General features: G+C 38.7%; 3 protein-coding genes and 1 long non-coding RNA gene across 7 annotated transcripts; 2 read left to right on the forward strand and 2 right to left on the reverse strand.

Annotated features, from left to right (window-relative positions):
- The first annotated feature begins 45342 nt into the window (after nt 1-45342).
- Nucleotides 45343-48720, forward strand: PAP26 (purple acid phosphatase 26). Its single transcript, XM_078957947.1, has 10 exons — nt 45343-45497; nt 46324-46555; nt 46634-46834; nt 46932-47043; nt 47113-47339; nt 47415-47553; nt 47632-47852; nt 47930-48051; nt 48145-48306; nt 48401-48720. Exons 2-10 carry the CDS (start codon nt 46358-46360, stop codon nt 48480-48482), a joined length of 1464 nt encoding a protein of 487 aa, XP_078814073.1. The 5' UTR covers nt 45343-45497; nt 46324-46357; the 3' UTR covers nt 48483-48720.
- LOC144998129 (calmodulin-binding receptor-like cytoplasmic kinase 3) lies at nt 48688-52572 on the reverse strand. Of its 3 annotated transcripts, none has more exons than XM_078957945.1 (8): nt 52410-52572; nt 51248-51623; nt 50951-51154; nt 50408-50670; nt 50157-50322; nt 49965-50054; nt 49543-49841; nt 48688-49127 (listed from the first exon to the last, which is right to left on the reverse strand). In XM_078957945.1, the coding sequence occupies exons 2-8, from the start codon at nt 51498-51500 to the stop codon at nt 48918-48920; spliced, it is 1485 nt and encodes a 494-aa protein (XP_078814071.1). In that variant the 5' UTR covers nt 51501-51623; nt 52410-52572; the 3' UTR covers nt 48688-48917. The 3 variants fall into 3 exon arrangements, with proteins under 3 accessions (XP_078814071.1, XP_078814070.1, XP_078814072.1); XM_078957944.1 differs by having other exon boundaries at nt 51248-51929; XM_078957946.1 differs by lacking the exon at nt 51248-51623 and having other exon boundaries at nt 52410-52569.
- An 8339-nt stretch (nt 52573-60911) lies between these two features.
- LOC145046074 (uncharacterized) lies at nt 60912-61739 on the forward strand. Its single transcript, XM_078994364.1, has one exon. The coding sequence runs from the start codon at nt 60912-60914 to the stop codon at nt 61737-61739; it is 828 nt and encodes a 275-aa protein (XP_078850490.1).
- Nucleotides 61740-67033: 5294 nt separating this feature from the next.
- Nucleotides 67034-107767, reverse strand: LOC144998136 (uncharacterized). Of its 2 annotated transcripts, XR_013660145.1 has the most exons (5): nt 107529-107767; nt 102261-102398; nt 67702-67797; nt 67502-67597; nt 67034-67253 (listed from the first exon to the last, which is right to left on the reverse strand). It is a non-coding gene; the product is annotated as an uncharacterized LOC144998136 (long non-coding RNA). The 2 variants fall into 2 exon arrangements; XR_013660144.1 differs by lacking the exons at nt 67034-67253; nt 67502-67597; nt 67702-67797 and having other exon boundaries at nt 101288-102398.
- Nucleotides 107768-144179: the final 36412 nt, after the last annotated feature.

A 144179-nucleotide genomic window follows, 5' to 3' on the forward strand; every position in this document is an offset into this window, starting at 1 on the left:
AATAACGGGAATGGATAACTGGGTTATTGTTGGTTGATAATAAGTAATTTAATTATTTATTGTGGGTTGAAAATCGTATATGCTCACCAGGCTCCCAAGCCTGACCCACTCAGTTTTATTTGTATTATAGGAAGTGGCGCAAGGGCGTAAGATGGATGAACCATCAAGTTGTTTTGTTTACAAGTTTGTATATGTAAATATTTGTTGAATGACTTGTAATGTTATCGTTTATGCTTGTTGGTCTATATCGGAACATGACACCCCGAGTTTTGATTATATAATAAAAAATACATTTCTTTTATGAAATGCTTTGGTAAACATTGTTTTATCATGTTTTGTTTTTGGGAACAAATTCCGCAACTCTTTCAAATCAAAAGGATTTACTCTGAATTTATTTTAAAAGCATAAATGAAAATCGGTCTTTTCTGACCGAGATTTTGGGAATGTCACAATTTACTTGTCTTTTCGACCAACAAACCATTTACTAGTTTAGTTGCATTTACTATGTCAACCAATGGGACATGCACCAAGCATTGACTGCAATGTTCATCATGCAATTATTACTTTATCCGGATTAACATGTTAACAAATATCAAAACTGTTAATAAAAATACATGGTTAGTTTACAATAAAATTATTAATTCACATGTGAATATTATCAAAAGAGTATTAAGCATATTTTGTTATATTGTAATAATAACGATTTATTTGTATGTGAATATTAGTTGGTATATTTAATTTTTCCAACTTCATGTGTACTACTTTGCATTATATATACAAAACATATAATATTTATATGTGAATTGGTTATACTTATTAAGATATATGCACGAATCAATATTAATGCATATTCTTACTTCATAGGGAGGTTAATCATGGAGAACTCGCCTCAAGGCCCATTACGTAGGAGGTCAATTACATACTAGCAATATCTTAAGAAGTACAGTGAATGTAAATTGGATCTATATAGAATTCCACACCTCAACCACTAGGCTTCGGTTATAGAGGCTAAGTATAAAAAATATCCTACACAGGCTAGATAAGGTTAAACCATATCAATATTTGATTCACCTAAAACTTAGCTTGAAATCATATCAATCTTCTATAGATGTAGATAATATCATATGTTGTTTGATCGAAGCTTCACGTTGTCAAGTCAACCAAAGTTATCTTGGTCATCCCTTGTTGACTATGTTCTTAATACAAAACTTAGTCAAGCTCACTACCGTTGTCATCTATAGTTTAGTAGTTCTCAGGACCCGTCCAAACATATTTCGGGTTTGGAGCGAGAGAAAATAAAAATGCACGTAAAAATAGCCAAAAATTATACTAATTTGAAGGAAAATACTTCATATAGATTTTTAGATATAAAATCATTACTAAAAGTATCAAGATAAAAAAAACTTAAAAAAAAACATTGGTTCAATGGTCGTGTTGTGTGTCTTCTATCCGGTTTGGTTAGGAGTTCGAATCCAAGGAAGTTGATTTTTTTGTCGTTTCAAAAAAATAACATAAAGATCGATCTTGTCTAGCATATCTTTATCCATACAAAAATAGTCAAACTATTAATCACTTCTTGTGATATTGATAGGCTTAAGTAGTTCTTTTATAACTTCAACTTTAAAAAAATGATTTATATGGATGCTATAGTGATAGAAATGGTTAATAAAATTATGTGTATTAAAATTGTAACAGTTAAGAATTAGGATTGAGACGATATAATCAACTAATCCATTTTATTGTTGCTTGAGTTCTTCATATGCCATCAGTTTACAATTCTTCGATTCAATTCCCCTGTTTTCGTAAAGCCTACTATCTTCTTGATGAACAACGATAATTGTACATATCGCTTATTTCTCAAATTGGAGCATTTGAATGTGGCTCCTTCTTGCATTCGTAATTTATTTTGTTTTTTTTTTTTTTTAAAAAAAACGACTAATGAATATACTAATATTACATGGCCATAAAATATATTGGGCCCTTGAAACAATAGACTCTAGACGATTAACTCTATCATCTACTATTTGAACCAAACCTGATAGTTTTAAATATCAATTAGACAAAATTGCAAAAATGATCTCTGATTTTATCAAAATTATATAGTTTTAGTAAAAAAAAAAGTTTGTTAGTACCTTAGTGGTCCAATTTTGAAAATGTGGTGTGGTTTTGGTCCCTATAGTTGTCAATTTTTTATGGTTTGGATCCATATCCTACATGAAATGAAAAATATGTCCTTCTGATTCTTTTTTTTAATTTTATTTTAATTATAATCTTTTTATTTTAATTTTAAAAATAACAAAAAAAGAAAACTCCTCCACCTTACCCATTCCAAATTACATCCTACCCCACATCCTACTTCCACATCATCTATCTCTTTCTCTTCCAAAAAGAAAACACAAGACAACCAAACATACACTCAAAACACACAAACAAACTCAAATCATTCACACCCCTGATTATGTTTCTTCTTCTCTTTCACTCGATGCAAATGTCAATTAAAATAGGGAGAATTTCATATATACCCCTCTTAAACCTCAAAATATCATATTTGCCCAGCTTAATTTCTTAATATCATATTTGCTCAAATCCTTTTTTATAATGTTTTTAATATTTTATAATCATTTTTTATAACTTAAAATTACTATAATAATTAAAAATTTTAATGATATTATCCTTAGTTTTATGATAATGGAATGTGAACTTCTAAATTGTTGGAATGTCCTCCTCTTGACAAACAAAAATATTCATCTTCAACCCTCTCTATGGAATGTTTATTTTGATTGTTTAGTTTTTTTTTGTTGATTATGTTGTAGATGAATGATATTTTAGATATTATCATTGATATTTTGATGTTTAAAAAGTGCATATACAATATTTTGATATTTAAGAATGACATATATGATATTATGATGTTTAAAAAGGACATATATGATATTTTGAAATTTTATGAATGGTAAATATGATATTTAGAAATTTTATGAAGGGTAAATATGATATTTAGAAATTAAGTTGGGTAAATATGATATTTTGATGTTTAAGAAGGGCATATATGAAATTCTCCCATTAAAATAAGTAAACACGAGGAACAATTGCATGTCATGATCAAAAATCGGTCTCCTCTTCTTCCATTTTTTCTAGAGTTGTAGGTATCCAAGAAAAAGAGGAACAAGTTGGTGATGGTGATCTATCGTGCTTCTTCTACTTTTGTTTTGAATCTAGCCCTTCTTCCACAGATCCCCACCCCCATATTTCCCCCCAATCATCGCCATGAGACCCTCCTGCCATCGCCACCCTTATTTGTTCATCAGCACCCCAACCATGCTTGTTCATCAATGTCGTTATTGTTTGTTTATCATTATCATCTCCTTCATATAAGAAAACAAATCTTAGATTCACTAAAAAGAACATACACCCAAATTCAAGAAACCAAATCCTAATTAATTTACATGCTAATCCATCCAAAGCTTTAACTGTCAAAATTTAAATGGAGACAATTAGTTCTTTGAAAACAGAGGAGATGAGTTCTCTAAAACCGATTTCGAAACCCCACTTGCCACGACGATTGGTATCGCCACCTTCGATGTAAACCCAACTTCACATTCGACATGAAGGCTCCTAGCTTAAGGTTCCAACAGAAGACAAAAATTAACTTGAGATTATGGAGGAGACGAAGCTACCCATGGCAAAATAGAAGTTCGATTATAAACAAGCCTTAGTATTCAAAATCGGAGCTCAAGCGGACTTAAAAGAAGCTACGACGGTGGATGATGCTGATGGTGGCTTTAAGCAGGGAGATTTTGGAGAAGTTTCACCATTATCGGCCGCTCGAAACCATGTTTCGAGTAGTGGTGATAAGATGTTGATGGACGGGATCAAGAAGTTGAGGACAACGGTGGAGGTTAGGGGTGTTCATGGTCTGGTTTTTTCGGTTTTTAGGTCAAACCGAAGCCAAACCATTACTACCGGTTTGTCAAGCAAAAACCAAAGTCGAACCATTGAAAATTTAAAACTGAACCAAACCAAACCGTTACTAACGGTTTGGCTCCGGTTTGATTTCACGGTTTGGGTTTTTTAGGCCCATTTTAGTCGAGAAACTTGACGACATGGCATGGTGTAGCTACTGGAAACGATAATAAAGAACACGTGAGAAACAAAGCCTTTGCGTCTTTGCAAATTGCGTACTCAATTAGGGCAAGCCGAAACGAATTAGTGAATCACGAATTCACAATTGCTTAGAGGTGGACTATCAATTTGGGCTTCAATTACCAATTACCAGATCACAAAAGAAAATACAATTAGGCTGTAATAATTAGATATCATGGGTTTTAAAGTTTATTATTTGTATATAAAAATTAATATATAATACAAAAATACAATTAGATATAAACAAAATAATTAATATATATACAAATCCTACGGTCCGGTCCGGTTTTTATACGGTTTGAAATCATAAAAACTATAAGCCAAACCATTCAATACGGTTTGAAAAGTTCGAAACCGGAAGCTAAACCATAAAGAAAAATACAAACTATAAAACCAAATCGATGACCGGTTTGGCCGATTTCACAGTTTCAAGCCGAACCACGAACACCCTAATGGAGGGGATGATGAAAGAAGGGCACGAACAATTGGGAGGGGGTGCATTGACGATTCTTTATTTTTTTATTTTAAGTTAAAAAAAATATAAAATAAATTAATTTAAGTATTTCAGCTATTAAAGAAAATAAAAATATAAATTATAAGGGCATAATTATCTTTTTAAATATATAAGAACCAAAATCAATAAAAAATATTGTGCACCATCAAAACTTTTTAGATCAAAATTATAAAATTTTACCAACAACATGGAGTATTTTTGCAATCAGTTAAATCTAAAGTTTGTTCTTAACAATATTTTTACAATTTTGTCTATCAATTAAATCTAAAGTTTGTTCTTAACAATATACACATGCAGCAACTATCACTACATTGTATAGAATAAAGCATTGACTTTATAGGTACGTGTGATGCGATAAATATAACCATAATAATTAAATCCAATAATTATCCATTTTAAAACTCATGAAATGTCACGTAAAGTATAATATATTTGGCTTGAACAACTACACTCTACATATATGAAAACAACCACGTGCGAAGGAATATAACGTCCACGTAACTCTTATATTAGCATCAACTGCATATTCGGATTTTATTATGAGTATCTTTATAAAATAATAATTTTGTCATGTACATAAACTAATCATATTCACTCTAATAAATAAAAGTTTTTTTTTTTTATTTTTATCAGATGTCACACTCTCATTCAATTTATCAAATATCATTTTATAGTTATTTTTAATTAATTTGGTTTCTATACATTATTTATGGTTTTTTTTTTAATTTTAATAAATTTCACATAAAAACAATTCCAAAAAAAACGATAGATATCATCAAATCCTATGTATATTTACGGTTTAAATATAGGCAAAAGAAAAAAGTTTGTAATTTGTGAGATTGCCTTTTCTCCTGTATGTAATAGGGCTATCTGTATTCTTATTTAGTATTTTTCTGTAGGTGCCATCTAGCCCCTTGCTATGCTCGTCCTCTTTTATTTAATATACTTGATGAATTCCCGCACATTGCGCGAGAATATAATTATATAGTTAAAATATTAACTTTTATCAAATTATTATTTAATATTTCTATTTTGAAACAAAATATTAGTAGTAAAGCAAACATATAGTTAAAATATTAGTTTTATTAAACATTATAGTTTAATTTTTTAAGTCATTATGATATATACAATTATTTGATAATTTTATAAACCGTTTAAAATTGTGTAAATTATATATCAAATGAACGATAATATAACAGGTAACAAAATGTATGAACAAAAATATGAACTACAACTTTTAGTAACATAAAAATAGAAAAACATATATTATAACATTTATATTAAAAAATATATATATATACAACGAATAATAAAAATTATGAAAAATAAACAGTACAACTTTTAATTACATAAAAACACTAAAACATATATTATAACATTTATATTAACTCTTCATATTTAAATCACAAATCTCTTCAAATACATTAATATTTTTAATGAGCAAAACTTTACAACCTTATAAAATAAAGGAAAATAAAAAGTTGTTAGTGATTACTAATTAATAATCATAAGTTAAAAACTCTTGAGTTCTAACTAATAAATATACATAAATTATAAAACTCTTGAGTTGTATTGTGAGTTTCAAATGAATGTGGTACTTGGAAATGTATTATTATTATTATTATTATTATTATTATTATATTCTTCTAAATAATTGGTTTTGATGCATCATTTTAATCCCTTCAATTATTAAACATAAATATATTTAATTATAAATTTATAACATACATAGGTGCATATACATGTTAAACAAATCACATATAATATATATATATATATATATATATATATATATATATATATATATATATATATATATATATATATATATATATTCGTAAATGTCATGTAATTATTGTCATAGTAATATAGATAAATTACTTTCATATGAAGAACATATCATAATAAGTCTATCATAATTACATATCAAATGTTCAAAATTATGTTATCTTTTAAATATATTGTGTAGGATAACCCAATAAAAAATAATAGAAAATAAACATAATCAAAATAGAAAAAACTACAATCAAATAAATAAGAGCATTGGGTGGTTGAATATATAAATAAAGATGTTACATAAACATACATTTAAAAATCTAAAGAAAAAACTAACATTCGTCAACTTTGCTCAAACAAAAACCCTATATCCATTTTATGGATCTTCTTTCTTCATTTAACACCATTTAACCATAGAAACTTGATGACAATTCTTGTAACGCCCGTAGATCCGGGCTAGTCAATTTAGAGACGATAAGCATCAAAAAATGACTTTTTGATGGAAGATTATTTAGAAGGATTAATTTTAACCAAGTTGTAGTATATGTCACAAGGTTTCCATGCATATAAAGAACGTCAAAATCCGAGTTATAACGAAGAAGTTATGACCTGTCGAAATTTCGTGACAGAACCGGCACGACCCAGCGCGACCCAACGCGACGTAAATAGTGAACTTAAGGTAGATAGATATCTATCCTTAGTGATCTAAACAAGAGTTGAAGATCTATTCGATAGTAGTCCAACGATAAAAAGACAGACGAAAACGGAGTTCAGATGAAGGAGTTATGAATTTCGAACGGAGTTTTCCTGTCCCGGCCTACTATAGATAATATATAAGTAATCTACTTATAATATATTAGAAATAAAGTCAAAATTAGCCAATGGAGTCTAAACGAGAGCTGTAGAGAATAATCTCACCTTCACATCGATATAAAGAACATCGAAAACGGAGTTCGTATGCGAAAGTTATGAATTTTTGAAGTTCGGGGCGCGAAACCCCAAAACTATCAGAGACCACGACGTGGCAAGCAGTGCCACGACGTGGCAAATCTCCTGAAAGCTCCGGGAGTCCCCCAGATGCAACTTGGGATGACGCATGCAGTGACGATCAAGCCCACGACGTGGCAAAAGGATCCCACGACGTGGCAAGGGCCAAATTTGACCTATAAATAGATTTGAAGGGCCAACCGACTATGGTTGCTCCATCCCTTCTCTCCCACTCCCGCTACACCCTCTAAGCCCTATTTTAACCCCCCGAAGCCCCGGTATCAACCCCGAGACCCGAAGCAAGTCCCGAAGCCCAAAGATCCCGAGAAGAAAAGAGTTTCCGAGCCGAAGCTCTGCCCGCTAGAAACTAGGTGTGTGAAGTGATCCCGGTTTCACCGAAGAATACTACTTCTACAAGTCGTAGTGCTGTCCGATCATCTTCTGATCAAGTGAGTGTATAGTTACTTTCTTCTAACACATAAGTATTAAGTATTTGCTACGATATACGTGCTATGTGTATAATATAAAGTTGTTTATATGTGTGAGTGTATACTACCTTTCATAAACACGATTATAATACAAGTATTGTTTGAATGTATTAAGTATATGTTTGGTGTGAGTGTATAGTCCCTTTCATAAACATGATTATAATACAAGTATTGTTTGAATGTATTAAGTATATGTTTTGAGTGAGTGTGTGGTCACATTCTTCTAACACATAAATATTAATTATTTGTTATGAAATACGTGCATTGTGTTTATATATTGTTTGTTTATGTGAGATTGAGTATGGAATGGATGAACTATATAGGTTTTAATGAGTTAAACTGTATATATATTTTTTGTATCTACGAATATGTTGGGTAGGACATGGGTAGATGAGATCCGTGAGTATGGATCAGATCAAGAGGTTAGTTTTAGATCCGTGAGTATGGATTAGATAAAGAGATTGGATTTAGATCCGAGAATATGGAATAGGAAAAGAGATAAACTTGTTATTAATCCGGGAGTATGGATTAAGACATAGTAAATTGTCCCTAGTCCGGAAGTATGGATTGGGCACAGTTTTAGATCCAGGAGTATGGATCAGACCAATAGGTAAACTTGTCATTAATCTGGGAGTATGGATTAAGACAGTAAATTGTCCCTAGTCTGGGAGTATGGATTGGGCACAGTTTTAGATCCGAGAGTATGGATCAAACCAAGAGATTAGTTTAGATCCGGGAGTATGGATTAGACTAAGAGGTTAGTTTTAGGTCCGAGAGTATGGATCAGGTGGAAAGATTAGTTTAGATCCGTGAGTAGGGATCAGATAAAGAGGAAAAGTTTAGATACGAGAGTTTAGATCGTGGCATTGTAAGGATCGATGAGGTGGGATAAGAATTGCTTTTTATATGGTGAAATTATATAATTTTGGATGTTCTATATATATTTATATGATATAACATTGTGGGATGAAAACCCTATATGCTCACCGGGCTCCCAAGCCTGACCCACTCAGTTTAATTGTATCACAGGTATCAATACGAAGCTACCTTGCACTGAGAGATTAAAGGAGATGTAAATCACTAGAGTAAATGAATGTATGTTCTGTTTATGCTTATGTGTCTGTATCGAAACATGACATCCCGAGGATTTATTATTTAATGAAAATACATTCTCTTTAAGAAATGTTTTGATAAGTTTTTATCATATCTTGTTTTGGGAACAAATTCCGCAACCGTTTTCTTTAAACGATTACTCTGATTTATAAAACAAAGCATAAACAAATCGGTCTTTTCTTACCGAGAAATTGGGGATGTCACAATTCTTCACTAACCTGCAATCAAAATATTTTTCTTGAAAAAGAAGAAGCAGAAAGATATTCCAAAAAAAACATTGATGTTTGGAGAGTCACATTCAAGATTGAGTAATTCACACAAATTACATATAAAGATTAAATGAAAAACTGAATATAAAGAAAGAATAGAAAAGCTTCATTTGTTTTGGTTGAAAGAAAAAATCATATTACAATTAACATCGATATGACATAACCCATTTCTTCAAATCATCATATTTGGATCGTGAATGCTTCAACAATATGAAAACTTTTGAATCACAATATCTTCAAATCATTCTTATATGTAAGATTTTATATAACACAAAAGACACAAAGGATTGACATTTTTATAGTAAACTTTTCACTAAATGCTAATTAAACATAATATAAGTTATAAAACTTTTGAGTGTTAAATCATAATTAAGAAAACTTTTGAGTTGCATTAGTTAAAAAATGGGGGTTTCAAATGAATGTGGTTTGAGAAAGTTAAAAAATGGGGTTTCAAATGCATGAGATTCATGAAAAAAATGCTAGTTTCATAAGTATGTATGATTTGTTGGTTTTAAAAAAAAATTCACATAATACTTTAATATAATACTTTAATGTAATAATTACAATAAATATAATAATAAATGAATATTAATTTCATTAATGAATTTATCTTCTTATTTTTTATAACCAAATTAAAGCTTATTAATTTATTTTGTTTATTTATTTAAATCTAAAAGATAAAAAAAATCAATTTCAGTAATTCATTATTTTTTTTATTTTCTTATAAATCCAAAGTTCTTAAATATTTTGATTTTTATATTTAATTTTTTTAATTAACTCATGTAATACATGAGTCTTACACCTAATTTTAAATAAATATCAAATAAATAAGTTAAATAATAATTCTTTTTATTAGAAAATAATCTATAATTCCGGAATCAACCATTTTATACGTTCTCAAAATGACTTTTCCTAATAAAAAATATACTTCAAACAAATATTGATTTCAAATTGTAATAGCAGATTTCAAAAAAATACTCTGGAATATAAAAAATATGTCCAAATTTAAAATATTCAAAAAATAATTTATATTTTTAAAACATGGGTTAAATGCTAAGGCATGTAACAATCAAAGAAAAATGAAGAATAGTGCCAATATAAAATCATTAAAAAGTTTTGAAGGAAGGGTCATACATGTTAGGCGATTTTCATGTGATGAAGCATGATGTGTCTGCGATTTATTATTGACACGCAGAGCCGGCCCAAGCCCAGGGCGAGCTGGGCCATGGCCCAGGGCATCAATTTATAATGGGGCAACAATTTTTCAAAGTCTCTTATAGGTATATTTGGGCCATGAAGATTATTCCAGCAAAATCCAACCGATTCAAGGCTTAAGAGGGCAGCGAATTCTTGGAGCGGATTCTTGGAGACCTAGTACACGCTATCTGACTCTTCAATCTAAACCTCCAGTAATTGAAGATGAAGAACACGAGGCGTCCTTTCTTGAGAATGGAGATGGACATGGACGATTACAGTTTGAAATCAACATTTAGACTTTTAGTCTATCGGCTATCGCCATCGGCCATCGCATTCGCATACTGCCCTGTCTCTCTCTCTCTCTCGCCAATCGCCATTGTCTACTTCTTTCTTTGATTCTTTCTTTCTAGTTTCCCGAATCGGCCTCTATTCAAAGGTGTATACAGAGCCATTGATGAAGCGACCCTGTGATGAATTCGTCCTCATAAGCCCTAAGGTCCTAACGCCTAATCAATCCAGTAAGTTTTTTCTAATCTTTCAAATTTCTTACATAATCTAATTGAAAATTTCTTGCATAACTCCTAATCCAGTAAGTTTTTGAAATTTCAGTTTTTTTTTTTTATATAGCGAGAAGTGAACTTTCCATTCAACTCATCCGATCCAAGATTGCAGACTTACAGTGTTAAGGAAACTGGATTACACTAAGCCTCATTAATTTTACAGGTAATTTTTTTCGTTCTTTTTCTTCTACTGCTCTTGCTTTATGAAATTATGATCAAGTTAAGTTTTTGATTTTGATTGTTTTTATATAATATGTAAATCTGATAAGTTATGTATATGTCTATTGTTGAATCTGATATAGTATGTCTATTGCTGAATCTGATATAGTGATATGTACATTGCTATATATATATATATATATATATATATATATATATATATATATATATATATATATATATATATATATATATATATATATATATATATATATGAATTCTGTTTTTGATTTTTCTGAGATGTGATATGAATTCTGATTTTGATTTTGCTGAGTTTTAATTCATAATTCTGAATAATTGGATGAATATAATCTGTTGATTTTTTTAAATTCTGATTTTTGAATAACCTGATTGTGTTTTTGATTTCTGAATAATATGTTAATTTAATTTCTGAAAATCTAAAAGATACTATTTTTTTGTTTAGGTTGTGGATACATTGTTAACTTCAGGTTGTGGATCCGGATTGCTAATCTCACGGATTACTAATCTCAGGTTGTATCCTTCTTTGTTATTACTACATCTTTTTGATTTTTAATTTTTGTTGTGAAGTTTAAATATAATGGTGAACTTCCTTGGACAGCTATTCAAATTATGGAGTTTGCAAAGGAGATGAACATGTTTCCCAATGTGTTGGTGGCATATAAGATTTTATTGACGGTATCGGTCACAGTTGCTTCCGCGGAAAGAAGTTTTTCGAAATTGAAGTTTTTGAAGTCATATCTTTGAAGTACCATGACTCAAAAAAGATTAAATGGATTAGCAATTTTGAGTATTGAAAGTCAATTCCTACGAACTGTTGATTATGATAAAATAATAGATGTTTTTGCTTCAAACAATGCAAGGAGGCATCGTTTTAAATGAATTTTATGTATACTTTTGTTTGTATAACCTTGTGTTTGGTTTGATTGTAAAATTTATTTCATTTTTACTATTTTTTAAATAAATAAAGGAATTAGTTTAGAATCTCGCCCCGGGCATTAAAAATCAATGGATCGGCCCTGTTGACACGGCTGGTTTAAACGATGGGGATGGCGCATATAGGATGTAAACGAACCAAATGAATACGAACGGGGCTTATTCATTTTCGTTCATTTAAGTTAGCCGAACAAATAAACGAACGCGAACAGATAAACGAACGAGTTTCCTTGTTCATGTTCGTTCGTTTAACAAATTACATTGTTCATGTTTGTTCGTTTATGTTTGTGAACAGGCTAAACGAACATAAACAAATGTTCACGAACATAACAAACGAACGTAAATGAACAAATATAAATTTAAAAAAAAACATAATTAAAGATATATGAACATAAATGAACATATAAAACACTAATGTAATCCAACACAATTAGACATATGTGAACGTAAAATGAATTTATATGAACGAACATAAACGGATGTTCGTAATTGAATGAACGAGACCATTGTTCATGTTCGTTCGTTTAACTAAACGAACGATAATTTATGTTCATGTTTGTTCGTTTATTAAATAAACGAACTTCCCGCTGAACGGTTCATGAACCATTCGGTGAACGTTCAATTCGTTTACAGTCATAGCCGCATATCATTTAGAAGGTAAACTCGTGAAATGCTATTTTATTAGGAAATTTAGTAATCTAATCAACATAAATGTACATTTATGTTTGATGAAAATAACCATTTTTTCATTTTTGAAAAATGTCCGGAACAATTCATTCCGAAGCTAAGTCTCGAATCTAGAAAGACATTTCGGATTGACATTCTTGAGTATGTTTTTTAAATATAAATTAATGGTTGGCCATTTGTAGTGTGTTCATTTTTTTGTTTAATTATTGTTAAGTGGTCGTTAAAATTTATATGATTTTTGAAAAAACTTTATTTCAAAAACATATAAAATGGAATTGTATAAAAACCCTTAAATCTATTGCAAAAAGTAATAATTTCTTAACTTAAATATGTTCAATAATAATATATCGATCCAAATTAATAAACTCTACCTTTTCTTTGTATCTCATACAATTTTCACAAATCGCATTTGATATGACTTAGCAACCCTGTAATCTTACAGATTTGTCAGCGATTAACTTTTTTAAGAACCAACATAAGAACATTCCACAATTCACTTTTATCGTTAGACTGTTGCGGTACATTTGGGTCCTTTACAAGGGTCAGTTTGAAACTCTTGAGGGGAATTGCATAAGTAGGTTTAGTCCACCCCCCCCCCCCCCCCCCTTCCCAATAGTTGATACCCATTAGGAGTTTGTGGATACATGCAAATAGCTATAAACCAAGATGTAGATTTTAAAAAATAGTCGTCATCCCAGTAACTATCATATATATAGTCAATGTGAATGTATGGAAATCCAAAACTCCTGAAAACCGATGGGCATGAGATATATTGATAGGGATGTAAATGTGCAAAAAATGATGGAATTAACTAATCATTAGATAAAATTTTCTTATAAGTAGCTATGACTCAGGTAACGTAATTGAAACATAAGTATATTGTACCACATTCAGACCAAGTTGGGTAAATGGATCCATCAACAATGTTACGCCACTCCGGCACTCATCTACAAGTTTGTTGAAAGCTATCAATACAAATGTCCACCGAGCATCATCATGTCTTCAGTCTATCATCAAGGAAATCCATAGCATGATGTGATGTCAATCAACACATACATATAATAAAGTAAGTAACATATTGGATGTTTATTGTGCAATGATGACATAGGTATATAACTTACACCACATTCACCAACCCAATTCAATGTACCAGTATATGCACATCCAAAACACCAACGTCGGTATATATATGAGAAACTAGTGAAAAAACAATAATGAAACATCCCTATTTCATGTAGAGTGTGAATGTTACCATCTATACAACTGTTTAATGCTAGTGGGTGTAGGTATACAATATAATTCTTTTTTATCTGTATCCATGGTGACTTCAACGATATGGAAATATGTGTTGATAGATGCGTACACCTAGGAGCTAGTGGTGGCGTTTTGTAATCTATTTGGGGAATCTCTTTTATCTCTGATGGGTCTATATACAGAGGCGTAGGTACATTATATATATATATATATATATATATATATATATATATATATATATATATATATATATATATATATATATATATATAGAGAGAGAGAGAGAGAGAGAGAGAGAGAGTTAGGTTCAAATGTTTCTAGCAACTATTGTATGCATGAATGTACCAATAGGAATTTAGGAAGAATTAAATAATTAAAAATTATAATAAGGGTAATTATGTAACTTTAGCGTGATAATTAAAATAAAATCCCTTAATTCATGGAAATTACCATAAAAAACTGTTTGGCCAATTATTTAACCCTAGCCTCTCGTGTATATATATATATATATATATATATATATATATATATATATATATATATATATATATATATATATGTGTGTGTGTATTCTATTTCTGTATCCTCTCATTTTCTTATTACGTTGTCAACGATGTGAATTGGGGGAAAAGGACTTTGATCCTCGTCTGATCGAGAAGGAGAAGATGAACAAAGGCAACCAGGCTGCTCAGGTAGGTCTACGCTTCTTCTTCTTCCTCCGAAAGGGATATGCGAAATCTGTTCCTCTTCTACTCCAGCCGTGAGGTGCAAATCAGAGGAGATTAGCGACTTTAGGTTAGTGTTTTGTTTATTGAGTTCGACTGGAAGAAAAGAAAACGAAAAAGAACTCGATCAACATAAGGGAAAAACGAACGAGATGCAATAATAGGGGTGGGTCGATGATGGATACCCACTGCGAAAAGGGAGTAGGAAAGGAATTGATGGCAGTAGCAGCTCACAAGGGGCGTTTTCGTTGCTCGATCGAATGGGAGAAAGGAATGTTATCCCGGGTGCTTGATTGATTGATGAGGGAATACATTGGAGCCAAAGTAGAAAGAACGAAGGCAACAGAATAGTCATCAACCATGGCAGTCGTTTGGGTGGCTCCTCTTCATTTTTTTATGATTCTTAACAGAATCGATATACCTAAGTGGTTGTTTGGGCTTTGGTGTTTGACAGAGGTAAATGGAGCAGCCTATCTTTTGTGAACCATCTTGAGTTTCATCTCTTAGGTATTAAACTTTTATCTATTCTTTATTTCTTTACTTGTTGAATTGAATAATTACTTATATTGTTGTTGTTGTTCCTTTTTAGTTGTTGCACATAAACTACAGTACGAATTTCTTGGTTAATATGTTGGGAAAATGAAAGGAATTTGGTGGTCTTGCATATTAAGTTACTGCACCTTCTCAAGGTAATGACTGACTCCATTCCATGTTTCCATTCCATTCCATTTACATTCCTTGATTTGTGATGATTTATTGTTTGCTTTACCAAATGAATGTTAACCAGAAAATTCTTTTAGAATACAGGCAATATTCTTTTAGAATAAAGAGGGATTTAGTTTGAAGAAAGCTACTATTCTTTCAGAATGAAGATGTAACATCCCGAAAATTCAGAAGTATTGTTCAAGGGCTAAAGAGTAAGTTAAATAGGGGACTCAACAAGTAGGTATTTCGACTCGCCGAGTCGGAGCAGGATTTGGTTGCAGGTTAAGTGACCAACTCGCCGAGTCAGTAGCTGGGACTCGACGAGTTGATGCTGAAAGGAGAAAACCCTAATCCCGGGGGTTGTACCCTATATAAAGAACCTATCATCCCTTCTTCATCCTCCTTACCACCCTTGAGAGCATGAAAACCCAAGAAATCGAGTGGAACTCCATTGATAGTGAAATTGGAGCTTTGGGAAGGAAAATCTTGAAAGGGGAACTTAAAAACTAAGGGATTACAGCAAGGGAGTGGTATAGACTCGAGGTCTACTTCAGTGGGAGCTTGCATTGTAGGTAATAGATCTGCTCTTAAGCTTTTATGCATCTAGATCTATCAATTGTGGAGTTTTTGGGGCATAAATGAGGTCCATCTTGAGTTTGGTGTAAGATCTGAGGTTGCTACCTCAGATCTAGGCTTGTAATGACCCTAGGGGCCATAAAGTCTATGTTCAAGAGATGTAGGTGAAGTTCTTTTATCCCAAGCCTTAGCCCAAGAGTGTATTATGCTTAGATCTCTTTGGATTCACGTAAAGTTTGCCACTTTACGTGATGAATGGGTTGTAGGGGAGTGGATCTATGGATTGGATCCCTTGTATGGCTTGGAAAACCACTGTATGGATTAAGAACTAGAGGTACTCGGCGAGTCACATGGGTGAACTAGGCGAGTTGGATGAAGATAGGTAGGAACTCGATGAGTTGGAAGAACAACTCGGCGAGTCTGTTGAAGATTGCCTTGGACTCGGCGAGTCTGTTCTTGGACTCGACGATTCATGTCGTGAAGTCCTAACCTTTTTGGTTGATCTGTGAATCGGTGAGTCGAGGGACGACTCGGTGAGTTGAGCAGGAAGTGACTCAGAGTTTGTTGGACTCGACGAGTCTTGGGGCAACTCGACGAGTTGAGTAGTGGATTGGGAGGTTCTGAGTATAGGGACTCGACGAGTCAGAGGGTTGACTCGGCGATTAGAGTTAGTCGGGTAGGTTGACTTTGACTGAGGACTTTGACTTTGACCAAGAGTTGACCAGTTAACTTCCAAGGGTATTTTGGTAATTATTGGTATTTATTGAGTTCAGTCTTTTAGTGTCGATTAGTGGTGGAGTTCGTGTTGGAGGTTGGAGCAGCGTGATCCCATCTTTCCAGTCAGCAGTTGCGAGGTGAGTTATCCTTACTATATCGACAAGGTCTAAGGCACCAAGGTCGGCGCTTTATCGGATGGAAATCCAGGTGGTTGTTATTTGCTATGTTATTGCTTTGCTATATGCTTGCATCCTGGTAGTTAGGATGGTATATGTTAGAGACCTGGTTAAGGTCGGAATCCTGGTATATAGGGAATGATGCTATATTAGTGACCGGTTAGGTCGGTATCCTGATCAGAGTATGCTATGTATGTGATCTGCTAGATCGGTTGATTGATGATTAGTTGTTATATGGTTATATGTTTATGTGCACATGGTTGGTTGACTTGGGTTGGGTTGAGGTGGGTCCTACTTTGTGCTGTAGGCCAACATACCCAGGGCAGACCGGATATTCCGAAGGCCCACCGAGTGGTCCGGATAGGTTGTAGGCCCTACGAGGGTGGACCAGACGTGTCGAGGCTTGGAGAGTGGACCAGGCCGACTGAAGGCCCGGTGTAGGCGGACCAATCATACTATAGACTCAGAGAGTGGACCAGGTGGGTTGAAGGCCCGGTGCGAGCGGACCAACCACACTCCAGACTCGATGGATATGGCTAGACTTGGAGGGTGGACCAGGTGGACTGAAGGCCTGGTGCGGCGGACCAGTCACACAGTAGACCCGAAGTGCATGGCTGTTCTGTTATGATATGTTATTTGTATGGTATATGTGGTTGGTATTTTGGGGGTATCCCACTAAGCTTTCGGGCTTACAGTTGTTTTTTAATGTTTCAGGTACTTCAGGAGACCGTAGCAAGGCGAAGGCGTAATCGTACCACTCCTCATGTTCTTGTTTTACGATATGGTTTTGGGAATACTCTGATAATAAATGTATTGAAAACCTTTTTGTAATGAATTAACGAAATTGGGGTTGTTTTTGAAAAGTTTAAATTGGTTGAAAATTTTTGGACATTACAATTTGTATTAGAGCCTTTGTTTGAGTGAATTGGAGGAACATTCATGTGAATCCAGTCTCAAATCAAGGAGAGTTTTCAAAAAAGAATTTAAAATGGTTTTCAAAATGAGTAAAGGAGGATGCAGAGGTACGATCAGCCGGAGCCAGTAAGTTACCCCAAAATTACCATACAAGTTATTTGTTTATGTGATATGTTAGAACAGCATGCTAGTGGTAGGCTAGGGATCTTCCGGAAGTGCATGATAGAGTTGGCTGATTGTGATGCTTGCTAGCCTAGGGTCTCCTTTTTCGAGAATTCCAGTGTTCCTTTATGGGTGAGGGTAGATTGCTCATTAGATATATTCATCTTTAGGGTGTTGTGGTGATACTTGATGTAAATATGGGTAGGTGTGGAAGGTAGGGCCCGTACTACTGAAAGCACAGGACCCATACACGCATCAAGGAAGTCACAACCCCTAGGGTTGGTTTGGGGGTTGATTCTCGGGTTAGTGGGAGGTATTTGATGTTTTGTGGTGTTTTTCAGTATGGTGGTTACGAGGCATGCTAGAGTGGATCCGGATCGGGATCGGGAGCAAGAACGGGCGGTCAGGGTGGATTGGTGCCACCCGAGGTCATCGGTCAGATGAGTATGGATGAGTTGGACGCTAGGATTCGTGTGATCCTGCATGATGAGGTTGCTGCTATGTTCCAGGCCGAGCTACCGGAACTGTTTGGGTCGATCAAGACCACCATGGTCGAGTATTTTGATGAGCGCTATGCAGCTCTTACAGAGACGGCTACCGCGACGGCTACAACGGCTGTAGCAACGGCAGGGGGAGGATCCAGTAGAGGTTTTAAGTATCGGGACTTCGATAATACGAAGCCCCCTATTTTTGATGGAGTTCAGGATCTGATTGTTGCTATGCGATGGTTGTTAGATGTGGAGGGATGTTTCTTCACATGTTCATGCCCTGCTGATTAGAGAGTGAGGTGTGCTCTGAACCTATTGAGACTCGGGGCGAAGAATTGGTGGATATTGATCACGGGCTCATATTCGGATGCGCAGTGGGCTGCGGTTTCTTGGGATCAGTTCCGGGAGATGTTCAGTACCCGTTATGTTCCACGAGTTGAGAGGGAGAGGTTGGCTCAGGAGTTCTTGGAACTGAAGTAGGATTCTGAGACGGTAACGCAGATCACCAGGATGTTCACTGAGAGAGCGATGTTTAGCCTGGAGTTTGCTTTGGAGCAGGCTCAGATGTCCCGATATCTGAGTATGCTCAAGAGGGATATCAGGCAGTTTGTGTCTACGCAGAGGTGCGAGACCTTGCTGGAGTTGCAAGAGGCCGCTCGGCGGCGTGAGTTGGAGATTGAGTTACAGTTGAGAGAGCAGAGGCAGGCCCTGACACAGTCGCAGTCGGTGCCGAAACGGTCCAAGACCGTTGATACTAGGTTGGGAGATCAGAGCATCCGCACTTGTGGGAAGTGCGGGAAGGGTCACACTAGAGTTTGTAGGTCCGGTGGTGCATGCCGCAAGTGCGGGAGAGAAGGGCATTATGTGAGGGATTTTCGTCAGTCTGCCCCAGTTTAGGATATGAGGATTTGTTATCAGTGTCATCAGGTTGGTCACATGAGGGCCAACTGTCCGCAGTTTGCTACAAGACTGGTGTAGGATTGAGCACCGGCCACTTTGAGGATTACGGGTGGAGGTCAGGGTGGAGCAGAGCCCCAGAGGGTTCAGGGGCGTGCTTTTCAGCTTATAGCAGAGGAGGTCACGGCAGAACCGGATGCAACTGCGGGTACGTTTACTTCTTGATATCTTGTTATCTTATAGTTGTTGTGGAGTATTATATCTGCTAGTCTTGTTCACATAATTTATGGTATTGTATCTGTTCAATCTTTCAGGTTTATGGTATTATTGAGGGGTCGATAGTTAGGGGTCGAAATCAGTTAGCATCCAAGGGATTGATAGTCAGATTTTGGTTGATTGATCTTGTTGTCGGGTATTGCAATTGCGATTGAGAAGTGTTCAACGAAGAGTCGAACTCCCTTAGAGTTCGAGATGTGCGATGTCGGATAAGTGATTTTGTGGAGGTTGCTTATTTTGATTTAGTTCAAGTAAAAGAGAATTTGTTGAGTAAGAATGTGTAAGTGATGCCGGTTGGGTCACCAGTGGTTGGTAGTCAGTGCTCTAAATGGGGAGAATTGAAAAATTCTTAGGAGGATCGACAAGTATTTGAGGTTAATTAGTTGTTTGGAAGTCAGCGGTGTTTCAGTCAGCCAAGAGTGTGGGCTGGTACAAGTAAGTGACAGACTAGTGGGGCAGGGAGCATACCATGGATTCAAGGTAGATAGTGTTTGATGTTAGGCCTTGTTTTAGGCGATGGAAAGGATTCTGGGATCAGAATGGATTTAGAGTTCAAAACCCCTTGAGGATTGGAACAGCATGTTCGGGAGAGATTCCCAGGAATGATAGTCCGGGATGATATATGATAGTCTGAGCGTCCGTGGATACTGAAGGCCTGTGGGCGTACCAGTAAGGCCAAAGGCTCGGAGAACGGTCCAGACAAGCTGAAGGCCCTGGAGGGCGGTCTAGACATGTTGAAGGTTTAGAGAGTGGTCCAGATTGGCTGAAGGCCTGGTAAGGCGGTCCAGTCATGCTGAAGACTCGGTATGTGTTGATAGATCTATATGAGGAGATGGATTGAGCATGTGCGATGCACGGAGTAGCAGTTACTCTACAAGGGATAGTGTAGAGTGGGGTGTGTACACCGTGGCACTTGCCTGAAGTGGCAAGGTTGGCAAGTAGATTTCCTTGGATAAGGAAAGGGAAAGATATGTAACTTCGGGAGGGAGTGTTGGTTCACGGTAGTGGAAGCAGTAGTGTGAATGGATGATTGAGAGTATTTTAATTATGGTTGTTGAAGCATTGTGATAATATCAGTGGCATGGAAGCACATCCGGATTGGGTGTCTGTTGAGGTTGCGGATGAATTTCTGGTGGTATAGAACCAGAGGAGTTCGGAAGGGATGCAAGGATGGAGCGTTAGATTTTTGGTATGGTTGTAATCAGGAGGTTGTGTACGTGGCGGTAATTCATCATGGGAATGTCTGGAGGTATCGTCAGTATGTCGCGTTTTTCCAGCCCAAGGATGTTAGAGCAGGTTCAGCATTTGTATGTGATTGCAGAAGAGAGCTCATGGGAGTTGCTCAAGAGCTAAAGGATGTGCCATCCTGTTAACTCGGAAAGAAACGAATTGGTATCGGAATGGAAAGCGGGATGAGTCACAGAAGTGAACTCGATAAAGGATATGCCAGATGAGAAAAGGGGTAGCAGCTTGGTACCGGGTCAGGACCCGGTAGGTCAGGGTCATATCTAGCTTAGTAAGGGTCAAGTGATTGTTGTGAATTAGAGTGATGAAAGTATCCTCGAGTGGTATTTGGCTAATAAGGGTTGTTAGCAGAGAAAGAAGCCGGTGGCCAGCTTGAAGCAGTTGTCGTGGCTCTGTGAGAAATAGTTAGTCTTTATAGGGGTTTGATGGTAGTGTTAGGAAGAACCTGAGTTGAGTGAGAAATCGGAGTCAGCAGTGCGAGGGTTTCTTCTGAAGTGTATGCAGCAGTAGACTTCGAGGACGAAGCCTAATTCAAGTGGGGGAGAGTTGTAACATCCCGAAAATTCAGAAGTATTGTTCAAGGGCTAAAGAGTAAGTTAAATAGGGGACTCGACAAGTAGGTATTTCAACTCGCCGAGTCGTAGCAGGATTTAGTTGCGGTTTAAGTGACCAACTCACCGAGTCAGTAGCTGGGACTCGACGAGTTGATGCTAAAAGGAGAAAACCCTAATCCCGAGGGTTGTACCCTATATAAAGAACCTATCATCCCTTCTTCATCCTCCTTACCACCCTTGAGAGCCTGAAAACCCAAGAAATCGAGTGGAACTCCATTGATAGTGAAATTGGAGCTTTGGGAAAGGAAATCTTGAAAGGGGAACTTAAAGACTAAGGGATTACAGCAAGGGAGTGGTATAGACTTGAGGTCTACTTCAGTGGGAGCTTGCATTGTAGGTAATAGATCTACTCTTAAGCTTTTATGCATCTAGATCTATCAATTGTGGAGTTTTTGGGGCATAAATGAGGTTCATCTTGAGTTTGGTGTAAGATCTGAGGTTGCTACCTCAGATCTAGGCTTGTAATGACCCTAGGAGCCATAAAGTCTATGTTCAAGAGATGTAGGTGAAGTTATTTTGTCCCAAGCCTTAGCCCAAGAGTGTATTATGCTTAGATCTCTTTGGATTCACGTAAAGTTTACCACTTTACGTGATGAATGGGTTGTAGGGGAGTGGATCTATGGATTGGATCCCCTGCATGGCTTGGAAAGCCACTGTATGGATTAAGAACTAGAGGTACTCGGCGAGTCACATGGGTGAACTAGGCGAGTTGGATGAAGATATGCAGGAACTCGACGAGTTGGAAGAACAACTCGGCGAGTCTGTTGAAGATTACCTTGGACTCGGTGAGTCTGTTCTTGGACTCGGCGAGTCTGGTCGTGAAGTCCTAACCTTTTTGGTTGAGCTGTGAATCGGTGAGTCGAGGGACGACTCGGTGAGTTGAGTAGGAAGTGACTCAGAGTTTGTTGGACTCGACGAGTCTTGGGGCGACTCGGCGAGTTGAGTAGTGGATTGGGAGTTTCTGAGTATAGGGACTCGACGAGTCAGAGGTTTGACTTGGCGAGTAGAGTTAGTCAGGTAGGTTGACTTTGACTTTGACCAAGAGTTGACCAGTTAACTTCCAAGGGTATTTTGGTATTTATTGAGTTCAGTCTTTTGGTGTCGATTAGTGGTGGAGTTCGTGTCTGAGGTTGGAGCAGCGTGATCCCATCTTTCCAGTCAGCAGTTGCGAGGTGAGTTATCCTCACTATATCGACGGGGTCTAAGGCACCAAGGTCGGCCCTTTATCAGATGGAAATCTGGGTAGTTGTTATTTGCTATGTTATTGCTTTGCAATATGCTTGCATCCTGGTAGTTAGAATGGTATATGTTAGAGACCTGGTTAAGGTCGGAATCCTGGTATATAAGGCATGATGATATATTAGTGACCGGTTAGGTCGGTATCCTGATCAGAGTATGCTATGTATGTGATCTGCTAGATCGGTTGATTGATGATTAATTGTTATATGGTTATATGTTTATGTGCACATGGTTGGTTGACTGAGGTTGGGTTGAGGCGGGTCCTGCTTTGTGCTGTAGGCCAACATACCCAGGGCAGACCGGATATTCCGAAGGCCCAGCGAGCGGTCCGGATAGGCTGTAGGCCCCACGAAGGCGGACTAGGATCGGAGAGTGGACCAGGCCGACTGAAGTCCCGGTGAGGGTGGACCAGTCATACTGTAGACTCAGAGAGTGGACCAGGTGGGTTGAAGGCCCAGTGCGGGCGGACCAACCACACTTTAGACTCGATGGATATGGCTAGACTCGGAGGGTGGACCAGGTGAAATGAAGGCCCGGTACGGCGGACCAGTCACACAGTAGACCCGAAGTGCATGGATGTTCTGTTATGATATGTTATGTGTATGGTATATGTGGTTGGTATTTTGGGGTTACTTCAGGTACTTCAGGAGACCGTGGCAAGGCAAATGCGTGATCGTATCGCTCCTCATGTTCTTGTTTTACGATATGGTTCTGGAAATACTCTGATAATAAATGTATTGAAAACCTTTTTGTAATGAATTAACGAAATTGGGGTTGTTTTTGAAATGTTTAAATTGGTTGAAACTTTTTGGACGTTACAGAAGAAGAGAAATATTCTTCACGTGTAATCCTACAAATTGATCAGACCTAGACAACCAAAAAAGGCAGGGAAGCTTTAATTTTATTCTTTTACAATGATTGTTCTTTAGAATGAACTCGAATTTTATTCTTTATTTTTTTTCATATCAGAATGCAAACACAAGTGTATCACTACAAATTACTTGGCAATGAATTTCTGATAGAAATGGCTTGAAGACCTGATGGGAAAGGCTTAAAGAATGAATTAAAGAATGGTCACACATATTGTTTAGGAATGTTGTTATTTATTAAGAATTATACTTGTTATTCTTTCAGAATGTTTGTTATTATTCAATGAATCACAATCGTACAATGTAATTATTTGTTATATTATTAGTTCAAGAATTTATTTTGTGTATTCTTTCAGAATGTATTTACTAGTTTATGGTTGACATTTTGGCATTCTAACATAATAAAATGGAAAAATATATTTACTAGTTTATGGTTAAAATTCTATCATTCTGACAGAATAAAATCGGATTTTTAATTTTAAATTAATTTAAAATATTCAGAACTTTTAAAATAAAGGATTTAACTATCCATAAAAATCCGAAAATTTCATTTTTTAAAATAAAGGATTTAAAACTCGTGAAAAACTGTAGGGGTATGAACTCACCTCGAGTGTGTTTTTGGCTGGATAACGAAATGAGTGGCGACGTTCTTTGAGTTAGAACACATGAAATAGTCGTAATCTTAATAGTTTTTAAACACATAATACGTGTGCAAATTAGATAACTAATAATTAAAGTGTTAAATAACACTAGGTTTTATACGAACTTGAGTAAATTACACGAATCGTCCCTCGTGCAGGTGCCAAAATACACGTTTAGTCCTTATTTTCAAAAATTAACTCGGACCGTCCCTCATCTGGATGAAACTTGCACGTTTCATCCCTCGTTAGTTTTAATCGACACGCTTCATCCCTTCCCAGACATGAAAATACTATAATGCCCTTGTACATTATTATTTTTAATTAATTTATTATTTAACTATTATTTATATCTTTTAAAATAAAGATGGTACCACCTAGACACCTACCACCCTTGGCCTTCGTTCATGTTCTAGATCTACTTTTCTTTGATTGAATAGTTACAAACAATTTCATAGCATGTATAGCAAGATCGAGCACTTTTTTTGGATCATCATCGGAGGAATTGATTCACGACCCTGTTTCCCTAAATCTTGCATTGTGTCCCCCCAAAATGTGTTTTAAATCTCTAAACCTGATGTTCAAACACATGAGGAGTTCCAGATCTGGTTTTTCTGACTCGATAGTGGATACTATCAGATAATTTGATCGCACATATAGCGGAATCGAATGCCTTTTTTGGATCATCACCGGAAGACATTAATTCACGATTTCAACCTTAGTTTCTTACTAGAAGCTTTAGATTTCGTTTTTGATTCAGTTTTGGAATTTTCGACGGGGATGAAGGTTTAGCAACCGGAGATTTATTCGATTGATTCGACTGATTTGTTTTCTTGTTGTCATCAACTATTACAACGGTTACTGATTGTTCCTTCTCATTTTTTACTTTGATGTTTGAAAAATCACCTCAAGCAAATTGGTGTTGATTTCTTACGTGGCCGATTTTAGGTTTGAGGATATCATCTTGAAAATCGATGCTGATACAAGTTTTAGATTAGGATTTTCTATTTATTAGAGTTAGATTTTGGTTTGTTTTGGTTCCAGATTTTAGAAAATTGGTATTGATTTCATCTTCGTTTAAGCTTTAGATTATGGTTTTAGTATTAGGTTTCAGATTGTGGTTCTAGTTTTAGATTTGGTGGTTGAAGGAGGCAACAATGGTGAATGCAGGAGAAGTCGGTGGTGGTGTCGAAATGTATTCGATAGTGATTTGGTGGAGGAATGTTTCAAAAGAGAGAATGAGAGGACGATGAGGAACGATGGACAAAAGGAGGTGGGATCACAAATATTTAATATCTTTTAAAATAATTATATACTTAAATTAAAGGCAGTATAAATAAATTAAAACATTAAAAGAAATTATTAACGGCAATATAGTCATTTTATGTCTGGAGGGATCAAACGTGTCAGTTTCACCCAAATGAGGGACGATTGGAGTTAATTTTTGAAAATAGGGACTAAACGTGCCTTTTGGCACCTGCACGAGGAACCATTCGTGTAATTTGAAGATGTTCTTGGGAAGGTTTGAAGATATGATGATATTCTTATGATATTTGAGAGAAAAATAAAACTGATTGTGAAGGTGTAATTGCGAAATGAGGAGGTGATTTCGGTTTTATATATATATATATATATATATATATATATATATATATATATATATATATATATATATATATATATATATATATATATATATATATATCAGTGCTGCAGAAATCGGTCTAATCGACGATTAATCGCTAATCAGACCTCCACCGATGAGATTTATTGTTAATTGGTCACTCTAATCGGGTATAGTCAATACAGGTCAAAGTCGGAATTAATCAGACCTAATCGGACTTAATCGGACCTAATCGGACTTAATCGGACCTAATCGGGTTTGGTCAAAGCAGGTAAAAGTCGGACCTAATCGACCATAATCGGACCTAATCGCCGATTAATGACTTTTTTTGCAGGATTAAAATTAGATTTATAAATTTTTGAATAATTTTCTTAATAATTAATGGTCCCCGATTAATCTCACGATTATTCCCCGCCTAGCCGATTAATCCCTAATCGCTAGTCCACCGATTAGCGATTTCTGTAACCATGAATAATTTTAGCCAAAGTTATAATATATGTGACAATGTTTCCGTACATATAAATAACTCTGAAATCTAACTTCGCATGAAGAAGTAATGCTTTTTCGAAGTTTCGCGATTAAACCGACAAAGTTGTGCACGTCATAAATAGTAAATTTTAGATAGGTTCCTTATTATCCTATATAATCTAAACGAAATTCGTAGTGATCATAAAAACGAGACGTTGCATATACAGAACATCCAACTCTGACTTCATATGAAGAAATTAAGATTTTTTTTAAGTTTCCATGCAACAGCTCGCGACACGAGAAACCGAAATAGAAATCGGTTGATTGTTAGCCGGAACAATCTAAACGAGAGTTGAAGATCTTGTAGATACATTTCCTATTGGAAATTGGTGTTAACCAATTTTAAAAATGGGTTCTTTCCATTTTTTTGACTTGTCCAAAATAGATTTATATGAATGAGAAATTAATCCTTAAAAGAAGGTTGTTGGAAGAAGTAAATAAATGAGTTTAATGGTTAGGAAAAGGAAAATAAATGTTCAGGGACCTTTCTTGCAAACATTTCTTTCTTTTGTAACTGAAATTGTAATTAATATTACAATTTAATTACATATTAATGCACATTAATTTTGTGATTAATAGAGGTGTTTAAATGGGAGGTTATAAAACGTGTAGTATAAATACTATTACTATACAACCATTTAAGGACACCAATAAGAATACAAAAACTCTCTTCTATTCCATTTCATGTTCTTAGTTTTCTAGATGAATTAAAGGTAAAATCTAGGCTTATTAAGGGTTCGCATGGTCTACAAGAACACTTCAAACTGTTATATCATGGGAAACAAACATCCGGTAGCGTGCAAATTTGGTTTAAGGACAATGTGTTAAACACATGCCTCAATTTTTGCTGTTTTATTGTTAACTTTCATACGTTTCCATAAATTATTTCCTACAATCTTAAAACAAATTCATTTATACCAAACGAACTAAAAATTTGAAACAATTTTACTTGCATTTTTTTATATTGTATGATTTTCATAATAATAAAAAAAGGAACGTTTTGTGATTTTGATGCACATTTGGTCATTGATTCATTAAGACATGTATTTGTAATTAAGTATCTAATTTTCTAGCTTTGGTACTGATTCTATTAAGTACCTAATGAGTTAAGAAGTTAGCTTAACTCAAAAACACAATTTATGTGTTGCTGTGAAATGCTCTAATTTGTCCCAATCTTTGAAAATCATAACTTAGTCATGGATACTCATTTTTTATTGAAACCAATTCTCAAAGTTTGTTATATGAGTCTACTTCTTTTCATTATTTTTGGCTGAAAGATGTAAACAACTCTAACTAGGGTGAAAAATACGATTTTCACTGACTTGTTAGATTTTAACAGCTATGATACACAATTTTGTAAAATTCATAATAAATTGTAGAAAAATTGTGTGCACTTGTGCAAGTAGTCCCTGGAAAGATAAGATACAGGGCTAATGGATTATGAAATTAGATTGCTGGTTTTAGTGGGCTAAAGCAGTCTCGAATAGACTGCATTATTTCTAGAAAAAAAAAAAGCCCCGAAAACTAAAAAAGCAGCATGGTTTTACTTAAACTCATAACATTTTAAATAGTTTTGTTCAAAATCAAGTTTTTAGAATTTCTACATCAGAAATCAAGTTTCATAATTGGTGAAATATATATTTTTAATTATGTTGAGTTTTGTCCAAGCAAGAGGCAAACATATTTTATGGAAATTATAATTCTAAACATTTATAAAGAACTATGATTTCCAAAGTGAACTATATGGATGTTACCTCCAATGATTGATGGATTGATACGGGTGCTACCCATCATGTGTGTTCAAATAGGGAGTATTTCAAGAACTATAAAGTTGTGCAAATCTATTATTTTCTATCCAAGTTGAGGCAGAAAATTATTCTTGAAATTTTGATTCAAGACACTTAAGTTTGGTTTTTAAGATATTCCAGAAATGGTATCAACTAGAAAAGAGCTAATACTTAATGATGTGTTGTGTGTTCCAAAGATTAGGAAGAACTCGGTATTTGGATAAGCATGGTTTTTGCTTGGGTTTTGAGTCAAATCAGTTTGTATTAAACATAAAGGGCATGTTTATAAGCAAAGGCTATTCGGATGGTGGAATGATTAAATTCCTTGTAATGGCTAATAAGCCTAATAAAGTGATATGAATAACCATTCCACTTATTGGTTTGATTATTCTAATGTGTGACATGTTAGACTTAGACACGTTATTTTTGACACATTAAAGTGATTAATTAAACTAGAACACATCCTTTACATTCATATAGACTCAAAATATAAATGAAACACTTTTGTTGAATCAAAGTTAACATAACAATCATTCACGTGAATTGCAAGGACAACAAAACCACTTAGATTAATTCACACATATGTGTGTGTGTGTTTTATATGAATTTGAATCCATTAAAAGGTGGAAATACATACTTAATCACTTTATTGATGATTACACTAAACTTTGTTATGTTAATTTACTTAAAAGTAAAGATGGAACGATAGACAGGTTTTTTTGTGTATAAAACTGTAGTTAAGAATCAGCTCAATGGAAGTATTAAAGTGCTAAGTAATGATTGTGGAGGTGAATATGTATCACCGTTTGAAAAATATTTTCAAATCATGGTATAAGACATGAGTTGAATGCACCTTATTCGCCAAAACAAAATGGCATCACGGAATAGGAAAAAACCGTACCTTAAAGGAAATAATTAATATCATGTTGTTAAGTTTTGGGTTGCCAACCTTAATTTGGGGGGATTTGTTTAAACAACTAATTACCTTTTAAATAAGGTACCCCCAAAGGAAAATAAATAAAACACCATACAAGTTATGGTCAGGTATAAAACCATCTGAAACATCCCAAAATACGACCCAAAAAAATTTCTGTTTAATAATTACTAAAAACACCATGATAATATCATAAGGTAAAACTCGTACGTCAATATCTCAAAAACAATAGCAAAGTGTTATGAGTAAACTGTATCAAGACTATATCAAATCATATCTATGAAAAACTAAAAACAACTCCCAGGACAACTGAAGCTGTGGTGTGTGGGATGCCATCAACCCGAGCTCTTCCCTTTGCTTGCGGATGTACCTGAAACCAAAACTGAAACTGTAAGCATGAAGTTTAGTGAGCTCCCCCAAACTACCACATACCATACAATACATATAAATACATACTGGGCCTTGCCCACTGCATCGGACCGAAGTCCAGAAACTGCATCGGACCGAAGTCCGGAACTAACCAGGGCCTTGCCCTCTGCATCGGACCGAAGTCCGGAACTACTGAGGCCTTCCTCCTGCATCGGACCGAAATCCGTAACTAACTGTATCGGACCGAAGTCCGGAACTAACTGCATCGGACCCAAGTCGGGAACTAACTGCATCGGACAGAAGTCCGGAACTACTGAACATAGCATAGCATAAACATATCAACTATCATGAACACATAAAATGCATATTGCATCGGGCTGTAACCCATGACACATAACACATAAATCCTGTCTGAGCCACGAAGGCATCAAACATACTAAAATATGCATCGGACCGAAGTCCAGAAACTACTACTAGCTAAATGGGCCGGCATTGTGGCCTTAGACCCGTTCCTACTGGAAGGAAACTCACCTCGTGATCTGGCTGTTGAGTGTATGGCTTTGGAAGCTATCTGCTGCTGCTCCGGTACCTCCCCGGCTACAATTCCACAAATACACTCGATTAAATACTAATAACTGCATTGGGGTAAAATAACTCTTTTACCCCTGGCTAAAGTCAACTCTCTTGGTCAAAGTCAACTTACAGTTGACCTGACTCGCCGAGTTGGGCCGCCAACTCGCCGAGTCCCTACTCTCACTTCTCAACCTTGTTCGCTGCTACTCGTCGAGTATGACATAAACTCGACGAGTTCCCTTTCGATTCTAGAACTCAAGCTATCTGCATCCGACTCGCCGAGTTGTATGAACAACTCGACGAGTTGTTCTTGAATCTATGAAGATTACCTTAGACTCGCCGAGTTGTATGAACAACTCATCGAGTCCCTCCATTACTGAGTCTAACCTCCGACTCACTGGGTCCATTCTACTACTCACTGGTCCCCACTCGGAATCACTCAAAAGGGGAAAGATCGGGGACTCGCGGCTCGACTCGCCGAGTCCGAAGAACGACTCGCCGACTCGCATGCATGCAGTTACTAAAAACTCGATTCTGCTCAAAACCATTGCATACAATTTATAGATCTGAGTTTCTAAGGCTTGTTTACCACGTAATGTTTCCAACTTTACGTGTACATACGCATGAAAAGGGATTTAAAGGTTGAAAAGGCACTTAAAAGAGTAGATCTAGGGTTATCATGCAAAATGGCTCCATAAAGGTGTTAGATCTACGTTTTTGGAACTGAAACATGGCTAGATCCGAAGGCTAATCAACCCAATGTGATATCTCTACTATAAACTAGCTAAGAAATGGATAAAATGGACTAAATGTGCTTATAATGGAGAATCAATCATAGAAACAGAAGGAAATCCGATTATTACCTCAATAAGCTCTGTAGTGGTGCAAGATCTTGGATCTTCTTCTACTCCTTTCGATCTATCCTCCTTTTTCTCTTCAAAACTTCAAGATTCACACAAGAAATGCTCAAATACTCAAGGGAATGGTTAGGGTTTGCTAAATGATGCTCTGAGGGTGAAGGAGACGAGTTTGGGACTCATAAGATGGTTTAAATAGGGTGCAAACCCAGGGATTTAGGGTTTCTACCTGGCAGGCGGACTCGCCGAGTCCCGAATATGGACTCGTCGAGTCGCCGATCTATACGCTGCTCAAGATCCCGTCTCTACTCGACGAGTCTGGAAATAGACTCGCCGAGTCCCTCTTGAAACTTCTAAATAAATAACATGAAAACAACATACCAGAGATGGGTCGTTACAATTCTCCCCCACTTGACTCAGACTTCGTCCTCGAAGTCTGCTACGGCTGAATCTGCAAATAACTTTGGGTAGTGCTCTCTCATCTCATCCTCAGCCTCCCACGTCCACTCAAACCCCTTCCGGTGCTCCCACTGCACCTTCACTAGCTGAATTACCATGTTCCTCAAGGTATTTGTCTTCCGGTCCAGAATCGCGACCGGCCTCTCAATATAATTCAGGCTGCTATCAACCTGAATATCTTCTAAGGGAACAACTGCTGACTCATCCACCAAACACTTCATCAACTGAGACACATGGAAAGTGTTGTGGATCTGGCTAAGCTCTGCCGGAAGATCCAACCGATAAGCAACCCGACCCAACCGACCCAAAACCCTGAAAGGAAAATTGAACCTGGGGCCCAGCTTACCCCTCTTCCGAAACCTAATGACACCCTTCCAAGGTTAGACCTTCAGAAGGACCATGTCGCCTACCCGGAACTCCAAGTCTGAACACCTCCTGTCGGCGTAGCTCTTCTTCCAACTCTGCGCAGTCTGCAGTCTACTACGAACCTGCTGAATCAACTCGGTCGTCTTGAGCACCACCTCCGTGCTCCCAATGACTCACTGACCGACCTCGCCCCAACAAATCGGGGTCCTGCACTTCCTCCCATAAAGCATCTCAAAGGGAGGTTGATCAATGCTCGCATGATAACTGTTGTGATACGAAAATTCCACTAACGGAAGATACGTATCCCAACTGCCACCAAAGACTAGGACACATGCCCGGAGCATGTCCTCGAGAGTCTGAATCGTCCTCTCGCTCTGCTCGTCCGTCTGAGGGTGGAAAGCGGTGCTGAAATGGAGACGAGTACCCATCTCGTCGTGAAACCGCTTCCAGAATCTTGATGTAAAACGGACGTCTCGGTCTAACACCACCGATACCGGCACTCCATGACGTGCAACTACCTCCCGCACATAGATATCGGCTAACTTCTCCGCCGATATGCTCTCCTGGATCGGTATGAAATGAGCACTCTTCGTCAACCGATCCACTACTACCCAAATCGAATCTACCCTACATGCGGTCTTGGGAAGCTTGGTGATAAAATCCATGGTTATGTCCTCCCATTTCCACACGGGAATGTCCAACGGCTTCATCTTACCGTGAGGCCTCTGGTGTTCTGCCTTGACCTTCCTGCAGGTCAGGCACATCTCTACATATCAGGCGACATCTCGCTTCATGCACGGCCACCAGTAATCGGTTCGAAGATCTCTATACATCTTCGTCGCCCCTGGGTGGATAGAAAATCGAGACTTATGAGCCTCGTCCATCAACACCTGTCGTACTCCACCCCCGTACGGTACCCACACTCTCCCATGAAGGGTCAACAACCCCCGACTATCATAATCAAACGAAGCTACTCGGCCCACTATCCTCTCGCACTTCTATATCTCTTCCTTGAGGCCCTCAACCTGAGCCTCCCTGATCCGTTCCAACAGCGGAGTAATCATTGTCATCCTCAGACATAAGTCTCTGATAGGGGCTGTTGTCACCTTGCGGCTTAGGGCGTCGGCCACTACGTTGGCCTTCCCTGGATGGTAAAGGATTTCACAATCATAATCCTTCAGCACATCCAACCACCTCCTATGCCTCATGTTTAGACTCGACTGATACATAAGGTATCTCAAACTCTTGTGATCCGTGTAGATGGTACAATGGACCCCATAAAGGTAATGTCTCCAAATCTTGAGGGCAAACACCACCGCCCCTAGCTCTAAATCGTGGGTAGGATAGTTAGCCTTGTGAGGCTTCAACTGTCTCAAGGCGTAAGCTATCACATGCCCTCGCTGCATCAATACTGCTCCCATACCTGTGATTGAGGCATCACAGTAGACTACAAAAACCTCAATTCCCTCTGGCAGGGTAAGGATCGGAGCCTCGCACAACCAGAACATCGCCAACTGTCGTCTTTCCCTTCTCCTGGGCATCCAAGACATAAGCTACATAATCGGCACAACCCTGCTGAAAATAGCGCCTCACCCTCGCAGCTAAACAAAAAGCTGGTCCACGCTGTGGCCTCTCTCCCTGAATCACTAACTCTCCCCCACTGGAAGTGCGAACCCTCACTAGCTGAAACTCGCAATCAATCACTGCCCCGTTGGGACTCAACCAATCCATGCCCACTATAACCTTATTCCCTCGCAGGGGAATAGGGAACAAGTCCACCGAAAACTGCTCGTCGAACAACTAAAGAGAACATCCTCTATGCACCCTGGCGACCCTCACGGTCCTGTCATTTGCTATCTCGACCTCTAGTGGACAATCCAGCTCCCCTGGAGCTCTACTAAATCTCTTGCTAAGCGCTAGCGATACAAACGATTGGGTAGCCCCCGAATCAAATAATACTGTAGCAGAAATGCCATTCACAGAGAACGACCCTATACAAAACATGTAACCATAAGCAATAATCAATAATAATATAGAGATGAAGGGAAGATACATACCCGTCACCACATTAGGAGTCGCTCGTGCCTCCTCTCCTGTCATCTGAAAAGCTCTACTATTTGCCACTGGTGCCTCGGCTCGGCCCTGCCGGCCATCTGTAATCCTTAAAGTAGCAGGGGCAGGTGCAACCACCTTCCCTGCTGCAACTAAACTTGGAAACTGGGATTTTTTATGTCCCCTCTGATTGCACTGAAAGCAAATCAGATCTGATGTTGCAATAGCGGTAGTAGGGGCCATACAATCGCTGCTCAAATGCCCAGTCCGACCGCACTTGTAGCAGCCGGAACTCCCTGCCTTGCACACCCCATCGTGCAATCTCCCACACTTGCCACATCGACCGTGGCTCTGCTGACTCCTGGATCTGTGATCTGAAACCTTGGGCTTTTTGCCCGAACTACCTGTACCCGAAACCGCCTCCGGTTTCCTCCTCTTCTCCATCTCAAGGTCAATCTCCCTCTCCCGAGCCCTGGCAATCATGTCATCCAGCGTTTTACACCTGGACCGGCTCACAAACTGGCAGATATCGCTCCGCTGCATCTCATGATAACGGCCCTTCTTCATTTCTTCATCGGTTGCATACTGAGGAACGAGAAGAGCCCTCTCCCTGAATTTGGCGGTGATCTCCGCCACGGTCTCTGTAGTCTGGGTGAGGTCCTGAAACTCTTTGGCTAACTGCTGCACCTCAATAACCGGTGCAAACTCCGCCCTGAACCTGGTGGAGAAATTAGCCCAGGTCATGGCATCTAGCGCTGCATCATCTCCAATGGTATGTCCTACCTCTTCCCACCAATCCCGTGCCCTGTCCTTCAGAAGACAGGAAGCCAATCTAACCTTGTCCCCCTCGAGACACCTGCTCGTGCGGAAAGTGTTGGCCACATCCACCAACCATCTAGTACTCGCTATGGGGTCCCGCGCCCCGTGGTAATCTGGAGCTCCACATGCCCTGAACTCCCTGAACGTAAGTGTGCGCAACCCCATCATGGCCGCCACCTCGGCACGAAAGGTGCCCAATCTCTCATCCATCAACTCTAGGATACCCTCCTTGATCGAACCGAAGATCACAGGAGTCTGGTCCAGTATGATACGAGTAATCTCTGAAGAAAGAAACTCTCTGGTCTGCTCATCCAACTGTGCGGCCTCCGGGCCTGCTCCTGATCCCCCTCCGGCACCTGAACTGCCGACTGCTGGCCTCGAACGCAAAACTACCATTCTGAAACAAATCATAGCAACATCAGAAAACTGAAATATCTCAAGGGATCATTGATACCAATACTAGTTTCCTGGTCTTGTCTCAGCCTTCCTTGATTCGAGTACGGATCCTCTTCTTTCAGTAGTACGGGCCCATACTACCTTCCACATCTATCCGTACTTTCCTCAAGAACTGCCTTGACTCCACCAAGTCACTTCTACTACTACTGATCTCTACTACTCTCATCCTAGGCTTGCCCTAGGGAAATCTCTGACTCCATTCAAACCAGTCCTCAGCTGCTGAAGGCCTCCTTGTAATACTAATTAGTCATCACCTGAATACCATCACATGTGATGAGGCTCACATAATCCTTCGAGTAAAAGACTCGTCCCTACAACGGTTAGACTCAAACAAGAGCTGCGCAATAGGGCCAAATCCAACACTCTGAGATTATTCAACCTTGATCACATGTGATGTGACGTATTCACCTAATAGCTAACTCCCATCACTCAGAGTCCCAAAAAGCACAAAGCAAGCAACATTCGGATACAGGAAACTACTCAAGCAAATCTATTCTCATAACGAGATATTGTACTAGCATACAATGCTAAGCTCATACTATCAGGCATAACCTAAACAGGCTATCCTACTATTGTCTACTCAATAATAGCATGCAAATATTGTAAAGCTGAAACACATATAGCAGGCACATAAGGCATCCTCCTAGATCCTTAGTCCTATTCTAGCATGCTGTTCTACTGAAACTAAAACTGACAATCATAACATAACGTGTATGGGTAATTTGGGAGTACTTACTTGAGCTCGGTTGATCGCATACGCCACACCATTTTCCTTTTATAAAAACTCTTCTTCTTTCTAAATTCTTTTTCAAAAACCACTTTCAAAGACATTTTTCTTTTAAAAATCTTTACCGTTTCCTTAGTTTAAGTTCAAACACACCCGAAAATGTATCCGAATCCCTCAGACCAAGGCTCTGATACCAACTTGAAACATCCCAAAATACGACCCAAAAAAAAATTTGTTTAATAATTACTAAAAACACCATGACAATATCATAAGGTAAAACTCGTACGTCAATATCTCAAAAACAATAGCAAAGTGTTATGAATAAACTGTATCAAGACTATATCAAATCACATCTATGAAAAACTAAAAACAACTCCCAGGACAACTGAAGTTGTGGTGTGTGCGATGCCATCAACCCGAGCTCTTCCCTTTGCTTGCGGAAGTACCTGAAACCAAAACTGAAACTGTAAGCATGAAGCTTAGTGAGCTCCCCCAAACTACCACATACCATACAATACATATAAACACATACTGGGCCTTGCCCACTGCATCGGACCGAAGTCCGGAACTAACCAGAGCCTTGCCCTCTGCATTGGACCGAAGTCCGGAACTACTGAGGCCTTGCCTCCTGCATCAGACCGAAATCCAGAACTAACTGCATCGGACCAAAGTCCGGAACTAACTGCATCGGACCGAAGTCCGGAACTAACTGTATCGGACCGAAGTTCGGAACTGACTGCATCGGACAGAAGTCCGGAACTACTGAACATAGCATAGCATAAACATATCAACTAGCATGAACACATAAACTGCATACTGCATCGGGCTGTAACCCGGAACACATAACACATAAATCATGTCTGAGCCACGAAGGCATCAAACATACTAAAATATGCATCGGACCGAAGTTCGGAAACTACTACTAGCTAAACGGGCCGGCATTGTGGTTTAGACCCGTTCCTACTGGAAGAAAACTCACCTCGTGATCTGACTGCCGAGTGTATGGCTCTGGAAGCTATCTGCTGCTGCTTCGGTATCTCCCCGGCTACAATTCCACAAATACACTCGATTAAATACTAATAACTGCATTGGGGTAAAATGACTCTTTTACCCCTGGCTAAAGTCAACTCTCCTGGTCAAAGTCAACATACAGTTGACCTGACTCACCGAGTTGGGCCGCCAACTCGCCGAGTCCCTACTCTCACTTCTCAACCTTGTTCGCTGCTACTCGTCGAGTATGACATAAACTCGACGAGTTCCCTTTCGATTCTAGAACTCAAGCTATCTGCATCCGACTCGCCGAGTTGTATGAACAACTCGACGAGTTGTTCTTGAATCTATGAAGATTACCTTAGACTCGCCGAGTTGTATGAACAACTCATCGAGTCCCTCCATTACTGAGTCTAACCTCCGACTCACTGGGTCCATTCTACTACTCATTGGTCCCCACTCGGAATCACTCAAAAGGGGAAAGATCGGGGACTCGCGACTCGACTCGCCGAGTCCGAAGAACGACTCGCCGACTCTCATGCATGCAGTTACTAAAAACTCGATTCTGCTCAAAACCATTGCATACAATTTATAGATCTGAGTTTCTAAGGCTTGTTTACCACGTAATGTTTCCAACTTTACGTGTACATACGCATGAAAAGGGATTTAAAGGTTGAAAAGGCACTTAAAAGAGTAGATCTAGGGTTATCATGCAAAATGGCTCCATAAAGGTGTTAGATCTACGTTTTTGGAACTGAAACATGGCTAGATCCGAAGGCTAATCAACCCAATGTGATATCTCTACTATAAACTAGCTAAGAAATGGATAAAATTGACTAAATGTGCTTATAATGGAGAATCAATCATAGAAACAGAAGGAAATCCGATTATTACCTCAATAAGCTCTGTAGTGGTGCAAGATCTTGGATCTTCTTCTACTCCTTTCGATCTATCCTCCTTTTTCTCTTCAAAACTTCAAGATTCACACAAGAAATGCTCAAATACTCAAGGGAATGGTTAGGGTTTGCTAAATGATGCTCTGAGGGTGAAGGAGACGAGTTTGGGACTCATAAGATGGTTTAAATAGGGTGCAAACCCAGGGATTTAGGGTTTCTACCTGGCAGGCGGACTCGCCGAGTCCCGAATATGGACTCGTCGAGTCGCCGATCTATACGCTGCTCAAGATCCCGTCTCTACTCGACGAGTCTGGAAATAGACTCGCCGAGTCCCTCTTGAAACTTCTAAATAAATAACATGAAAACAACATACCAGAGATGGGTCGTTACAATTCTCCCCCACTTGACTCAGACTTCGTCCTCGAAGTCTGCTACGGCTGAATCTGCAAATAACTTTGGGTAGTGCTCTCTCATCTCATCCTCAGCCTCCCACGTCCACTCAAACCCCTTCCGGTGCTCCCACTGCACCTTCACTAGCTGAATTACCACGCGGATCGACTCGCCGAGTCCGAAGAACGACTCGCCGAGTCGCATGCATGCAGTTACTAAAAACTCGATTCTGCTCAAAACCACTGCATACAATTTAGAGATCTGAGTTTCTAAGGCTTGTTTGTCACTTAAAGTTTCCAACTTTACGTGTACATACGCATGAAAAGGGATTTAAAGGTTGAAAAGGCACTTAAAAGAGTAGATCTAGGGTTATTATGAAAAATGGCTCCATAAAGGTGTTAGATCTACGTTTTTGGAACTGAAACATGGCTAGATCCGAAGGCTAATCAACCCAATGTGATCTCTTTACTATAAACTAGCTAAGAAATGGATAAAATGGACTAAATGTGCTTATAATGGAGAATCAATCATAGAAACAGAAGGAAATCCGATTATTACCTCAATAAGCTCTATAGTGGTGCAAGATCTTGGATCTTCATCTACTCCTTTGGATCTAGCCTCCTTTTTCTCTTCAAAACTTCAAGATTCACACAAGAAATGCTCAAATACTCAAGGGAATGGTTAGGGTTTGCTAAATGATGCTCTGAGGGTGAAGGAGACGAGTTTGGGACTCATAAGATGGTTTAAATAGGGTGAAAACCCGGGGATTTAGGGTTTCTACCTAGCAGGCGGACTCGCCGAGTCCCGAATATGGAACTCGTCGAGTCGCCGATCTATACGCTGCTCAAGATCCCGTCTCTACTCGACGAGTCTTGCAATAGACTCGCCGAGTCCCTCTTGAAACTTCTAAATAAATAACATGAAAGCAACATACCAGAGACGGGTTGTTACACCATCTTACAAATATATTCGAATGTGGGGGTGTCTTGCAAAGGTTGTTATACCTAGCTCCAAGGTTGTAAGATTTGGCATTGGATTGTTTGTTGCCTTTTTATTTGTTATGCACAAAACAATAGTGCTTATTGTTTTCTTGTTCATGACTCTAATCGGATATTCATAAAGGCAAAATAATGGAACCAATAGATGCATCATACTTTGAAAATGTGTTTCCATGTCCTGATAAATAAAATACGAATGCTCCAAAGCAATTGGACATAAAGAACCATTTCATGAAGAATAAATGGAGGAAGAAATAGATCATGATAAAGTAAAAGGGTACAAGTGGGAAATCATTTGGAAATGATTTTTGCATATATATATATATATATATATATATATATATATATATATATATATATATATATATATATATATATATATATATATATATATATATATATATATATATATATATATATGGTTGAAAGAGAATCTCAAACTTTCAAAAGGATTTCACTTCCTCTGAAATACCTCAATGAAACGAGGCAATTAAAAGTGAAATGGATTCTATCTTCCCAGATCACACATGAGAGCTAGTGGGTATACCTCTAGTATGTATACCACTAGGCTATAAACGGATTTTCAAGAGGAAAATGAAAGCAGATAGATCCAATGAATATGAGAATCGGTTAGAACTTAATGGTATATTATTTCAATAGAAATATGCACCGATTTCTTGTTTGAGATTTAGAATCAAATAATACTTCGATACTCCAGGAAGCTATTTCCATTAAATCCAAAAATATTGGTTGGAATTCATCAAAATAAGATAAAGGTTATGATAAATATTAAGACATTCAACACAAAGTTGAAAGGACTATGAATAGAAATATAGGTATTCTAAATTTTAAATTATGTGGTATTTTCTAAGAAGATCATCATGGATTAAGTTGTAAAAACTAATAATGATTCTATCGTTTGAACTAGTGAGTTTCAGAAAGAATGAAATCACTACGTGTTAGTGGACTTCCAAAAGAGAAGTAAGAGTTGATGGCATATTCGAAATATATGTTTGGATTACAAACATAAGAATGTCTTGATTAATTTCATTTGTATGATCTTATAATCATATGTGGTTGTAAGTTCTCAAAATTTGGAAGTATATCATCCGGATATGATACTAAAACATCTAAAGATACATTTGAAAGTATAATCTACATGAAACTACCTAGCAGTTATCTTACCCGAGGGTAAGCAACAAAATGTGTAAATTGTAAAGTATTTCTATGACTTAAATCTAGTTTTGAAACAATGGTATCAAAAAAATTTTGCTATGTTATTCAACATGAATTCATGTGATGAAATAGATCCATTTAATGACACTTCAAAGTGTTATTCCATTTTGTTACATAGTAGGATCCTTGAGATAGGATGTCTAAGAATTATACATGTAGATAGTTAAAGGAAGAGATTGCATGGCAAAATACGATATTTGAAAGAAGACTCGTGTATGGTATATTCATAATTACGTATGGCCACTGCTATTTTGAATTCACTAATACATGTAGTGTGTATGCTCATCGTATTATGTTGACATAATTATATCGTTATTCGATAGTGGTAACTATGGTATAGTAAGAACCATATTGATAATTGTCAACATTTGTTGGAAAATATAAGAGATTAAATTTAGAAGTTTATCCAAGATTGGACAAAAAACTAAAGGGCTTTGTAAGTTCTTGGGAGATGTCCTATGATGAGCCAATAACTCCTATATATACATGATGATGTAAATAATGGTGTGTGTAGACATATTTGTTAAACACATAACACCATTCAACAACGACTCTCAAGATGAATTATCTTTAATGACTACATAAAGTTAAAATGAGATTACAGATCCACTAATGAAATGCTTGGTATGAGAGGTCGTTATGAAGAATGAGACTAAAATTCATAGATTAATAAGTTATTGCGAAGGAAAACCTAACCTAGTTGAATGGAGATCCCAAGATCTAGGTTCAATGGAAAGACCTACTTGCATATAACATTTGTGAATCACTACGGGGTATCCCCAACTCATTCCTAAAAAAACTATGGTGCAGGTTAAGCTTATAGCCGTGGGTGATAAAATGTAAATCATCATGCATTAGCTTTTAATGATTATTATAGAGTCACCTATGTGAGAGAGAGAAGTGGGGTCGCTTCAAAGGGAATTGTATATGCACATTCCTAAGAGCTCTTAAAGAACTAGGCAAGTGTCCATGACCATAACGGACACATCAATGAGAACCTACTAGGCTAGGGAGAATCATGTGAAACAAATATTGATTATTTACACAAATGGCAGAATAGTTCAAGGACATCGAGTCTACTCTTTCCCGAAGATCTTCCCGGATTACCACCTGATAAACAAGTTGAGTTCTGAATAGACTTGTTACTAGGAATGACACTAATAGAAAAAGCATCGTACCGATTAGCACCGATGGATATGAAGGAGCTTATGACACAACTTCAGGAGTTGTTGGACAACGGTTTCATTCAACCTAGTTCATCACTTAGATCTTGGAGAAGGAAGGAAAGGCTTAGAGATCCAAGAATAAGGCAATAGATGCAGAGTTTTGGTTGCATTTCCAGCTTTTTTGAGGTAAAAAGCTTAAACCTTGGCTTTCCATCACTTAGATCTTCTTTAGGGCTTGCATATTGTCATTTTTGGGCCATTTCTAAGTCACTTTTGGCTTTGAGTGTATATTAGAGTGATGACTTCAGATCTGGGAACAATTGAGCTCATGAAGCTCAAAGTTGCCACCTTTATTAAGCTATAGCCCTATCCCATGCATTAGGACTCCTTTATGGCTTATTTTTGGTGTTCTAGCTTCATAACACCCATGCATGCACATAAAGTTTGTAACTTTACGTGTTATATCGACCCTAGGAGGCCAGATCTACGCTTTGGATGCAATAAGCTTGACTAAAATCGACTGTATGGACTTGGACTTTGGGGGACTCGACGAGTAGCTTATAGGAATCAGTGGGTCGAGTCATGGTTCCCCAACCTTTTCTGTTTCTGAGCAATCCGGTTGAGTCTAGAAGATGGCTCAACAAGATGGACGTGAATATGGACTTGAAGATCAAAGAACTCGACGAGTTCAAGGCAATGTTCCGACTAATATGAAGAAGAACTCGACGAGTTCAAGGAAGAACTCGGCGAGTCAAGGGCTAAACATTCCAATTTACATAAAGCAGGACTCGACGAGTTCAAGGATGAACTCGGTGAGTCATGAGCAAAATGTCCCGATTCTGTATGACGGAGAACTCAACGAGTTCTTGAAAGACTTGACGAGTAGGATCAAAGTTCCAGTATTTATGGATTATGGAACTCGACGAGTTGGTGGACAACTCAGCGAGTTGAGTCAACCAGGTGTTGACTTTGACCAAGGTGTTGACCTTGACTTTGACTTTGAACTGATTTGACCCTTGAAAGGGTTACGAGTATGAAATGGTAATTAAGGAAGGTTGTTATGTATAGGAGTTTGAGAGGAGTTGATCCCAGCGTCGAGGACAGTTCAGTTACTGCACGACATTGAAGGGAAGGAGTCGGCACAGTAGCAGCGCATCACACACAAAGGATTTCCGCATTATGAGATTCTTAGGATTGTACTCTGAAATTGTTACTATTTTATGATATGGTTTTGAGACATGTGATTATGGTTTTATGAAATGATGTGATTCGATGATGTTTTCTTATAAATGTTTTTCTAAATCGTTATATCAAAATGAAAATTTTTGGTTTTGAAAATTAGGATGTTACAGATATTGGGTAGTCTCATTCAGAGTATGTGTAGGTAAATTAGGAACGAAAAGTAGAATTTTGTTATGTGGCACTTTCAGGTTTCAATGGTATGATATATGTACTAGAGTACAAATCGTATTCCTTTTTGGATAACCATAAATGGTGGGTCCAGATCAGGCAACTGTAATGGTATTTCTTGTTATCTCCCTGAGTAAGATCGCAACACTTGATCATTCTAGGTGATCTTGAGAATTACGTTGCTAGTGTGGGTTCATAACCCACAGACGTAGATGAAATGGGATACCATATTCATCAAATACTCTGATTGCTCGGGTGCCTTTATGACTTTCACCAGCCAAGGAGGCCCCTAGTTGTGTAATCAAGCCCTTTCCTTTAAACGATTTATCTTCCTGATAATTGTGGACTAGGATCTGTGAGGATCGATTTGGGTGGGTATAGGTATGTGGTTTTATAGATATATAAGTCGGAAATATATCTATATAGTATTTGGTAACAGTTGGTTATATATATATATATATATATATATATATATATATATATATATATATATATATATATATATATAATATTCTGGGATTGAAATCCCTATGTACCAACCAGGTTTTCCAACATGATTCACTCAGTTTATATGTGTTACAGGAATCAAGATTTAAGCTACAGAAACTTGATTAGGATGCTAAGTGATTAAGAGAGAGAGCATGCAATGGTGTTTAGGACCATAAGGTCTTTATGCTCTAACTTATGTATCTGTGTTGATTATGACATCCTTAGGATTTTTATTTGAGGCAGTCTTGTACTCAAAAGATTTTTATACACTAGGATTTTCCACAAATGGGGTATCATGGTTTTTAAAGCGTAAAGAGAGTTCTTTTTGGTTTTGAAAATTAGAGGATATCACATGTTCCACGACCTGACTCCGACATTCTTGAATATCCTTTTGCAAATCCATTATTATTTGGTCGTTATTTATGGCTAGTACAATTAGTTGTGGTGGTGGTGGTTCAGATGCATATGAACCTTTGCTTAGCATCTTGTCATGCATGTTTTTGTAGAGTCTCATAATTGGGTGACCTATGAGGTGATAGTGTAACAGACGTTCCATGTAAATGTGTGCAGTAGATAAAGCATCGCGTTCAACCCATGCGGACCTAAAAGACCACCGGGTCGCCCAACTCTCATCCATTGGTAACTGCAACGTCTCTATAAGTTTATTATCCTACTAACATAATTATTCATCAATTTTTAACATCATTATACATAGGGTTGAAAATAAAAGATTTATATAAATAATCATACTCACTCAACATCAAGAAACGTATCACATTACAACTTCTTTAAACTCCTAAGCTTCGAGCATCCAACAACCAGAATGATCACATTCGATTGTCAGGTACCAAACAAACTGTTGATCGAAAAACTTTTCAAAATCCATATCTTGAAAGAGTCATGTATCAAAATATTAGCAAACATAAAACGTTAAAGAAGTAATAATGTATTTTACCTTAAAAGTGTATAAAAATTCTCTTATGTTGTACATCAATTTTTGAGGTTGTGTTTTATTCTTTGGCGGATAAATAAGTGTATAAATCTTATCAAATATCGTCCCTAACTGAGAGTACAATTGATCCTAAATTGTTCTCCCCACGAATATATGCGACATAAAAAAAGGCATTGTTACTTCCGTAAAAAAGAATTTCTAATTATAATTATGAATTAACGACATGATACTTGTTGAAATTATCAAAGAACGATATCAAACCTAAATACTTCTCTTTCACAGGCTGATTAGTCAACCAACCGTTAAAAACCATTCTCCAATAGATATAATACACAGACATGGATTACATCATTGTCCGGATGAAGCAATGTTTCAAATACATCAATAACATGTTGTAATTTTACGAACTAAATCTTCTTAACAATAGGAAAGAGTAAAGACACAAACCGGAATCCGAGGCAACAAAATATTCACCGAACATATTGGTTGGTTTGATATCATCTTGGTATTCAAATTTTGGTTGGTTTGATATTACCATGGTATTCAAATTTATCTATCATTACCATACTAAAATTGTTTAATTAATACAATACTATCAACCAAAGATATTGTTTACTAACTTTTTTGGTTTGGTTAATAATAATATATTGATTGGTTTTCATAATACTATTTTGATAACCTAATATTAGTCTAAATTTATATCAAATATATAATTTTAAATAAAAAGGGCTCAAATATTGTCAAGATAGTTATTAAGACATGCAAAAATGATATTTTCTTATTAGTTATTATCCCAGTGACATTTTATACGAAGGAGCTTGTGATCTGTGGAGTTGTGGTATAAAATTGATGCACCTAGCTCGTGGGACCGGTCCAACCCGCTAACTTACGCTAATGCTAATGTAAACCACAATCATGATTTCTACTAATTTACGCAACCTGCATCTTCCTGTGTCTCCTGAAAAACATCAGCGACTATTTCCACCTAATCCTCCATTTTCTCTTTCTATCATCCAATGAGCTGAGGATCTATTGATCTCTCCATTGAATCCGAGGTAAGTCAATGTTCTATAAACTCTACGAATCTATACACGCAGCTTGATTCAAGTATTTGTTTGAGCTAATTCTTGCACTTGAATTTGAATCTACACTGGTTGATGGTTAGAATTGAAAGTTTTTTACTACAGAATGTTGACCCTAAAGTTTGTTTGGTGAATTTAATTGAACGATTTTATTGCATTTGATGCCAATTGTGGATTTTGACTGGACAATCATGAAGTATTGATGTGACTTTATTGCCTGAGCATCATCTATCGCAAAATTAATGTTTGCATGTACTGTGATTGAATTACCATGAATTCGCTAGGATAAAACTCATAATCTGTCTGTGATAGATATGCACTTCTTGCAAATTGAGAATTTCACCAGATAAACAATGCGTTATTGTTGTGACTTCGTTGTTGGAATTTCATAAATCAAAAAGGTTCGCAGGTATCGCGATAGGTATAAAGGAGAATCATAACTTGTTTAAGAATAAAACTCTAAAGCTATTCCTGAAACTTTCAGTTCTTTTTTCTTCTTTTATAAAGTTAGAACTGTGGACTGATTATTCAAGTATGCACTTTATCAAATCAAATTCGATTGGCTATACCTAAAGTTGATGTCACTCAGTGTTTAGTTTGTAAAACATGTATTTATTTGCTTGAAACAGTGAACTTTATTAATGAACAGTTTTTGCTATTTGGTTCACCTGTAAATAGACGTCACCCAATGTTAGAACATGGAAAAAGTAACCCATAAGTTCAGATTTCTAGTCTATTTCTTTTCTATATAAGGAAAGTTCCAATATCATCATATAATAATCCAGAACTTTGTGTGCAGTTTTTACTATTTGGGACTTGTAGCTGATTGAACAATGAACAATTTGAAGGATAAGAAAATGGGATCCATGATACCTCAGTTTCTTCTTATTATCTATTTTCTCTTCTTCTTTCTGAACAATGTCAATGCTGGTGTCACAAGCACTTTCATCCGTTCAGAATGGCCTTCAGTTGACATTCCTCTTGATAATGAAGTTTTTGTGAAACCCAATGGTCATAATGCACCTGAACAGGTATTATTGTCTACTTACATTTCTTCATCTCTTTTCATCCTTTCAATTTACTTATTGTTTCATGTTCTTATTCTTTAGGTACACATCACTCAAGGAGATTATGATGGAAAAGCCATGATCATAATATGGGTGACACCTGATGAACCAGGGTCAAACCAAGTCAAATATGGGACATCAGAGAATAAGTATGACTTTACTGCAGAAGGAACTGTGAAAAGCTATACTTTTTACAACTACACATCTGGATACATTCATCAGTGCCATGTTGAAAATCTTGAGGTATTTGTTAGTTAACTCAATGACAATAATAGTTTTATTTATGGAAATGATTCTTTATAAAGACTTTAAAGATCTTATCTTGTGTGTTTCTTGTTAGTATGACACCAAGTACTATTATGAGATTGGAGAAGGTGATTCTGCTCGACAATTTTGGTTTCAAACACCTCCAAAAATCGATCCAAATGCTTCTTACAAATTTGGAATCATAGGTGAGTGAGTCACTTGTTTGTTTTGTAAAATTACTTAAATACCCTTTTAACCGTATGTGTTTTTTTCAGGCGACCTAGGGCAAACATACAATTCTCTATCCACTCTTGAACATTACATTCAAAGTGGAGCACAAACAGTGTTACATGTTGGAGATTTATCTTATGCTGATAGATATCAATACCATGATATGGGTGTAAGATGGGATTCATATGGTCGTTTTGTTGAAAAAATTGCAGCATATCAACCATGGATATGGACCACAGGAAATCATGAGATAGAGTATATGCCATATATGGTAAGTCATGAAATATGAAAATAGATTTTTTAATTCTTCAACTTTTTACTCATAATATTTTCTTGTTTTCATCAGAATGAAGTTGTCCCTTTCAAACAATATCTTTATAGATACCCCACTCCTTATACTGCTTGCAAAAGCAGTAATCCTCTTTGGTATGCAATCAAACGTGCATCCGCTCATATAATCGTGCTATCCAGTTATTCCCCATTTGGTAACCTTCTTTTTCTCGTAAAATTACCATTTTACCCTTACATTCCAAAATTAAAAAAATCACAATTTTTTTTTACAGTAAAATACACACCTCAATGGGAGTGGCTGAAGGAAGAATTTACAAAAGTGGACAGAAAGCAAACACCATGGCTTATTGTCATCATGCATTCACCTATCTACAATAGTAATAGTGCTCATTACATGGAGGGTGAAAGCATGAGAGTTGCATTTGAATCTTGGTTTGTTCAATACAAAGTTGATGTGGTGTTTGCAGGACATGTTCATGCTTATGAAAGATCGGTTTGTCTCTATCTTACTTTTGTTGTTATTAAAGGGTATTTTAGACATTTGGTTAACAAACATTTTGTTGTATTCAGTATCGGATCTCAAACATACACTACAACATTACGGGTGGTGTGAGTTATCCTGTGCCAGATAAATCAGCTCCTGTTTATATAACAGTTGGAGATGGAGGAAACCAAGAAGGTCTTGCATCAAGGTGATCTTTTCTTTTCTTTCATATTTTTGCTATTTCTTTCATTTATTTATATTCTGAAATTGTTCTTTTTACAAATGATTATGTTTTCCTCAGGTTTAATGATCCTCAACCTGAGTATTCTGCATTTCGGGAGGCTAGCTATGGACATTCTACATTAGAAATAATGAACAAAACACATGCATTTTATCATTGGAATCGAAATGATGATGGGAAGAAAGTTGCAACCGATTCCTTTGTGTTACACAACCAGTACTGGTGAGTACCTAATTTATACTGTGTTTAGTGTGCATTGAACTGTGACTGATAGTCTGATACTAATGTCAATGGGATAAAAATCGTAATGGTGTAGGAACAAGAGTCTTCGAAGAAGGAAATTGAAGAAGAATTATCTACACACTATTGTCCCTACTCTTGAACTTAACCAATTATGAAGGAAAATATCCATGAAATGAAGGCGTTGAGTATGTGTTATTGTCATTCAAAGATTCCATTAATTAGCTTCTATGTTGTAATAACAAGTTTGAAGGTAGAATTTATACAAAATAATGAGTTTTAAGGGCATAGAACTTCTTTGTTGTATTCATGGACATACAAGTTGTAATGTATTTAGCGTGCATTAAACTATGGTCAAAAACATAAAAGACGAAAAAAGATTATTATTCATTGCAATATTTCTATAGATACAACCAAAATAAGATGATGCACCAAATTCTTGTACTATGTAACAACATGCATTGTATACTTGTACTCTTGGTAAAAAAAAAAAAAAAAAAAACATTACAAGAAGCAAATCTAAAATGAGAAGAGAAATTTTAAGTTTTACAAAGCTAGAAATCTACAATACAAGAAACTTGAAATCTTTTGGATTACCCTCTTCTTCCTTGTCTAAGATAGTCCATACGAATGGCCCATAACTGCTCTCCAACCGTCTTCATGTCTGGCCGATCAGCTCGTGTGGGGGCCGCACATTGAAACGCCAAACTCAACATTTTCTCAAAAATCTCCTCGTCCACGGCTTCCCTCATTTGCGGGTCCACCAAGTCCATCGCTTCGCCTTTGTTGTATTTCCCAAACGCCTGCAAAATATCATATATCGTACAACTTTTAATGCACATAGTACAACATATGCAAAACCCTTAAGGCTTAAACCCTAAGCACTAAACCCTACTCACGATAGTGATATTGGTTTACAAGATATCTGACTACAAACCCCACTTTTTAATACGCATATAGGATAGGATTAGGCCCCACATAACACGACACAGATCATTGAGTCTACTGCGTGTCAATAGGACAAAAACTACAGTTTCTTGTCCTATCAAAAAAAAGTAGAACAAGATGGGAAAGGGACTTGCTCTTTATATTTTGTTTGTGAAAAAAAAGTAAATAGTAAATACCCTTCTCTGCATAATCGAGATAACACTAGAAAATAGAGAAAGTAGCGTACCACCACTAATGCAAAATGTACAAGATGAAGAATTGGAAGCTTACCCATCTAATTGTGACCTTTTCCTCGGGTACCCGTTTAGACTCAACGGGTCGACGACCTGTAAGAATTTCTATAAGCAAAACACCGAAAGAGTAGACATCGCTCTTTGGAGTGAGTTGATAAGTTCTCATATATTCCGGGTCAAGGTACCCGACTGTCCCTTTGACTTTAGTCATAACATGTGTTTTGCCCGATTCAGCTGCCCCAAGTCGGGCAAACCCGAAATCCGCCACTTTGGCCCGCATCCTCTCATTCAAAAGAATGTTCGATGATTTCACATCTCGGTGGATTATTTGTTTTTCTATCAAAAATTAAACATCAAATACAAGTGTCAAGATAAAGGAGACCAAATTTGTAAAAAGTTAGGACTGAAGATATGAAAACTGTGATTCTATAACAAAAAAAAATCAATAAAAGGCATCACCTGCGTATAAATGAAGGTAGGTTAAACCATGAGCAATATCGATTGAAATTTCAAGCCGTTGACTGAAATCCAAGCAACTTCCATGAACCGCTGTTAAAAAGAAAAATATAAATTAGAGTAAATTACAAATTTGGTCCCTATGGTTTCATTTTCTTTCCACATTATGAATTGGGAAATATTTGTTAAACTTACCATCTAAATGTTCTCTAAGTGTCCCATTAGACACGTATTCTGTAATAATAAGACGCTCATTCCCTTTATCAACATAACCAAGCAATTTCACAAGATTCCGATGCTCAATCTTTGCAAGTAACTCGATCTCACTTCTAAATTCACTTCTTAGAGCATCAAAATGTTCCTGCATTAAATTTCTTATGTTAACTATTTCCATTTTCATTTGTTGAGAAATAAAGATGCGATTCTATTCATATTATTATTATCACCTTGCTTGCTCTTTTTATAGCAACAAATTGACCATCTTGTAGTTGAGCTTTATAAACAGTTCCAAATCCCCCTTCACCTAATTTCAACGATGGTGAAAAATTTTGAGTAGCTCTTGCAACTTGACTCACTGTTAGATGAACCGATCCAATCCTATCAAGTTTTGGGGACATTGAAAATCTACCGGGGCTCGGTGGGACCCGCAATGGACTTGCGGGAATCTTTCCGGATACCGAATTCATTTCTACAGATGGAGCACTCTCCACTACAAAATCAAATATCAAACCATTCTTTTAAGAACCAAATTTCCGATTTCTGTTGATGTGTAATAAAAGATTTGAGAAAATAAATGAGGGTGAAGTCAGAAATGATGTGTTTTGCGTAAACAAAGACCTTTTTTTTTTGGACTAAAGATAACATGAAAACATTCTAAAATAGAAATGTTGCGTTTTCAAAGGTAAAGTAATTGATAGTAAACTAGGTTTTCATCAAGATTTTTTTAAAACTACATAAAATGATTCAAAATAACATAACTTTTTACTCACGTGAATTTGAATCCTTAACAAGAGCAGCATCATCTGTATCTTTTCTTTTAGATCGACAAAAACAAGGGCAAATAAAACTGCAACAAAGAAACAACATTCCTGTTCCTCCCATGGCCATATATTTTGTTCTAAACACCGATTTTTTAGTTTCTTTTATCACTAATTCACGTAAGACTCTCCTTCCAGCCTCCACAGGCAAATCATCTACAAAACAACACACAAATCGGCATAAAAATGTTGTTTTTAGAAGGGGAAATAACATAACTTGATACAAAGTTAGAAACTATAATTATATACCTGAAAAAAGATCCTCCTCAAAGCAGTGATTCACAAAGTTTTTACCAATGAAGCAGTGATTTGCATTGTGTAACTTGATAAACTTGCAAAACGAATCTTTATTTACTAATTCTCCGTTTAAGTAAAGACCAAAATCACTCGAATAGAGAATATTATATGTTTCACAAGGCTTTGTATGTGATAATTGAGAGGTGAAAATGATCGGTAATTGCATCAATAGTAGAAAACTTGATACAAAAACTTGCATTCTCATTTCAAGAACATGAATATTCCATCTTTTTTGGAGGCCATTGCTAAAAAGATAGTCGATTCTCCTTGTGGGTTTCTTTCGTTTTGGGAGTGGAAACTGATGATGATTGTTTCTTGGTTCATTGAACTGAGAAAAAAGAGAGAGAATCTTGATGGGGTAGTGATACTTTACTAATATCTCAGATATTTTGAATCAAGAATCATGGAGTCAACAAAAAGTCTTGAAAATCTTATCACCAAATCGACAGACGTAATTTAGCCATGTGAGAAATGAAGTGGAAGAGCAGAAGAATCTTTATGGAAATGACTTGGAAGCTTCAAAGAACTCAAATACAAAACCACGACTTGATTTTCTTGAATCGAGAATAATTTTAAAACAGAGCTTTATAAGACGTCAAGAACCCTAGAATCCGAAAGGACCAAAACCCTGTTTCTAAAAAAAAAAAAAAAAAAAAAGTTCCAAGATTTGCGTAAAAGAATCCAATTTCCCCCAAAATTATTACATGTAAAACAAACCCATGCGATGAAACAAGAAAGAAAGCAAAACCCTATTTGAAAACCTCTTAAACTGCCATTAACGAGAAAAACTTTAACAAGCCACAGAATTTCACACTCCAAAGATGAAACCAAATTGATTCTTTGATACCCACGAAAGGAAAAAAACAGTAAAAAAAAGTTCTAAATTGACACTCCTCCTTTCAAGATTCGCATATTAAAAACCCAATTTTGGCCAAAAAAACAATAAATTCCATCAAACCCAATCGACAGTTACCATAAATAACTCACACCCACATCATAAAACAACCAAGTACACATATATACAATCCCATGATTGGTCAAAATTTGTGAAGCAACTCAGGAAGGTACCAATTCAAATTTAAGTCAAGATAACTGTAAAAGATAAAGGCCAAACCTTTAAAAAGGTGATTGAATGACAACAATAGTGACTTTTTTAATGTTTCCTCTGAAAGAAGATTCGTATGCAGCTTGCTGGAAGGACCTGCGAAGGCAGGAAGAAGAGCGAGAGAGAGAGAGAGAGAGAGAGAGTGGCGGGCTTAATGAAACTGCCAAAACGAGGAAGCTGCCAATAAATAATGTCCTCATGCCCATGTAAACAAAATGAGCTAGTCTTGAAATTCGTATGATTTTGTGAGATGTTCACACGAGGTCATTCTCTCTAGAATTGTAAGTTTTGGTCAAATTATATTTACTACTTATGGTTTTTTATAAATATTTATTGGGAAGACATGATGTGTTTTCTATAGCTAAAGTGAACATGAGTTTATATAACAATTGTAATGATTGGATTTTGTAATTTTGAATAATCTGTTTTAATTTCTTGGATATGGACTGGAATGTTATTGGCTAAATGTAAGATTAGTTGTTAGTGTGAACAAAACATCGACCGGATTATTATATTATTATGAGTAAATAATGCAAAACTAATGTAGTTAGGTGAATTGAATACTTTGAATATAAGTAGATAATTGAATATGATATTATGTTTGATAATATTGATTATAGGTTTAATATAAAGTTTTGGGAAAGGGATAAAATATTGAATATAGGTTTGATTTTGAAATGTAGATGGAGAAGTAATAATAAGATAGAACATTATGTATGCCAATTAGTAAATAAAGTTTCAATTGCAATATCAACGTGTAGATTAAGAAAAAAAGGGTAAGCTTTTGTTTTGATAATTCAAAGAAACCATGTTTAATAAATAAAACTTTTGCGGCCGGTTTTGAAGTTAAAAAGGTTGATTGGTGTCCGCTTTCCTATCTAACTTAAGCCACACATACATAGATGCATCTAGCAAAAGGTAAAGCCACTAACACACCTCAATAATTTCCAATACCCAATATACCACATACATATATGCATCTAGCTAAAGGTAAAGCCACTAGCATACCTCAATAATTTCCAATACCCAATATGCCGCATACATATATGCATCTAGAAAAAGAGTGATTTCAAAATTGGTGATTTTAGTGTTATTATATCATTTTAAGTAATTGTAACTAACAAGTGAGCTAAGGGGTTTCAATATTTGTACTTTAATATATGTATGGGGTTGTACTAGGGATGAGCAAAAACCGAACCGATAACCGAAAAAACCGACATAACCGAAACCGAAAAACTGAAAGCAAAGCAATAACCAACGATTTAGGTTTGAATTTTACAAAAACTGTAAAATAACGGTTTGGTTCGGTTTTGACGTATAAAACTGCCCATAAAAACCGAACCGACCCATACATATATTATTTATTATGTTTTAAATTTTTAGTTTTAGACTTTAAACTTTTTCATTTTAGTACTTTATGTTTATTTTCAACAAACTATTAATGGTGATAAACTTTGATCTTTTGAACACATTTATGCTTTTAGAATACTAGAATTCGTACTCTTTATTTTAGTATATTTGAAATAGATACAATACAATTTATCGCTACGTACTTTCATCAGGTTTGAACCCAAAAACTAGAAAACAACAGGAGCTTATAAACCCACGGTTTAAAACTGAAAACCCATAAACCCAAACCGGGAAACCGAAAAATCGAACCATGTAAAAACCAAACCTATCTGGGTTTAAAAACCGAAAAACCGACTTTCTACGGTTTGGTTTGGTTTTAGCCAAAAACCGACCCATGCTCATCCCTAGGTTGTACGGAGTGCAGGCATGTATAAGATCGAATTAGAAGTCGGTTCGACGACTAGTCGGGGGTCCGGGGGCGCGCCCCTGGGTTCGGGGTTTCCAAAGGGGCACCGCCCCTTTGGCGGGGTCTAGGGGCAGCACCCCTAGCGGTGTCCAAGGGGTAGAGCCCCTGTCTGGTTTTGGTAACCCTAAATCCTCATTAAATATGAACTAACATCTGTTTTTCCACACTTTATTTTCAAATCGTCAAGTTCTTCAGTTACAGCAACAAGTTTTTTTTTTTTTTAATGTGATCATAATTTTCTCACTTGTTGCTGTAATCTTCTTGTAGTTTCTTAAAGTCCTTAGTCTTGGCCTCTGATTGAGCTTTCAGAGGTTTCTGATCCTTCCTAATTGTGTATCGTTCGTATTTTAAGTCCTCATTTTCCCTTTTTAGCAAATCAATTTGTTCGCGAAGAAATTTAATCGTAGCTTCACAAGATGGAGTACATGAAACTTCATTGACCGGGATGTTTGAGGAACTCATATTTTTTTTATTATTATTTGAATTACCCTTTGACTTAAAAACCGAGAAAGTCAACCTTAAAATTCAAATTTAGAAAGTCAAACTTAAAAATCAAACTTGAAAAGTCAAACTTCAAAGTTAAATCGAAAAGCTAAATTTGAAAATTTTAAAGTCAAACGAGAAAGTCAACGCTTAAAGTCAAAGGTCAAACTTTAAAAGTCAAAGTCATAACTTTAAGGTAAAAAGTTAAAAATAAAAGTCAAAAATTAAAAACTAATTTTTTTTTTGGTTGAAAATGGAATTTTATAATAAAGAAAATTGATTTTTGGGTTAAAGATGTAAAAAATGTGAAAGAAGGGTCGAAATGAAGGCACCTTATGAATTAAATTGGCAAGGATTGTATCAACTTGCTGTCTAGAAGAGTTGGAAGGGGTGCTGGTTGAGTTGGGAGGAGACGTGAGATCGATCTCTGGCACCTCCAAAAAATCCGCTCCCTTTTTTTTAAGTGTAAACAATCTTGCTGTGAGCACTATATGATTTAAATTTCGAAGGATGGGAACAAAGGACTTGTTAGTCTAACGCGTAAAACGCGCCTTTGATCAACTAGAAGATCCGGGTTCGATCCCCGACACCTTCTATTCCATTTCGTATTTTTTTAAATGAGGCTGTCCACCAAGCCGTCTTCTCTAGCCTCATACCGAGCAACTCCAAGCTGTACACCGAGCTGCACACTCCGCCGCACACCTTCAATTGGTCGCACACCTTCAACAGATTAGCGAAAAAACGACGTTTTTCAACCTTTTTTTGCTCCAAAGAAGAAACTCCCCCTAATTTTCAGAGATCTATCAAAAAACGCAAAAATATTTCGAAAATAAGATCAAATAAGCTCCAGATCTGACAAAATTTACTGATACCAATTGTAAGTCCCCAAATTCGTTTGTGTATCAATCAGATCCAATTGATGGTGCAGAATCCCAATCAATTGGATGATGTCAGATCAAATAGAAGAGAATGAGAAGAAGAATTAAGATGAATCTAATGATGTATTCAATAATATGAATGATGTTTCTTACAATAGATTCTCTAACACACACTATTCTTCCCTCTAACTTTCTCTATCTAAAATATGCTCTCCTCTCTCTCCTAGCCGTACACTCCTCACCTTATATATATATGAGACATTGGCCACCAGCAGCACACAAGTGTACAGCTGCACACGCGTGTGCGGCCGTACACAGGGTGTGCGGCCGTACACTGGGTGTGCGGCCGTACACACATGTGCAGCCGTACACAAGCACAAAATTATAGAAAAATATATTTTCTTAGAAAAGCAAAGTATAAACCAAAATTTTGACCCAACATAACACCTGTTACAGGTATTACTTGAGTTATCAAGTTTTAGGGTTTTGGTTCAAGGACTAGGCGAGTTGGGGTTCAACTCGTCAAGTAGAGTCTTCATTTATGGTTGGAGGCGGGATCGAGACATACTCGACGAGTCATAAGGCCTGACACGATGAGTAGGAGCTGTTAAAAGAAACCCTAATTTTTAAGGGTTTACACCCTATTTAAAGAACATAATCGGCCCTTGTGACCTCCCTTAGCACGTTTCTACCCTAAGAAAAGAGTTTTCGGCCGTGACCCCCCCCCCCCCCCCAAATCCTTGAGTGAGAGAAAGAGCCTTTGTGAGCCATTTTGGAGTATTGGCGAAGGGTTTTGGAGCTTGAAGAAGAAGGAAACAGAAGAGGAACAGTAGATCCAACATCTACATCATTTTGGTCATCATCCTAAGGTATAAAGTCGTGACCTTTACCTCTAGTTGTTTAGATCTCTTTCCTTGCAAGTGAATGACCATTTTTGGGGAAAAATGGAGTCAAGCTTGAATCTCGACTTATGGTCCCAGATCTAGACCTCTTTAGGTCCCTAATGGCATAAAGTTGCTCCCTTTATATAGTTTAGCCTCTTTCCATGCACAAGAACCTTGTATGAAGCCTAGTTTTGGAGATTTAGCGTTGAAGGACCTTGCATACACGTAAAGTTTGCAACTTTACGTGGTATATTCACTAGGAGAAGTTGGATCTAAAGTTTGTGACCCTAGATCCCACTGAAAGGCCGATCTTGGGGAAGACTAAAGGAACTCGTCGAGTCCCTTGGCTGACTCGACGAGTTGAGTAGGGTTTACTCATTTTCGGTTCAGGGTTTTCGGTTGTCATGAGTTTTCTGTTTAGGAGTTTTCGGTTGACATGAGTTTTCAGGTTTAGGAGTTTTCGGCTGTCTTGAGTTTTCGGCCTGATGAGTTTTCGGAGGGACTCGACAAGTTACACAGTGGTTGGGCAAGTGGATGACCAACTCGATTGAACTCAACGAGTTATTGGTTATACTAGATGAGTTGAGGTCAACATGGACTATTGACCTTGACTTTGGCCAAGGTTGACCAGGGTTAAATTTGAGGGTAATTTTGGGATTATGACAAGTAAGTCACTTGTTGTTGAGAAGGAGCAGCGTGTGGGATATATCTGACTTTAGTTTTCCACTTCAACATTCGAGAGGTGTAACACCCTGTTCTAAAATATTCATTTAGGGATTTCAAAAGCCAAGGCTAGGGGCGTTCTGGTCATTTATGGGCTTTAAGTTTTATTCGAGAAGGCTTCGGGACGGGGTGCGTTTCTAGAAGCGTAGGGCTTATCGCCACCTTTTCATCAATATAAAGTTCGTCGGAAACATACTTAGGATGAAGGAGTTATAACATTTTGAAGTTGTTGTCATTTATGTCCCCTCAATGGAAAAGTTGGCACAGAAGGGCCATGCATGGAAAGTAGGAGGCGCGTAGGTATGCCCAGCGTATGAAAGGAGGTGGTTGCGGGAGCTTTTTGGTGTACGCCCAACGTACGCTCAGTGTCCAAAAACCCTAGTTTTAGGGCATGCCACTATATAAGGAACATAATGGCCCTAACCCTAGCCTCCTTTTCTGTCCCGCAACTCCAAAGAAGCCTTAGAATGCCTCATCTCTTCATCCTTGGGTGATTTTGACTTCAAGAAGCTCATTTTAGTGGTGTAAGCTTAGAAGAGGAAAGGAAGAAGATTGGCAAGAAGGAACCTTGGAAGCTGGAGCTTGTAGATCTGAGATAGCATCATCTTTTCAAACTCTTTGGAGGTATAAAGTTCACAACTTTACTTGAGGGTGCTTAGATCTAGTGTGGTTTAGTTATTGAGTAGTTTTTGGTCCAAATGTGGAAGCTTTATAGCTTAAATCCGATTTCCAGGCCAGGGGTTGCCACCCTTGGTGCTAAATGACTCGCTAGAGCAGAAGTTGATACATTGATGGTCTTTTTGGAGCCATGCAAGATATAGGACCATTGTCATGGAAGTAGGTTGTCACATTTTGAGTTGGGCTTATTTGATGGCTTGCAAGCCATCAAGTAAGCAACTTTACGGATTAAGACGTGGAAAAGGACCTAGTTATGAGTTTGTAGCCTCTGGAACGATGTATTAAGCACTTATTGGGAAAAGGCCTTAACAGAGGTATTACGTTGAGCGTGCGTGCAGGTACGCCTAACGTACACACCATCTTGCCTGTACGCTTAGTGTACATAGATGTACGCCCCACGTACCTTGTCTGTTGGGTTCATAAATTATTGGGTTGCGGATTGGGGCATGTTTGTGTATTTGAGCCTTAGCGGGCCATCGGAAATCAGATAATTTGGGCCAAGGAATATAATTGGGCTTAGGGTAGGGCCCATTAAAGGGATTGGACCCAGTTTGTCAAATTGTGCCATTAGTGGGCTAATAGTGGGCTTGGGAAGCTTACTTAGTATTGGGCCTTGGTTTTGAGCATTATATATGGACCAAGTTGGACTAGGGGTAGAATGGTTATTTTACCCTAAGATGGATTAATGTATTGGACTAATTGATATTTGGTGTTGTTAACTCAGGAAGCCGAAGGAATAGCAGTTCGGGAATTGTCACATAGCAGCCAGAGGGATATCAGCAAGGGTTCAACAATGCAAGGTGAGTCTCCTCATTGTGTGAATGGTTCTACGGCCATAATGTCGACCCATGTAGTTTATGAGTAGGAAGATCCGGGGGTTAGCCCTAGGCACTGTATGCTAGTATGTGATTCCGGATTAAGGTCTGATGTCGGGTGGGTGCCCGAGGAATGTTTGCATGATAATTTATATTTTTTGTCTGTGTGATACTTGTATGTGCTTGGTAGGGAGGTGGGTGTGGGTGAGGTCTCTTACCCCGTCATTAGCAGAGTGTGGACGGGGTTCCATATCTCATTAGTAATAGAGCAGGGGCGAGGCCCGAGATAAGAGGAAGGTGAGTGTGGGTGGGGGCCCGTATCTCACTAACAGCAGGAGCATGGACAGGGTTCCATAGCTTACTAGTAGCAGGACAGAAGCGAGGCCCAAGACAGGCGAGGCCTTAGGACAGTAATGCAGCAGGGTATGTTCAGTTTATGTGTTATGGTTATATGTTTGCATGCATTTAGCGGGAGGGGCCTAAAGTAAAATAGATTTGTATACCGAGCGGGGCTCGAAGCCAAGCAGGGCCCAATGTAGCGGTCGAGGCCCGAAGTAGCGGGTAGGAATGGCAATGAGGTGGGTTCGGGGAGGGGCATGGATTCCCAAACCCGCCCCGATAACTTTCGGGTATCTTATCGGGGCGCCCCATTGGGTTTCAGGTTTCCCCGTCGGGTTTCGGGTATCTTATCGGGTTTACAACAACTGATAACGAAATCTTTATTCTCTTTTAGGGTACCCCAATGTCTTATAAAATATACATGTTCTAGCAACTCTTTTAAATTAAAAACATGATGCATCACTTTAATAAAATAAACCGGACGTTATATAAAAAATTATTTGATTTAAGTTTTGTTTAATACGTCAAAACACATAAAAATGATCATTAACACCAGATTGTTAATAACTAAAAAAATTGTCCACAATAAGTATTTTATATTTGAACGTGTACAATTAACAGCAAAATTTTTTGAACATATTATATATATATATATATATATATATATATATATATATATATATATATATATATATATATATATAATCGGGGCGGGGCGGGTCGGGGCGACGATAACCCACTCCCTGCCCCGAACCCGATAAAAAACTCGATAACGACCCGTTACCCGACCCGAAATGATCGGGTTTCGGGTTTCCCCGTCGGGTTCGGGGTTTTTTTGCCATCCCTAGTAGCGGGTGTGGCCCAGTGCTTGCAGTATGTGATTATGCATGGTATGTGGTAGGTTGGGGGAACTCACTAAGCTTCGTGCTTACGGTTTTAAAGACCATGTGGGGTAGCCCATGGCATTCCCAAGTAAAGACCATGTTGGGTAGCCCATTGCACCTTGGATGTAAGATCATGTGGGGTAGCCCATGACATTCTCAGGTGAAGACCATGTGGGGTATCCCATGGAACGAAGGTGTAAGACCCTGGGGGGAGCCCACGACATCCTTACAGGTTTATGTATGCATGACTTATGTAATATATGTAGCTTCATAGCTAATATGATATATGTTATGTGGATTGTGGGTGGGTTATGCTCTGGGGAACTTACTAAGCATTATCTTACAGGTTGTAGATTTGTTTCAGGGACATCGGATCCCAAGGGCAAGGGCAATGTGTGATGGCGCGATGTGCACTCTCACACAGGTATTTTGTTGGACACTCTGATGTTCGAAATAATATTATTATGGATTTTAATTTGAAAATAGTTATAATGAGATTTCATGGTTTATGGCAAAGTGTTTTTACTATTTAAAAATGAAAAGTTCTACCCTTGATTTTTGGGTTGTTACATACATTGATTCCATTTTTTGAACTAACAACACCAAAAAGTAAATGCCAAATCCAAAGGTCTTAAAAAACAAAAAACTTCTAAAATAATTATTGGGTGCAACATGATCACCTCGAGTGAATTTCTCTTGCCAATCGAGACAATTTTCCAAGCCTAATGTATACAAACAATATTATTTATGTTAGCCGTATATATTTATTATATTTGTTATATTATGTTGTAATCCTTTTGGAGTGTGGCCCATCTATACTTAGCCCTCACTCTTATCCCTTGATTATTTTGTATATATATTTGATGGAATACAATAATGAAGACACGGGAAAATAATTTCCTAAAATGGTATCAGGCCAGAAAGAACCTTAACCGCTTTTCCATCTCTTCATCAACTCCTCTATCGACATCTCCTCCCTCTTTCTTTCTTCTTCCATAACTCCTCTTTTCAATGTTCACTCCTCTTGATAAATTGTATAGAATCACCAACATAAAATCTTATGTCCCTCTTATCCTTGATCTTGACAGATTAAATTATCATGCATGGCGTGAGTTCTTCAAAAACCACTGTGCTTCTTACAAGGTTTTCGGCCACCTTGATGCCTTTGATCACAAACCTACAGATCAAGACTCGTGCACTGCTGACTCCATTGTCAAACAATGGCTCTATGGTACCCTCACACAACCTCTTATTCAATCCATATTGATACCTGATGCTACAACAACTCAACTATGGAAGGCCATTGAAGACCTCTTTCGTGACAACAAAGAAGCAAATGCTATTGAACTTGAGAACCAACTGAGGAATACTACTCTAGGTGACTCCACAAACATGGAATACTACAAATGTATCAAATCTATAACTGATCTTGTAGCAAATATTGGATCAAAAGTTCCTGAAAGAACCCTTGTCACGTATGCTCTCAATGGATTATCTTCAAAGTTTGATCACATAGCCACTACAATCCGTCACAAGACTGCATTCCCAACTCTTCTTGAGATCCGGTCCATGCTTTCCATTGAAGAACAAACCCTACACAATCAACACAATCGGATTCCTCAAGCTTCTTACTTCGATTCATGTTCTTCTCATCAAGTGCTGCATACTAATCATCACTCTCAATCAAATAATTCTGGACCTTTTCGTGGAACCCAACGTGGTGGTGGTCAGAATCGGGGTGATGGAAGAGGACGGAATGACAGACGAGGACGTGGCAGCTATCGGAATAATGGAGGCGGAACTTTTCTTAGCGCAGCAGGTAACCCCAGCGGGTGCTAGGTCTTCTTTCCCGCCGAACAGCAAACAGCCGTTGAGCTGCTCCCGTCTCCACAGCAGGTGCGCTGGCCCACTCCTTTACAGGCCCAAAATCGAAAGCAGCTTCCTTGGCCCACTCAGCAGCCAGTCCAACAGGCCTTTTTTTTGCTGGACCTCAACAGCAACAACCCTTTAATGGGCAGCAGGCCTAATTATTTGGTGATCAACCCACAGCTCTACCTCAAGCTTTAGTACCATGAACCTTCAAGATCCCGGGACCGCCGATTGGTACACGGATATCAGGGCAACCGCTCATCTTCACACCGACTCAGGTATCCTAAATTCCATTAAAAATACTTGCAATAATTTTTCAGTCTTAGTTGGTGACGGATCGCGCATTCTGGTTACCCACATTGGTAACTCTTCCTTTTCTCAACATCCTTCCCACCCCCCCCCCCCCCCCCAATTTATATCTAAATAATGTTCTCATTACTCCTCAAATTATTAAAAATCTTAATTTTGTTTGTCAACTCACTCGTGACAATAAATGCTCAATTGAATTTGATGAATTTGGTTTTTCTGTGAAGGATTATCTCACCAAACAAACTCTTATCCGATGTGATAGCACGGACGATCTTTATCCTTTCACTAAACAACTCCCACAAGTGCCTTTGAATGTTAGTTCTTCCACATGGCATGAAAGACTTGGTCATCTCGGCTCTCAAGTCTTTAAGCATTTATTATCCAAAAATTTTATTTCATGAATAAGAAAGATCCTAGTATCTTGTGCCATGCTTGTCAACTTGGCAAGCATGTTCGTTTGTCGTTTACCTTGTCTAAAACTAATGCTACTTTTCCATTTCATGTCAGTCATTCCCATGTTTGGACTTCTCTGATAACTAGTCATAGTGGAATAAAATATTATGTCATTTTCCTAGATCAATATTATTATTTTGTGTGGGTTTATCCTTTGCGAAATAAATCTGATATTTTTGCTATGGTTCTCCATATTCGCTCCTATGTTACAAACCAATTCAAAATTGATATCCAAATCTTTCAATGTGACAACAGAAAAGAGTTTGATAATAAGTAATTTCACAACCTTTGTGATTCTAATGGTATCCATATGCGTTTTTCTTGCCCACACACATCTCAACAAAATGGCAAATCTGAACGCATGCTTCTCACCCTAAATAATGTTATTCGAACTTTACTCTTTCAAGCTCATCTTCCTCCCACTTATTGGGTCGAAGCCCTTCATATGGAAGCCCACATTGAAAAAATCTTTCCCTTAACTACTTTAAATCATGATCCCCCCTTTTACAAACTCTTTAATAAACACTCATCCTACTCTCATCTTCGTGTCTTTGGTTGCCTTTGTTACCCTCATTTAAACAAAACTCACAAACTCCAACGTCGCTCCATACCATGCATTTTTATTGGCTATCCTACCCATCACAAAGGATATCGATGCCTCAATCTTCATACCAAAGAAATTATCATTTCTCTTCATGTCATTTTTGACGAATCCATTTTTCCGTTCGACTCTCTAACACCCGACAAATCTGCCGACTATGATTTTCTCAATATTGAAGATCAACGAAATATATTCAGTAGTTCTAACTTCCCTTCTCATCCCACTCCTCCATCTTCCACCATCGGTACCTCCACCATCCCACACAACGGCAACCATGCTAGCATCTCCACTACCTCAGACGCCAGCCCTTCCGACAACCATACGGATGGCGTGGCTGTTTCTTACACCCCCCTCCTTACCATCAAATCCGCCTTTCAACTCTCCCATTTGGTTTATAAAACATGTGCTAGGTACATAGCTCTCATTTATTGAGAGTATTATTTTTGTGAGTCCAATCGCAATACATGTCCATGAGTTTTTAAAGTACATCTGATGAACATATTGTTCATACACTTATAGGTTGCAAGCCTGCTAGTGTTCCACAGACCGTATAGAATAGTCCATGGTTGTCATCCATACTCTGCTAGATGATGGGGGCCAACGTTTGGGTAAGGGCTTCTCTCATATTTCACCCATCACCCTCATCTCATGATCTATATCATCTCATTTATCCAACTCATCTTTCATCACATACCAACTATTCCATCTACCCATGTTTTATCCAACATTTTTGTATATATAAAATAGATATACCGTTTAAATCATTTAAAACCTATATATATATATATATATATATATATATATATATATATATATATATATCATTTATTTAACATCCATCCCAAATAAACAAATAATATATATTCACATATCATGTATTTTATATAAAATACTTCATATCTATGTGTAAGATGAAAGTGACTATACACACACTTAATTTGACGATAATTGAGCAGCACTTCGTACCTTAAAACAATCGTTTCTGATAAAACCGGGATAGGGGTGTTAAAAAGCCCCGTGGGGGCCCCGTCTCATTTAGGGGAAATTTTTAAAAAATATCGGGGGTGGGGACGGGGGCGGGGGTGGGGGCAAGTTTAACCCTCGTTTTAATTTCGGGGTCGGGGGCGGAGGTAGGCAATCCCGTCGCGAAACCCCCATGGGGACCTCGTTAATAAATTAAATATATATTTACATATATTAATAATATAAATATAATAAACAATAACATGATTTCGAGTTTCCAAATTTCATCAAAAACGTTGTTAGTATAATGTTTTATTAAGAGCCAAAGCTCAGCAAACTTGTTAGTATAATGTTTTTAAGATGTCATAACTTTTTTATTTTTAACATATAAATTTTACTATAAATAATTATTTTTACTTAAAAAATAGATTCTTTTAGCTTAAATAACAACTTCTTTTAGCAAAAAAAAAAAAAAAAAAAAAAAAGGAAACCCAAAATCTATTCGGGGCGGGGGTGGAGTAATAAAGGCGATTCGGGGCCGGGCGTAGGAAGGTTGAACATTTTGGGGGCGGGGGCGGGGACGGGGGAATGGGGAAATTTCGGCGGTGGGGGCGGGGGATGCACTCCCCGTCCCGTTTTCCCCCGTTGACATCCCTAAACCGGGATGTTTTCTCAAAAACCAGGCTTCACGCGGGCAGAGTTTCGACTTGAAAATTTATTTTCTCGGGGACTTCAAGGCTTCTTGCTATTTATAATAAGAGCTTGACCCTCGGTGAGTTGGGCATAATTTTTCGGTATGCGGGGAGTACTGGCTTCTGATGCTTTACGTTGGGCGTAACTTCGGTACATTGGGCGTACGAGACGTGGCATGGGTTCATTTTCCGAGCCTCGGACTTGTTGATGGGGTGAGATACGTGCCTCCGTCCGAAGAAAGAGGTCGACGTGGCCAACTTCTGACCAAGTCCAGGTACGCGGGGTGTAAACTCGTACGCTGGGCGTACGACTTCGGATAAACCTCGAATTTTATATTTAAAACTTCCAAAATTCATATCTTTTGAATACGAACTCCGTTTTGGACGTTCTTTATATCCACGCGTAGGTGATATTATACTCTACAACTTTCATTTAGACTCCGTCGGCTAATTTTGATTTTATTTTTAAAGTTATATTTTTAACGGGCCGGGACAACAAAAGTCCGTTTAAAATTCATAATTTCTTTTTACCGTTGAACTATAATCGACGAGATCTTCGATTCTCGTTTAGGTTGTGTTGGCTAAAAAATCGTTCGATCTATAATTCGAGTTCCGGGCTGCATACTGCTATGCTAAATCTTCAAAAATTCATAACTTCCTCATACGAAGTCAGATTTGGACATTCTTTTTATGCACACTCTCAGTTTAACGTATACTATGACTTTCATTTAGATCAATAAAGCTAAAAAACCATTTTATCGTAAATTCACTTTTTACGTCACACAGCGTCGTGTTGGTTCTGTCGCGAAACTTCGACGTGTCATAACTTCTTCGTTAGAACTCGGATTTAGGTATTCTTTATATCTCGGAATCCTTTTTTCAACCTCTACAACCTTCTTCATAAATATCGGGTTTATCTAATATTTATTTTCGACGTTTATTTTGATCCTTAATTTATTAAATTATAAATAATTAAGTATAAAACATATAAATTCATATAATTCATTCTTATTACTTCAAAACGAGTTACAATGGTTGATCTAGACTATTACATCGTTTTTAATGCTTAGTCCAGAAACACGGACGTTACATTTGTGTGTGTTTGAAGTCTTTTTCTTTTCTCTATTAAAAAACTAGGTGTAAAACACATATATTACATGGGTTCATTTAAAAGAAAATTTAAATATGAAATTCTAAACATTTAAAAGTTTGAGTTTATAAGAAAATTAGAAAAATATTAAATTATTAAAATTAATCTTTTTTTTTTTAATTTAAACAAATAATTTAGATAAATAAACAAAGGAAACTAATGAGGGTTTAATTTAGAAATTTTAAAAGCAAAAGAAAAGTCAATTAATAAAATTGATATGTATTTATTATTATATTTATTATAATTATTACATTTAAATATTATATGGAATTTGATAAAATGAAAAAAATCACAAATGAAAAATTTTAATTGAAAATAACCACAAAATAACATGTAATAAAATCAATAAGAATGTGACATTTAGCAAAAAGAAATCATTAATTGAGTAGATGTATGATATACTTGATAAGAAATTATGTTCACGCCAAACTTAAGCTTTTAATTAGGGGGTGTTTGGCTTAGCTTTTGAAATCCCAAAAGTCCTTTTTGGAAAAGTTACAAAAAGTTAGGATTTCCTAACTTTTCCAAAAAGTTTCTTTTCCATATGTAAAAACTTCAAAAGTAGCTTTTAAAACTAATTTTGTCAAACATCTTTTGTTTTTTTTTTTTCTTTTCCAAAAACGACTTTTGGTGTGAAAAGCTAAGCCAAACACCCCCTTAGCTTCTATCATAAACTTTTAATATAGTGCCTACACTTTATAATAACACTCAATTTATTGCCTACATCTTTTAATACGCATCTTAATCTGTTTGTTTTTTCTTTTTCAGCGAATAACCTTTTAGACCTATCTAATTACTTTTTGTTTTCTTTAAATCATTTTCAAAAATTATATAACTTTTGTTTGGATCATAAATATGTTTATAACAAAATTTTAACACTTAAAGTTATTATTATTACATTTTAATTTATAAAATTTATGTGATTCATTATTAACATTAATTTACAATAGCATTTAAAACTTTATACAATTCTTTATTTTTAAAAAGTCTTTATTGATTAAGCATTGTTTGTTTTGAACCTAGAATATAAATTTTATATTATGGACTTAGTAACACAGTGTCTAATGTTATAAACAAAGAAATTGTAACATCCAAATTCTCAAGGCAACAAAATTCGTTTTTAATTAAGTAACTTATAAAATGGTTGATCAAAAACATTGTCAATATCACAACAAGCCATAAAACCACGATAAACATGTCTCAAAATCATATCATCAAATAGTACTAAAAGCAGAGTACAATCCCACGAATCACATAATGCGGAAACCGGGTGTGCGTGTGATGTGCAGCTACTGTGCGGCTCCACTCCCTCCAACCTTAGACACGCAAAAGAAATGAAAGTTGTTGGAATCCATTGAAGCCCAAATACCCACATTATTTTGATACAGATCACCACGAGAGTCATAAATTAGAAAATGTTTCCTTGGATTTTTGTTCATGCATCTTTCTAATGCATGTCCAAAAAAAATATTTATCCTTTAACTTATATTTGGTTTTTTGTTTATGTTTCTTTCCAATGCATGCTTTTTATTTCTCATTTAAAGGAATACATCGATAAGCATACCTTATATTCTTGCATTATTCTTTAGCAACACAGATATTAAGCAAAGTTTAGTACACACCAGCTGGTTTTCCAGCTTCAAGATCACCTCGAGTCACCCTGTCATATAGAAATGATTATCCCATGTTTTTTTAATATGTAAGCATCATGTACAAAGATCCATAATTATAAAATTACTAAGAAAATTAGATGATATTTGATACCTTGGTAGTTTTTCTTCTCAATATCCATAGTCTTTCTTCTCAACACCCTGATAAGAATCAGGCACCAAAAATTCGGAGTTTCACTGAAGTAAATGTCTACAAAATATCTTGTATGATTAGAAGGTATGATATGAAATATATAACAGAAAAAAATAGATTGCCAATTATTTCTTAAATTTGAATAAAAACAAAGGAAAAGACTCAAAACTTTTCAATGCTTTAAGGACTAAGAAATAAACCTAGAATATGATTATTGTGATGAAACATTAATTGAATGAATGAAAAAATCTTTTTTTTTAAAACACTTAAAAAGTCATGACATAATCGACACCTTCGAACTTGATATGTTGGCATTTTGTCACAACTAGGAATTCTATACCATGTAACAACAACAATGATAACATTAGTGAAACAAAAATATGAAAGCATGTATGATGCTTATTCAATAACAACAAATTCTCCATCAAACACTCTGTACAAGCATTTCAAATAGTCAACAAAGAATTGGAAACTCTAGAAATCCCGGTTTAAGTCCGTTTTGGACTAGGATTTCCTTATTGGGCCTAATGGGCCAATAACCTCCTAATTTGACTATTTTGGGCTTAGGACTCTTAAATGGGACCTAATTGGACCCATTTAACATTTTGGGATATAATGGGCCTAGAATGAAATAAAACACCCTAATGGACCTTATTGGGCCATAACTAACCTAATTAGATTTAATGGGCTATGAAACCCATTCTTTCATTCTAATTGGGCCGTAAACACCTCTAAGGGCCCAATGGGCCAAAAACCATCAAAATGGGCCTCCTATTATTGGAACAAAGCATTAAAGTCCCATTCCATCCCTCTTCTTTCTCCCTCTCGGCCCATCTATATATATATATATATATATATATATATATATATATTAAAAAAAAGAGAGAGAAGGAGATTAAGAGAGTTTACTTTTATGTTGACACCTCATGATTATCCAACATAAATCTAAGTTATATCCCTCATGTATCCATGCCAAGTTCATGTATCAAGGCAAGCTCATCCCCCCCCCCCCACCCCTCTCCTTATCTACGGCCGAGAGCACCACACACCACCACCATTTTCATTTTGATCAAACTCTTACAAAAAAAAAAAAAAAAAAAAAAAAAAAAAAAAAAAAAGAAACTCTCAAGAACTCTTCCCCTTTTCTCCAAATCTTCGAGCATTAGTGTGTGTCTTCAAGGAGTTTATCAATTAATACCATCATTCTTGGTAAGTCTTTACTTGAATCCATGGCTTAACTTCTATATTTCATCAAACATCTCATCTTAACTCATGCAAATTCATGATCATGCTTCTTAGAACCCATCTAAGCCTAAAGATCTCTCAAGAAACTTGCTAGGGCCGAGAATCACCTCCACCTCTTCCCATTTCTTCTTCAAACCAAGAACAACTAAGCAAGGGGAGTTCATACCCCTCTATTTTCGGTTTTCATATGTTTTATGGGGGAGAATACAAGTAAAATGTCTAGATCTATGTATATGTGTATGTTATGTGTGATTTCATGTGTTTCTGTGATAAATATGTAACAAAAAGAATGGAAATCTTGAGATCTATGGATCTAAGAGGAAGATAAACATGATCTATAACATCTTACACTAAACAAGTTAAGAAAATTACCCTCTAAGATTAAAACAAACATATGGCAATATAAAACTCATTTTTGGGTTATAATTGTCAAATAAACAAAAGTTGGGTTGAAATTTGCCATCCACGTTTTTTTAAGGACTAAAAGTGTCAAAAAAGTAAAAATAAATGTTTTTTTTAATATCATACTCTTTTAAGAGCTAGAAATGTAATTTGTAGCTTAATGGGCCAAATTTTGGGCTTTTCGGCCCATTAAGCCAAAACTTGCGAAAATTACAACTTTCAAGGGGTTGAAATGGTAAAATTATCAAATCAAGGGGTAAAAGGGTGAATAAAACAGATTCAGGGGTTATAATGTTGTAATTTCCAAATAAGGATCAAAATTGTAAACTTTTTGGATTTCGGGTTAAAATTGTAAAAGTTGCAAAAAGTTTGGGCTTTAACCGAAAAATACTTTTCTAGAAGGGTTGAAACTGCCAAATAATAAGTTGTGAGCTAAAAATATCACTTGAACAAGTCTTTGGGTCAAAGGTGTCAAGAAAATGGTTTAAGGGTTTAAAATGGCTTTTTATATATAAAAGGACTAAAATTGTCAATTTTACCAAAGAAGGGCTGAAAGGGGTTCAAACCAAGATTTTTGAGTCAATTATTTTATTTTAAGATATTTGAGTTAAAATAAAAATACCAACCTACAATTCATGAAAATGGAAAGATGAAAATACGTATAACTCCAACATCGTTAAAAATAACCGACCGGCCTTGTTCCAGTGCGAAATGAACAATCACCCAATCAAACTTGCCAACAATTAAACTATACCTAAAACAAGTAAACATTAAATTCTTTGGGATTGAAAGTTCCAATCATGCTTGTTGGGCCTTTGTGACCCATTAACATGATTTTTGGGCCCAATGGATAATAATAAATGTTATTGGGCTTTCTATGATCCAATTTCATATTTAAGGGACCCTTAATAGCTTTTAAATGCTATTGGGCCTTAGTAGCCCATTAACATTGCTAGTAAGGTCCAAGTGAATTAAATGCGAATTGGGCTAGCATGTCCTTTGTATATCCAATAGCCATAATAAACACGTGGGATTAGTAGGATTTTGTAATCATCTTCTCCTCGTTTATTAGGCCTATCGTTAATCCATGTAAACAAATACGGGTCGATAATCAATAGTAATCAAAGTCAATTGGGATTTAGTGAGTAATAACGGGTGGCACCAACATGTGTTGGTCGTAGCCTGTAGTTATAATCAACGTCTCCTGGAGGGAGAGAGAGAGAGTTTGTGTATAGATCTATATGGGGGTGACTCCCCCACACCTTAGTTGTTCGCTACAGTTAGACTCGGCTAGTCTAGGGTGACAAAATCTTAAGATCAATTTCAGCGTTCACCAGAGTGCCAAGACAGACAAATTAGTCATTATCATGCATGGTTATAACGACTCATATAAATAAATCCAATAATAATCAAGTAATCAAGGCAAATTAAAAATCATTCAAGTGATGTAATAACAATTTGAACAGTTATATAATATTTTTTTTATTTTATTGTCGGAAAACATCGGGTTTTCCGGGGAAGTTTAACATTTTTAACTGGTACTTTTGATACGAAACTTTTCAACTATACACGTCTGGAAATCATCATGCATATATTTAAGGATCTTCACACTTTTATATAAACAATGGTCTTTTCAGAAAATATCAGATTTTCTGGGTTGTTTTCTTTCAAACTACACAAAACATTTTTAATATCAAACCTTCTTATGAACTCACCAACATTCCATATGTTGACCGTTTTCAAAATAACTTGTATTCTCAGGTAATTGGTAAGCTGAGGAGTAGTACCAAGTATGATTAGGGTGTTGTGCTTTTGAAAACCATCAAACTCATTATGTTATGGATTTGTAATGTTAAAACAATGTACTTGATGTGAACAATGCCAATTGTAAAATATTGATGCATGGTGATGTTTATGTTATGATTCATGTATATTCATTGCGATGATATACTCAATTTAAGTTACGTGAGCCCTCGGACGTATCCGCCGTCTGGTTCGGGGGTGTGACAGGTTGGTATGAGAGCACTATTTATAGTGAACTAGCATATCTAACCACACATTGATATCCAACTATAAACCAAAGAGGGACCAAAAACAACTCTGAACAAAACAAAACAAATAAAACACAACGATAAAAACAACTCTACTTGTACGATATAGGAAAAATAACATAATACCAAATCAAATAAGATAATGATAGCATCTTGGTTAAGTCGGGACTGTTCATAGTCATATTAAGGAGTAAATGTAGCCTGATTAACTACATTTCCTCCGAGGTACAACTATCACACGCCCTGAGGAAATCGCGATGGTTGGTAAACCTAAAAACATACCCCTTTATTACCAAGAAGAGAACATCAACTCAAATCATTTAGCAATTAAAACGTCGTAGGAGTAATGATAGTCTATTCATATACCTTCTCTCAGTCACCATGGAAGGAGAGCACCAGGGCATTCAGTTTCATCTGGTCTTAGTGGCCCACGGGATGATCGAGGACGAGCCCGAGGGAGAAGCACACGACATTAGGCCTAACGAGTACACGGACACTGACTACGAGTTTGATGGAACCGATGATGACATGGAGGAAGAACAAGACACAGACGAGGATTTTACCACATCACCTGCCAACGAGGCGCAACAAGACCACCCCGCCCCACCAGGAAATCCCATGAGGAAGAATCGCTCTCCAGAAGCTGAGATTGCTACTCTGCGGCAGCAGCTATTCACCATGGAAGCATGAGCGGTGCAGGCTGAACAGGAAATAGATGAAGTCATTGGAGAAATGATTGAGATGGCCCAGTTGTTGGCACAAGACTTCGATGTATGACCTCGCTACCGTCATCGGGCGCTCCTTAGAGTGTTAGGATCAGCCTTACCCTACTAGTACTATGATCTATGTTATGTACCGTCTGTAACACCCCGATTGTCAGGTATTGTCCGATTGTAGTTTCTTGGTTTGGCCCTACTCGTCGAGTAGCAGCGAGATTGAATTGCAACTTAAGTGACTGACTCGGTGAGTCCACGATTGGGACTCAGCGAGTAGGAGCTGGAAAAAGAAACCCTAAGTCCCAGGTTCTGCACTCTATTTAAGGAGGCTCAAGCCCCATTTGGCCTCCTTACAGTCAGATAGAACTCAAAGGAAAACCCTAACCGAGTATTTGTGCCATTAGTGCCTTGAAAGCTTGAAAGGAGAACTTGTGGAAGTAAGAACTTAGAGAAGCAAAGGACTAGAATCAAGGGAGGAGTGGAACCCGAAATCTACCTCAGCTAGCACTCATAGAAGGTACCAAGTCGACACCTTTATCCATTTTCCCTTCTAGATCTCATATAGTGGGAATCTAGGGTTTTTGAGGTGCAAGCAAGGTGATATTGCAAAACATAAGCTAGATCTGAAGTTGTAACTTCAGATCTAGACCATTCCCGAGTTCTAGATCCATAAAGTTCCTATCCTGGACGTGAATGAGGCTTTCCTTGTGCATGAAACCCATTAAGAGCTTAGTTTTGGACATTAAGGACTTTTTTTAGCCATGCATACATGTAAAGTTTGCAACTTTACGTGAAAGGCATGCCCTGGAAGCTTGGATCTGAGGTTTGGAGTCGTTGCATGGCTTAAAATGGATCTGTATGGCTTAAAGACTAAAGGAACTTGGCGAGTCGCAAGAACGACTCAGCGAGTCGGATGAATATAGTCGTGAACTCGACGAGTTGGTAGAACAACTCGGCAAGTCCGATGAAGGTTGCCCTAGACTCGATGAGTTGCATGAGCAACTCGGCGAGTCGGATGAGTTTCCTCTAAGTTAGGAATGCGTGTGTATCAACGTATTACTAGAAGAGAAACACAGCGAGTGGCTCTAGGGCCTCAATCGAGAATCGTGGGAACTCGGAGAGTCACATCGGTGACTCGACGAGTAGGTAAAAGTTTCGAGGAACTCGGTGAGTAGCCGGGGCTACTTGACGAGTTAAGGTCAACATGGACTGTTGACCTTGACTAAGGACTTTGACCTTGATCAGGGTTTACTAGTTGGGTTATGGAGTACTCTATGAGGACAGAGACTTATGAGCATAATCGAATTATGGTAATAGGTGGTGGAGTCTTTGAAAAGTGATCGGAGAGCTATGATTACTTACTGAGCTGACATCTACAAGGTGAGTTATCCTCACTATACTAAGGGGTCTAAGGCACCAAGGCCGGCCCATTGCATTTGATATCCTAGTAGTCATTGATATGTTGAGTTGAGTTAGTAATGTATGCCAGTTGATATGCTAGTCGGGTAGATCTGTAGGATTGCCTGTGATACTGATTGATTACCTGTATGTGCATTTATCTGTTACATGTCGACATGTTATGTGGGGTGGGTTGAGGTTGTACTGCTCCATGCGGTAGCCAACAAACCCGAGAGTATTCCAGATATGAGCTGAGGGCCCGGTAGGCATTCCAGACTCATACTGAGGACTCGAGAGCATTCCAGATAAGAGCTGAGGGCTCGGTAGGCATTCCAGACTCGTACTGAGGGCTCGATGGCATTCCAGATAAGAGATGAGGGCCCGGTAGGCATTCCAGACTCGTACTGAGGGCCCATGGGTAGTCGAGCTTGTAAAGCTGTGGACCCAGTGCATGCTGTTCTGTTTTGATTGGTATGATATGCTAATGTTGATATTGCTATGGGAACTGTATGTGTATCGGTATTTTTGGGTAACTCACTAAGCTTTCGGGCTTACAGTTTCAGTTTATTGTTTCAGGTACATCAGGGGATCGCGGCAAGGCTAAGGTGTGACCGCACAGCTCCTCCTATTATGTTATTTTTGGGGACAAGACTCTGATAAACAATGTTTTGAAAGCAAAGTTGTAATATTTGATGAACTTGATATGTTTTTAAAAGTTTAAATTTGTTTGAAATTCTGGATGTTACAAGTTGGTATCAGAGCCTTGGTTTGAGTGAATTGGAGGAACATTCGTGTGAATCCAGTCTCAAATCAAGGAACGTTTTTTTAAAAATGGTTTAATAAATCGGTTTTCAAAATAAATCAGGAGGATGCAGGATGTACGATTAGCCTGAGCCAGTAAGCAAACCCCAAAATACCATACAGTTATTTGATTATGTGACATATTAGAACAACATGCTAGTACTAGGCTAGGGATCTTCAGGAATTGCATGAAATAATTGCCTGATTGCATGGTGCCTGCTAGCCTAGGGTTTCCTTTACGTGAAATTGACATCATTACTGTAGTGATTTAGTGTATGCACCACAGTGTTACATAATTAAGACCTTATAGCCTGAGAATGTCTGATTTAGCCCTATGTTTTGCTCTTGTTTGATTGGGAGCTTAGGGTAGGATTGAATATTCAAAAGTATATCGGGTCTAGCATTATGTATGGCTAGCATACACTAGTGCTGCAGGGTTGGTGGAAGTTTCGTGAGTGGGTAGGTGTTGGGATAAGTCCGCCGATTTTCAGTCGTCTAATATTCTTTAGGAATCGGACTTGAGTGCTCGATGTAATTATATGTATTGTTAGGGCATTGTGGTAATACCTGGAACAAATATGGGTAGGTGTGGAAGGTAGTATGGGCCCATACTACTGAAAGCACAACACCCATACGCGTGACAAGGAAGTCATAACTCCCAGGGTTTTGTTGAGGGTTGGTCTCTAGTTGTTGTAAATGTTATCTAATGCCTTGTGTTGTGTTTCAGAATGGTGATGACTAGGCGCTTTGTGACTGGATCCGAGTCAAGATCGGGATCGGGATCAGGAGAGGGCGGACCGGGGGAGCTGACAACACTCGAGACGATCAGCCAGATGAGGCCGGAGGAGATGGACGATAGGATTCGAGCAATCCTGCATGACGAGGTTGCTGTGTTGTTCCGGGCCGAATTGCCGGAGATGTTCGGGTCAATTAAGACCGCCATGGTGGAGTATTTCGATGAGCGTTACGCAGCCCTCGTAGAGACAGCCACCGTAGCAGCTGCATCAGCTGTAACTACGGCATGGGGAGGAGCGGGTAGGGGTTTTCAGTACCGGGAATTCGACAACACGAAGCCCCCCTACTTTTGATGGGATACAGGATCCCATCAAGGCTATGAGATGGATTTCAGATGTAGAGGGGTGTTTCTTCACATGCTCGTGTCCTACTAACCAAAAGGTCAGGTATGCTCTTAACCTGCTTAGGTCCGGAGCCAAGGATTGGTGGAGACTTGCGACTGGGGCTTATACTGATGATCAGAGAGCTACTGTTACTTGGGAGCAGTTTAGGGATATGTTCCGCACTCGTTACATTCTGAGGGTTGACCGGAACGTTTTGGCACAGGAGTTTCTGAGTCTGAGACAGGACGGAGAGTCGGTGACGGAGATCACCTGTATGTTCACCGAGAGGGCGATGTTCTACCCAGAGTTTGCCTCCGATCAGTCTCATATGACCCGTTATCTGAGTATGCTCAAGACTGATATCCGACAGTTCGTGTCCACGCAGCGATGTGATACTCGTCTAGAGTTACAGGAGGCCGCCAGGCGGCGGGAGTTGGAGATTGAGCTGCAGCTGAGGGAGCAGCAGCCGGCCTCGGTACTATCACAGCCGATGCCGAAGCAGCCTAAGACCACAGATGCTAGGATCGGGGGTCAACAGGGCCGCACTTGTGGGAAGTGTGGCAAGGGTCATTCTGGGGTATGTCGGGCTGGTAGTGGGTGCCACAAATGTGGCAAGGAGGGACATTACGTGAAGGACTGTCGCTAGGCTGCCACAGTTCCTGGTATGAGGTTATGTTACCACTGCAACCCGGTCGGCCACATGAGGTCCAACTGTCCATTACTTGCCACCAAGTCGGTGCAGGCTGCAGTGCCGACTACTTTGAGCATCACAGACGGGAGATCAGACAGGTCAGAGCCTCCGAAGGCTCAGGGTCGTGCTTTCCAGCTTATGGCGGAGGAGGCTAGAGCAGCACCAGATGTGGTTGCTGGTATGTTTCTATCCTCACCTTGTTTTATTTATCTGTTATATGTTTATCTGTTGTACCTGTAATTAGGTACGTTTTTGGTGAATTCGTTGCCTGCTTTGGTCTTATTTGACTCGGGGCGAGTCGGTCTTTCATATCTCACTCTTTTAGTGGGGAGTTCAGTACGCCTATGGGCGAGTTAGAGTGTCCGTTGCGATTATCCATTGCTAACAAACACGGGGTTTCTACTTCTTCAGTTTATAGAGGATGTGACTTGGAGATCTTTGGGGTGTCTTTTCCGATAGACTTGATTCCGATACCCATGGGGGAGATGTGCGTGATTGTGGGCATGGATTGGCTCAGCAGGTTCGGTGCTATGATTAATTGCGGGGGTTAGCGAGTGGTGGTTCGAACCCCAAGTGGGGGAGAACTTATTATATACAGTGAGGGCACCAGAGTAGGCTCAGGTTTTTGCTCAGCTGACAGGTCTCAGCCGTACATTCAGCACGGGTGTATGAGTTATCTAGTGTACGTGGTAGATACGCGAGTTCGGGACCATGTTTCGGTCTCCGATGTACCAGTGGTCAGGGAGTTCGTAGATGTGTTTCCGGAGGAGTTGCCAGGGATACCTCTGGAGAGGCAGGTTGAGTTCAGAATCGACCTGGTGCCAGGTGCAGCCACTATCGCTAAGGCACCGTACCGACTGGCGCCGCCTAAGATGTCGGAACTGTCATCGCAGCTACAGGAACTGCTGGGCAAGCAGTTCATTTGACCTAGCAGTTCTCCATGGGGAGCGCCGATTCTTTTTGTCCGGAAGAAGGACGGATCACACCAAATGTGCATTGATTACCGGGAGTTAAACAAGCTAACGGTAAATAACCGTTATCCACTCCCGAGGATAGATGACCTCTTTGATCAGCTGCAGGGTGCATCTTGGTTTTCCAAGATCGATTTGAGGTCTGGGTACCACCAGGTTAGGGTCAGGGAGGAGGACGTGGAGAAGACCGCATTCTGAACTCGTTATGGACATTACGAGTTCATGGTGATGCCGTTTGGGCTCACCAACGCGCCAACGGTATTTATGGACCTGATGAATTGGGTCTGCAGACCGATGCTTGACCGCTCGATCATAGTGTTTATAGATGATATCTTGGTGTATTCCAAGACCCGAGAGCAACATGAGGAACATCTGCGAGAGCTGTTGGGGGACCTGAGGCAGGAACGGCTGTACGCCAGGTTCTCGAAGTGTGAATTTTGGTTACAAGAGGTCCAGTTCCTTGGACATCTCGTTAACCAAGAAGGGATCTTGGTCGATATGGCCAAGATCGAGGCGGTTATGCAGTGGGAGGTTCCGAAATCCCCCTCAGATATTAGAAGCTTTTTTTAGGATTGGCAGGATACTATCGGAGATTTATATAGGATTTCTCTAAGATTGCAGTACCCCTCACTCGTCTCACAAGAAAAGGGGTGGATTTTCGGTAGGGTCCCGAACAGTAAGGAGCGTTCGAGACCCTCCGTCAGCGTTTGTGTGAACCGCCAGTCCTGACACTCCCGGCGGGGGTTGAGGATTTTGTGGTGTTCTGTGATGCCTCCATCACAAGGTTAGGGGCGGTTCTCATGCAGAGAAGACGAGTGGTAGCCTATGCATCGCGACAACTGAAACCGCATGAGACTCGATACCCTACGCACGATTTGGAGTTGGGGGCAGTGGTGTTCACCCTCAAGATATGGGGACATTACCTTTATGGGGTCCGCTGTACCATTTACACGGATCACAAGAGCTTGAGCCACATCATGGATCAGCCGAACCTAAATATGAGGCAGCGCAGGCGGCTTGATGTAGTCAAGGACTACGATTGCGAGATCCTTTACCACCCTGGTAAAGCGAATGTGGTTGCGGATGCTTTGTGCCGCAAGTCAGCGGGGTCTTCTACTCCTGCAATATGTATGAAAATAGCTGTGGACTCTCTGCTTGTGAGCTTAATCAGGGATGCCCAGATGGAGGGCATGCGACCGGAGAATTTGAAGAGAGAAAGGATCAAGGGTGAAAACACCAGGTTCGTGCAGGATAGTCAGGGATTACTGACCAGATATAGTCGGGTTTGGGTTCCGATGACTGGAGGGATCAGACAGATGGTTATGGAAGAGGCTCATAAGTCTCACTTCTCCATCCACCCGGGAGCCACCAAGATGTATCGGGATTTGAGCTTGAGCTATTGGTGGTCGGGTATGAAATGCGAGATCGCTTGGTACGTCGAGAGGTGCTTGACCTGCAGGATGGTCAAGGCCGAACACCAGAGGCCGCATGGCAAGCTGCAGCCCCTGGAGGTTCCCATGTGGAAGTGGGAGCAGGCCACAATGGACTTCATCACCAAGCTGCCAAGGATGGAAAAGGGTTTCGACGCCATTTGGGTCATTGTGGGCTGATTGACCAAGAGTGCCCATTTCTTGGCCATACGGGAGAGTTCCTCGACCGAAAAGTTGACCAAGGTGTATGTTCGTGAGATCGTGTCTCGCCATGGGATTCCCGTTTCCATTGTCTCAGATCGGGATGTCAAGTTTACCTCCCGTTTCTGGCAGAAGTTTCACGAGGAGCTGGGCACGCGGTTTCACTTCAACACAACATTCCACCCTCAGACAGACGGCCAGAGCGAGCAGACTATTCAGGCCCTCAAGGACATGCTGAGGGCGTGTGCTATCGACTTTGGTGGGAGCTGGGATTCTCACCTACCGCTTGCAGAGTTCTCCTACAACAACAGCTATCATTACATCCTTGGCGCCCCGCCATTCGAGCTGTTGTACGGGCGGAGATGTCGCACCCCGATTTGTTGGGGCGAGGTGGGCCACAGGGTAATGGGCCAGACGGAGGTGGTTTTGCAGACGACCGAGAAGATTCAGCAGATCAGACAGAGGTTGCAGACAACTCAGAGTCGGCAGAAAAGTTACGCCGACAGGCGCCAATCCGAATTGGAATTTCAGATAGGCGACATGGTACTTTTGAAGGTCTCTCCCTGGAAGGGTGTGATCCGCTTCAGGAAAAGGGGAAAATTGGGCCCTCGATACATTGGTCCATTCAGGATCATTTCAAGGGTTGGCAAGGTGGCTTATAGACTAGAGCTTCCGAAAGAACTCAGTCGGATCCACAATACTTTTCACGTATCGCAATTGCGAAAGTGCATTACGGACCAGGAGGCTGTGGTATCATTGGATGATGTTCAGATTGACGAGCGCCTGAACTATGTGGAAAGCGCTGTGGCCATTTTGGAAAGAAAGACGAAGATTCTGCGGAAGAAGGGAATACCTTTGGTAAAGGTACAGTGGGAACATCGTAAGGGATCCGAGTGGACATGGGAGCCGGAGGCGGAGATGCGCGAGCACTACCCGCCATTGTTCATCCTAGCGGACTTCGAGGACGAAGTCTAGTTCAAGTGGGGGAGAGTTGTAACGCCCCGATTCACAGGTATTGTCCGATTGTCGTTTCTTGGTTTGGCCCTACTCGACAAGTTGGTTGCCCTACTCGTTGAGTAGCAGTGAGATTGAATTGCAACTTAAGTGACTGACTCGGCGAGTCCACGATTGGGACTCAGCGAGTAGGAGCTGGCAAAAGAAACCCTAAGTCTCGGGTTCTGCACTCTATTTAAGGAGGCTTAAGCCCCATTTGGCCTCCTTACATTCAAATATAACTCAAAGGAAAACCCTACCCGAGTATTTGTGCCATTAGTGCCTTGAAAGCTTGAAAGGAGAACTTGTGGAAGGAAGAACTTGGAGAAGCAAAGGACTAGAAGCAACGGTGGAGTGGAACCCGAAATCTACCTCAGCTAGCACTCATAGAAGGTACCAAGTCGACACCTTTATCCGTTTTCCCTTCTAGATCTCATATAGTGGGAATCTAGGGTTTTTGAGGTGTACGTAAGGTGATATTGGAAACATAAGCTAGATCTGAAGTTGTAACTTCAGATCTGGACCATTCCCGAGTTCTAGATCCATAAATTTCCTGTCTTGGATGTAAATGAGGCTTTCCTTGTGCATGAAACCCATTACGAGCTTAGTTTTGGACATTAAGGACTTTTTTTAGCCATGCATACACATAAAGTTTGCAACTTTACGTGAAAGGCATGCCCTGGAAGCTTGGATCTGAGGTTTGGAGTCGTTGCATGGCTTAAAATGGATCTGCATGGCTTAAGGACTAAAGGAACTCGACGAGTCGCAAGAACAACTCGGCGAGTCGGATGAATATAGTCGTGAACTCAACGAGTTGGTAGAACAACTCGGCGAGTCCGATGAAGGTTACCCTAGACTCGATGAGTTGCATGAGCAACTCGGCGAGTCGGATGAGTTTCCTCTAAGTTAGGAATGCGTGTGTATCAACGTATTACTAGAAGAGAAACACGGCGAGTGGCTCTAGGGCCTCAATCGAGAATCGTGGGAACTCTGAGAGTCACACCGGTGACTCGACGAGTAGGTAAAAGTTTCGAGGAACTCGGTGAGCAGCCGGGGCTACTCGACGAGTTAAGGTCAACATGGGTTGTTGACCTTGACTAAGGACTTTGACCTTGATCAGGGTTTACTAGTTGGGTTATGGAGTACTCTATGAGGACAGAGACTTATGAGCATAATCGAATTATGGTAATAGGTGATGGAGTCTTTGAAAAGCGATCGGAGAGCTGTGATTACTTACCGAGCTAACATCTAAAAGGTGAGTTATCCTCACTATACTAAGGGATCTAAGGCACCAAGGCCGGCCCATTGCATTTGATATCCTAGTAGTCATTGATATGTTGAGTTGAGTTAGTAATGTATGTCAGTTGATATGCTAGTCGGGTAGATCTGTAGGACTGCCTGTGATACTTATTGATTGCCTGTATGTGCATTTATATGTTACATGTCGACATGTTATGTGGGGTGGGTTGAGGTAGTACTGCTCCATGCGGTAGCCAACAAACCCGAGAGTATTCCAGATATGAGCTGAGGGCCCGGTAGGCATTCCAGACTTGTAATGACCCGTTCCCGGTATGTTGATTTATTGGTAATTATAGAGAGTTTTACAAGAGGGACTCGGCGAGTTCATAGCCTGACTCGCCGAGTAGGGTCGCGTCTGCAAGCACGCGTGAGCTGGGGACTCGGCGAGTCCATATGATGGACTCGGCGAGTCCATCCGTCTGGGTGAAACCCTAAATCCCCGGGTTGCCCATTATTTAAACCACCTTAATGCCCCCATTCTCGCCTCCCTCACCCTGAGAACACAGTGAAAGAACCCTAATCCTCCCTTGAGAGCTTATGTGTTTTGGTGCCATTTTGTGAAGGTGTGAAGAAGGAGAAGAAGAAAGAAGCAAGGAGAAGTGTTGTAGTGCAAAGATCCAAGGGCAAATCTGAGTTAATTGAGTTATTTTCGGAGTTCCTTCTTGTTATATGCTTTAAACTTCCATTAGAGCTCTCCTAAGAGCTAGTTGATGCTTGTTCCAAGCCTTACACTTGCATGAATGCCTTATTAAGTCGAGATATCTTTGGATCTGAATGTTGGGGTGTTGTAGAGCCCAGATCTACTATCTTTTTGGAGTTATATTGCATGTTAACCATAGATCTACCCATTTTATGCATCTTTTAGCCTTATTTCCCTTATTCATGAGGTTGTGCACATAAAGTTGGAAACTTTACGTGGTAAAACAGCTTATTGGACTCAGATCTATCAATTGTATGTATTGGATTCAAACAAAATCGAGTAAAAATCAGTTGCATGGCGGCAACTCGGCGAGTCGGGAAGAACGACTCGACGAGTTGGGTCGCGAGTTCCCGAGTCCTTCAGTTTTATCAGTGTCGAGTGGACGAGGTGAGTTAGGGAGTGGACTCAGCGAGTTGAGAGTAGACTCAGTGATGGAGGGACTCGGCGAGTTTGTTCATACAACTCGGCGAGTCCAAGGCAATCTTCTTAGGATCAAGAACAACTCGTCGAGTTTGTTCTTGCGGCTCGGCGAGTCGGATGAAGATTGTCTGAGTTCTTGGATCAAGAGGGTACTCGTCGAGTCGATGCCACACTCGACGAGTAGCAGTGTGTAGAACTGAGAAGTGAGAGTAAGACTCGGCGAGTTGGGTGGCCCAACTCGGCGAGTCAGCCCAAAGAGAGTTGACTTTGACCTAGGGTAAAAGAGTCATTTTACCCCAAGTGCAGTGTTAGTATTTGATTGAGTGTGTTTATGGACTTGTAGCCGAGGAGATTCAGGAGCAGCAACCGTTAGCTTCCCGAGCCACACACTCATCAGCCAGCTTACGAGGTGAGTTTCCTTCCAGTAGGGATGGGTCTAAGGCCACAATGCCGGCCCGTCCAGTTAGCAGTAGTTTCCGGACTTCGGTCCGATGTAGTAGTTGGTATGTTTGATGCCTTCGTGGCTCAGACAGGATTTATGTGCTATGTGTTATATGTTATGTGTTTCAGGCTACGGCCCGATGCAGTATGCAGTATATGTGTTCATGCTAGTTGATATGCTATGCTATGTTCAGTCAGTTAGTTCCGGACTTCGATCCGATGCAAGGGACGAGGTCCCAGATAGTTCCAGACTTCGGTCCGATGCAGTTAGTTCCGGACTTTGGTCCGATGCAGGGGACAAGGTCCCAGATAGTTCCGGACTTCGGTCCGATGCAGTTAGTTCCGTACCTTGGTCCGATGCAGGGGACAAGGTCCCAGTCAGTTCCGGACTTCGGTCCGATGCAGTTTCCGGGTTTCGGCCCGCTGCAGTGGGCGGGGCCCAATATGTGTTTATATGTTATTGTATGGTATGTGGTATTTTGGGGGAGCTCACTAAGCTTCGTTCTTACAGTTTCAGTTTTGGTTTCAGGTACTTCCGCAAGCAAAGGGAAGAGCTCGGGGTGACAACATCTCACACATCACAGCTTAGCTTTTATCCTGGGTATGGTTTTTAGTGTTTTGGATTTGATGTAGTATGATACAGTTTTCCGCACAGTATTTTATTATGATTTGGGATACATCGCGTATGTTTTCTATTATGATACTCATATTATGATTTTGATTATATTGAAAAACGAAAATTTTTGGGTCGTATTTTTGGGTCGTTTCAAGTTGGTATCAGAGCCCTAGTTTGAGGGATTCGGATACACTTCCGGGTGTATCTGAACTCAAACTAAGGGAAATAAAAGATTTTAGTAAAATAAAATGTTTTACAAAAAGAATTTCGAAAACACTTAGAAAGAAAGAATTGTTTTTAACAAGATAGAGGTGTGTGCATGCGGTCAGCCGAGCTCAAGTAAGTACTCCCAAATTACCCATACAAGTTATTTGTTCAGTTTCAGTTTCAGTAGAACAGCATGCTAGTGTAGGACTAAGGATCTAGGAGAATGCCTTATGTGCCTGCTTATGTGTTACAACTTTATGAGTATTGCATGCTAGAATTGAGTAGACAGCAGTAGGATAGCCTGTTTAGGTTATGCCTGATAGTATGAGCTTAGCATCCTATGCTAGTGCAGTTTCTTGTTATAAGAATAGTTTTGCTTGAGTCTGTTTCCCTTATCCGAATGCTGCTTGCTTCATGCTTGGTGGGGTTCTGAGTAATGGGAGTTAGCCATTAGGTGAACACGCCACACCACATGTAATCAGGTTTGAATAATCCCAGAGTGCTGGAACTGGCCCTATTGTGCAGCTCTTGTTTGAGTCCAACCGTTGTAGGGACGGATCTTTTACTTGAAGGATTATCTGATCCTCATCGCATGTGATGGTGTTTAGGTGGTGGCTAACTGGCATTATGAGGAGACCTACAGCAGCTGAGGACCAGTCGTATTGAGTTTGAGTTTTCTCTAGGGCAAGCCTAGGATGAGAGTAGCAGAGAATAGCAGCAGTAGAAGTGACTTGGTGGAGTCAAGGCAGTTCTTGATGAAAGTACGGATAGATGTGGAAGGTAGTATGGGCCCGTACTACTGAAAGCAGAGGATCCGTACTCGAATCAAGGAAGGCCAAGACAAGACCAGGAAGCTAGTAGTAGTATCATGATCCCTTGAGATATTTCAGTGTTCTGATGTTGTTATGATATGTTTCAAAATGGTAGTTTTGCGTCCGAGGCCAGCAGCCGGCAGTTCAGATGCCGGAGGGGGATCAGGATCGGGATCAGGCCCGGAGGTCGGGCAGATGGATGAGCAGACTAGGGAGTTCCTTTCTTCTGAGGTTACTCGCATCATATTAGAGCAGACTCCTGTGATCTTCGGTTTGATCAAGGAGGGTATTTTGGAGCTGATGGATGAGAGATTGAGTACTTTCCGTGCTGAGATGGCGGCCGTGGTGGGGTCGCGCACACTCACTTTCAGGGAGTTCAGGGCATGCGGAGCTCCAGACTATCATGGGGCACGGGACCCCATAGCGAGTACCAGGTGGTTGGCGGATGTGGCCAACGCTTTCCGCACTAGCAGATGTCCCGAGGGGGACAAGGTCAGATTGGCGTCCTGTCTTCTGAAGGACAGGGCACGGGATTGGTGGGAGGAGGTCGGACATGCCATCGGGGATGATGCAGCATTGGATACCATGACCTGGGCTGATTTCTCTACCATGCTCAGGGCGGAGTTTGCACCGGTCATTGAGGTGCAGCAGTTAGCTAGGGAGTTCCAGGACCTTACCCAGACTACCGAGACAGTGGCGGAGATCACCTCTAAGTTCAGGGAGAGGGCTCTTCTTGTTCCTCAGTATGCAGCCGATGAGGAGATGAAGAAGGCCCGTTATCATGAGATGTTGCGGAGTGACATTCGCATGTTTGTGAGCCGGTCCAGTTGTAAAACGTTGGACGGCATGATTGCTAGAGCCCGAGAGAGGGAGATTGATCTCGAGATGGAGAAGAAGAGGAAACCGGAGGCGGTTTCGGGTTCAGGCAGTGTGGGCAAAAAGCCCAAGGTTTCAGATCACAGGTCCAGGGGTCAGCAGAGCCACGGTCGGTGTGGCAAGTGTGGGAGATTGCACGAGGGGGCGTGCAAGGCAGGGAGTTCCGGCTGCTACAAGTGCGGTCGGACTGGGCATATGAGTAGGGATTGTACGGCCCCTGCTACTACGGTTACAGCATCGGATCTGATTTGCTTTCAGTGCAATCAGAGGGGACATAAAAAGTCCCAGTGTCCCAGTTTAGCTGCAGCAAGGAAGGTGTTTGCACCTGCCCCTGCCACCTTGAGGATTACGGATGGCCGGCAGGGCCGAGCTGATGCGCCAGTGGCGAAGAGCAGGGCATTTCAGATGACAGCAGAGGAGGCGCGAGCGACTCCTGATGTAGTGACGGGTATGTATATTTCTTTCATCTTTTAATTATTGGTATATCGTTTGAATATTACTTGATGATACGTTTTATTTAGGGTCGTTCTCGGTGAACGGCATCCCTGCTTTGGTATTGTTCGATTCGGGGGCCACCCGATCATTTGTATCGCTTGCGCTTAGCAAGAGATTTAGCAGAGCTCCAGGGGAGCTGGATTGTCCATTAGAGGTTGAGATAGCAGATGATAGGACCGTGAGGGTCGGCAGAGTACATAGAGGGTGTTCCCTTCAGATATTTGATGAGCAGTTTTCAGTGGATCTGGTTCCTATTCCCCTGCGAGGGAACAAAGTTATTGTGGGCATGGATTGGCTAAGCCCCAATGGGGCGGTGATTGATTGTGAGCTTCAGCTAGTGAGGGTTCGCACTCCCAGTGGGGGAGAGATAGTGATTCAGGGCGAGAGGCCCCAGCGAGGACCGACCTTTTGTTCCGCCGCAAGGGCGAGGCGTTATGTTCAGCAGGGTTGCGCCGGTTTTGTAGCTTACGTCTTGGATGCCCGGGATAAGGGCAAGACGACGATTGATGATGTTCCTATTATTCGAGACTACCCGGATGTGTTTCCCGAGGACTTGCCGGGGATACCTCCTGAGAGGCAGGTTGAGTTCAGGATCGACCTAGTTCCTGGTGCGGCTCCGATAGCCAAAGCACCGTATCGACTTGCTCCCCCTGAGATGCAGGAGTTGTCTACACAGCTTCAGGAGCTGTTAGATAAGGGTTTCATTCGGCCGAGCAGTTCGCCTTGGGGAGCGCCGATCTTATTTGTGAGGAAGAAGGATGGGTCGCATCGGATGTGTATTGATTATCGGGAGTTGAACAAAGTAACGGTGAAGAACCGTTACCCACTTCCGAGGATAGATGACTTGTTTGATCAGCTTCAGGGAGCGTCTTGGTTCTCCAAGATCGATCTACGCTCCGGTTACCATCAGATGAGGGTTAGGGATGAGGATGTACAGAAGACTGCTTTCAGGACCCGGTATGGTCATTATGAGTTCGTGGTGATGCCATTTGGGCTCACCAATGCCCCAGTCGCGTTCATGGATCTCATGAACCACGTGTGCAGACCGATGCTGGATCGGTCGGTGATAGTGTTCATAGATGACATCTTGGTATATTCCAAGACACAGGGGAAGCACGAGGAGCACCTGCGGGAGGTGTTGGAGACTTTGAGGAGGGAGAGACTTTTTGCTAAGTTCTCCAAGTGCGAGTTCTGGTTGCGCGAGGTGCAGTTTCTTGGGCATCTCGTCAACCAGAAGGGTATTTTGGTAGATCCAGCCAAGATTGAGGCCGTGATGCAGTGGGAGGTCCCGAGGTCTCCATCTGAGATTCGGAGCTTCCTAAGATTGGCAGGGTATTATCGGAGATTTATCCAGGACTTCTCCAAGATAGCAGTGCCGCTCACCCGACTAACCAAGAAGTCGGTGGTTTTTCATTGGGGGCCTGACCAGCAAGCGGCGTTCGAGACTCTCAGGCAGAGATTGTGCGAGTCTCCGATCCTTACCTTGCCAGAGGGAGTAGAGGATTTCGTAGTCTATTGCGATGCTTCGATCACAGGTATGGGAGCAGTGTTGATGCAGCGAGGCCATGTGGTAGCTTATGCCTCGAGACAGTTGAAGCCTCACGAGGCTAATTATCCTACCCACGACTTGGAGCTGGGGGCAGTTGTATTTGCCCTCAAGATTTGGAGACACTACCTTTATGGGGTCCGCTGTACTATATACACGGATCACAAGAGTTTGCGATATCTTATGGATCAGCCGAGTTTGAACATGAGGCAGAGGAGATGGTTGGACGTGCTGAAGGACTATGACTGTGAGATCCTTTATCATCCAGGGAAGGCCAACGTGGTGGCCGACGCCCTAAGCCGTAAGGTGTCGGCAGCCCCTATCAGAGATCTGTGTATGAGGATGACAGTGATCACTCCATTGTTGGAGCGGATCAAGGAGGCTCAGATGGAGGGCCACAAGGAGGAGAGGCAGAAGTGCGAGAGGATAGTGGGCCGAGTAGCTTCATTTGATTACGACAGTCGGGGTTTGTTGACGCTTCATGGTAGGGTGTGGGTACCGTACTGGGGTGGGGTTCAGCAAGTATTGATGGACGAGGCTCATAAGTCTCGATTTTCTATCCACCCAGGAGCGACGAAGATGTATCGAGATCTTCGACCTGATTATTGGTGGCCCTGCATGAAGCGAGACGTCGCTTGGTATGTTGAGAGATGTTTGACCTGCCGGAAGGTCAAAGCGGAGCACCAGAGACCTCACGGAAAGATGCAGCCGTTAGACATTCCCGTGTGGAAATGGGAGGATATCACCATGAATTTTGTCACCAAACTCCCCAGGACCGCACGTGGAGTGGACTCGATATGGGTAGTAGTGGATCGGTTGACGAAGAGTGCCCATTTTATTCCGATTCAGGAGAGTATATCGGCGGAAAAGTTAGCCGATATCTATGTGCGAGAGATTGTGGCACGTCATGGAGTGCCGGTATCGGTGGTGTCGGACCGGGATGTTCGTTTCACGTCCAGATTCTGGAAGCGATTCCACGACGAGATGGGTACTCGTCTCCATTTCAGCACCGCTTTTCATCCTCAGACTGACGGGCAGAGCGAGAGGACGATTCAGACTCTCGAGGACATGCTTAGGGCATGTGTTCTAGATTTTGGGGGCAGTTGGGATACGTATCTTCCGTTAGCGGAATTCTCGTATAACAACAGTTATCATGCGAGCATTGATCGACCTCCTTTTGAGATGTTATATGGCAGGAAGTGCAGGACCCCGATTTGTTGGGGCGAGGTCGGTCAGCGAGTCATAGGGAGCACCGAAGTGGTGCTCAAGACGACGAAATTGATCCAGCAGGTCCGTAGTAGGCTGCAGACTGCGCAGAGTCGGCAGAAGAGCTACGCCGACAGGAGGCGTTCGGACTTGGAGTTCCAGGTGGGAGATATGGTTCTTCTGAAAGTCTCACCTTGGAAAGGTGTCATCAGGTTCTGGAAGAGGGGCAAATTGGGCCCCAGATTTATTGGTCCTTTCAGGGTTTTGGCCCGGGTGGGTCGGGTTGCTTATCGGTTAGATCTTCCTGAGGAGCTTAGTCAGATACACAACACCTTCCACGTATCGCAGTTGAGGAAGTGTTTGGTGGATGAGACAGCAGTCGTTCCCTTAGAGGATATTCAGGTTGATCGCGGCCTGAATTATATCGAAAAGCCGGTCGCGATTCTGGAACGGAAGACCAAGACCTTGAGGAACAAGGTAATTCAGCTAGTGAAGGTGCAGTGGCAGCACCGGAAGGGGTCTGAATGGACGTGGGAGGCTGAAGAGGAAATGAAAGCGCACTACCCGAAGTTATTTGCAGATCCAGCCGTAGCAGACTTCGAGGACGAAGTCTGAGACAAGTGGGGGAGAATTGTAACGACCCGTTCCCGGTATGTTGATTTATTAGTAATTATAGAGAGTTTTACAAGAGGGACTCGGTGAGTTCATAGCCTGACTCGCCGAGTAGGGTCGCGTCTGCAAGCACGCGTGAGCCGGGGACTCGGCGAGTCCATATGATGGACTCGGCGAGTCCATCCGTCTGGGTGAAACCCTAAATCCCCGGGTTGCCCACTATTTAAACCACCTTATAGCCCCCATTCTCGCCTCCCTCACCCTGAGAACACAGTGAAAGAACCCTAATCCTCCCTTGAGAGCTTATATGTGTTTTGGTGCCATTTTGTGAAGGTGTGAAGAAGGAGAAGAAGAAAGAAGCAAGGAGAAGTGTTGTAGTGCAAAGATCCAAGGGCAAATCTGAGTTAATTGAGGTATTTTCGGAGTTCCTTCTTGTTATATGCTTTAAACTTCCATTAGAGCTCTCCTAAGAGCTAGTTGATGCTTGTTCCAAGCCTTACACTTGCATGAATGCCTTATTAAGCCGAGATATCTTTGGATCTAAATGTTGGGGTGTTGTAGAGCCCAGATCTACTGTCTTTTTGGAGTTATATTGCATGTTAACCATAGATCTACCTATTTTATAAATCTTTTAGCCTTATTTCCCTTATTCATGAGGTTGTGCACGTAAAGTTGGAAACTTTACGTGGTAAAACAGCTTATTGGACTCAGATCTATCAATTGTATGTATTGGATTCAAACAAAATCGAGTAAAAATCAGTTGCATGGCGGCAACTCGGCGAGTCGGGAAGAACGACTCGACGAGTTGGGTCGCGAGTTCCCGAGTCCTTCAGTTTTATCAGTGTCGAGTGGACGAGGTGAGTTAGGGAGTGGACTCAGCGAGTTGAGAGTAGACTCAGTGATGGAGGGACTCGGCGAGTTTGTTCATACAACTCGGCGAGTCCAAGGCAATCTTCTTAGGATCAAGAACAACTCGTCGAGTTTGTTCTTGCGGCTCGGCGAGTCGGATGAAGATTGTCTGAGTTCTTGGATCAAGAGGGTACTCGTCGAGTCGATGCCACACTCGACGAGTAGCAGTGTGTAGAACTGAGAAGTGAGAGTAAGACTCGGCGAGTTGGGTGGCCCAACTCGGCGAGTCAGCCCAAAGAGAGTTGACTTTGACCTAGGGTAAAAGAGTCATTTTACCCCAAGTGCAGTGTTGGTATTTGATTGAGTGTTTTTATGGACTTGTAGCCGAGGAGATTCAGGAGCAGCAGCCGTTAGCTTCCCGAGCCACACACTCATCAGCCAGCTTACGAGGTGAGTTTCCTTCCAGTAGGGATGGGTCTAAGGCCACAATGCCGGCCCGTCCAGTTAGCAGTAGTTTCCGGACTTCGGTCCGATGTAGTAGTTGGTATGTTTGATGCCTTCGTGGCTCAGACAGGATTTATGTGCTATGTGTTATATGTTATGTGTTTCGGGCTACGGCCCGATGCAGTATGTAGTATATGTGTTCATGCTAGTTGATATGCTATGCTATGTTCAGTCAGTTAGTTCCGGACTTCGGTCTGATGCAGGGGACGAGGTCCCAGATAGTTCCGGACTTCGGTCCGATGCAGTTAGTTCCGGACTTTGGTCCGATGCAGGGGACAAGGTCCCAGATAGTTCCGGACTTCGGTCCAATGCAGTTAGTTCCGGACCTTGGTCCAATGCAGGGGACAAGGTCCCAGTCAGTTCCGGACTTCGGTCCGATGCAGTTTCCGGGTTTCGGCCCGCTGCAGTGAGCGGGGCCCAATATGTGTTTATATGTTATTGTATGGTATGTGGTATTTTGGGGGAGCTCACTAAGCTTCATGCTTACAGTTTCAGTTTTGGTTTCAGGTACTTCCGCAAGCAAAGGGAAGAGCTCGGGGTGACAGCATCGCACACATCACAGCTTAGCTTTTATCCTGGGGATGGTTTTTAGTGTTTTGGATTTGATGTAGTATGATACAGTTTTCCGCACAGTATTTTATTATGATTTGTGATACATCGCGTATGTTTTCTATTATGATACTCATATTATGATTTTGATTATATTGAAAAACGAAAATTTTTGGGTCGTATTTTTGGGTCGTTTCAAGACTCATACTGAGGACTCGAGAGCATTCCAGATAAGAACTGAGGGCCTGGTAGGCATTCCAGACTCTACTGAGGGCTCGATGGCATTCCAAATAAGAGATGAGGGCCCGGTAGGCATTCCAGACTCGTACTGAGGGCCTAGGGGTAGTCTAGCTTGTAAAGCTGTGAACCCAGTGCATGCTGTTCTGTTTTGATTGGTATGATATGCTAATGTTGATCTTGCTATGGGAACTGTATGTGTATCGGTATTTTGGGGTAACTCACTAAGCTTTCGGGCTTACAGTTTCAGTTTATTGTTCCAGGTACATCAGGGGATCGCGGCAAGGCCAAGGCATGACCGTACAACTCCTCCTATTATGTTATTTTTGGAGACAAGACTCTGATAAACAATGTTTTGAAAACAAAGTTGTAATATTTGATGAACTTGATATGTTTTTAAAAGTTTAAATTTGTTTGAAATTTTGGATGTTACACCATCGACTCTATGTTTAAGTGATTACACTACTCATAGAGTCGTTACGCTGCCGAACTTGCACCACTTATGTATGCTCTTTCGAGCAAATTTTCATGTATCAAAGTACGAATATTATTAGTGAAAAATATGTGTGTTCTATTGTGATATTGTTATCCGTTATGCGTTGAGTATCCATAATTGTATGTTAACAAGTGAAAGAACTTAAGTAAATACACTACACCTAGTTTATAGGACCACAAACTCGCATAAATCCTAGACACTCAACATCTTTCCGTTCCATGACAGAAATATGCCTTAACGACCAACCCGTGGAAACCCTGGGCCAACCCCACCCGAAGTCAACTCAGTTGCAATCCAAGCAGTTGTATCTGTTGTGGTCACCGCAACCATGGCACAAATTCACCAAGGGAATAATGGAGGAGGCAATGGACAAGGGGCTGGAACTTCGAACAACGGAATAAATCAAGGACCTACCAAGACATGCTCCTACAAATATTTCACTAATGGTAAGCCACGAACCTTTAATGGCACTGGGGGGATGATAACCCTAAAAATATGGATTGAGAAGGTGGAATCGATGTTCGAGATATGTGAGTGCCCTGAGGAGATGAAGGTGAAGTTTGCCACATGCACGTTCGTTGATCAAGCTCTCACCTGGTGGAACGGACACATGGAAGCCATGACTCTCCCCATAGCCAACTCTATGCCGCGGGAGGAGATGAAAGAAATGTTGATGGCTGAGTACTGCCCGCGAGGCGAAATTCAGAAGATGGAATAGGAGTTGTGGAATCTCACCATCCGAAATTCCGACATTGACGCATACATATCAAGGTTTAGCGAACTGTCTCTGTTGTGCCCTGGCATGATTACTTCAAAGGGAAAGAAAATCGAACGACTCATCTAGGGATTAACTTCCCCAATTCAAGGAAATGTGATAGCTGCAAATCCCGAAACCTTAAAAAATGCCAAGAGATTGGCTAAGAAACTGTACGACCACAACAACAAGAAGGGCGAGAAGCCAGGGGAAGCTGAAGGCAAGAAGGAGAGTGACAACAAGAAAGGAAAGAATAACAAGAGAAAGGGACGACAAGGCTTAGAGTCATCAAAGAAGCAACAGACAGTGATAGTTAATGCTGCAACCACCCACGTTCCCTCCACACCACATGCTCCAGTATCAGCAGCTCCAAGTGCTCCTAGGCAGTATTCCAGAAATCTCCCAAGGTGCAGTCTCCATCATAATGGCGAATGCAGGGAGATGCATTGTACCAGTTGAAATCGAAAGGTCACACGGAAAAATATTGCAGGACCTATCTTCCCCAAAACCAACAACAACCACAACAACAATAACAACAACACCAACGATAGTGACAACAATGCAGGACCGAGCCACACCTGCTATGGATATGGAAAGACTGGGAATTTCCGTCGAAACTGCCCAAACAACAACAACCTTGGGAATGAAGGAACAGGAAGAGTGATGACCATGGGTTAGGGAGAAGCGGTTCAGGACCCCACAGTAGTCACCGATACGTTTCACCTAAACCACACTTATGCATGCATCCTATTTGACATCGGAGCAGAACGAAGCTTTGTGAGGAATAAATTTAAACACTTGTTAAAGCAACAACCCCAAAAGCTTAATGAAACCTTTATGGTGGAAATGGCCAATGGGAAAACAGAATCCACTGGGGAAATCTATATCGGATGTACCCTAACCTTGAACCAACATGTCTTTCAAATAAACTTAATGCATGTTTCCATTAGGAGTTTTGATGCGATTATTGGCATGGATTGGTTAAGCCCCCACCATGCTGAAATTATGTGTCACGAGAAGGCCGTTCGCCTTCACCTTCCAAATCACGAAACCCTGATTGTATACGGAGACAAACACAGCATAAACCTTCGTCTTATCTCGTGCATTAAGGCACAAAAGTATCTACGAAAGAAAGACTTGATGTTTCTGGCTCATATAGTGGATAAATCCAAGGAATAGGTTAATATTCGAGACATTCCAGTAGCTTGTGAGTTCCTGGATGTCTTTCCTGAAGATCTTCCGGGGATACCCCCAGAAAGACAAGTGGAGTTTCGAATTGACCTTGTGCCAGGAGCTATGTCCATCACCAAATAGCCCTACAGATTAGCTCCTGCGGAGATGCAAGAATTGTCCAGCCAACTTAGTGAGCTTTTGGACAAAGGATTCATCTGACCCAGTTTCTCACCCTAGGGAGCTCCGGTTCTCTTTGTTAAGAAGAAATACGGATCCTTTAGGATGTGTATTGACTACAGGGAACTAAATAAGCTCACTGTCAAAAATCACTATCCACTTCCGTGAATCGATGATCTATTTAACCAACTTCAAGGTGCAAGCTATTTCTCCAAGATAGATCTGCGATCTGGATACCATCAACTCAAGGTACGGGAAGAGGATATCCTCAAAACCGCTTTCCGAACTCATTATGGACATTATGAATTTGTCGTAATGTCATTCGGTCTAACGAATGCCCCTGCTGCATTCATGGACCTAATGAATCGAATCTGCCGACCATTCCTTGACAACTTTATCATCGTTTTAATTGACGACATTCTAGTTTACTCTCGAAGCGAAGAGGAGCATGGCCAACATCTCCGAAAAATCTTGGAAACCCTGCGAACCAAAAAGCTATATGAAAAACTCTCTAAGTGTGAGTTATAGCTCCGTAGTGTGACCTTTTTAGGTCATGTTGTTAGTCAAGAAGGGATACACGTGGATCCTTCTAAGGTCAAAGCCATCGAAGGATGGGTGATCCCAACGAAACCCACATAAATCCGCAAATTTTTAGGTCTCGCAGACTATTATAGGAGCTTCATCCAGAACTTCGCTAAGACAACCAAGCCACTTACCATGCTTACACAAAAGGGTGTACCCTTTGAATGGATAGGTAAGCAAGAAACTGCATTCCAAACTCTGAAGCAAGCACTCTGCAGTGCATCGGTACTATCGCTACCAGAGGGAACAGAAGACTTCGTAGTTTACTGCGATGCGTCGAATCATGGTTTCGGTTGTGTACTCATGCAACGTGGGAAGGTGATAACTTATGCATCCTGACAACTAAAGACACATGAGCTGAACTATACGACCCATGATCTAGAATTGGGAGCTGTAGTCTTCGCCTTAAAATTTTGGAGGCACTACCTTTATGGTAGAGAATGCACCATTTTCACTGACCACAAGAGTCTCCAACACATTTTAAATCAAAAACAGTTGAACATGAGGCAACGAAGATGGGTTAAACTGCTAAACGATTATGAGTGCGAGATCAAGTACCACCCATGCAAGGCTAACGTGGTAGCTGATGCATTGAGTCTGTAACATCCCGAGTCCAGGAGTGCAAGTTCGGGGTACAAAGTGTAAATTTGAAGGGCAACTCGGCGAGTCCATGGGAGGACTCGGCGAGTAGGGTCGCGACTTAGGTTGCATGTTAAGTGGCCAACTCGACGAGTCTAAGGCTGGACTCAACGAGTAGGCGCTGTGTGAAGAAAACCCTAACTACGGGGGATGAGCCCTATATAAAGGACATTATACCCTCTCCCCAGCCTCTTTGATCTCCCTTGAAGTCCAGAAACCCTAGATACGCGTTTGTGAAGGTTTTGAGTGCATTTGAGCCTTGGAGAAGAAATTTGGAAGAAGATCTTGGAGAGTTAGGAGGCTTGGAGCAAGGGGCTTTGCTTAGATTCGGATTCCTTGCTGTCGGGGGCTTCATTTTGAGGTAATATCTCGTTCTTTGGGCTGCTATTCTTTTAGATTCATCATTTTGGGTTATACGGAAAGTTTGGCTTGTGGTATATGGAGTTTGAAGGTTAGATATGAGGTTGCTACCTCATATCTGGAATGGAGAAGGTATAGAGTGCATTAAAGTCCCTGTTAATGAGTGATTGGTGAAGCCATCTTGTCCCAAACCCTAGCCTAGAGTGTAAAATGCCTAAATCTCTTTGGATTCACGTAAATTTTGCCACTTTACGTGATAGAAGGGTTGTAGAAGGGTAGATCTACGTTTTGGATCGATTGCATGGCCTGACAAGCTTCTGTATGGGTTAAGATCTAGAGGCACTCGGCGAGTTACTTGAAGATGGACTGGAACTCGGCGAGTTGGAAGAACAACTCGGCGAGTAGGTTGAAGATAGCCTCAGACTCAGCGAATCTGTTCTTGGACTTGACGAGTCTGGTCGTGAGGTCCTAATATTCTTCTGGTTGAGTCATGAATCAGCGATTCAAGGGAGGACTCGGTGAGTTGAGTGCGAGGGGACTCAGAGTTACGAGACTCGGCGAGTTGAGTCGCGGATTGGGGAAGTTCTAAGCATGGGGACTCGACGAGTCATTGGGTTGACTCGGCGAGTAGAGTCAGTCAGGAGGTTGACTTTGACCAAGGGTTGACCAGTTGACTTCCAGGGGTAATTTGGTAATTTTTGGCTTTTGTTTTGAGTTCAGTGTTGGTGTTAGCCAGTGGTGGAGATTGTGTCAGTGGTCGGAGCATCTCGGTCTTATCTTTCCAGTCAGCAGTTGCGAGGTGAGTTATCCTCACTATATCAACAGGTTCTAAGGCACCAAGGCCGGCCCTTTATCAGATTGTAATCCGGGTATTGTTGTTATGTTGTTGTTTTACTATGTTTGCATCCTGGTAGTTAGGATGGTATTCGTTAGAGACCTGGTTAAGGTCGATATCCTGGTATATAGGATGATGCTATGCTAGTGACCGGTTAGGTCGGTATCCTGCTTAGAGTATGTTGTGTTGCGTGATCTGCTAGATCGGTTTGATTGAATATGAATTGTTATATGATTGTATGTTTATGTGCACATGGTTGTTTGACTGGGGTTGCGTTGAGGCGGGACCTGCTTTGTGCTGTAGGCCAACATACCCAGGGCAGATCGGTTATTCCGAAGGCCCAGTGAGCGGTCCGGATAGGCTGTAGGCCCCACGAGGGTGGACCAGACGTGCCGAGGCTCGGAGAGTGGACCAGGCCGACTGAAGGCCCGGTGCAGGCGGACCAGTCATACTGTAGACTTAGAGAGTGGACCAGGTGGATTGAAGGCCCGGTGCGGGCGGACCAACCACCCTGCAGACTCGATGTATATGGCTAGACGCGGAGGGTGGACCAGGTGGACTGTTGGCCGGTGCGGCGGACCAGTCACACAGCAGACCCGATATGTATGGTTGTTCTGTGATTCGATATGATATTGCATGTTATGTGTGTGGTATATGTGGTTGGTATTTTAGGGGTATCTCACTAAGCTTTCGGGCTTACAGTTGTGGTTTAATGTTTTTCAGGTTCTTCAGGAGACCGTGGCAAGGCAAAGGCGTGATCGTACCGCTCCTCGAGTTTGTGTTTTATGATATGGTTATGGGAATACTCTGATAATAAATGTATTGAAAACCTTTTTGTAATAACATTATTAAAATGGGTTGTTTTTGAAAAGTTTAAATTTTGTTGAAAATTTTGGTCGTTACAGAGTCGGAAAGAATACTCGAATCGTCGTGTAAAGACTCTCTCCATAAACATTCAATCCCACCTGACCTCACAAAGCAGAGCGACCCAGTCCAATGCCATGAAGACAGAAAACAAAGCAAGCAAAGCGTTACGTGGGATGGAAATGAATTTCGAAGTGAAGGATGACGAAGCATATTATTTTATGAACCGCATTTGGATCCCTAAACTTGGGGGATTCAGAGAAGTGGTCATGAATGAAGTCCACAAGACACGATACTCCATCCATCCGGGTTCAGATAAAATGTACTTAGATACAAGCAACATTATTGGTGGCCCAACATGAAGGCAGAAATTGCCATCTATGTTAGCAAATGCCTTACTTGTGCTAAGGTAAAGGTGGAATATCAGAAGCCCTCGGGACTACTACAACAACCAGTAATTCCCGAGTGGAAATGGGAAAGGATTGTCATGGACTTTGTGACCAAACTACCCAAGACGACAGATGGTTTGGATACCATATGGGTAATAGCCGACAGGTTGACAAAATCCGCTTATTTCCTGCCAATCAAAGACTCATACAAAATGTAACGATTAACGAGGATGTACATTAAGGAAATTGTGAGACTCCACGGAGTGCCAGTATCTATCATCTTATATAGAGATAGTAGATTCACTTCGTGTTTTTCGCAATCACTTCAGAAAGCACTAGGAACACAACTCGACATGAGCACTACTTATGATCCGCAAACAGATGGTCAAAGCGAACGAACCATTCAGATACTTGAAGACATGCTTCGCGCGTGTATGATAGAATTTGGAGAGTCGTGGGGTACGCACTTTCCCTTAATCGAATTCTCGTACAACAACAGTTATCACTCGAGCATCAAAGTTGCTCCCTTCGAGGCGTTGTATGGATGTAAATGTAGATCGCCATTATGCTAGGCTGAAGTAGGTAACACCATGCTAGCAAGAGGACAGACACTACGCAATGCGTTAATGGGACCGAAGATCATACGCAAAACAACGGAGAAAATAGTTCAAATCAGAGCTCGACTACAAGCATCACAAGACCGACAGAAGAGCTACGCTGATAAACGGCGAAATCCTTTGGAGTTTTGAGTCGGGGATCGAGTGCTGTTAAAGGTCTCTCCCTCGAAAGGGGTTATTCGTTTTGGAAAACCGGGAAACCTGAACCCACGATATATTGGACCCTTCGAGATTCTTGCTCAAATCGGCCCAGTGGCTTATAGACTGCAGCTACCCGCTGAGCTCAGCAGTGTACATCCCGTGTTCCATGTTTCCAATTTGAAAAAGTGTTTATCCGACGAAACCCTCGTCATTCCACTTGAAGAAAAAGAAATCATCGAGAATTTCCTGTTCGTCGAAGAACTAGTCGAAATCATGGACAGGGAGGTGAAACGTACTAAGCAAAGTCGCATTCCGATTGTGAAGGTACGGTGGAACGCAAAGCGTCGGACGATTTCACATGGGAACGCGAAGACTAGATGAAGCAGAAGTACCCTCACCTATTCTCGCATTCTTGAATCTAGCTTTAAAAAGAATTTTGGGACAAAATTCCCTCTAACGGGGGGATGATGTCACAACTAGGAATTCTATACCATGTAACAACAACAATGATAACATTAGTGAAACAAAAATGTGAAAGCATGTATGATGCTTATTTAATAACAACAAATTTTCCATCAAACACTCTATACAAGGATTTCCTTATTGGGCCTTATTGGGCCTAATGGGCTAATAAGCTCCTAATTTGACAATTTTGGGCTTAGGACTCTTAAATGTGCCCTAATTGGACCTAATTTCATTTATTTTAACATTATGAGCCATAATGGGCCTATAATGAAATAAAATACCCTAATGGACCTTATTGTGCCATAACTAACCTAATTAGCTTTAATGAGCTATGAAACCCATTCTTTCATTCTAATTGGGCCATAAACACCTCTAAGGGCCTAATGGGCCGAAAACCATCAAAATGGGACTCTTATTATTGGAACCAAGCATTAAAGGCCCATTCCATCCCTCTTTTTTCTATATATATATATATATATATATATATATATATATATATATATATATATATATATATATATATATATATATATATATATAAGAAGGAGATTAAGAGAGTTGACTTTTATGTTGACACCTTATGGTTATCCAACATACCTCTAAGTTATATCCCTCATATATCAAGGTAAGCTCATTGCTCCCTCACTCTCCTTATCTACGGTCGAGAGCACCACACACCACCACCATTTTCATTTTGATCAAACTCTTACAAAAAAAAAAACTCTCAAGAACTCTTCCCTTTTTCTCTAAATTTCCGAGCGTTGGTGTGTGTCTTCAAGGAGTTTATCAATTAATACCATCATTCTTAGTAAGTCTTTACTTGAATCCATGGCTTAACTTCTATATTTCATCAAACATCTCATCTTAACTCATGCAAATTCATGATCATGCTTTTTAGAACCCATCTAAGCCTAATGACCTCTCAAGAAACTTGCTAGGGCCGAGAATCACCTCCACCTCTTCCCATTTCTTCTTCAAACCGAGAACAACTAAGCAAGGTGAGTTCATACCCCTCTATTTTTGGTTTTCATATGTTTTATGGGGGAGAATACAAGTAAAATGTGTAGATCTATGTATATGTGTATGTTATGTGTGATTTCATGTGTTTATGTGATAAATATGTAACAAAAAGAATGGAAATCTTGAGATCTATGGATCTAAGAGGAAGATAAACATGATCTAGAACATCTTACACTAAACAAGTTAAGAAAATTACCCTCTAAGATTAAAACAAACATATGGAAACATAAAACTCATTTTTGGGCTATAATTGTCAAATAAACAAAAGTTGGGTTGAAAATTTGCCATCCACGTTTTTTTAAGGATTAAAAGAGTCAAAACAGTAAAAATAAATGCTTTTATGAATATCATACTCTTTTAAGAGCTAGAAATATAATTTGTAGCTTAATGGGCCAAATTTTGGGCTTTTCGACCCATTAAGCCAAAACTCACGAAAATTACAACTTTCAAGGGGTTGAAATGGTAAAATTATCAAATCAAGGGGTAAAAGGGTGAATAAAACACATTCAGGGGTTATAATGTTGTAATTTCCAAATAAGGATCAAAATTGTAAACTTTTTGGATTTCGGGTCAAAATTGTAAAAGTTGCAAAAAGTTTGGGCTTTAACCGAAAAATACTTTTATAGAAGGGCTGAAACTGCCAAAGAATAAGTTTTGAGCTAAAAATATCACTTGAACAAGTCTTTGGGTCAAAGGTGTCAAGAAAATGGTTTAAGGGCTTAAAATGTCTTTTTATATATAAAAGGACTAAAATTGTCAATTTTATCAAATAAGGGTTGAAAGGGGTTCAAACTAAGATTTTAGAGTCAATTATTTTATTTTAAGATATTTGAGTTAAAATAAAAATACCAAACTACAATTCATGAAAATTGAAAGATGAAAATAAGTATAACTCCAACATCGTTAAAAATAACCGACCGGTCTTGTTCCGATGCGAAATGGACAATCACCCGTTCAAAATTTCCAACAATTAAACTATACCTAAAAGAAGTAAACATTAAATTCTTTGGGCTTGAAAGTTCCAATCTTGCTTGTTGGGTCTTTGTGACCCATTAACATGATTTTTGGGCCCAATGGATAATAATAAATGTTATTGGGCTTTCTATGATCCAATTTCATATTTAAGGGACCTTCAATGGCTTTTAAGTGCTATTGGGCCTTAGTGGCCCATTAGCATTGCTAGTAAGGTCGAAGTGAATCAAATGCGAAATGGGTCAGCGTGTCCTTTGTATATCCAATAGCCATAATAAACACGTGGGATTAGTAGGATTTTGTAATCCTCTTCTCCTCATTTATTAGGCCTATTGTCAATCCAAGTAAACAAATACGGATCGATAATCAATAGTAATCAAAGTCAATTGCGATTCAGTGAGTAATAACGGGTGGCACCAACGTGTGTCAGTTATAGTCTGTAGTTATAATCAAAGTCTCCTTGAGGGAGAGCGAGAGTTTGTGTATAGATCTATACGGGGGTGACTCCCCCATACCTCAGCTGTTCGCTATAGTTAGACTCGGTCAATCTAGGGTGACAAAATCTTAAGATCAATTATGACGTTCACCAGAGTGCCAAGACAGACGAATTAGTCATTATCATGCATGGTATAACGACTCACATAAATAAATCCAATAATAATCAAGTAATCAAGGCAAATCAAAAATCATTCAAGTGATGGAATAACAATTCGAACAGTTATATGATATTTTTTATTTTATTGTCGGAAAACATCGGGTTTTCTGGGGAAGTTCAACATTTTTCACTGGTACTTTTGATACGAAGCTTTTCAACTATACACGTCTGGAAATCATCATGCATATATTTACGGATCTTCACACTTTTATATAAACAATGGTCTTTTCAGAAAATATCGGATTTTCTGGGTTGTTTTCTTTCAAACTACACAAAACATTTTTCATATCAAACCTGCTTATGAACTCACCAACATTCCATATGTTGACCATTTTCAAAATAACTTGTATTCTCAGGTAACATGTAAGCTGAGGAGTAGTACCAAGTATGATTAGGTTGTTGTGCTTTTGAAAACTATCAAACTCTTTATGTTATGGATTTGTAACGTTAAAACAATGCACTTGATGTGAACAATGTCAGTTGTAAAATATTGATGCATGGTGATGTTTATGTTATGATTCATGTATATTCATTATGATGATATTCAATTTAAGTCACGTGAGCCCTCAGATGTTTCCGCCATCTGGTTTGAGGGTGTGACACATTTTTTATCAATCCAAATCAAATTTCAAGTCACTTAACTGAAAAGGCTCTTGTTTATATCGAGAAAGGGAAACAGATATAAATGTGATTCTTTATTTTTTAGTCCTATTTTATTTCAAACGTACAAAAAAAAAAAGGAAACGTTAATTCAATCACTAACAAAAAAAATTTTGTGTGTGGAAAACATCTTAGTTGCAGTGGATATAGCAAATGTTGGAGCATTAAAAGGCATAAGAGAGAGAATAAAATACCTTAATAAATTGTAAATCTTTTACCTGTTACCATATTTCAAATTTTTACTTGTGCACACGTGTGATGTACAACGATGTCATGTCTCCGTGCTACCATCAAACACCTATGGAAAACTGATATTGAGGGAGAAAGAGAGGGACCTTGTAGGTTTTGCATAAGAGGAATTAATCTTGTGTCAATGGAACGGAGGAAGGGACCTAAGTCCTTGTTCGCTTCCTCTTCTTGATGTTGCTGATCTTCTCCCATATTTTATCTTCTTTCGTTGTTGTGTGGTGTTTCTAGGACACAATCGAACAGGAATTTAAAATAAAATAGAAGCAACAACCAACATACCCAAAATCAAAACAACAACAGACAGAAATTGAAAATCAAATAGAAGCAAAAGACAATATACCCAAAATCGAAATAACACCAATACAGGGAGGGTTATCTTCCTTATTGTCGATGTTTCCCTGTAGAACTCGGGAGGGTTCCAGAAAATGGATGTGTGGTGAAGGTTTTTGTGGTGAAGATGAATGGTGATTAAGGAAAGTCCGATGAAATCCTAATAAGGAAATCCGGATCATCAACGAACTGTTCAGGTTTGATGCTGAAGATCAATGAGTCGATCAATGGAAGCCTATCAGACCAACTGATTGAAATCAGATGACTCGCTGGAGGACCATTAGATCCAAACGAAATGGAGAAGCCGATATTGAAATGCATGTTTGCATTGAGGCGGTGGTAGGTAGTGATGCATATGAGAGAAGACTAAAGAGTGAAGGTGAAATATGGAAAGAGCGATGAGAGAGATTTTAGGCGGTGGATGGTTACGTGGAAGGACCAATCCAATGAAAGCAGCGATGGTAAAGCGGACGAACCGCGTACACAATGAACAATATCTTTGACTGTTGGAGAATATATATATATATATATATATATATATATATATATATATATATATATATATATATATATATATATATATATAAAGCCGTTCAAAATTAGACCAACAAAAGAAAAAATGAAAACAAAAAATACCCATCAGTCACAGTGAAAAACTGTTCACAAAGGTTCTAAAAAATACCTTATTTAAAAAGGTTAAGAAACCGTTATTATATCTTATGTTATATCTTATACTATATTATAAAGCATATTAGTCATATTTTGAATTTTAAGAGGTATAAAATACAAAACTTTTTGTACAATCAATTATGCATTAATATAGCATTAATACTTGCCAAAAGTTTAAAATTTTGAATTAAGTAATTTTATTAAAAAAAAAATAATTTTGAGCAAAATAACAATCTTAATATATTAAATTCATCTATATAAATTAATTTATATCTCTTAAACTAGACATACTATATTATAAAGCATATTAGTCATATATTGAATTTTAAGATGTGTAAAACACAAAGCTTTTTGTACAATCAATTATGTATTAATATATCAATAATCATTGCCAAAAGTTTGAAAACTTGAACTAAGTAATGTTATTAAAAAAATTATTTTTGTGTAAAATGACAGTTTTAAAAATATTAATTTCATCTATATAAGTTAATTTATATTTTTTAAACTAGACAACGATAATAATTAATTTACATCAAATGTATAAGCATTCAATATAAATATAAGTTCTAAATATAAATATTTGATTGAAAATTGGTAAATTTTAGTTAAATAATAACTAATAATAAAATCTAATAATTATTTCTCCGTAAAAAATTATTCGTCAAAAGAGCTATTATCATCACTGTTTTGCACGGGTACACATTTAATATACAATTATGAAAGAATTACTAATGTAGCTATTTTCCCTAATTATGTATCCAAAAATAGCCAAAAATTATGTTTTGTCCAAAAATAGCTTATGAAACTGTAGGTAATTAGAATGAGCTACTGTTTCGTCAAATCGACTACTGTTTTGGGTTAACTATAATTTCTTTTTTCATTTCGAAAATCTAAAACTATAGGTTATTTTATAACCTCTAGTTTCCTCTCGACCAACTACGGTTCCCCAAACCATAGTCTACGGTTCTAGGTAAAAACTTTACAGTTTTATTTATTATTATTTTTAAATAAATGGAGAGTAGTTTTACAAAATATATTTTTTAACAAAATAATTTTCAAAAAACCACTCTACATTTTACAAACAATATTTTTTTATCAAAATAATTCTCAAAAAACTAATCTCAATTTATTTAAAAATTAAACTAAAACCGTAGACTTTTTACCCAGAACTGTAGACTATGGTTTGGGAAACCATAGTTCGTCGAGAGGAAATCATAGATTATAAAATAACCTACAATTCTAGATTTTTGAAATGAAAAAAAAAATTATAATTAACCTGAAACAGTACATGATTTGACGAAACAATTGCATGTTGCCCTAAAACCGTAGATATAAGTATTAATTTCATCTATATAAGTTAATTTATATTTTTTAAACTAGACAACGATAATAATTAATTTACATTAAATGTATAAGCATTCAATATAAATATAAGTTCTAAATATAAATATTTGATTGAAAATTGGTAAATTTTAGTTAAATAATAACTAATAATAAAATCTAATAATTATTTCTACGTAAAAAATTATTCGTCAAAAAAACTATTATCGTCACTGTTTTGCACGGGTACACATTTAATATACAATTATGAAAGAATTACTAATGTAGTTATTTTCCCTAATTATGTATCCAAAAATAGCCAAAAATTATGTTTTGTTCAAAAATAGCTTATGAAACTGTAGGTAATTAGAATGAGCTACTGTTTCGTCAAATCGGCTACTGTTTCGGGTTAACTAGAATTTCTTTTTTCATTTCGAAAATCTAAAACTATAGGTTATTTTATAACCTCTAGTTTCCTCTCGACGAACTACGGTTCCCCAAACCATAGTCTACGGTTCTAGGTAAAAACTTTACAGTTTTATTTATTATTATTTTTTAAATAAATTGAGAGTAGTTTTACAAAATATATTTTTTAACAAAATAATTTTCAAAAAACCACTCTACATTTTACAAACAATATTTTTTTATCAAAATAATTCTCAAAAAACTAATCTCAATTTATTTAAAAGTTAAACTAAAACCGTAGACTTTTTACCTAGAACTGTAGACTATGGTTTGGGAAACCATAGTTCGTCGAGAGGAAATCATAGATTATAAAATAACCTACAATTCTAGATTTTCGAAATGAAAAAAAAAATTATAATTAACCCGAAACAGTACATGATTTGACGAAATAATTGCCCGTTGCCCTAAAACCGTAGATTCCCCAACTAGCAAGGAACTAAAGGGACTTTTATTAAAGAAACCCAACTAGCAAGGAACTAAAGGGGAACAAACAAAGAAAAAGAAAAAAAACTATCTTTGGAGCTTGTTACAACGGAGTCTCTTATTTGAATAATTCCGTTTTCGTCCGTGTATTTTAGTACCATACTTCCAAACTGAGTTAATTGCACGCTAACGGCTGTTGATTAGATCAAGTAGGTTTGTAGTTCATGTTTGCTAAATTTTATATTAGAAAAGAAAAAAATCCAATTGGTCAAGTCAATATAATTATTATTGTTTTGGATATATATATATATATATATATATATATATATATATATATATATATATATATATATATATATATATATATATATATATATATATATATATATATATATATATATATATATATATATAGTTCTAGGTTAAAACAACACTGCTGCTAATCATAACTCATAGTCACCGCCCTCCACCTCAACGACCTTCTCTAGTAGTCGTTGAAGGTGGATTCTCTATCAAAACTTTTTCTCCTTCTCCAATCTCCTCTCATGTTTCTCCTCCGAAAGAAAACATCTCTCATCTAAGCAATTGACATAGCCTCTGTTGTCGTCTCCGACGTCTTATAACGTCAACTTCGTCAGATATCAGTTCTTCGTCGTTGCTGTTGCATATAGTTCTAGCCACTAAAGTCGTCACCTGCATATTAAGTCACTATCGTCGTGCGTCTAGTTCTTGATCTCCATCGATCTCCCTTTTTATCTTAATCTATGTTTTATGTTTTATGTTTTCTCAGCTTAATACTCCCCTCTGATCAAAGTACAAGGAAGATATAAGGGCCTAACCGAACTACAATTGCAAACTCTAATATTTAGTTCGTTGCAAACTCTCATATGTATGTATTTTATTTATTTAATTTTTAACACCAAATGATCGTGAATTTGTGTTTATTTCATTGCAAATAATGATCGTTAATCATGGCTTATCATTAATTTGTTTGTTTTTTTTTTCTTTTTTTTTTTATGAAGATGAATCTTACAAATTTAATTCGTTAATCATGGCTTATCATTAATTTGTATTTTTTTTTTCTTTTACGAAAATGAATCTTATAAATTAAATTTGTTTACCTGTCAAGTAAACCCCTACAATTGTCATGGATACCATTTTATCATCATCGCCTATTTGACAGACAAAAAAAAAAAAAAGGTGGGTATTATAAAGGTAAGACTTCGATACATTTGAGGATTATTATCGACCCGTTATGGCATTATCAAATATCAAAGCATATAAAATAGTTGAGTCTTTTTTGGTAAAAATAAAATAGGATCTAAGATGGGTGTATAAGACGGACGCATGAATTGATAGTAGGTGTGCTATTTTTTTTTTGGTCAAAACATGATATAAAAGTATATTGCTATTAATAACTTTTATAGTTATGTTAATGTACTTTTATTACTTTGTTTATTAAATCATTCTATTTTCATTTCTTTTTCATATTTATAGTACTTATAGCATCTTATTTTTGTTTTTTCTTTCAATTATAACAATGTACTTTGAATATTATTTTGTTTTGTATCATACAAAATTTCAATTTCATATAAACCTAAACAAGTAACACAAACATACATATTTCTATTACAACATCATGAATTTAAAGACAAACACTTTAACTTATCAATTAAGCATTTTATCACTTCATGCACTTAAGCTAATAAACCTAAACAAGCAACACAAGCATACATATTTTACATTTTATACATTCAATTTCATATAAACCTAAACAAGTAACACAATCATACATATTTTACATTTTATATAAACCTAAACAATTTCAATTTTATACACAATTTCAATTTCATATAACCCTAAACAAGTAAATTAACATTTTATACATACAATTTTAATTTCATATAAACCTAAACAAATAACACGATCATACAAAGACCAAACAAGTAACACAATCAAACAATCATATAATGACCAATTTCAATTTCATATAAACCTATACATATAATTTGAATTTCGAAAAAAATTAGCAATAAGTCAATAACATCAATAAAAACATAGTAATTTCACCAAGTCAACATAAAAACATATCAATTTTGACAAACCTAAACAAATTGGTAAAATTTCAAAGTATCAATAATACTTACTTGCTTCATTATTAGGCTAGGGCTTGGGGAATTACTTGGAGTCGAATTCAGCAACAAAAATTGGGATTCGACTTTTGCTACTCACCCAACAATGCAACCAATAGAAGAAGATGTGAATGAATCAGCCATAGAGGCATAAAAAAAAGAAATCGAATGTCGACAGGAAGCAGGCAAGTAGCAACGAGCGAACCCAGGAGGTCAGAGACCTCTTTTTTCATTTCTTTTGTACTTATGCCGAATTAGTGAGCCAGTTGGATCAATATATCCAACTATCCATATGCCACGGGACTATTTTTTGTATTTTTTTTGGGCTAAAATTAATAGTATCATAATTAAAAGCATTTGGCTACTAATTTTTGGGCCATGTTAATCCAATATATCAACATTTTTTTAAGTAGTTGTCGGTTTTTTTCGTAGTTGCTAGTCTTTTTAGTAGTGGCACAATATGTAAAAAAAATTGAAAAAAAAATCACTGCGTTCACGATTTTTAGATGTTGTGAGTACCACACCGGACACCTCTTTAGAACCACCCTTGAGTAGGACTGTAGGATCGTAAGATTGTATCGTAAGCTCGTGCAATCGTTATTCTTTCTTTTAAAAAAATCAAAATTTTGATCATTACTGTTTATTTAATTTTTAAAAATCTAAATTTTTTATCTTGGACTAACTAAATACATCAAATATACATCTTTAAAAAATATTTTTTGAATTGTTTATTGTTAAATGTTGTATCATAGATGTGTTATTAATGTTTTAAACTATTTATTGTTAATTAAATGATCAACTTATGGGCGTAAATTTATTTTTATCCTTTAAAATGATTTTGGTGGGGTTTTACGATCACAATTCGATGTTACAAACACGATTTTGTAAAACGTAAAACAATTATATATATGATCCAAATTTTGATAGCCTTAGATCAAACAAACAGATCAAAGAATGTTTTTAAAAACAATTCATACTTGTCTAGTTAGATGTCTATGCTTTTGTTTTTCTTGTGGTTATATATTTAAGCACATTGCATTTTTATTCAATTATTTATCGGAAAGAGTAAATTACACGAATCGTCCCCACGTGTATGTGTCAAAAGGCATGTTCAGTTTTTATTTTCAAAAATTAACTCAGATTGTGTCTTGTTGTCTTAAAAGTTGCACGTTTCATCCCTCATTAATTTAATTTTGCACGATTAATCCCTTACGATACTTGAAATGACTAGTATGCCATTTTGGTATTCATTTTCCAATTAATTTAACGTTCTCATATATAATATATATATATATATATATATATATATATATATATATATATATATATATATATATATATATATATATACACACATACATATATATGTATGTGTATATATATATATACACATACATATATATGTATGTGTATATATATATATATACATATATATGTATGTGTATATATATATATATATATATACACATACATATATATGTATGTATATATATATATATATACACACACATACATATATATACACACACATACATATATATATACATATATATATACATATATATATATATACACACACATACATATATATGTATGTGTATATATATATATATATATATATATATATATATATATATATATATATATATATATATATATATATATATGGTGAAATTCATTACTTTTTATCATTTTTTCCAATGATATCAAATTCAAAAAAAAATCTCAAATTCACAATGTGAATCCGGACTCACACGGGGAATCCAAAAAATATTTTTTCACATTCACAATGTTAATATATGAATTTACATATTTTTAGATTTTTTTTTTTCGATAAAAAATAAGCTCTTGCCAATTCATTTAATGTTCTCCAAGATCGCCAATTCATTTAATGTTCTCCAAGATCACGATCATCATCTTCGTTCACAAATCTGGTTCCCGACACCACCTCTTACCATCTCCGTCCACAGATTTAGTGTCCGACAACAAATCTGGTTACCATCTCCGACCGTAGATCGAGTACCACAAAAATCATCCCAAACTCAATACAAAGTTACCTAAAAAATACACATAAACTCGAACCTACAACTCACATCCAAAATAAAAAATCTAAAACTCAAACCCAAAACCAAAATCAAACCTGAAATTCAAATGCAAACCTAAAATCAAACCTGCAAATTCAAACTCAATTCCAAACCAAAATCCCTAATGCGAAAATTGTCGGTTGTGTTTTGCTTCTCTAAATTTGATGCAATTTTCGAAAACGAAGCACTAGTTTCAGAGATGGATGAAGTTGTGTTGAGTGGTGAAGATAACATGTTTGCCTAGTTACTGTCGTCGATTAGGGAGTGTAAACGCCAGAATTCCACACACATTGTACGCCGGAGTTCCGCACATAGTGACGCCGAAGTTCCATGCAGTCCGCCTTCGATCCGTCGTAGCCTTCCCAACGAATGATTTTTGGTGTAGAAGTTCCGTCCTATTAGAAATCTGGTGATGCCAAGAGTCTGAAATCATAGATTTTCATATTTCAATCGTCGTCTATCAAAGATTTTGGGGTTTTAGATGATGAGGTTCTCCCCTGTTTTTAATCGTTTACCATGACCTTATCATTATTAGGTTCTCTCGTCGGAATCCAATTATAGGAATCCAATTACGGATATAAAGACCGGATAGATGACGAGGTTATTTTTTACATAGTAGCCGATGGATCAAGAGTTTCAGGGTCATTGGATGGTTCTCTCACCGAAAAAGTAGTCAGAGACGAATGAGGATCGGCGTGTGAGAAGAGAGAGGTAGAGTAGTCCGCCATTGTTGTTTCAAGAGAGTTGGGGGACGCAAGCAAACAACAGAAATGGAAACGAGAGGGTTGAGTTGGAGTTTTAAAAAAAAAAAATTAAAGTTATAAATAAATAAAAGAAAATTAAAAAAGAAATTATTAATGGTAAAATGATCTTTTTATGTCCGAATAAATAAAGTGGGTAAGTTTTAAACAAATAAGAGACAATCGAGGTTAGTTTTTAAAAATAATGACCGAAGATGTCTTTGTAATTTACTCTATTGCCTTGAAGCTTTTAAAGGAAAGTCGCTCCAATATCTTTTACCATTTACGCCAGTTTTCTTGATATTGTCGGTCATATGCTAAGGGGACAATTTACGATGGATTGCTTACGCGGATAAAAAGTAAAAAGAATAATATTGTTATTGTGGTCTCTTAGTTGGGCGTTACTAGACCATCCACATCGGTCTTTCAATGGGCTTTTAACCAAATTTTACAATGCCATGTAATAACTTATCTTGTAGCAATTGAAAGGCCTGCTGCAGACCACCTCATCAAATATTGGGCCCCCATATATATTGAATACTTTTTTTATTCAAAGGCTTGCTACGAACACACTATCCGATACTATCCCTAAGCTGTTTCCCACAACCAAAACGACCGTCGATCTCTTACGCACTCTCCAAGTAGATATTGATGTGATGTCGGAGGTAATACTTGTTGGTGTTGGAATGAGCCCCAGTTGGCGTGCTCGGGGAGAGATGTATGTCTTCTATACTATCTCTAATGGTAAGTTGTTTTTACTTCTTTCTTCCTCCTTCCCCCCCCCCCCCCCCCCCCCCCCCTTTACGATGATGGTGGGGGCCTCATACTTGCTTTTGTTCTATTATGTTGTTCCCTTATGTTTGATATTTATTTGATAGGTGTCGAGTGTTTTGTTTCCATGGACTCCGTCCTATAGAAACGATACCAAAGGAAGTTGGAGCATCGCGTGGTTCCTTTGTACGAAACTCTGCCCCCACCCCGTCGTTTGAGCATTTCTACCCGGCTCCCCCATAGCCAGTAGGGAGCTCCACTGCGTCAGGGAGCCAACCGGGTTCCAACATTGCTGCAACCCCAACCGTGGTGTCTCTCCCACATGTCGAATCAGCTACTGATAGCATGGTGGATAGTAAGGACAATATCATTTCCAGTGTTCGTCTAGTTGCAGAGAAACGGAAGGTCGCTTAGGCAATGACTGGGCCAACACCCAGGGGTAGTTCTTGGCCTATCGTTTGGCGTGTGTTGCAACGTCATGGACTTATGTGTTTTCTATCTTCTGCACTATCACATTTAAGTGATGTGTTGGTGATACCCGATGATGACGTTCAACAGTCTAAGGGTATCGAGGGGGTTTTAGCCCTCGGTCTTCAAGGGATAGCGTTGAACGGTTGCTTCATGAGTCTGCTGCTATAGTGATTCCTCATTGTGCACCTGCTTTTGTTTTGGGGTGGAGTTTGGCAGTTTGCGATCCGATTCTCGCCTGTCTGTTCATTCTGTCGGTTTGGATTTTACTCGTCATGCTCTTCCTCCTGCCACTGTGGAGGATATGGATTATATGAATAACGTTGTTATGGCTCATAACTTTGCCTACGCTGCTGCCCAAGTCAAGACCTACCTGGACGCCAGGTCCCAACATGTGCAGCAGTTCAGTGAGTTGGAGCATGCACATTCTTTTCTTTTGGCGAGCGAGGCTAGTCTGAGGAGTGAAGTGGCGAACCTTGGTGCCAGCATCTATCAGTTGGAGCAGCAAAACAAGTTATTGGTGTCGGAAAACTTGGTGTTGGAGGATCTTCGGGGTGCTTTGGAGGCCCAGGTGGAATATTTGACCCAAGCGAATGAGGGTTTAATGATACAAAATGAGAGTTTGGAATGCAGCCTTGTCGACCATGAACGACAATTGGAAACGGAAAGGGGTGATCGTAACTGGCTTATCCAGATTGTCCTTGTGCGTGTGATGGATAAGCTCATCGAACATCCTGAGTTTACCGGTGATATTAGTTGTATATGTCACGCTGCATTCATCGCTGGACAAGAGTCAGGTTGGGCTAATCTAAAGGCACAAGTTGACGCTGTGACTTATGACCCCTCTGCTAGTGACTCGCGTTCAAGTCATTCTTCAGCCTTGGATGAGGCTCTCTTGGGATTTGTGACCATGGACTTTGCAGGTTTGCTTGGGTTGGGCCAACTAGATATGGACAGAGTGAAAGCGTTGTGTACTTTTAATGAGGGCGTAGATGTTGTAGAGAGTTTGGGAGTGGGTCTTGCTGGAGCAGGTAATGGAGCTGGTGCATTTGGTAGTGATGGTGGTGGAGTGGGTGATGGTGGAGTTGGGGCTAGTGGAGCTGGAGCTGGTAGGTCTGGGGCTGGTGTAGTGGATGACGGAGCTGATGTAGGTGACACCGATGGTGGTGTCTAAGATTGTTTAGAGCTGCCCTTTCAGGGTGTGAAAATCTTTGTGAAGCTTTTGTTTTGTTTTATTTTGAACAATTTGTGGCCTCTAAGGCCTTTGTCGCATTACGTTGATGGTTATTTTGGCATAGTTTGTGGCCTTTAAGGCCCCTTATCGTATTATGTTTGTATGAATCGACAATGGTTTTTCCTATCTACTATGTTTTTGTGCTACTGGGTGTTACATTGTATTTGTTTATTGAGTATGTTTTCTTGCTTCGAGATTTTCCATCTCGTTGTGGATTCACTAAGTATCCTCTATGTCATGTTTGTATATATATGTTAGACATACTCATAGCACAACATATTGAGGCTAGGGCATTTTCTTTTATTTATGTAGTTATGATACGTGCTAATTTTTTACACTATAATTCCCTATCAGACTACTCTGAGCATCCGCCTGTTGGTCTGTGTGATCAGTCCGGCCCAAGGATGTTTCATTGTCCTCCCTTCTGCATATGGGTTGTAATTTTGCTCGATAATGGTGTCTCATGTCCTCCCTTCTGTATAGGGGCTTATAGTTATGTTCAAAAGTGGAACCTTCTCAAGTTCCTTGTGTTCCACGATCTTGGTATTTGCCTTCCTTCCGGTGTTTCTAGGGAGTATGACTCGTTGTGATGTGCCTATATCACCTTGTATGGTCCTTCCCATGTCTGGACCAGTTTCCTACGAGGTTGTGCATGGCTGAGCTCATTCTTTTGCAAGACATAATCCCCGACCCGGAAAGCCTTGTCTTTGACTCGCTGGTTGTAGTATCTTTCTACTACTTTTTTGTAGGCGGCTGTAAAGCCTTGATTTCTAGGTAATTGATTTCTTTGATATAAGATCTTTTTGATTTCAAGGTCTACTCGACAAGTTTGTTTCCCGAATCGTCGAGTGGAAGCGGGTTGGTCCCCGTCTTTAAGTGACCTACTCGCTGAGTCCAAGGAGGGACTCGATGAGTAGGAGCTGGAGAATGAAACCCTAATTTCTAGGGTTTTGTACCCTATTTAAAGGATCATTGGCCTCTCCATCCTCCCCTCTACAACCTCTTGTCATTCCAAAACCGTAATCCATGTATGTGTGCTTCCTTGTTGTGTTTAAGCTTTGAAGAAGGATTTTGGTGAGAAATTTTGACATCCCCATTTTCATGGCCAGAAAAGACTGATTTTTGTTTATGCTTGTTTAAAAATCAGAGTAATATTTTTCATAAAAGTGTTGTGGAATTTTTTTCCCAAAATAAAATATGACAAAGATTTATCAAAGCATTTCCGTAGAAATGTATTTCATTAAAAAGACTCGGGATGTCACGTTCGATACATATCAAAAGCATAAACAATACAATATAACCCTGACTACATTATTTCGTATCTACAGGCCTATATCTCCGTAATCCCTCATCCAAAATATCACATCTATGCTCGAGCGCCACTACCTGTAATACATGAAACTGAGTGGGTCAGGCTTGGGAGCCTGGTGAGCACATAGGGTTTTCAACCCACAATAAATAATTTTATTAATTTCATCAACAACAATAACCCGATTACCCGTTCCGTTATCCTCACATTACGTCCCTGAAACATCTATCATAAGGGACCTAGACTAAGGATCAACATCGGGATGGACACTAATGCTAAGGGGATTCCACAACAATAAATGTCCTTAAGGCAACCATATGGGGAATGGAGTACACCAGTGAACATGTCGTTCACAAACACCTACATGTTGCGAGCCTGCTAGCGTTCCATTGGACTGTCTAGAAGAGTTTGTGGTCGTCATCCATACTCTGCTAGATGACATAATCAACAACATCAATATCGAGGCCCCTCATCATTTTATCATACATCATCTTAGTACATCTACCCATGTTTTACCCCAACATTTCTCTAGATATAAAATACTCATACAGTTTAAATCATTTAAACATGTATAAAATCATTCATTAAACCTAGACAGCAAGTATTCAGATAATATGCACACTTAGCATGTAATTTATATATAATACTTCATATCTATGTGTAAGGTGAAAGTAACTATGCACTCACCTGTCAAGGTGGTGATTCAAAACTTAGACATTGCTTCGTTACTCTTGAAACAATTTCCTTCATCAAAATCTAGTATCATTACCACTAGGGTTTAGTCTATCATTCACCAAGATTAATTAATAGTCTAACTATTATTACTATTATATAAGCGTTAAACAATACTTATATAACCCATAATAATAGCCCAAGTAGTCATTATAAGTTCCTAATAACGTTACTATAATTATTTAAAAGCTATATTAAAAGTTGCGTAGGCGTAGCTCACTTACAGCGGGTTTTTTTTTTTAAAAAAAAAAAACAAGCTTTGCTCGAAGCAGCATTTCGAAACTGAAAGACCCTTTTTCTCGGGACTTCGGGAGCCTCGGGGATTCCTTAGGGTGCTAGGGGTTCACCTAGGCTTTAGGTGGGGTTAGAAACCCTAGAGAGAGAAAGATCTTAGAGAGAGACTGAAGATAGGTGTGAAATTTTCGGAAGAGTTCACACCCTTTTATAGGCGCCAGCAGCTCGGATTACGCTGGGCGTACTGACGAGTTACACCCAGTGTTCCTCGGATAAGGATGCCAGCTCGCACCAGCTGGCTCGCACTAGCGTCGGAAGGATAAGGCCGAAGGTAAGCGGGGCGTACCGGACTTCGTACACGGGGCGTAATGTGAGGGGCTACGTGGTGTGCTCTGAAGCGAGGTCTGATCAGCGGTGGATGGTCCGGATGTTTCCATGTCATCTCAGTTTCAGAATTTTCCTTCTCGACTTCTAAAAATCATAACTTTCACATACGATCTCCATTTTCAACGTTCTTTATATTCACCCGTATATGGGAACGTACTCTACAACTTTCGTTTAGACTCTGTCGGCTAATTTTTGACTTGGTTTTATAAGTTATATTATTAACAGGATGGGACAGGTTTGGTCCGTTAAAAATTCATAACTTCTTCATCCGACGTCCTTTTTTGTCTATATTTTTATCGTTACGCTACTATTAACAATATCTTCGATTCTTGTTTAGGTTGTGTCGGCTAAATACCGCACTTTCTAACATTCGAACTTCGGGTTGTACACTTCTAAGTCGAAAGTTCGAAAAATCATAACTTCCTCATACGAAGTCAGATTTGGGCGTTCTTTTTATGTACACTCTCGGTTTAACATATTCTACGACTTTTATTAAGATCATTAAGGCTAAAAGTTGCTCTATCGTAAATTCACTATTTACGCTTCCCGGTATCGTGTCGGTTCCGTCGTGAAACTTTGTCGGGTCATAACTTCTTTGTTATAACTCGAATTTTGGCGTTCTTTATATCCCCGAAATCCTTGATTTGACCACTACAACTTTATGTAAAGATATTGGGTATATATCACACTTTAATTTTGACAATTATTTTTATTCTTTATTAGGTATATCTTTATAATTAAGTAATAAGCATACAAACACACATAATTCACATAGTATTCAAAGATTTCATCTTTATTACTTCAGAAGAGTTACAATAGTTGACCTAGACTATTACATCATCTAAAATGCTTAGCCCTGAAACCCGGGTGTTACAGAAAATCTTGGGGAAACAAGTGATTAAAAGCGAGGAACTCATGGGGAATCATAGATCTACTTCAGTGGGAACCCTTTTGAAGGTAGTAAGTTGTTACCTTGGCTCATTTCTTCCTAGATCTCTTTTGGATATTTTTTAGGAAGCTTTTCTTGTGTTTGAGCTAAGATCTGAAGTTGTAACTTCAGATATGAACTCTCCTTGGTCTTTAAGTCCATAAAGTTGCTAGCTTTCACAAGTATGAACCTCCCCTCAAGTGTAAGACTTCTTTGCAAGATTATTTTTGTCATTTTAAGACTTTAGAGTCTTGCATGCACGTAAAGTTTGTAACTTTACGTGATAATCATGCCTTGGGAAGCTAGATCTATAATATGGAGCCTTTACATGGCTTAAAAAGCATCTGTATAGATGAAGGACTGAAGGGACTCGACGAGTTGCATGGTCAAGTCGTCGAGTTCGATGAAGATTGTCGTGGGCTCGGCGAGTCAGATGAGTGACTCGATGAATCGGCGAGGGCTTTCCCAACCTTTATACATATATGAACTTGGCGAGTTGCAAGCGAAACTCGGCGAGTCAGCCAAGGAGTTTACGACCGCAAACCTTAGGAACTCGACGAGTCACTCTAGTGACTTGGCGAGTTGGCAAGTTTTGCATGGAACTCGGCGAGTATTTGAGGGTATTTGACGAGTTGAGGTCAACATGGACTGTTGACCTTAACAATCGACTTTGAATTTGACCAAGGGTTGACCAGTTGACTTATGGGGACGTTTCGGGAGGATGGAAATTTACAAGTATGGTTTTGCAATGAATATAGGTGGTGGAGTTTGTGACGGTGATCTGAGAGTTTGAGCTTATCTTACGAGTCTATAGTTGCGAGGTGAGTTATCCTCACTATATCAACAGGGTCTAAGGCACCAAGGCTGACCCTTTATGATTGTATCCAGATTATGGCATGATATATTTATTGGTTTACATCCTGGTAGTTAGGATAGTGATATGCTTATGCTTAGTGAACTGGTTAGGTCAGCATCCTGGTTATAGAATGATGTTATGTTAGTGATCTATTAGGTCTGTATCCCGATTTTTGGGATGTTGCTATGATTAGTGATCTGTTAGATCGGTTTGACTGTTATATGATATGAGCTAGCATATGATATTTATGTGCATATGTTTGTTTGATTAGGGGTTGGGTTGAGGCGGTCTTGCTTTGTTTGGTAGGCCAACATACCCGACGAGTAGTCCGGATAGGTTGTTGGCCCTGCGAGGCAATCCAATCATGTTGAAGGCTCAGGAGCGGTCCAAATAGGCTGTAGGCCCTACGATGCGGTCTAGTCAGGCTGAAGGCTCATTATGCATGTTGTATTGTATTTGTTGATATGATATGATTGTGAATATGTAAGGATGTTATTTTGGGGTTAACTCACTAAGCTTTCGGGCTTATAGTTTCAGATTGTTGTTTCATGCACTTCTGGTGATCGAGGGAAGGGGAAGGCATGATCGTACCGATCCTCCTGCTGCTATGTTTTATGATTGGAAACTGGGATACTCTGACGATTATTATTTTGAAAAAGAATTATGTAATGATTAAATAGTTTTTCAGTGTGTTGAAAAAAGTTTTAATTTGGCATGATTTTATGGGTGTTACAGCGGCCTGACACATACTCGAGCATTCTCGCCGTTCTTCCAAGTGGTCCAAACTTTCTCTTAGCGTGTTTGGCGAAGGAGTCTCCTCAATCTCGCTTATCTTGGCCGAGCTTTGTTGGATCCCCCTCCTTTGTCATATAATACCCCAGGAATTGTCCTTCTTCTACCCCGAAGGTACACTTGGCGGGGTTCAACTTCATCTTAGCTCTTTCCAGAGTTTGCAGTGTCTCCTCCACGTCACATATTAGCCTCTGCTCGTCTGGGCTTTTAATGACCATGTTGTCGATGTAGACCTCAATGTTCTTGCCAATTTGGTTGGCAAACAGAGAATCATCCGGTCGCTGGTAGGTTGCCCCTGTGTTCTTTAATCCAAAAGGCATTTTTGTGTAGCAGAAGGCGTCGTGATCTGTGTAGAAGGATGTCTTCTCTTTGTCATTTTTGCTCATTAGGATTTGATGGTACCCCTTGTATGCATCCAGAAAGCATTTCCACTAGAAGCCTTACAGTGACTCTACCTTCTGGTCTATCTCCGGTAATGGGTAGCAATCATTGGGACATACTTTGTTGAGATCCAAATAATCAATAAACATGTGCCAACTACCATCGTGATTCTTCACCGTTACCGGGTTGGCGATCCATGTGGGGAAAATCGCTTCCCTAAGGATTCCGGTGTTGATTAATTTGGCCACTTCTATGTTGATTGTCTTGTTTCGGTCCCCTCCTTGGACTCTCTTCTTCTGCTTTATTTCCTTAGCTCCTGGTTTTATCATTAGCTTGTGTTCTATGATTCCTCGGTCGACCCCCACCATATATGTAGGCATCCAGGCGAACACATGTTTATGCTTCTGCAATAGCTGAACCAACGCTTGCCTCATTTTCGTAGGGAGAGTCTTTCCCACATTTACTCACTGGTTTGGGTATTCCCTGTTAACTACCTCTCCCCCATTTGACAGGTCTGGCCTTGGTCTCTTGGATTCAACTAAGATGTCTCTTGGTTACATGATCTCGTAACATTTGAGCTCCCTTAGGGAAGTGGCTAGAATAGTCCCTGGTCCCTGGCTTGTGCTGAATTTCACTATCCCATGGATTGTTGATGAGATTGCTCCGAACTTTAGTAGGGCGTCCGTCCCAATATGACATTGTGTTCTAACGGATTTCGTATGACCATAAAATCCACTAGGGCGGTCCGTTGCTTGGTTTTGTCTTGGCTGGTTATTGTAAACGGTAAGTGAATCGTACCTAAGGGACATATGTTGTGCCCTATGAATCAGGTGAGTTAGCCTGCAGCTAGCCTCAGGCCTTCCTTCCACGCGTGCGGTAGCCGACATAAAAAATGCTCATAGATAATATCTGCAGAACTTCCCGTGTCGACATATACTCGATGAATGATGACATCTCGAATGGATCGTTGGATGACGAGGGGGTTGTCTCCGCTCCAGCCGATTGGGGTTGGGTCATTTATATAGAACGTCAACCCCTGCATTGGTTTGGTGATACCTATGTGTGCGCTGTGCGTTCTGCTCTCCTCCTTTTGTGGTAGATCGCAAGGATTTCCAACCTACGATCTGCCCTTACAGTGGCATCTTTGGGGTTTTCGAAATCAAATTTGGCTCGTAAGCTCTTGGCAATTTCTATCACGTTTGCCTTTAGTTGTTTTTCCTCAATTTCCCTTTTTTAGAACTGAACAGTTGATTGTGTCATGTGTCTTGCTCTTGTGGTATTCACAATACCGCATTTTAGTGCCATTTGCCGTCGGTTTCTCGTCGACCGTGTAGACTTCTGCTCGTCTTCCCCGCCTATCATCTTTAATGAAAGGTCTGAAACGTCCCTGTGCCCGTCTATCTCGCCCCATGAACCTGCTGTAACCCCCGTAGATCAAGGCTAGTCAATTTAGAGACGTTAAGCGTCAAAAATGACTTTTTGATGGAAGATTATTTTGAAGGAATAATCTTAACTAAGTTGTAGTATATGTTACAAGGATTCCGTACATATAAAGAACGCCAAAATCCGAGTTATAACGAAGAAGTTATGACATGTCGAAGTTTCGCGACACAACCGACACGATGCTGAATGACGTAAAAAGTGAATTTACGTTAGAGTGATATCTAGCCTTAGCGATCTAAGTGAAAGTCGTAGAGTTCGTTATGAATTTATAACAGAGTTTTCCTGTCCCGACCTACTAAAATAAAATAATAAAAATAAAGTAAATATTAGCCGATGGAGTCTAAACGAAAGTTGTAGATCGTACTCTCACCTACGCAGGGATATAAAGAATGTCGAAAACGGAGTTCGTATGAGGAAGATATGAATTTTTGAAATTTATTAAATAATTAAAGTATTTAATTTAAATATAAATTCGGATATTATCCAAAGGGGGGGGGGGGGAGAGAGAGAGAGTTAGCGGCCTTATCCAAATTACGCCCAACGTAACTCTATTTATGCCCAACGTAAATCGTGAATCTAGCCCCTATATAAAGGGTGTGAGGCTTCCTTATTCCTTTGCTCATTTTCTGTCCTCTCTCTCTCCCGTTTTACCTCGTTTTTCGTGCAAGAAATATCCCGAAACCCCGGTATCATTCCCGAGACCCGAAGCAAGTCCCGAAGCTCGAAGATCCCAAGAAAAATAGTTTTTGAGTCGAAGCTCTGCCCTCATGAAGCCCGGTTTTTTTTGAAGATCTTCTAGATCTACTGAAGAATACTACTTCTACAAGCCGTAGTGCTGTCCAATAATCTTCTGATCAAGTGAGTGTGTGATTACTTTCTTCTTGTTGGGGTTGCAAAGTTATTCATTCATGACTTTGTAAATGTTTGACTTCTGTAAAACCCACTTGCATGTGGTGCTTTAGCCTTTAGACCAATTTGTTAGTTAGAGTGAGAGAGAGACATGTAAACACCTCTATAAATAGTGGGTTTGTCCACTTGTGTGCTTGAGAGATGTAAAAGTGAGTGTGTAAGTGTGTGTTAATTATGTAGTCTAGATCTAGATCCTTTTTGTATACACCATATAATTTAATATATCTCTTAAACACCCAAATCACCATGTTCAATCGTGCAAGCTATAATTCCGCATGCCAAACCATGTTCTTTGTCACTACAATTGGTATCAGAGCTTGGTTTTCACGATCAACGTAACTTTTGAAGAACGATTCTCGGTTTGGCAACTATTGTCGCAATTTGAGCAATTTTGGTGAGTCTCTCTCTATGATCTCTCGTAATATTTGAATTCGTGCTTTGCATTTTTCAGTTTTGATCGATTTGTTTCGTTGGATCTAATTTGGTTCAATCTCTTTGTTGATCCACTTTTTTTTAGATCAACTCAAAATCAAAATCATATTCTCAAATTTGTTTTAATTTCGAAGTATCACTGTTCATCAAAATGACTCAAAATGAATATGTGTTACTGTTCATTCGATAGAGCCCAATCTTAAATCAGTTACTGTTCATGATCCATTCCAAGCCCACTTTTGTAATATAATCAATCTGGTTCATTGAAATTTAATCCATCAAATTCACTCTTTCCTTCACTGTGAATCGAACATCTTTTCGATCGAATCTTAATCTTTGTTTAAAATCGATTTCGACTGAATTTGTATTTAATAGAAGCTGAATTCGATTTTGACTGGTTTTATTTTGAAATCATTTGAATATCGATTCAAATTAAAAGTTATAATCGATGTTCTTAACTGAAATTGATTGAAAATCTGAAATTGCATTCATTTTTCTTGAGTTCTTGATTCGCGTTTTTCTCTCATCACTCTAAACGATCAATGAGTTTTCATATTTGTGATGTTCTTGTGAATCGGTTATGATTTCTTCAATTTCATACCGATGAGGATCAAATTTTGGCTAAGAAATCGACAAATAAATCTTTGATTTTGATGAATGAATCGAGAACAACTGAAATCGAAATGTGATTGTGATTTGAAGTCGATTAATGTCGACTGTTTTGACCTAATGAAAGTATCGACTACGAATTAGATTTTGAGTTTGATTAACAGGGAGTCGATATTGCGAAGGATATGTTAGAGTCGATGGTTTTATTGATTTGGTTTCAGTTCGCAAGATTGATTTCTGCCAGTTTATTTGGCATCGATTGAAGTAATGAACGAACATATTGATTTATAAAATCGCATCTGAGTCTCAATTTTGGATTCGATTTGTGAAGGGTTTATGGTTCGAAATTGGTTATTGGTCGATGAAATTGAAAAACTGGAGTCGATAGATGGGTTTATTGATTCGCAAGCTTAGAGTCGAAGAACCGAAGTGTGTTCATATTTTTTTGGGATTAGTTCACAGTCAAACAAGATTCGCATCTTGATTTTTTGGGTTGCATATTAAGATTGGAAATCGAGTTCGCACATGAGGTTGTTATAGGATTCATATTTGAGTAAATCAAAATTCAGGTTCGCATGAATGGGTTTCACATTTGTGTGATTTTGAGTCTGGATTCGCATTTGTGTTCGGTTGGTGAGCCTGGATTTTGGATTCGACTTGGAAGATGATATTCGCAAGTCTAATTTTTGCGAGTTTGATGTTTAGGAACGATGAAAATTGTGGTTTGCATCTATGACTTGTGTTTGCATCTGGAATGGAAAACTGGGTTCGCATTTGGTGAGATAAAGATGCGAAAATTGTGCAAATAAAAATGTGAAGGAATTGTCTGGAATATGCGAAGATTTAACTGCATATGGTGATTTGGGGAAGAGCACAAAAAGTTTCAGTTTGCACCCTTGCTCTTTTCACGAAATACTACAAGTAGACCAACTTCGCAAGTTTGAAGAACATGTAGAAATTTTCGAAAACAGTCCTTGCAGTTTCGCATTTTTGGAAATAAATACCCAACTTCGCAAATAGCAATAAAAGCTGAGAAGTAGCAACATTTTCAGTTCTGGTCCCTGCAGTTTGTGCGAATTTACACATTTTACCCAGTTTCGCAAATGGGAATGTGTTTCGCATATTTGGCTGTTTTGGGTGCACCGGGTCACTGCAGAATTTTGAAATTGACAATTCTACCCATTTTTGATAAATTTTGTCAAAGGCGATCCGTGAACGAAGCTATAAATTCAATATTTTTTTGGATTTTTCGGATTGAAGCACAAAGTTTATGCCACATGTTAAGGGGGAGTTTTGACATGAAAAATTCTAAATAAAGCACGTTCTTTTTCCTTGGAGTTTTATAATCAAATTTCGATTATAAAAAAGGGGAGAAGTTTTATATGGAAATTCGAACTTGAATTTTTCATATTAAGCGGATTTGAAGACCGAAGTGATCTTGAAGTTTTGAAGCCACGAGATGATGCAATTGGAAGTTCGGAAGTGATGTATTTGAAATGGGTTTGGAATTATTGAAGATTTTTGGGGTTGTTTTTATGCGCAACTTTGGGTGATTACTTGGAGTTTGGAATACTCTTGATCATTCGTTGCTGCTCGGATTGTATGGTTTCACATCCTAGAGCCCAAATTGAAGAGTCATGGAAGAATTGAAGATTGAAGTTCGTTTCGACATGTGTCACCTTTGAGGCTCGAACCGCGTAGTGCTTGATTTTGGATGATTTGAAGTGGGTCATTCATTCCTAACTTTGAGGGGGAGAATGTTGGGGTTGCAAAGTTATTCATTCATGACCTTGTAAATGTTTGACTTTTGTAAAACCCACTTGCATGTGGTGCTTTAGCCTTTAGACCCATTTGTTAGTTAGAGTGAGAGAGAGACATGTAAACACCTCTATAAATAGTGGGTTTGTCCACTTGTAGAGGTGTGCTTGAGAGATGTAAAAGTGAGTGTGTAAGTGTGTGATAATTATGTAGTCTAGATCTAGACCCTTTTTGTAAACACCATATACATTCAATATATCTCTTAAACACCCAAATCACCATGTTCAATTGTGCAAGCTATAATTCCGCATGCCAAACCATGTTCTTTGTCCCTACACTTCTAACACATAAGTATGAAGTATTTTCTTTGAAATATGTGTTATGTGTATATATATTGTTGTTTATTTGAGATGAGTGTGGAATGGATGTTTTATATACTTTTTAAATGAGTTAAACTGTATATGTATTTTATATGTACAAATATGTTGGGTAGGACATGGGTAGATGAGATAGTTGATGTCTGTTAAAAGGATGAGTTGGATTAGAACAAGAGGTTAGTTTTAGATCTGTGAGTATGGATCAGGTAAAGAGATAAAACTTGTTATTAGTCCGGGAGTACGGATTAAGACTAAGTTAATTGTCTCTAGTCCGGGAGTATGGATTGATCATAGTTATTGATCCAGGAGTATGGATCAGATCAGGATTAAGGTATAGTTAATTGTCCCTATTCTGGGAGTATGGATTGGGTACAATTATTGATCCGGGAGTATGGATCAGATCAGGAGGTTAGTTTTAGATCTGTGAGTATGGATCAGGGGAAAAGGTTAGTTTTGGATCCGTGAGTATGGATCAGGTGAAATGGTTAGTTTTAGATCCGTGAGTATGGATTAGGTGAAGAGGATAGTTTTAGATCCGTGAGTAGGGATTAGGTAAAGAGGAAACTTTTAGATATGAAAGTTTAGATCGTGTCATTGTGAGGATCGATGGGGTGGGATAATAGTTGCCTTTATATGGGTGAAATCGTACAAGTTTGAATGTTTTATTTATATAAATATATGATATAACATTATGGGATGAAAACCCTATCTGCTCACCAGGCTCCCAAGCCTGACCCACTCAGTTTTCTTTGTATCACAAGTATCGATACGAATATATATTTCACGGAGAGATTAAAGGAGATGTAAAATCTTGAGTGTAAATAATGTAAGTTCTGTTTATGCTTATGTGTCTGTATCGGAACTTGACATCCCGTGATTTTGTTATATAATGAAAATACATTTCTTTAAAGAAATGTTTTGATAAATCTTTATCATATTTTGGGAACAAATTCCGTAACTGTTTCTTTAAAAGATTACTTTGATTTTAAAAACAAAGAATACACAACTCGGTCTTTTCTGGCCTTGAAATTGGGGATGTCATAGTTGGTATCAGATCATTAGTTTAAGCAAACTAGGAATTTGTTGGAAATTTCAATACTTAAACTTAGAATGCTAAGTAATGATTGTGAGGAGTATGTCTAAAATATGTTAGGTAGTACACCTAAATTGACACAAGCACTAGTTTATTTTAGGAATGATGCCTAAAATGCTTTTATGTGCTAAATGTTTTGTGTGATAGCTATATTGATGCTATTATTTGTTCGGATCTATGGTTTGTTGCCAACCAGATCTAGAAACCTTATATGTTTAGGATTCTAAGCGTATGACTACAATATTAGAACTAGCATGTAAACGTTTTGGAGTGATAAGGATGACTTAATTATCTATCGTGATTGAGGATCTGAATTCCCCATATTCGGTGTGTAGATCAAAAATGGTAAGAACTAGAAGTGGAGTTGGAAATGCAAACGAAGACAGGAATTAACCACCTGTGATTGAGCAAGCACCTGTTGTAGCAGCAAAACCAGAGCCAATGACGATGGATGGGGTGCAAGCGATGATGAAAATGATGTTGGATCGCCAAATGGATGAGACAAGGCGATTACTCCAACAGAATCGTGAGGAACTGTCACTTCAAGTGGAAGAGCCCGAAGTGAATGAGGGGCAGTCGGAGGGAGGCAACTATAGTGGGACTGTTGGACAAGCAGAACCCCCAGTGGCAGAAAGGAATGACCCGAAAAGGGAAATAAACAGGGATGGGCATATATATAAGAATTTATTGTGTGCCAAATCGCCAAGTCTTTCTGGGAGCCCAAAGCCTGTAGAGATTATGGATTGGATCTCCGAAATGGAGATGGTGTTTGAAAGTTGCGACTGTAGCAACAAACAGAAGACTGTCTTTGCAGTTAGACAACTTAAGACTAGAGTCTTGAGCTGGTGGAAGTTACTGGCAGATACGATGCCCCGAGGGGAAGCACTAAGGATGTCTTGGGAATCATTCTTGAAGCAGTTAAAGATGCAGTACTGCTCAGAGATAGATTTGATTGATCTGAACAATGAATTCCAGAATCTGAAGAAAGGTAAACTGAGCATTGATAATTATGCTACTACATTTATAGAAAAGATGAAGTTATTTCCATACTTAGTGCCAAATGATCTCTCAAAAGTTGAGAGGTTCGCAAATGGACTGCCTGCTGACTTTGGCCCAACGGTCAAGATGACAACTACTTTGAAGACAGCAGTCCGAGTAGCTAAAAATGTGGAGACCCAATTAAAGGAAAGGGGTCTAGAGAGAATCGAGGTGGGCAAGAAAAGAAAGATTGAAGGATCTTCGAGGTCCGATGAGAAGAGAAAATTTTCGAAGTCTGATTCGAAGAAGCTCGAAGAAGGAGCACAATGGTGTGACAAGTGCAAAAAGAAGCGCATTGGGGAATGCTCTAAAGAAATGACCTGCTTCAAATGCGGGAAGACTGGTCATTACGCCAGCAAATGCCCAACCAAAAGAGAAGTCTGCTATAAGTGTGGTGAAGAAGGGCACTTCAAGCAAAACTGCCCAAGAAGAGAAGAGGCTATAAGGCCAAATGTACCACCAAAGCCAAGAGCATTCCACAAGATCCTCGACGAAGCAGAAAACAATGCGAGGATTCAAGGATGAAGACTTCATATCAATATATAAAGTTTGTATCAGGAATTGTAGCCTACTAGAGGCGTAGTATAGGGTGAACATGAACCTTTGTGTAATCGTTTCAAGAAATAATATAAACCCTAATTTCGCTATCTAATGTGTTGAATGATTATGTGATTTTCTTGTGTGGTGACTTGGTCGACTGCAAGACAATACTTGGGACGAGTATGAGTAGGTGTGAAAGGTAGTAGATGCATATATACTATCGGAAGCACAAGACTCGCACTTGGATCAGGGAAAGTCACAAAGTTACCAAGAAGCTAGTAATTGATTCCATTTTGTTCAAGTGTGTCATTACCCTTGTTTCGGTAGTGACTAGTAAGATGGTTGTTATTCCGACCCTGGTGGTCATATCAAATTGAGTTCGACTACGGTGAGTATGTTACGTGGTTCAAAGAACCAAGTTTGAGGTAACATCTGACGTAAGTTAGAAGGTTGAAATTAATACGTTCGATTGTATAGCGCTCGTTGTTAATGATGTTTGTAGCTAGAAATTCTACATGATGAAATGTGATTATATCACATTAGAATATGAAGGAAGGTATATTCCATTCTGGAATTTAACTCTAAAAGACCTGAGTCTAAGCATTGCATCATGCGATGAGAGGTCATGGAGCACGACCCATTGGTCTGTTACAATAGATAAAGGAAAGTATTTATCCTAAGAAGAAGAAGGAGTCCATAATAAGGACTTATTTGGTAACTCGAAGGTTATGATTGAAATTACAACATAGTATGAAAAGCAGATGCAAGATTGAGCATCGTCTACAGTCAAGAAGCCCTAGAGTTAAATACTCTTTCCATGAAACATAGAAGTTACACTAACTGTGAAGAAGAGGTAACGTACGAAATCATTGTTCAATCCATGTTTCATTGATGATTCCGGGACGTAATCATCCTAAGGGGCACATAATTGTAATGCCCGTAGATCAGGGCTAGTCAATTTAGAGACGTTAAACGTCAAAAATGACTTTTTGATGGAAGATTATTTTGAAGGAATAATCTTAACTAAGTTGTGGCATATGTTACAAGGATTTCGTACATATAAATAACGCCAAAATCGAGCTATAACGAAGAAGTTATGAGCTGTCGAAGTTTCGCGACAAAACCGGCACGACGCTGAATGACGTAAAAAGTGAGTTTACGTTAGAGTGATATCTAGCCTTAGCGATCTAAGTGAAAGTCGTAGAGTTCATTAAACCATGAGCATGCATAAAAAGAACGTCCGAATCTGACTTCGTATGAGGAAGTTATGATTTTTCTAAGTTTCGACTTAGCGATATGCAGCTCGAATACTTGATTTGAGATCGAGCGGTTTTTAGCCGAAACAATCTAAACGAAAATCAAAGATCTTGTTGATAGTAGTGCAACGGTAATAAGACGGACGAAAAAGGACGTCAGATGAAGAAGTTATGAATTTATAACGGAGTTTTCCTGTCCAAGCCTACTAAAATAAAATAATAAAAATAAAATCAAAATTAGCCGACGGAGTCTAAACGAAAGTTGTAGATCGTAGTCTCACCTACGTGGAGATATAAAGAACATCAAAAACGGAGCTCGTATGAGGAAGATATGAATTTTTGAAATTTAATAAATAATTAAAGTATTTAATTTAAATATAAATTCGGATATTATCCAAAGGGGGCGGGGGAGTCAGCGGCCTTATCCAAATTACGCCCAGCGTAACTCTATTTACGCCCAACATAAATCGTGAATCCATCCCCTATATAAAGGGTGCGAGGCTTCCTTATTCCTTTGCTCATTTTCTCTCCTCTCTCTCCCGTTTTACCTCGTTTTTCGTGCAAGAAATATCCCGAAGCCCCGGTATCATTCCCGAGACCCGAAGCAAGTCCCGAAGCCCGAAGATCTAGAGAAAAATAGTTTTCGTGCTGAAGCTCTGCCCGCATGAAGCCCGGTTTTGTGAAGATCTTCCAAATCTACCAAAGAATACTACTTCTACAAGCCGTAGTGCTGTTCGATAATCTTCTGATCAAGTGAGTGTGTGGTTACTTTCTTTTAACACATAAATATGCAGTATTTTCTTTGAAATACATGTTATGTGTATATATATTGTTGTTTATTTGAGATGAGTGTGGAATGGATGTTTTATATACTTTATAAATGAGTTAAACTGTATATGTATTTTATATGTACAAATATGTTGGGTAGAACTGTTGGATTAGTGTCTAAGTCCATAACTATTTTGGTATGTACTTGACCCGATGGTGCATGGTCCTTTTGGGTTGCCTTCACCAAAGCAACTTGATTGGAGAAATGAATAAAGAGAGAGAGGATAATATGATTTATTAATATGTTATAAGAATAATATATTAAAGGAGAAATCATATTTGTTTAATTAATATTGGTCAATAATTAATTAAGAATTAGTTTTGTGATCAAATGTAATTAATTAAACTAGAGGGGCTGAATTGTAATTATGTGATAGTTACAAAATAAGGTAAGGATTACCTTATATATATGGTGAACGAATTTGAGGTGTAAATCCCTTAGAATTCGAGTATGATAAGGATTCAAGGATTATCTTATTGGTTGCTTAATGGATAATCAACTAGATAAGGATAATGACTGAAACCCTATCTCTACACCTATATAAACACCCCTAGGGCCATGAATTCGTGGATTCCTTCCCAAGAGGTCCTAGATACGAATTCTAACCTCTCACCCCTCTCTTTATACCTTCTCCACTTGCTTATGGTGTTTGTGAGCCATTAGAGGAGTGACACTTGTGACTCTAAGCCTTCCAAAGTCAATACAAGGAGAATTGGGATTGTTATTGCTACATAATAATCAAGGTAACACTATAAACTTATTCTCATGTTAATATGATTATATGTATGCTAGAATTAGGGTTTATAGTCTTGGATTCAAAGCATGTACAATAGAGAAACCTAGATCCAAGCATTAGGGTTTGTATGAGCACATAGGATGTCTTATGACCAAAACCCAACAGTGGTATCAGAGCCTAGATTGGTTTCAATTGTATTGATGCATATTTGATCGAAATAAGCACTGAAAATCGATTTTTTGAGTTTCTGAGTGTTTAACTCGCCGAGTCACTTGGTGAACTCGCCGAGTCAGCTGTACTCGACGAGTCCAAGCCCAGACTCGACGAGTCAAAGTGTCTGACAGCTCGTTTTCGCGATTTTCTTCCTGTTTTGGCTTTGGATAATTACCATAAACTTGTTTTTGTGATAAAATCCGAATTTTTTCATTATTATGTGATTATCCTTACCTAAATAGAAGATAATTGTCAAAATTTAGATAATCACTTGTTTTATTAGATAAAGTTTGATTATTTGTAATTTAGATTTGAATTATCTTGTGAAATAGTTTCAATTAATCCCTTTAGGTTTTATAGTTTAAATTTGAACCCCAAAAGTTTTGTTGTTTTGAAATTTAAATAGTTAAAACCCTAATGTTTTGAAAAAGGTTTCAAAACTTGCCCTCAAGTTTTGGAATTTAAAAGTTGATTAAAAGTTTAATTAGAAATGTTAAATTCTAAAACTTTAGTAATGTCTTGAAAAGTTCAAATCACACCCTTATGGTTTTATTAATTAATTAAGGAGTATAATTAAAAGAGGTTTAATAAATCCATAAAAGTTTAGGTTAACCTTTTAATTGAATTAAAAGTGTAATTGTTAAAGTTAACCATATAGTATTTTAAAAGTATAAAGTACACCCTATACTATATATAACATTAAAAGTCTAACATTATATATGTATGAGTAAAAGTCAGTCTTACCATTAGTAGGCCTCATTCACGAAGCTGGTCTATAAGGGGTGTTTAAGGAAATTGCCTATAAAATGGCGATTGAATGGGTATCCACTCTTACCCACCGCACTCTTGACTAGTGGAGGGTCGTTAGCCGAACGGGTAGGATAGGACGAAACCTTCCATTATAAGTATAATGAAATACAAAGTAACTAAATGTTTCGCAAATTCCCAATCTTAGTTACTTAGGCAAAAGTGAATTGATGCAATTCCATGAAATTACACTTTGTGCCCTTGCGAAGACGTTAGTGGAGCGTGTGTGGTTTACCGGCACACTAAATGGTTCTAAGCAAAGGTAGCAAAGGGTGACTCAATGTTTGTCATAGTTCGATGGAGCGTGTGTGGTTTACCGGCACATCGAATAGGTGATTGTAACATGTGAGGGCACCATGTAGTTTGCATGGTTATTCACACCCGCTTTGTGATCCTCGGCATCCCAGTCACAAACAAGAGGGGCATATCGAGATTTAAACATGCCATTGAAATGTTCAATGAATCTCAAAGGATTTAGGAGTTTTCATAGATTTAAAACTTAAATTCCTTTTTCGTTTCTCATGGTGGAAATTAGTGAATCGTCATTCACTTACCTTCAAATGTTCTGCGATTTGGGTTACGGCATCCCTCTCCCGAGTTGTAGGATATTGTGTTGGGTCCTAGCCTTGGAATTTCATTTGGGTGATTTACCAATGACTCAATCAATCAACTAACTTGAATTCGTTTTTCTCCCGATGTCAAAGTTCGACAACTATGGTCTTCTCAAATCCCGTGGAACAAGCATTCCACATGAAGATGACATTCCACGATTCGATCGAGGAACAAGAAATCATGCTTCACTTCCTCCTCCTCCTCCAATTATTCTCCCTAACCCACAAGATTGTAAAATTGAAAAGTTCAATATCACTCAAGCCCTTTTGGCAAGTAAACATAAAGAAGGAAAGTCGGTGTGTGCACACGTTCTAGGGATGAAGTCGCACATTGATAGACTAAGAATGATAGGATCCATTGTCGGTGAAGAGATGGCTGTTGATTGGGTTCTTCAATCACTTCCTAACTCATATAGTGAGTTCGTAAGAGAGTACTATATGATGAACCGTGACGTGACCCTTATAGATCTCACCTATATGCTTATTGCTGCTGAATCAGCAATGGTTTGGCGCAATAGAAAAGCAAAGTTGATTGGTGAATCTGCCTTTGAGACCTCTGTGGATATAGACAATGGCAATGAAAGACATGCAATGATCGAAAAGTTTGATCATAAGAGAAAGGCGATGTCTGAAGTAGTTCCATGTGTTGTTCCAAAAAGAGTCAATTTGCTTTTATTGCCAAAGAAGGGGCATTAGAGACGAAGCTGCCCTATTTACCTAAGAGATCTAAGAGATGGGAGAGTCGAAACGTATGGCTCTAATTTAGGTAAAATCCATTGACTAACTCTTTTAAGCTTCATTCTAGGTTCTGAATACATAATGTGATAAGATTACAATTGATGTTTAGAAGGATCAAAGAAAAGAAAAGAAGCTTAAGGGAAGAAGTGAGCAGAATCTAACCGTGAAGGAATGGATTTCGATTGCGTTTCTCGAAGATTAGATTCTTGAGCTACTACTTAGAGTTAGAATTAGATTGCTAAGAAAGATGTATTCGCATAAGTTTTTCAATGAGTTGCATTGTGAAGGACAAATTTTTCCGCAATAAAATAAATTTTGATTTTATTTATTTATCCTTACAATGGCGTGTATGAAAAATTGATGTTAAAATTATTAGCAATAATGGATTTGTTTCTTATTGTGTTATGGAAAGTCAAGAATTTACCAAATAGGGAGAGTTTCTCATCGCCCAAGTTTCAATTGGACAGAAACTTGGAATCATGCAACTTGGTTGCATGATGAATGAGAAATTTCATATTTGATAATTAGACTAATTCGTTGACAAAGTGTCAAGTGAAGGACTAGGAGATCGAGTACACAAAGTTGTGTGTTGATCAAGTTCACCATAAGAGTAACAAAGATATTCGTCATCATTTACTAAAGGTTTAGTAAATATGATTATACTTACAAGATTAAGTGTAATTTTGAATTGATTAAAGGGTTTAGATCAATAGCAAAACGAATAAGAAGAATCAAATAGGCAGAAAGATAAGAGTTTCTCCATTCTAAGAAGAAGGGAGATTGGCTTTTATGCTTTATGATAGGTCTTAATGATTAAGAACCATATCTCAATTGATCCTCTAAGTGAGTCTTGGTACAATTGTATGTCCAAGAAGAGGAATCAAAGATTGATGAAATGGTCAAATCAAGAAGACAATCATACTTTGTTCCAATAACAAGTCTTAAAGTTAAGATTGTGACAATGAGTAAAAGTATTAAAGGTTTATAACATTCATCAAATGTGGAAAGTTGTGATGTCTTGGATAAGACAAAGACCAACTATGACCAATTTATGAAGTGTTTTGATACAAGCTACACTAACTCTTGAAAATTTATTTGTCAAGAAATGTTTATTGACAAAAGAATCTTATATGTCAAGGAGTCAGTGGGAGTCTTAATGGTCTCGAAAAGTTTCAAGAACAAATCAAATAAACCTTATCGATCATCACTAGCACACGAGTTGAGGTTTACAACCTATTGTAAAGACATTATTTTGTTTCTGTCCAATCGAGTTAATTATGCATGTGAGTCCTATGAGTTCTCATTTGAATGCGTAAAAGGCAAGGACCTTGATCAATGAAAGGTACATTGATAGGAAAAAGGTAAGATGCTTAACTACTTGGAAGACGTGGTGGGCAGCTGTGCTACCATAAGGCAAGAAATCAAGATTAAGAAAGTTCGATCTATATGAGTTTGAATTTGTCGTAAACTTTGGTTTTAACAAATTCGCATGGATAGGAACACATACACCGTTTAAATCTAAGTGTCATAAGATTTCCTCCTTCATGAAAATGATTGTGAGAAAATGCTTTCACTAAGAAAGATTTTAAAAGATAGTGATTGTAAAATTGCATTCTCAAATTCGATCATGGTTACGGCATCCCTTTCCATAATTTGAATTGTGAGGTTTGGCAATTAGTCTTAATTGTTAAGACACACATATGAACTATCTAAGGCAAAAGTGTATAAGTTCAAGAAGCCTTGATAAAAGATTATCAAAGCACTAAGTATTAGAAACATGAACTTAAGAAATTCAATAAGTATTGTTTTTCTGAAAGTTAAGATGTTTATGAATACATGTCGAAGCTAGTGGGAGCATAAGTGTTATGTTTTATAATAATCATCATGATAGTGGGAGCATAAATGTTATGATTGTATGATTATTAAGGCACGTATTGCATAGTTGGCAATATTAATTATAGAAAACAAGAGTCATACATTGCAAAGTTGTAAGAGTTGAAAGGTTGTTTTGCTATAATTAAGGGAGAGAATATTATGCTTCATTTCAAATCTAAAGGATTAGATTGTGAAATGTTGATAAATTTAGTCAAAGGTACATAGTGTGTTCTTAAAATTTCGATTGTGATTACGGCATTCCTCTTCGCAATTCGAGTTTTGAGAACATAGCAAATAAAACATTATGCGTCGTGTCCCATACGCTTCGGGTATAGGATCGATTGCGAATGCTTTAATGTTTGACCATTCTAAAATTTTCCAAATGTATAGTGCATTTAGAGGGAAAAGGGACTAGAATTGGTTTTGACTAAAATAATTAAACAATTATCAAAGGACAATCCAAAGTTCGACGAGGATTGGTCGCTTGCGAGTAGTTGGAAGTATAGTATTGGAAATTATGGAAGTGTTTCCATATTGGATGGACGATATCGACATCATTACGAATAGATAAGATTCTATTAAGAATGAGTTGTCATACAGAAAATATGGAAGTGTGTCCATGTTGGGAAGTAAAATCTATGTCTAGATTAGAAACTTTATGCGAAAGGATGTTCAAAGGAATGTACTTTGAGTGAGAGACATCATATCTAAGGAATTGTCTTGTAACAATTTCCGATAGAGGAATTTGTAATATCATTGGCAATAGTCTTTGAGACTTTGGTGCAGTGACATTACAAAAGGATCGTTGCATAAAGTGTTAGAATCTAGTGTATTCTATAAGTAACAAGAATTTGACATTCTTACACTTAAGAAAATGGATTTGGTGTTGTAAAATGATAATGATTGGAAATGTGTTCAATTTGTCTATTTCGCAAAAGTAAGAACCATAGGTAAACATTGTGTGCATGCTAGGAGCATGGGACAAGTGTTGGAATTCAAATGCGAAGTTGATTACCCGAAACGACAAATAATGAGTAATCGATATGGTGATAAATAAAACGTGTTTGTTTATACTCAAAGGTTTGAGGCCATATGGGATTAGTATTATTCTTGTGTTTCACCTTGCATGTTTTGACTTCCAGAATAATTGAGTTTATTAAGAATAATCGAATTATTCAAACGGGCCACAGTCGTTCATATGTTGGAAGTAGATATGAATGAAGACTGTCGTGAATTGGTGTGTGGATTGTCTAAAAGAGTATTAGACATAAGCAAATGTTTGCTGCAACGTTCATGAGTGCTTATGAATATGATTTGAGCATTGGATTAAACCCACGCTCACTTGGATCACTCCATGAATTGTATTACGAGTGATTGGTGAGACGATAACATCTTATATTCTTGAAACCGAGATGTGTGAGTTGTATCTTGCGAATCGGTTGCACATTGATAATATGTAAACGCACTAGTAACTTGGTGTTATAAAACATATTGTTGTGTGTGATTTGGTTAGTGAGTGCAAGCGAACATTGTATCAAAGTTTATCCGTTCCTTTTATCCAAAGTAGGATAAAAGCGATATCTTTGGGCCCCTCGATGGTTTAGTGATGACATATGTAAATGCTCGGCCGGGCTAGGGCTAATTTGATTTGTTCAATTAGTCTGTCGTCATAAATCGGAAATCGAGAAGTAGTACAAAGAGAATGATTAGAAATCATGTCTCAGACGATATCAAGAATGGAGGAATATATGATCCCTTATCTAAGGACACGCGTATCTGATATGATCAGAGTTGACAGCGGCTTTGGAAAGCTACGATTGCAGATCAGGATCTGAAGTCATACGCAGAATAGTTGTTAGACTTATCCAAGTGGGAGACTGTTGGATTAGTGTCTAAGTCCATAACTATTTTGGTATGTACTTGACCCGATGGTGCATGGTCCTTTTGGGTTGCCTTCACCAAAGCAACTTGATTGGAGAAATGAATAAAGAGAGAGAGGATAATATGATTTATTAATATGTTATAAGAATAATATATTAAAGGAGAAATCATATTTGTTTAATTAATATTGGTCAATAATTAATTAAGAATTAGTTTTGTGATCAAATGTAATTAATTAAACTAGAGGGGCTGAATTGTAATTATGTGATAGTTACAAAATAAGGTAAGGATTACCTTATATATATGGTGAACGAATTTGAGGTGTAAATCCCTTAGAATTCGAGTATGATAAGGATTCAAGGATTATCTTATTGGTTGCTTAATGGATAATCAACTAGATAAGGATAATGACTGAAACCCTATCTCTACACCTATATAAACACCCCTAGGGCCATGAATTCGTGGATTCCTTCCCAAGAGGTCCTAGATACGAATTCTAACCTCTCACCCCTCTCTTTATACCTTCTCCACTTGCTTATGGTGTTTGTGAGCCATTAGAGGAGTGACACTTGTGACTCTAAGCCTTCCAAAGTCAATACAAGGAGAATTGGGATTGTTATTGCTACATAATAATCAAGGTAACACTATAAACTTATTCTCATGTTAATATGATTATATGTATGCTAGAATTAGGGTTTATAGTCTTGGATTCAAAGCATGTACAATAGAGAAACCTAGATCCAAGCATTAGGGTTTGTATGAGCACATAGGATGTCTTATGACCAAAACCCAACAAGAACATGGGTAGATGAGATAGTTGATGTCTGATAAAAGGATGAGTTGGATTAGAACAAGAGGTTAGTTTTAGATCTGTGAGTATGGATCAGGTAAAGAGATAAAACTTGTTATTAGTCCGGGAGTACGGATTAAGACTAAGTTAATTGTCCCTAGTCCGGGAGTATGGATTGGGCATAGTTATTGATCCAAGAGTATGGATCAGATCAGGATTAAGGTATAGTTAATTGTCCCTATTCTGGGAGTATGGATTGGGTACAATTATTGATCCGCGAGTATGGATCAGACCAGGAGGTTAGTTTTAGATCCGTGAGTATGGATCAGGGGAAAAGGTTAGTTTTGGATCCATGAGTATGGATCAGGTGAAACGGTTAGTTTTAGATCCGTGAGTATGGATCGGGTGAAGTGGATAGTTTTAGATCCATGAGTAGGGATCAGGTAAAGAGGAAACTTTTAGATATGAGAGTTTAGATCGTCTCGTTGTGAGGATCGATGGGGTGGGATAAGAGTTGCCTTTATATGGTGAAATCGTACAAGTTTGAATGTTCTATTTATATAAATATATGATATAATATTGTGGGATGAAAACCCTATATGCTTACCAGACTCCCAAGCCTGACCCACTCAGTTTTCTTTGTTGGGCCATGGGTATTTGTTGGTAGATCGCGAGTGGTGATGTTAATGTAGTGCCCGCTATCAATGATGGGTGGTTCTGTGGTTGTGATGTAACACTTGGGCCGATTATAGTGTTGTTCGTATGTAAGCTGTTCACAAAAGGCGTTATGGGTGTTGTTTGGGAGTTTCTAGAACCGGTGGTGTTAGGTAAGAATGGCGGCAAAGGGGGTACAATGTATTGGTTAGGCACACTGCTATTTGGGAATGGTGGGGGTGTTGCATGGGTCAGGGTGGATGGCGAAATTTGGCTCTGGGTTAAAACCAATTGCATGATTGCTAAAACGGAGGGTAGCGGGTCGTCTGGTGACGGTGCCATCATGGGATATGGTGGTGGACCACCATATGATGGTGTTGCCCTAAGAGGTGGTGGTGGGCCACCAGATGGTGGTGCTGGTTCAAGAGACAATGGCATGCCAGCGGATGATGACGTTGCTTCAAGAGACGGTGATGGGCCGCCGGAGGATGTCTCTGTTTTAAGAGATGGTGACGGGCTGCCGGAGGATGGTACTGTTGGAGTGTTGGTTGCTTCTAACGACGCCATCGGGTGTATCGGGATATGCGGCGATTCCGATGGCTCACCCGTCGTCTTCTTCGCAATGCGTAGTTAGGTTGAAGGAGAAAAAGAAAATGGGTTTGTGTATCTATTGTCACACAAATGGATGGTGCCAAATGATGCGACCTGACTCTGAACCACCTTCGCATCTGGGAGATGATCGATGGAATAGAACCTGAGAAGTCACAAAGAAGGAAGAAACGTCAATCGCCTTCCGGGGGGAAGTCCCGGGAAGACGCTCCGACGATCAAGTTAGTGGGAGGAGTATGAAAGTATGAGGGTGAATGATTGGGAGAGAATAGCTTACCTCTCAAGGCAGAGTGATCGGCCTTTTATACTGAGGATCTTCCTCGATTCGTACGAGGGACAAGGACTGCGACCCCGACAGGATCCGCCGTCCTTATTGGAGGACAATTCTCCACGTTCGTGTCTGGTCCAACGATTGGTTCAAGCGATAATGCTCTGGTCATACTCTTTTTCGTCCGAAGCCATTATCTTTGGACTGTAGCTGAGGACAACCCCTACCAAGGGTGGATTTCCCACGCTGTTGCCTCTTGTGGGTCTCTAGCGGTTAGGGCGACGAAGTCGCCAGCTCGGGCTTCGATAGGAACTCCTCGTCGGGGGTTACCACTCTGAGGGGCGCGTCATCAAGTCCCCCAGTCCAGTAGTTATAGCGTATGCTAGTTAGCTAGGGCGTTATGGACTTAACTACTCTCGTCGGGGGTTCTTTTGTCTCTAGCCCGCTCTGAGGGGCGCATCATCAATATATATACATGAAAACTTTCAACCAATTTCCAACATTTAACTTCACTTTTTTTTAAAAAAAATTAAAACTTTATCCCAATACCAATAAACTATTCTTATTTACTACCACATCTCAAATGATCTATATCATTTGTTAAATATATTCTTATTATATATAAACTAATTTATGTAAGAAACAATTAAGAAATTAAGAATATATATATATATATATATATATATAGGAGTAGGATCAAATGAGAACACCAAAAAGGTTGACAACGCGAGAACAAAGTATATTTATTTGTGATTCCTTGTATTCATTTGTGGAGGAATAATAAATTTTTACGCCTTTAATTTCAATTGAAGAGAAAAAACATATTCAAGTTGATTGTGCATAAAAATTTATCATTTCTCCACAAATAAATACATGGAATCACAAATGAATATACTTGTTCTCGCGTTCTCAACCTTTTAGGTGTTCTCATTTGATCTTTTCCCTATATATATATATATATATATATATATATATATATATATATATATATATATATATATATATATATATATATATATATATATATATATATATATATATATATATATATATATATATAAAGTAATTGTTGATGTGGTAGTGGGGACCATTTTTGAAAGATGAGTATTATTGCACTGATGTGAGGAGTCATTGCAAAGCTGATGTGACACTATCGAAAGATTAGTGACATTGCGCTGATGTGGATGGCTTTTGTAGTTTATCCTTAAATGGACGTGAAATAACATTTTTTTCCTTATTTTAGATTTATAACTATTATTTTTTAGTATTATTATATTCGAATAATTTTACTTTTATTCGTATTTTCTTAGTAAACTTGGCATTAGTGTAACACCCCATTTTCTCCATAGTCGTAGATTGTAAATATTATAAAATACGAAATAAAAGTATATTAATCTTAAGCCAAAATAATTTTTATAGACACGTAGGAAATGTCAATATAATTTTAATAAATACAGAGAATGTCCAAATCTGACTTCGTGACAGAAAGTTATGATTTTTCGAAGTTTCTGTGCAACCAGGTACAGCAGTGCGCGAATAAAAAATTGAATTTTAGAACAATAGATTATTAGGCAAAATAATTTCAATGATAGTTGAAGATCTCGTTCATAGGAGTTCGTCGATATAAAGAACATCGAGAGAGGAATCGGTATGTAAAAGCTATGCTTTCTGGTAGTCATCTTTAACAGTCTAACCATATAAAAATATAAATTTTTGATAGAGTGAGAATTAGCTGTTGGGATCTAAAGGACAGTTGTAGATCTCATCGAGATCTCTCCGAAGATATAACGAACACCGAAAACGGAGTTCGTATGAAGAAGTTACGCTATTTCAAAAATCTAAACATTTGCCCACGCGGTGATTATGTGGCACCACCAGAGGGGCGCCACGTGGCAAATCAGCAGCCCACTCCTCTAAGGGTCAAGGCGACGTGACACATTGTGAATGTGGCATGTGGATCCACCATTTCATGATACATGGCTTGTTTCTATAATGTATGAGGTGGACGACTCCGTGTGCGACACATGGTAGAAGGAGAGTGGATCCAGCAACACACACGTGTGTGGCGTGGCAGATGCATGCACGACACACCCCTAAAACTTCCCTCTCTCGATATTCTCCTATCTAGAGCCATATTCCTATATTTTCGGCCTGCGGGAAGCCCTACAACACCCCCGTGTATGCGCCCGAGTAGTAGCCTTCGAGTATGTAACGTCCCAAAATTTAAGACCAAAAATTTCATTCTTAAATTAAATAATTATAAAACTCATTTGTCTGAAAACATCCATACTATCAACTCGTATCAAAACCCATGTATCAATAGTCAAAACATGTCATGATAAAACAACATCAGAGTATAAATCCCCAAGATCTATTGTGACAACCCGATATTTCGACTCTATGTAATGACCTAAAAAGTCAAGTATTGTAACCACTTTTGAAAATAATGAAATTAACTTTGAAAATAAAATGTACAAAAGTCTCTATTTGGTTACCTACTATGTTAGATATCATTAAACCGTGAGCGAACATACGAAGAACGCCCAAATCTGACCTCGTACTAGGAAGTTATAAATTTTCAAAGTTCGGTATATAGCGGTAGACAGCTAAAAACTCGAAACAAAGAGCGAACGACTTTTGGCCGGAATAACCCAAATGAGAATCGAAGGTCTCGACAATGGTATTTCAACAGTAAAAAGTCTGGCAAAAATAGACATCGGATAAAAAAATTATGGATTTCTAACGAACTTTTCCTTCCCCGACCTTTTAAAAATAACTAATAAAAATAATTTCAAATTTGCCGACGGAGTCTAAACGAAAGTTGTAGAGCGTAGTCTCACCTACACGTGGATATAAAGAAAGTCGAAAACGGAGTTCGTATGAAGAAGATATGAATTTTTGAAGTTTACTAAATAAATAAAATATAAATTTAAATAAAAATCCGGTATTATCCGAAGGAGGAGTCACCGGGCCCAACGTACTCGAGTGCTAGGCCTAGGAACATCCACGTCACCCCTCTACTCCCCTATGCCTTGTCCTGTCCAAAGTTCCAGCAGTCGAGGATGCGATCACTCTTGACGCACAGGTACGCCCCGCGTAACCCCGTACGCCCAACGTACCCAGGCGGTTCCCAGCCCCTATAAAAGGGATGCAAGGGTTTCGAGTAAATTGCTCATTTTCTCTACTTTTTCTTGCGTTTCTACTTCGTTTTGCGTGCAAGTAATATCCCGAAGCCCCGGTTTTCATACCCAAGCCCCGAAGGAAGTTTACGCTCCTAAGAATCCCGAGAAAATCTCCTTCTCTCAAGTCAAAGTTCTGCTTGGTTTTTGTCTCACCTTCTTCGATCTATCAAGTGAGTTCATACCCCTATAAACTACGCTTTTAGATGTTTGATAAATTCTTTTTATACACTTTTAGGGAGGGGGGGGGGGATACAAGTAAAAACACAGTTATAATCGTGTGTAACCTAAAGTTTCACTATATGCACTTTTTATCAAGTAATCATATGTGATTCATAACTACTATATGAGAACTTTCGTATGCGATATATATTCTCGATAACATCTTGTCTTTTGGAAATAAGACATGTATATATATATATATATATATATATATATATATATATAGACACAAATTAAACACTTTATTTATACTTTAAGTATATGTGATCATTTATGTCACTTTAAATGTTATACTTTACATAACAAGTGAGCATTACACTAGGGTTTACTATCTGAACGAAACACACACTTTGAAAAACTATAATAGGTATAGTTTACGAGAAAATCATGAACATTTACATACTAGAAACACTATATCAAAGAGATATTTTCATACACAAGAACAAATGGACATTTTCATACGTAAATTTGTTTTATACTAAGTTTTGCGAGACATTTCACGTACTTTCGAGTATGCATTTTAAGTCCTGTATTATATACCATAATCCCTTATCAGGGGAGCATGATTGTAACGACCCGTTCCCGGTATGTTGATTTATTGGTAATTATAGAGAGTTTTACAAGAGGGACTCGGCGAGTTCATAGCCTGACTCGCCGAGTAGGGTCGCGTCTGCAAGCACGCGTGAGCCGGGGACTCGGCGAGTCCATATGATGGACTCGGCGAGTCCATCCGTCTGGGTGAAACCCTAAATCCCCGGGTTGCCCACTATTTAAACCACCTTATAGCCCACATTCTCGCCTCCCTCACCCTGAGAACACAGTGAAAGAACCCTAATCCTCCCTTGAGAGCTTATATGTGTTTTGGTGCCATTTTGTGAAGGTGTGAAGAAGGAGAAGAAGAAAGAAGCAAGGAGAAGTGTTGTAGTGCAAAGATCCAAGGGCAAATCTGAGTTAATTGAGGTATTTTCGGAGTTCCTTCTTGTTATATGCTTTAAACTTCCATTAGAGCTCTCCTAAGAGCTAGTTGATGCTTGTTCCAAGCCTTACACTTGCATGAATGCCTTATTAAGCCGAGATATCTTTGGATCTGAATGTTGGGGTGTTGTAGAGCCCAGATCTACTATCTTTTTGGAGTTATATTGCATGTTAACCATAGATCTACCCATTTTATGCATCTTTTAGCCTTATTTCCCTTATTCATGAGGTTGTGCACGTAAAGTTGGAAACTTTACGTGGTAAAACAGCTTATTGGACTCAGATCTATCAATTGTATGTATTGGATTCAAACAAAATCGAGTAAAAATCAGTTGCATGGCGGCAACTCGGCGAGTCGGGAAGAACGACTCGACGAGTTGGGTCGCGAGTTCCCGAGTCCTTCAGTTTTATCAGTGTCGAGTGGACGAGGTGAGTTAGGGAGTGGACTCAGCGAGTTGAGAGTAGACTCAGTGATGGAGGGACTCGGTGAGTTTGTTCATACAACTCAGCGAGTCCAAGGCAATCTTCTTAGGATCAAGAACAACTCGTCGAGTTTGTTCTTGCGGCTCGGCGAGTCGGATGAAGATTGTCTGAGTTCTTGGATCAAGAGGGTACTCGTCGAGTCGATGCCACACTCGACGAGTAGCAGTGTGTAGAACTGAGAAGTGAGAGTAAGACTCGGCGAGTTGGGTGGCCCAACTCGGCGAGTCAGCCCAAAGAGAGTTGACTTTGACCTAGGGTAAAAGAGTCATTTTACCCCAAGTGCAGTGTTAGTATTTGATTGAGTGTGTTTATGGACTTGTAGCCGAGGAGATTCAGGAGCAGCAGCCGTTAGCTTCCCGAGCCACACACTCATCAGCCAGCTTACGAGGTGAGTTTCCTTCCAGTAGGGACGGGTCTAAGGCCACAATGCCGGCCCGTCCAGTTAGCAGTAGTTTCCGGACTTCGGTCCGATGTAGTAGTTGGTATGTTTGATGCCTTCGTGGCTCAGACAGGATTTATGTGCTATGTGTTATATGTTATGTGTTCCGGGCTACGGCCCGATGCAGTATGCAGTATATGTGTTCATGCTAGTTGATATGCTATGCTATGTTCAGTCAGTTAGTTCCGGACTTCGGTCCGATGTAGGGGACGAGGTCCCAGATAGTTCCGGACTTCGGTCCGATGCAGTTAGTTCCGCACTTTGGTCCGATGCAGGGGACAAGGTCCCAGATAGTTCCGGACTTCGGTCCAATGCAGTTAGTTCCAGACCTTGGTCCGATGCAGGGGACAAGGTCCCAGTCAGTTCCGGACTTCGGTCCGATGCAATTTCCGGGTTTCGGCCCGCTGCAGTGGGCGGGGCCCAATATGTGTTTATATGTTATTGTATGGTATGTGGTATTTTGGTGGAGCTCACTAAGCTTCGTGCTTACAGTTTCAGTTTTGGTTTTAGGTACTTCCGCAAGCAAAGGGAAGAGCTCGGGGTGACAGCATCGCACACATCACAGCTTAGCTTTTATCCTGGGGATGGTTTTTAGTGTTTTGGATTTGATGTAGTATGATACAGTTTTCCGCACAGTATTTTATTATGATTTGGGATACATCGCGTATGTTTTCTATTATGATACTCATATTATGATTTTGATTATATTGAAAAACGAAAATTTTTGGGTCGTATTTTTGGGTCGTTTCAAGTTGGTATCAGAGCCCTGGTTTGAGGGATTCGGATACACTTCCGGGTGTATCTGAACTCAAACTAAGGGAAATAAAAGATTTTAGTAAAATAAAATGTTTTACAAAAAGAATTTCGAAAACACTTAGAAAGAAAGAATTGTTTTTAACAAGATAGAGGTGTGTGCATGCGGTCAGCCGAGCTCAAGTAAGTACTCCCAAATTACCCATACAAGTTATTTGTTCAGTTTCAGTTTC

This window comes from Lactuca saligna, chromosome 5, assembly GCF_052625555.1.
Source record: "Lactuca saligna cultivar CGN05327 chromosome 5, ASM5262555v1, whole genome shotgun sequence".
Taxonomy (NCBI): Eukaryota; Viridiplantae; Streptophyta; class Magnoliopsida; order Asterales; family Asteraceae; genus Lactuca; species Lactuca saligna.

Excerpts from the sequence above, each read along its gene's own strand:
- LOC145046074 (XM_078994364.1), top strand. The coding sequence starts at position 60,912 with ATGTTCACTCCTCTTGATAAATTGTATAGAATCACCAACATAAAATCT.
- LOC144998129 (XM_078957945.1), bottom strand. The coding sequence starts at position 51,500 with ATGAGAATGCAAGTTTTTGTATCAAGTTTTCTACTATTGATGCAATTA. Across the intron at positions 50,323-50,407 it reads CTATAAAAAGAGCAAGCAAG|GAACATTTTGATGCTCTAAG; the intron begins GTGATAATAATA and ends AATTTAATGCAG. Across the intron at positions 50,055-50,156 it reads ACTTAGAGAACATTTAGATG|CGGTTCATGGAAGTTGCTTG; the intron begins GTAAGTTTAACA and ends TCTTTTTAACAG.
- PAP26 (XM_078957947.1), top strand. The coding sequence starts at position 46,358 with ATGAACAATTTGAAGGATAAGAAAATGGGATCCATGATACCTCAGTTT. Across the intron at positions 46,556-46,633 it reads GTCATAATGCACCTGAACAG|GTACACATCACTCAAGGAGA; the intron begins GTATTATTGTCT and ends CTTATTCTTTAG. Across the intron at positions 46,835-46,931 it reads GCCATGTTGAAAATCTTGAG|TATGACACCAAGTACTATTA; the intron begins GTATTTGTTAGT and ends GTTTCTTGTTAG.